At 56.5% G+C, this 107,588-nt stretch overlaps 3 protein-coding genes across 6 annotated transcripts; all 3 read right to left on the bottom strand.

Annotated features, from left to right (window-relative positions):
• Positions 1-18,333: 18,333 nt before the first annotated feature.
• Positions 18,334-80,815, bottom strand: AHDC1 (AT-hook DNA binding motif containing 1). Its single transcript, XM_037828024.1, is given in 12 exon segments — positions 18,334-18,616; positions 28,649-29,705; positions 29,708-29,739; positions 29,742-31,511; positions 31,514-33,568; positions 33,945-33,982; positions 34,142-34,253; positions 39,320-39,497; positions 44,126-44,274; positions 44,362-44,375; positions 80,262-80,356; positions 80,595-80,815. Coding segments are annotated over 4 exon segments (4,797 nt in total). The 5' UTR covers positions 33,495-33,568; positions 33,945-33,982; positions 34,142-34,253; positions 39,320-39,497; positions 44,126-44,274; positions 44,362-44,375; positions 80,262-80,356; positions 80,595-80,815; the 3' UTR covers positions 18,334-18,616; positions 28,649-28,691.
• Positions 39,348-56,005, bottom strand: LOC119514414 (basic salivary proline-rich protein 1-like). The gene is made up of 5 exons (XM_037810163.1): positions 55,651-56,005; positions 48,569-48,939; positions 46,765-46,925; positions 41,663-41,735; positions 39,348-39,497 (listed from the first exon to the last, which is right to left on the bottom strand). Exons 1-5 carry the CDS (start codon positions 56,003-56,005, stop codon positions 39,348-39,350), a joined length of 1,110 nt encoding a protein of 369 aa, XP_037666091.1.
• A 7,759-nt stretch (positions 80,816-88,574) lies between the features above and the next one.
• Positions 88,575-107,282, bottom strand: FGR (FGR proto-oncogene, Src family tyrosine kinase). 4 transcript variants are annotated; one of them, XM_037828022.1, is made up of 13 exons: positions 107,140-107,282; positions 99,275-99,337; positions 98,084-98,316; positions 97,479-97,581; positions 96,591-96,689; positions 93,497-93,600; positions 93,086-93,235; positions 91,569-91,724; positions 91,304-91,483; positions 90,750-90,826; positions 90,340-90,493; positions 89,442-89,573; positions 88,575-89,339 (listed from the first exon to the last, which is right to left on the bottom strand). In XM_037828022.1, exons 3-13 carry the CDS (start codon positions 98,301-98,303, stop codon positions 89,131-89,133), a joined length of 1,584 nt encoding a protein of 527 aa, XP_037683950.1. In that variant the 5' UTR covers positions 98,304-98,316; positions 99,275-99,337; positions 107,140-107,282; the 3' UTR covers positions 88,575-89,130. The 4 variants fall into 4 exon arrangements, with proteins under 4 accessions (XP_037683950.1, XP_037683951.1, XP_037683949.1 ...); XM_037828023.1 differs by lacking the exon at positions 99,275-99,337 and having other exon boundaries at positions 107,140-107,261; XM_037828021.1 differs by lacking the exons at positions 98,084-98,316; positions 99,275-99,337; positions 107,140-107,282 and having other exon boundaries at positions 91,569-91,721; positions 97,479-98,064.
• Positions 107,283-107,588: the final 306 nt, after the last annotated feature.

Raw genomic sequence — 107,588 nt, 5'->3', positions numbered from 1 at the left:
GAGCCAGACCATCAGAAGGCTTGGGTTTGAGTCCTGGCCTGGCCTCTGGGTGACCTTGGGCAGGTCTCTTCCCCTCCCTGAGCCTCCAGGGTCTCTTCACCTACCAAGTTGAGGGGTGGATTGACCTCCAGAGCTTGACAGCCATGCTGGTTCCAGGCCTCTGAATGCCAGGGTTCAGTTCCTGGAGCATGGGCAGCTCTGGCTCTGGACTCCTCCCTGCCAGGCATGGTGTGGGGAGAGGGACACGCAGGATGTGATAATCACCCTGGGGAAGTGAATGCTGTCTGGCCAGGGGGACCCAATGTTCAGCCAGGAACCAAATGGAAAATGGGCTGATGGTTGAAGTGATTCTCCACGTGTGGGGCTGAGGGGAGGGGCCAAGAATGTTCCAAGTGGGGGCAGGAGACCCAGGAGTACGGGTGGGGGGCAAATACAGATGACTTCCTGGGGGAGAAGCCTTTGGAAATTGGCAGGGCAGCTGCGGGCGCTTCCCAGAGATGGGAGGAGCCCGGAAGGAGGAAATTGGGTCCAGGTGACCACAGAGCAGCAGCTTGGCCTGGGAGGAGGAGAGGCGAGGCTGGCGGGAGCTTGGGCAGCCGCCCCACAGCTGGGCCTTGGAGGGGAACGGTGGGGTGGGGGTGGGGTGTAGCCTCTGCCTGGGCCCTAGGAAGGAGTCATCTTCTCAGGCCTCAGGCTGGGAAGGAGGGCACTGTTGCAAGCTCAGGCTGGAGGGGCCTCTCTCTGAGATCTCCCAGGACCTTGCCCAGCTGTCCTAGGGCTGCAGGATGAGGAGCAGGAGCCGGCCCTAGTTCCCTGGCTCCTTCCACTTGGCACACCCAAATGTCTTCAGCTTGGATCTCATTTCTGCCTCCTTCTGGCCTTACAACCAGGCTGCACCCAGAGCAATTTACTCTGAGGCAGAGAGGTTAAGGAACTGAGTTCTAACTATGATGATGATCACAGGCAGCAGAGCCCAGGGTTGAGAGCTTGACTACCAAGAGTTCAGCTCCCAGCTCTGCCACTCATGAGCTGTATGACCTTAGGCAAGTCCCTTAACTGTTCTGTGCCTCGATTTCCTTATCTCTAAAATGGGATAATAACATGAAGTCTATTGTAGGGGTTTTGTGAGGAGTAAATGAGATGATAGATGTGAAGCACTACCACCTCAAGAAACTGTAAAATATATAGGCTTTGGGGTACACTCCTTTTGTCTGAGCCTCAGTTTATCTCTGAAACAAGGCTAATAATTCCTGTCTTTCATGGCATTTGTGAAGATGAGTAACGGCATGCTGGTCCCTGAAAAGAGTGTCTCAGGGGACCCGTCTCTTCCCAGATCCCCTCCTTCCCCTATGGCCTGCCTGTTCAAGCTCCATTCACTCACCTGGCAAACAGATGACCCTTGGCCACTCCTCAGAGCTAGGAATCTAGCCTGGCAGTGGGTTTGGACTGAGCAAGAGGCCCATCCAGGCCTCAAGCGGCAAAGAGAGTTGCTGAACCCTTGGTCGTCAAATTCTCAACCCTGAGCTCTGCTGCCTGTGATCATCACCATAGTTATAACTCAGTTCCTTAACCTCTCTGCCTCAGAGTAAATTGCTCTGAGTGCAGCCTGGTTATAAGACCAGAAGGAGGCAGAAATGAGATCCAAGCTGAAGGCATTTGGGTGTGCCAAGTGGAAGGAGCCAGGGAACTAGGGTGGTCTACAAGGGGCTGGGGCTGGGCTCCAGGAGGGCATGTCCCCTTGGCTTCTCTGACTCCTCACTCCCTGAGGAGGGGCCCCATAAAGGAGGGTTGGAGTAAGTCCTCTGAGTCACGGGTGCCCAGAGCAGGGCCCTCCCTGCCTGGGTCGAAGGGCAGTACTCTGTAAGAATAAATGACAAGCCTGGCACAGCACGAGGTAGACACCTGGAAATAGTAAGAATTTTGCAACGAAGAAAGTGAGACTGAACAGACAAAGTCACTTACTCCAGGTCACTCGGCTAGACTGAAGGGCAGAGCTGAGATTCAAAGCTGGATCTGACTGACTCTGAAGGGGTGGGTGGCTCTTGCCAGGGGGAGGGAATCCCAAGGTCACCAGCAGATCCTGGTTGGGGCTGGGCCGGGCACCAGGCACTGGACTGGGCATAGTGTCCACCCCAGTATGGTGAGCAGACCCACTCAGGATAGAGAGGGTTAATTCACCCTCAGAAACCTGTTTGCAAGTCCATCTCTCAACCCTGCAGCAGCTTTCTAGCTAAAGTCGTTGTTCATTCCATACACATTTGCACACTTCTCCTGCGTGTCGAGCCGTGTGCTGGGCCCTGGGAACCCTGGGTGAGTTGAACTTGGATCCTGCCTTCCAAGTATGGCTAGTCTGGTGGGGGAGGCAGATACATGGCTGGAAAACCTTACTAGGAGCCAGTGTAGAATTGGGATGAAGCATACAGGTTCTGACAACAGACTGCCTGGGTTCGAATCCTGACTATGATTTCTTTCTTTTGGGACCTGGGCACGTCACTTATCGTTCCTGGGCCTCAGTTTCACATGAATAAAATGGGGATGTTGATAAGAAACTTTCTTATAAGACAGTCAGGAGGATTAAATAAGATTATGAATATGAAATGCTTTTATAAAGTCCAGCACATATAGAAAGAAGCATTCGATGAGACTTAGGAATCCAAAATTTGAGCAAAATGGGAGCAGAGGACAAATTTATTTTTGCTGGGGAACAGGGGTCAGGAGAGGCTTCCCAGAGGAGGGGACATTTGTGTTGGGCCCTGAAGGATGAAGAGCTCACCTGGGGACATGGGGACAGGTTCCAGAAGGAAGGCACGACATGGACAAAGGCCCAGAGATGTGGAAGGATGTGACCTGCCTGGGTGCGGCTGAGTGCTCAGTCGGCTGGGAGGATGGTAGGAAATGAGGCTGGAAAGGCGGTTTCGAGGGCCTTGAGTGCCTTGCTGCCGAGTTTGGACTTTAAAGGACTGGGGAGACAGCACAGGGTTTTAAGAGCTGGGAAGGACAGATTATGCCTATTTTAGAAAGACAGTTCTGGCCATAGTGAACAGGAGGGGGAGAGACCGGATGTCGAGCTGCAGATTGATTGTGCTCCCCAGTGGGTTAACAGACCCCGGTGGCCTCTGCTGGCCCCTGGATGAGGCTGTGACCTCTCTTACTTCCAGCCTTCCCACACACTCTCTCCTCTGCTTAGAACACCTTCCCCCTCTCTTTGCCTGCCCAACTCCTTGTCCTCCTTCAGGTCTTGGTTTAGCCAGCACTTCCTCCTGGGAGCCCTCCTAAGCCCTCCAGGTCAGGTGAGGTACCCCCTGCTCCTGACTCTGGCCCAGGGCAGGGACAATGTGGTCCTGCTCACCACCGTCTTGACAAGGCCCCACAGAGTGCCCGGCACGTAGGGTAAACTCAATCCAGGATCAGATGAGTGAATGAGCCAGTGAATGAATGGATAAGTCCATTTGGGGGGCTGTTGCCAGAGTCTGGGGGCAAAGGATGCGGTCCGAGGTGGCTGTGAGGACAGAGAAGAGATGGTGATAGAATTGATGGGACTCAGGATGGAAGAGAGCTGAGCACAGGGAGATGACTCAGAGGTTTCTCACTTGGATAAGCCCTGGTGCTTTTAACCAAGAGAAAACCCAGGGGTGGGTATGGAGGGGGGGTGGAGGGGCTGGGTAGGGGGAGGGCAGAGCCTTCCCATGGCAGGAGACTGGGGCCCTGCCCGGGCCACTCCCTCCACCTGAAATTCTCTTCCCTCCATCTGACAACTGGTGGGTCCTCATCAATGTCAGTGGCTCTGGCAAAATGTGGCCTCCTCAGAAAAGCCATTCGACCACTCTAGGTAAGTTGCCCCTACCCCTGCCAAATTATTCTCTACCAACATACCCTCTTCATTCCTTCCCAGCCCTCCTCGTGGTTGTAGTCATGCCCCTGTTGATCCCAGGTTTGTTTGCAATGTGTATTCCTCACTAGATAGGAGGTTCCATGGAGACAGGGATCTTACTTGTTTTATTGACCATGTATCCCTGGCAAGCTCCCTGGCACATAGTAAGTACTCAAAAAGATTTGTTGTATGAATGAGTGAGTGAATGAATGAATGAAGGCCTTGAATGTCATGCCAAGGAATCTGACTCAGCCTCGCGGGGACAGGGAGCCATGGAAAGTTATTAAGGAAGGCAGTGTCAGGATTCGGCTTGTGTTTTAGGAAGCTCACCCTGGTGGCCGCATGGAAGATGGATTGGGGAGGGAAGGCAGGATCTTGTGGGGGGATTGAGGGAGACAAAGGCGCAGCACCCAGGTCTGGGCCTGGGGGCCCCGCACTGCCTGCAATGTCCCGAGCCCCCTCCCCAGTCCGTTCCTCCCCCGCCCGGCCTGTTGTCTCCGAGCCCAGCGGCGGGCAGGCGGTGGGAAGAGCAGGGCTGGCAAAGCTGACACTCACTAATCACGGCCCTCACCCCGGAGCCGCTCTGACTGTCTGGTCTCCATGGAGACACGGCAACCTCCGGCCACTTGTTAATGGCAGCTCAACAAGGCTGCGGCAACGGGGACGGGCCTGACCAGCGTGCCCCAGCCCCACACCGCCCCATCCCAGCCTGGGCCTCTGCAGCAAACCCCAGGGGCACCCGAGCTGGGGGACAGGAGGGAGGCCTGGAGACCAGGAGGTTCCCCCCCACTTCCGCGGCCCCGCCTCCCTTGGCACTGCCAAGCGGTGAGAGGGCAGAGGCAGCCTCTGCCTGGGCTGACTCCTCCGCAGGGCTGCTGGGAAGCTGAGCTCATGCAGGTCGCCCAGGCAGGGCAAAAGGGCTGCAGGGGGAGGCAAGGAGAGTTGGGGGGGGGGCCTGTCTGCCTCCCTCACAGAGTGCGTGGGCAGAACGGAGGGGGTGCTTCGCCGGCCCTGACAACCCTCTGATCTGCTAGCCCAAGGCAGGGGCCCGATTGGGAACCGTCTGTCCGGAACCTCTTCCCCAGTTCACTGTCACTACATCTGAAATGCCACCATTAGCAATTTGCTCCTCTGGGAGGCAGCGTGGCTCAGCACAAAAAGCACCGGCTTTGAAGTCAGGCAGGCCTGGGTGCAAGGCCTGGCTCTGTCTCTCTGCCTTCCAGTACTGATTTCATCATCTGTAAAATGGGGTTAATAATTGCACACAAACACACAAATGGGCATGCACACGTCACCAGGCTAACTGATTCATCCCAGAAGACTGAGCTTGGTACCCAGGACACCTCCTCCAGGAAGCCTCTCTTCACCCCCACAGACCAGCAGGGTACCTTTTCCACAGTCCCCCACGGTGTTTACTGCCTCCTGAGCTGTCAGTCCCACATTTGGCCTCTCCACAGATTGCAGGGCTGGGGTGGATTCCTCGGGCACAGCTCAGGGCTGGGCAGAGTGGGCATCAGGAGAGGTCTGTTGAATGAACCGAGGCGGGTAGGGGAAGAGTCTTTGGCTTTTGTCCTCTTTCCTCCTCTGGGGGTGCTAATTCCCTTCATACCTTTGTCCATCTATCTGTCCATCCATCCATTCTGCAAACACTCCCCAAACTCGCTCCTATGCAGGGTCTCAGAGGGGACCCAAATGTCACCCCAGCATACAGGTAAGGGAGGGGTCAGACACCCTGGTCTCAATCACCTGGGACACACTCACGGCTGTCTGGGGACCCCGGTTCAGCTGTCTCCCCCAACATGTTTTTCCTTGTCACTGCCTAGGCAACTGTCCAAGCTGAAAGGGCCCTTGGAAAGCATCTGGTCCAATCTACTGATTCTATAGCCAGATGAAGAAACTGAGGCCCAGAGAGGTCTGTGGCTTGCCCAAGATCCACAGCAGCACCATTTGTTGAGCTGACAATGTACCAGTTATGTGGGCCTGCTAGGGAGGTGGCTTTTGGCTCTCTCTGCCCTGCTGACAGCTGTGTTCCCAGTGGCAACTGGAATGCTGGTGGGAGGCCTGTCTGGCCTTCAAACCCTGACTCCCCAGGGTGGAACCAGGTGGCTCTGGTGGGGCCCAGGGCTGGGGGTGGAAGGGATTCTGAGGAGCTGTCAGGGTACCAGTGGGGACATGGGATGACTGGAAGATGCAGGAAGCAGCACTGATTTTAGAGACTAAATCAGAAGCCTCAAGCTCCTGACCTAGCTCTGCCACTCACTTGTAGGCTAAGCCTGAGTTTATCATTCAACCTCTCTGAACCTTGTTTTCCTAGCTGTAAAATGGTGCTACCTTTGTAGAGTGAAAGCATTTTATTAATGGTGGCCACTGTACAGATGTGAGGAATTTTTATTGTTGGGCTGAAAGGCTGAGACTCTGAGAGGTACTAGCCCAAGGCCACAAAGTGAACCCAGCTCTCCTTCCAGTGAGTTCCCTGCACTGACTTGGATATAAGGGTTGGGGGCTGGAAGAAGTGACTAGCCCAGACTGTTCACTTGCTGGAGGAGGAGAAAGGACCAGAGAGGGGGAACAAGTTGCCCAAGGTCACCCAGCATGTCTGGGGCCAACATGGGCCCAGAGCCCAGGCTGGGCATGAGGTCCCTGTGCCCAGCTGCCTCGCTTGCTCATCCAGCCCCCCTTGGTTTTGTCTCCCCCAGTGAGTGGGCGCAGAATGGGCCCAGCTTCCTTCCTGCCTCCCTGCCCGCCGTCTGCCACGTTGGCAGCCGCCTGCAGCCTTCTCGCCCCTGCTGCTGCTGCTGCTGCTGCTGATGCGGCATCAGCCGAGACCAACCCGCCGAGAGTTTGCCCAGAGCAGCCAGGGCTGCCGGAGCCGGGACTGGGTTGGCTGACTCTGCCAGACAGGAGGGAGCGAGCCAGCCTGTGGAGGGAGGGAACAAGGGCTGAGCCAGCCCCCATCCTTCCTAGTCCTTCCTCACCCTCACTTGCCAGGGGAGGGAGGTAGGAGGCCGGGGCCAGGGGTTAGGGGACCCAGGTGTCCTTGTGTGAGGTTCGGATAACTGGGTCTGTCTGTGGGAGCGTGCATACACTATAGGGCGTCCATGGGGGAGCATGTTGGGGGTGCCTTGTGAGTCTGTCTTTGCCTCAATGTGCACAGGTGACACTGTGTGTGAGTTTGTGCAGGCTCGTGTACACACAGGGAGCACTGTGTGTTTGTGTAAGCACAAGGGAAAGCTGTGTGTGACCTGAGTTTGGATATGTGCCTGTTCTAAGCAGAGCAGTGCTGTGATCAGCAGTGTGTGCACATGGAGCAGACTGTCGGTGATGAGGAACCTGTGTGTGCACCAAAGGGTCAGTGTGTGTACGTGTGTATGTGTCACGGGCCGCTGTGAATTTGTTATTGTGTACCAGAGGATACTGACCTAACCGTGAGCTTGAGTTGTCTGTGTGCACACAAGGGACAGTGACGGCGTGGGCATGAGGGAGTGCTGCGTGTGGCTGGAAAGACTTTGTGTAACCATGAGAGCTAGTCCAAACGTCCAGAGAAGCGGCAGGCTGTGTGTCTGTGCCCAGGGGATGTTGCAAATGTGGTTGTCTATGGTGATGCAGGGGAACACAGGGTGTGACCGCATGTGCTTGACCACGTGTACAAAGGATCAGGCAGAACATTGTGCTCCTGTGTTGCATTTTCACAGGGTGGGGGTCAGGGGGCAGCAGTGCTGGTGGTGGTGGTTGTGCTGTGCAGGGAGACACTATGCTATGGGTTTGCACTTGCTCCTCTGCACAGCAAGGCCCCGCGTGTGACTATGTTTGTGTGTGTCTGTGAACACCGTGTGCTGGAGACTGTGCCTGCTTCTAGGGCTGTGGTAAGCTGAGTGTGGGAAGGGGGAGGGTGCACACGGCTGGCTGTGTTTGTACTTGTCTGTGAGCCAGGGGTCAGATGCGCTCCATGTGCTACCTCCTGTGTGCACAGGTGGCCGCTGTGTCCAACCGCGTCTTTGTGTGTTTCGGGTCGTCTGCTTGTGCACAGGAGGAGGACATGGAGGGGGATTTGAGTGCATGCCTGTGCAGGCCCCTTTAACGTGGCAAGTCTAAGAAATGTCGGCCTTCTTGGCAGCAAATCTGGGCTTGGCTCCACTGGGGGTGTCTGTGGAGAGGGGCTCTTAGAGGGGACGTGCTTGAGCGAGAGAGAAAGGAAGGGAAGGGGGGGGGCAGCCCAAGCTTGGGGTTTCCAGGAGGGAAAGCCAGACATTGGAACTTGTCAACGCTGCCTTCTTCCCTGCCCCTCCTCCCCCACTGCTGCCTCCCCTCCTGGCGCCTGAAAGCTGCTGGCAGACAGACAGACAGACAGTGCACACGTAGACTGGTTCACCGGCAGGGGGCCCGAACGTGAGCCCTTAAATGCACAAGCAGGGAAGCTAAGGGCAAAGGAGGTGCCTGAGGCTGGGGGAGCACTTTGTTTATTTGTGTTAGGCGGAAAGGAGTACTGTCCGTTTCTGGTGCTTCAACCCAGACTACATCCTGGGCCTGGGAGTGGGAGGAGGCTCAGGGAGGGGAAAGCTTTCAGGAAGAGGGCCTCGATTGCTCTAACCATGCTCCCAAGGCTTCCGGCTCCTCTCCCTGTTGGCACAACTGCTGCGGCGTCATCAAAATCCCACTGCTCAGAAATCATCAGCAGCAACTCCCTCTTTGTACAGAGGCTGGAGAGGCCCAGAGAGGGGCAGCAACTGACCCAGGGTCACACAGCAGAGCCAGGACTGGGAGCCAGGGCACCTTCTCCCAGTTGTGTATGCTGTGTACTCTGGCCCACGGGTCGGTCAGTCCTGTTCTTCCCTTGAACCTCTTGCTCTCTCCCGGATCTTCAGGGTATGAAAATGACCTCTCACTTTTTGTTATCTGTTGTTTTTTTTTTTAACTTGGTCCCAAGTAGTGGCCTGTTGGTCTGTTTGTCACAAGGGCTCCAATGTCCTCTAGGACAGCAGAACCAAGAAGAGAAGAGGAGAGCTTGGTTCTGGGCCAAAGGCTGCTAGGGAGGTGGGAGTGGGGGTGTGACAGGGAGATGGAGAACTAGAGGGAAAGGACTTATAGAGAGTGGAAGGAGGGCAAAGAGAGGGAGCAGGCGTAGATCGAAGAGGCAAGGACCCTCTTTCACCTCTAACTCTGAGCTCAGAGGGAGCCCTGCCCCTTGGGGTAGGGGCCCCAGGCTTCTCTAGGACCTGGGCTCAGCCCCCAAAACCTGGGGACAGCAGGTTGGAATCTTGGGGCAGGATTCTGGGTGCATGTGTGGGGTGCAGTGAGCACACTCACCTCATGAGGAAAGGAGGGAGGGGGCTACGGGGTGGGGAGGGAGGGTGGGCGTGAACCTGGGTATGTGTTGACTTGGGGTGTGTGGCCTCTTTGAGGCATGGGACTTGGGTGTGGATGAGAACTTGGGAGAGTGCTGGGGCTGTGTGTGAACACCTGCGAACTTGCGGCAAACACGTTGGGGGACGTGGCTGACACTTCACCGGGAGAGACTGTGGGAATCTGTGTATGTGAGTGTCTGTGATGGGTGGAGAGAAACTTTACCCTGAGGGGGATGGTTGTGTGCGTCTGTGTAGGGTGGGGTCTGGTGAACCCGACCTTACATACTCTTGGGGAGTCTGTGTTCTGTATGTGTAGATAGGTAACTTGTAGAGGTGTACTAAGGTGTAGGGGGGGTGGGGGGGAGGGGGCTGGATTTATGTGTATGTGTATTATGTGTTTGTACTTCATGAGTATCTATGTGTGAAGTGTGTAATTGCATATGTGTGCACTCAGGTCTGTGATTGTTTTGAGATACACATGTGGCGTTGCCTGAGTCTTGACTATGGGTTGTGTGTGCAGTTGTATTTGTGGGCCAGTGAATGTTACAGAGACGTCTCCCATGTAGTTGTGTGTACAGAGGACTGGGTTATGTGTATTGTTCTTGAAACACACACTTTATTTATTTTGTGCTTATTGTCTAACATCCCCCGCCAGAATGTAAGCTCCTTGAGGGCTGGGACTTCTGTCTCTTTTGCTCACGATCTCCTTGATGACTAGAATAATGCCCAACACATAGTAGGTGCTGAATATATATTTCTTGAGTGAATGATGAATGAATATGTTTGTGCTTGGCTGGTGGTGGAAAATACATGTATGAATTGTGGGCATTGGTGGGTGGGTGTGAATAGATGAATTTTTCATGTGTCCAGGTGTGTGAGGTTTCAGGCATAAGTGGTATGGGAAGCAAGGGTGTGCACAGGTGCCCGTGTGTGTCCAGGTGTGTGACTGTGTCCCTGAGGCCATGCCACTCATGTGAGTGTCAGGGGATGTGGTTGTGTGCGTGCACAGTTGTGCGTGCATGTGCATGGGGGTGGGAAGGCGCTGTTGGCTTCTCCCAGCCTTCAGCACTCACTCAGCTTCACCCCAGGTCGCCTGCTGCGAAATGTCAGTGGCAGAGAAGCTAAAAATATCCGCTCTCCTCCTTCTGCTCACTGCTTGGGCTGACGGGACTGTGGGGCCCCAGCCGGCCCCTTGGGCCCTGGGGGGAGGAGGAACTGCTGGATGAGGGGGCGGAGTATGGGGGAAGGAAAGGAGCCCCTCCTTAGTACATCCTCCTCTTTTCTTGGGTTCCAAAGCCAGTCGCCATGCTCACCTCTTTCAGGAAGCCCTCAGGAACCCACCAGGAGCTGCCACCATGCTAGTGTGTGTACGTGTGTCTGTCTGCCCGAGAGGAGAAATGGCCTCCCTCAGACTGGGGCTCATCTGGGCAGGGCCATGCCTCCTCTGTCACTCCAGGAATTCCAGAGGACAGAGCTGTCTCTCCTCCTTCACAAAGGGGACTCCTGAGGGTGGGCTATACCTTGGGCTGTATTTTCCGCTTCCGTCTGGGGCCCCAGGAACAGAGCTGGCATTGTCTCCTTCCTAGGGCTGAGGGTCAGGGGTGCAGCCCAGGCCATAGGGTTCATCTGGCCCTGGTCCTGGGGCCACTAGGACCCTTTGATCCCAAGGCAGGACTGCCACTACTCAGAGCTTGTGGGCAGGGGAGTCTCAGCTCTGCCCACAACTGGGGTCAGCACATGTTTGTACTATGGCACTTGTGTGGGTGTGGGTGGGATATGTCAGGGCCCATGGTCCTTCAGGAGCTGTGCCTCTTCAGATTTTGGCTCTTGGGTATGTCTCTGTGCATCAGTGACAGCTGACCTGCCTTGTACATTGCAGGCAATCAAATAAAATTAGGTGAATCGTGACTTTCTCTGGGTTCACGTGTGTGCATGTGGGTGACTCTGGATGTGGGTCCGGCCGCTGCCTCTCACAACACAGGCCTGTAAACACTAGCTGTGTTTATGCCAGAGTTGCCTGTTGCTGATATTAGCGTGTGGGGCTTTTCTTTTGTGTGTCCATGTATTGTCTGTACGTTTACCTGACAGGTGGTCAGGGCTTGTTTGTCCTCTGTATCAAGATGTCTCTGTGTTGGTGTTTTGGTCAGTGGATTACTGTATTCCTCTATGTGTCTGTCTGCCCAGATGTCATTATGCCTATGGGCATCTCTGTGCCATGTGTATGTGTGTGCGTATGCGCACGCCTGTCAGTTTGATGATTTTGGGAGTCTGTGTGTGTCCATGTGTCCCTGTATATGCTGGTAGTTTCTGTGTAGGTTGGAATCTGTGTGCAGACTGGGCACTCCTACTCCCACTACCCCCTGGCACTTTTCTTAGCTTCCCACGTTACTCTGTTGAAAGCCTCGGACTGTGCGTGCGTGTGTGTGTGTGTGTGTGTGTGTGTGTGTGCGCGTGTCCACTTCCCCAGCCCCAACGCCTCCAGCCTGAAGATCTGCCCTCCCACTCTCTCTCTGTTGGACTTGAGGTGGGAGCTGAAGCAAAGAGGGCAGGCAGGCATGGAGCCCACGACAGCCGGGGGCCGGGACCAGGCTGCCACGAGGGCCCTGCCTCAGCTTTCCCCCAAGCAAGTGCTAAGCCAGAGCCTCGGTTACATGTAAACACCAGCTGTGTCAAGACTGTGCAGCTTCTTCTAGGTCAACAGACAGCTGTGGGGTTGCTAGGCAACCGCCTGGCTCCCCCCCCCATTACGCCCCCCTCCCACATCCTCTACCTGCAAACCCTCTAATGGCTTCTTCCACCCCAGGGTACTGCCACACCCCTCCATGCCAATTAACACAGCGGGCTGTGAGAGTACTGGGGTCAGGGCACCCTGAAAGGGGGGTCTCTGGGACTGGGCTCAAGGTGTGGGGAGGTATTAACTCCTCAGGTGCCACTCCCCTTTCCCCCAGTGCTCAGTGCTCTTCTCTACCCCTCCGACCTCACTAGTCAGACTAGGGCAGTACTGGAGTGAGGAGGGTGAGAGCCTGAGGGAGAGGGCAGCCAGCTGCGATGGTAACTGTACCCCCTCCTCCAGCTAGCTCAAGCCAGAACTTGAGGGTTGCCAGTGGTATCAACAATGGGCAAGTCCCCTCCCCACCCCAGACAAGCCAAAGACTGCATGGCCCTCTGGTAACCAAAGGGTTAAGTTCCCCTTTTCTTTCTCCCCTCCCGCGCCCTCCCAGGATAGCCACCCCCATTTCCAAGGCAGCACCTGCGCTCCCAGCTGCTGAACCCGCTTGGTGCCCGCGCCCAGGCCAGGCAGCCCCCGCAGCGCCCCGGGCCGTCACCCCCGCCTGGACCCAGTGCCGCCTTTTGCCCAGCTTGGGCCGCCTCCGGGGCGAGGGGTTGGCGAGGGTCCTGACACCTCGCCCCCCTCCCCGACCCCTCCCCGGGTCCCACGAAAGAGGCTCTGAGTGGGGCGCGCAGAGCGAGGCCGCGGGCCGAGGTGACTTTGAGGAGCCGGAGGAAGGCGTGGGAGGAGGGTGCCGGGCCGGCAGGGGCGCAGCGGTGGGGGGACAGCGCTCGTGGCCGCGCCATTAGTATGCGGCCGCGCTCCGCGCGCCATGGCAACCACTCCCCCCGCGCCGGCCGGGCAGCTCCGGGCGCAATGCGCACCTCTCCTCCCACAGGTGGCAGCGCGCGCGGGCGGGCGCGCACGCTCACTCGGGCCGCGGGGGCGCCCAGAGGCGCGCCGTGGGTGCCAGGTGCACCGGGGCCGCCCTGCCTCTGCCTCTCCTCCCCTACCGCCCATAGGCGTGTCCCCAGGTGTCCCTGCGAGGGGTGTGTGTACTTCAGGATGTTCCTCCCGTATCAGGGCGTGTCCCTCAGCGTGCCTGTTGTGCTTCTGTCTGTCTTTGAGGGTATGTGCCAGCGTGTGCTCGTGTGCCTCGGTATCCCTGAATGTGGGTGCCTCTGAATGTGATTGCCTCAGTGTAACTGAGTGTAGCTGGGCCTTTGGATATCTGTGTTCGAGTGTGGGATGGTGTCTGCTGTCTTTGTGTGTGTGTGCCTAAAGGTGCTTGTGTTTGTTCCCGAGGGTGTGTGTCCATGGCCCTGGGTTTTGCTCTGGATGAATGCCCTGGGTGTGTCTGTGACCAGATCTGGATGAGTAGTTGTGCCGGTGCCTTTGTGTCTGAGCATATGTCTGAGTGTGTATGTGATTCCTTGATATTTCCCCATGACCCTGAAGTCTGGCAAGCCATTTCCATCCTTGTGCATTTCTGGGTGTGGTTCTCTGTTAAACTGTGTACCTCTCTGTATGTCCCCGTGAATGTCCTTGGAAGCCTGCCTCTCTGTAGATGGCACCGTGTGTTCCTGTGAGTGCCCCGAGTACATGTCCTGCAGTATGGCTGTGTGTCCAGGGACTGCTGGCTGCATGCCCTCGTCGGCTTCACTCCCTGCTGCCTGAGTGAGCTAACACCTGCTTCCTGAGCACTGGGTCCCTTCCCCCAACCTGGCAAGGACAGGGAAGGACACAGAGACTGACACCAACATGGAGGCAGAGACAGGGAGACAAGGGAGGAGATACAGAGAGAGCCAAGGAGGCTGGAGAGGTGGTGACCCCGTCACGTGATGCCAAGATCTGGACTTGGAGACAGGGAGACTGGGAGGTGCAGAGGCCTGGAGACTCAGAGGGATGAAGAAACTGAGAGCCCCAAGTTGGGAACTTCCAGGGTAGATCAAGGTTGTTGTTCCCCATCCTTCCTCCCTCCCTCCCACTCTAGAGTTTCCAGCCCCAGCTGTGCCTCCCCAACATACCCAGAGCAGGTTCACCTGGCCCTGGGAGCCAGGGCCTTGGGTTGGAACCCAGCTTCCTCCCCACAATTGGTTGTGTGTGTGTGTGTGTGTGTGTGTGTGTGTGTGTGGTGTGTCTGTGTGCTGTTCTGGGCTGGTATCTACCTTGTACATAGCCCTCCCTCAATACACCCCCCACACACACACACACAGTTGTCCACATTTCACAGGCCCAGATCGTGCACAATTTTACACGCATACCACACAGTCAGCAACACTTGTTCAAACCCAGAAACATATCCTGGGTCTCCATCTCTCAAACACTCAGTCACACCAGCAAGTCTCACCTTGCTAAATTCTCCCAACCAGCCATTCACCCCTTGGAAACCCCCAAGGACAGTCTCCAAGCCCTGCCACTCAGAGGAAGGCACACAACCAAATCTGTCACCTTCATCAGACTATACACTCGGAGGCAGGCTCCCTGCCTGTCTTGTTCACGGTTGTATCCCCGAGTGCTTGGGTCAGTGCCTGGAGGCTTGTGGTCACTGGGAAAACCCTAACACATCCAAAACTACCATAGTAATTCACAACCACTCAGATTGAAAAACACTAATGGAAAAACACCATAGTGTACACATAAGAAGGCATCATACACACTCTCTGGACAACACTTTAAAGGTAGGTGTGCACACATTTGGCTGTTTGTGTACAAAGACACAGCACTGCAGCTAGAGGAGAGGTTCTCAACTTTGGTTGCACTTTATAACAACGTGGGGCGCTTTAAAAAAATCCCAGTGCCCAGGTCCCAGCCGAGACCAATGAAATCAGAGCTTCCAGGCATAGGACTTGGGCATCAGGTACAACCAGGTAGAGGACCTCTGATCTGTTGACACATGGGTTATTACCAGGGATGTGGGTGATAGAGGGGGCTTCCACTTTTAACAAAACAGTGAAGAGCAGACTGGGGAACCAGGTTGGATTTGAAATTAGTGCAACCACTTTACTTACTGAGTGGTCTTTGCATTGGGGTTTCTGTAAAATGGGAATTATAACAGTTTCAATAAAATTTCATAAGGATTGTTGTGGAGACCATATGTAGTGTTTAGAGTTGTGCTTGGTACATAGTAATTATTTGCTATTATTTCTGTCACTTAAAAATTTTGATATAGTGAATTGATTTTCAGATGAATTTTACAAGCAGAATTTTTTTCCTTTAAATTGCTGATAAAGCAAGGGCTTGGAGTCAGACCCTGGGCCAACCCACTTCTGCCACTTCTTATGCAATCTTGGACAAGTTACTTACTCCATGTCTCCGAAGGAACTTGTCTTCTCATCTGCAAATGAGGTGAATATCTTTCTCTACCTCGAGGATTGTTTTGAGAAATAATCACCTCAGGGAGGAGTTTAATAAATGGAAGCAAAACACAAATATCCTGGAATCATGTTGCCTTAGTGGATTCTGGGCTCAGGTGTGGGACTGTGGCTTGGTAGGACACCCAGCCCTGCCCCATTCTTCTGGGCAGTGTCTCTGCTGACCTTTCTCCAGAGGCCCCAGAGCCTAAGGGCACAGAGCACCTTCTCATCCAAAGGGTGGATCCTGGCAGATCTCCCCCAGCCTAGTCTCTGAGAGATGCCTCTCCCCTCACACCCCTAAGCCGCAGAACCCTTGGGTGGCACCTTTCCCCTCTCTGAGCTCCCATTCTCTCCCTTCACCTCTTTGAGCTCCCATCCACTAACCTCACCAAACCTCTCTCCCATCCTGGAAACCACAACCCCTTCTCAGGCTTCCCCCCCACCTTGCCCTGAGCCCCCCTCTTCACAGGGACTCCCCATCCCTTCCAATATAAGTTAATGCCCCCCCCCCCCCCGTGCTGTAATCACTTCCCTAAAAACTCTCATTTCCTTCCTGGTTTTTCCTCCCCACCCCCCCAACCCCCATTTCCCCCATCCTGGAGCCCCGGGGCCCACAACCTGCCCTTCCTGCCCCTCTCAAGACTCATCTCCTGGCTGAACCCCAATCCCTTCTCAGGGAATAATCAATCCCCTCACTGCCACCTCCCCTGGGCCTCCATCCCCTCGCGGAGCCCTCAGCTCCCCTCACCGGGCCCCCACCATCTTACTGGAGCCCCTCACAGCCTCCACCTCTGCCCAGCCTGTCCCACCCAGATGGCCTCCCCAGGCCCCCGAACCCAGTAATTTTTTCCCTGCAAGCCTCTCGGAACACAGGCTTCTCTTGAGCCTGCCCCACCTGGCCGTCCCCCTGGCCCTCCAGCCAGCCTCCACCCTGCCCTGGAGTGACCTTGCCAAAGTCCTCTCCGTTCCCCAAACACAGTGTTGACTCCAAACAGACTTAACTGTGTGACTTGTCACTCCAGACTCGGCATAGGCTCCTTTCTCCTCTGGGAATACCCTCATTTTTCCGCCTTGGAGCCTTGCCTTGGCTCTTTAAATGCATTCTCCTCTGGGAAGCTCCCCTCCCTGGCCTACCCGGCTCCCATTGCTTCTTGCCCTCACTCCTAGCACTACAGTGGGTCGTGAGCTTGAGGAGAGTGTTGGTGCTGCCTTGTCTCCCTCACCAGATAGGAAAGGCAGGGACAGCGTCTCTTCACTGTCTTGGGGACACCTGGAGGCTTGGTGGATGCACCAGCCTTTACATCCAACATGGAGGCTGCAGTTTCAGGGGACTGTTACCTACCCCTGTCTGAGGCCTCTTGCCTCTTCTCTCAGACAGGGGTGCCCAGAAGGTGGGGGGTGTCTCTCCCTCACACCAAGGGGTCCCCAGGCTTTCCCCAGGCCCAGGCCTTGATGGGTCAGTGGGGGAGGGCAGGCCAGGGAGAAGTGTCCCTTGGTGTCTCCAGTTTCAGCAGGGAGCTACAGAGAAGCCAGCTTCAGCAGAGCTTTAACATAAAACAGGGCTGTGAGAAAAACTGCTTCCGAAAGACCAGGAAGTCCAAGGTGGGCACTTTGGTGGGGGGGACGACAGCCCAGAGCTCGCAAGGTTGGATGGTGGACAACAGTGCAGCCCTCCTGGGCTCACCAGAAATAAGCAAACTCTGGGAGGAAACACACATCCAGCATTTGGGGTTCAGGGTGGAAAGAGAGAAGGCAGAGAAAGAAAATTTGAGGTGACTGCCTTGGTCACATGTGGGTTCTGCACTAGCACATGTGAGTGGGTTGGGGCAAAATGGGCAGCCTGGAGGCAGAGCAGCCCCAGAACCTGGGGCGGAAAGGGAGCCCCGCAAACAGGGGCTCCTCCAGTCCTAGTGGGAAAGAGGGATCACACAAGTGTTCTCGGACTTCGGTTGGAATGAGGGTCCCAGAGCCTGGTCCTCAGGGGAGAACTGTGGCATCCAAAGGCTGGAAAGATTTGGGACAAATAAGGGACCAGAGGCACAGACCTGGGACCTGGGATGAATGAAGCCGTCTGAAAGCCAGGGAGACCCAAACCTTGGCCCATAATGGGGGTTCTTCAGGGAGAAGAGACCCAGGCTTGAGGCAGAATAGGGGTTCTAGAGGCAAGCAACTCTGCACTTTGGAGGGGCAGAGGAGACCTGGGGACATAAAAAAGGGTCCAAAGAAAGGGAGTGATGGGACTTGGGAAAGAATGGGGGACCCGGAGGCAGGAGAGAAGCCCTGGACTGGGACAAAATGGACTGGGCAGAACCGGGAGCCCAGACGGAGGGACGACCCAGGGCCTAGAGTGGAATCAGGGTGGGGGTGTGGGCGGAAGTGTGCGAAGAGGTAGAACAGGTGGCTCGGACCAAGGAAATCTGGGGGCAGAGTCGGGGACCTAGAGGCAGGGAACACTCAGGACTTGGGGTGGAATGGGGTGGGGGACCCAGATGCAAAGGTGACTTAGATCTCAGGTAGAAGGAGAACTCAGAGGGAGCACATATAGCCACCAGCCATGTCCCTTCCATGTTCCATGCCCCATCCCCAGCCACCCTCACTCACCCCCTTTCAAAAGACACAAGTTGGTTGTTTTTTTTTTTTTTTTTTTGCTTTTTTTCATTTCTTTTTAATACAAACTTGGATCTTTGGGTGTGTCCTGCCAACAGAAAACAACAACAACAACAGAAGAGAAAACCCAAAAGAGTGAAAAATAAGAAAGAAAGAAAAAAAAAAAGCTCCCGCAAGAGGTTCTTCTCCCTCCCCCCCACCATGCGAATTTGCACACCACGGGACCACAGCAGGTTTACAGAATGCAATATACAATCCACGATTTATAATAAAACAGTATATACAATAAATAGGATATTGTTCATTTTCGTCACACGACCTGTAGATAAATTTCTCAGTGCATACTTGCAGGGGCTCTGGACACCTCGGGACCCCGCTCGCAACCTCTTGCACACGCTCGCTCTCTCGCTCTTTTTTTTTTTTTGTCTTTTTCTAAAACTGTGTTTTGTTTTTAAGTTTTGTACATTTTTAAAAAGTATTTACAATTGCTGGTTTTGTGCAGAAAGGGCTCACCTTCGGCTTCTGCATGGAGGAGAGGGGCAGGGAGGGGTGGGGGAAGATGGGGCCGCAGGGGGTGCAAGTGGGGTGGGGTGGGAGGCAGAGGGGCAGGCGCTCCTGCCGGAGGACGAGGTGGACGCTGGGAGGGGTCTTGGCGTTGGTTTTCTGAAAGCTGCAAAGAAACACAAGAGAAGAAGAGGCTGAGGTCAGCTGCAGGTACAAACACTGAGCTCTGAGAAAAGGGAGGTGAAGGGTGAGCCTCCCCATCTGTGCCCACCCAGTTCCTACCAGGATTCTGGGAGAAGCTGACTATATTGCTCCCTCTCCCAGAAAGCTCCACAGCCATCCCCATGTGATGTTGGGACAGCTTCTAGCCCTCTCTGAGCTCAGTTTTCCCACCTGTAATATAGGTGTGCATGCAAGCTCCCCAACACCGGTAGCTAAAGGATATGCTGGGTGAGGTGTCCCAGGCAGTGGAATTTCTTAAGAACTTGGGCTCTGGGGTTAGATGCAGCCGAGTTCAAATGCCAGCACCACCACTTCGTAGCTCTATGACCTTGGGCAAGTCATTGAACCTCTGTGAGCCTCTGGAAGTGCATTGGAAAGTCAGTGGGCTAAGGAAGGTAAAGCCTGGCACTTACGGGCATAACAAATTATACTAATTACTCTTTATTATTGTCCTGGGGCTTGGCCAATCGGACACTGCAAGCCTCGGTTGCCTCATGTAACAATGATCTTGGTGACTCTCCCAAGGCTGTTCTGAGGAATGACATAATGGGGAAGACATGGCCTTAGCACAGCACAGGTGTGAGCTGCTGCTTTAATTTCTTCTAAATCCAACCTTCTACCCAGCCCTGCCAAGGCCATTCTGTTCCTCTGAGAGGTGAGGTGATGAGTAAGTCTTTTGAATGAAGGAATAAATTGTCCAACACAATGTCACCTGTGTTTGGCTGAACCTACCTTCCTGAAACTCAGAAACTCCCCAGTCCCCAATCTCAACAATCACCAGATGCTTGAGGTCCAAAGTACCCACTTTTCCTGGATGTTCCTAATTATGTTTCTGGGGCTCTGGGGAGCTGACTCTCCTACCCCGCCCCCCAAACTTGGCTTGAACCTCTGAATTTGCAGCTCTGCTGGGGTGTGCGAGAAGGGGCCCACAGGTGCCCCAGCCATGAGCCTGGCACTTTTGGGGCTATATCCTCCTCTCAGAGCCCACCAGAATTAAGGGGAAGTAAGGGTGGTAAAACCACCTTCTAAGGCTCCTCAGTGCTCCCATCCATCCTCCCCAACACCCGTGCAGACCAGGTGGCGACAGAAAGCCTCTCGTCCCTTGTACTGTTTCTTGGCTTCCCTTCCCAACAGGACCCCATTTAAATTCCGCTCAGCATCGGCTGCTGTCTGCTGGGCAGTCAGCCTCGGGGACGACTTTTGTCGTGAGGCTGGACTTGCCAGGACTCCCCCAGGGGCCAGGGGAACCAGGTGGGTTCCCGCAGCCACAGGAGCAGCACCCCGCCCAGTGTATCAGACCAGGTGGCAAGCAGAGGCGCGAGAGGGAGGGTGAGAGCTGCGTCTTTGTTGAGCTGTCAGGTCTCCTGCAGTTGAGGAGAGGATGAAAATGAGCAGTAGGGGTAAGAGGTGTGCCTGTTAGGGTGACAGATGTATTACAGTTGGGGTGATGGGTAGAAAAGCAGCCGTTGGGGCAGGGAGTATTCCGCTGGGATGGACGTCACTTCTCCCCAGTTGGGTGACAAACAGGAACAACTGCAGAGAGTTCTATTCACTGGGGGTTAGGTCGATCATATCTGGAGTGACAGGTCTGACTGTAGGGGTAAGGGGCAGCCATCTGTAGGACGACTTTCCTGTGGTTGAAGAACAGCCGCCAAGCTAAGGAGGGACCTCTGCTGAGGCAACAGATGTAGTGTGCTGGGTGACAGGAGAGGGGGAGTTTTAGGACAGGCTGCTCCAAACCACTTGGCAAGCTGACTGTGCCGAACACAGAACCCCAGCCTCCTCCGCTGCTTGCCCCAAGGGCCCCGGGGCAGGCTGGGAGCCTGTGCACAAATCCCTACCACCCCCACCCCCTCCAGCCCTTAACCACTGCCAGTGACCCTCTCCAAGCCAGGTCTCCATGGTGATCTCAGCCCAGCAAGCGGCTCCTGCCAGAACCACTGCACGGTGCCCGGCGGCCAGGCAGCAGGGAGGCTCTCTCACCCTCTGCTAAGCCGCCCATCGCCGTCTCACCTTCCTCCTCCCACCGCCCTCCCCAGCTTCCAAGACTTGGCCAGCCTGAGACTCTGGCAGAATCTGGGGGATGGTCGGGAGATGGGGGTGGGGAAGGGATCAAAATCCAGGACTTCTTGGGGGATGGGGGAAGGGGAGTGCTGCAGCTGTGAACTCTGGCCTCGCTAGGTCCAGCTCTTTGCAAAACAGAACTGACACCAATGGGCCAGGCGGCCCAGTGCTGGGCATTGTAGACAAGCAGAGAACAAACTGATCTGGTCCCTGCCATGGAGAGCTCAGAGAGCAGAGGGAAGGCAGGTCTTATACCAGATTATTACCATGCAGGGAGATGGGGGCTTGCCCCAGGGAGGCCCTGAGGGGCTCAGGGAGCACAGAGGGGGCACCTAACCCAGCCTTGGCAGGGAGGGGCTGTGCCTCTTCAACTCACTGCTGAGCACAGCACCCAGCACAGGTAGGGGTCAAGAATGTGTGTTGAGTGAATGACTAGCAATGACTGATCTAAATCCGAGCAGCGTGTCAAGGTCCAGTTCAGGTCTTGCACACCTCCAGGCCGCCTCCTTAGGCACCCTGTTACCATAGCTACCAATGCACTTGTCATTCCCTGCTGTGCTCTTCCAGGGCAGGGACCTGTGTGTGGGACCTCGGGATGCCCAATGCCAGCATGCGTGTGGACCCCCAGGACACTAGCCACTGTTTATAAGGCATAACCTTTTAGTGCTTCCATAATGAACAGCCACAGAGCCACATTCCACCAAGTCCTTGTGCCCCAGCGGTTTTACTTTCTAAGGTGCCAAGGCATTAAGTGGTCTCTGCCTGTCACTGGGGGCTGGCTTTGGGGGCTTGGAGGGATAGGTGAGCTGGGATTAAAAGTGCTGCAGATCAGATACAATCAGCCTGTCCACAGAGAGAGTTTCTCCCCAGAAGAGGAGCATGCATTTATGCATTCATTTAAGGAACCAGCAAACAGGTATTCACACCCACTAATGCCAGGCCTTGAGCTGAGGGCCGGAAGACAGCAGTGAACAGAAACAGCCTCTGCCCTCCAGAGTGGAGTCTCAACACCAAGCAACATCCACTTAGCAGAAGGCAAAGAGAATGCACTCAAATTTGAGACTGATTTGCTGTGCAACCCAGGGTAAGCCTCTTCCCTCTCTGGGCTTCAGTTTCTATGTTTGCAAAAGAAAAGAGTTAAACAGGTGAGTGAGAGATCTTCAGGCACTGAGTTGTGCCTCAAAGACAAGGGGCTAGAGGCAAATCACAGCTGCCCAAAAGCTGACGCCCCCCTCTGACATTTTCAGGCAAAGCCAGGCCCATAGGTCCTTTAAATGTGGAGAGGAAACTGCCTCCTTGGGGTTCAGACTACACTGACAGGCAGAGAAACCCCCAAGTAGGGTGGACTTGGAATTTACTGAGGGATGAGACCCCCAATTGGGGATGGGGAGGGGTGTTGTAGAGTGTGGGTGTGTGGGGCTTTCCCCCCACTTTGCAAGTTTTCAAAATCCATGTCCACTGGTAAACTCCAGCTGTCAGTCTTTCCCTTCTCAAGGATTTCGCCCCACCATCCTCACTGCTGGGCACTGAGGAGGCCTAAAGGACTTGCTAGTGGGACCCAGTGGGGCTCATGTCCACGGTCACCCAACAGCCCTGGGGGGGACTCTGTGTGCACGTCTCGCCTCTCAGAGCCCCACACTCCTCGTCTGTCCCGACCAGCTGGAAGATGCTGTTTGTAGAGATGGGTGCTGCTGGGGATGTGGTGGACACGGGACTGAGGTGGAGGCTGAGAAAAGAGCAAGAACACCAGAACTGGGTGATCCCAGAGCCTTCCCGGCTCTAAGATTTTGCAGTTCCCCGGCTGCGTGGCTGGCTATCCTCTGGCGAGTCCCCTTCCCTCTGTAAACTGGGAGAAGCTATACGTAGAGAATTCCAAAGGCCCAGCTAGCCCTGCGAGTTCGAATTGGTTCATTTACCCACCCCTTCATTGCCCCAATTTTCTCTCATAATTCTCCCTATTCCGCATGCTAGTCTTTGACTCTAGTTACCAACACACACACACACACACACACACACACACACACACACACACACACAAGCCCTGACCTCTGAAGTGTACCCGGCATGACGAGGCACCGGGGGAGGGGGGCAGTGCAGAGATGAGTAACTGGTAAAGGCGTTGGTGGCGTGGTGAGTAGGACATTCCCAGGAAGGGCTGTCATGGGTTAGAGATTAATTCGGCCTGGGAATGATCCTGGAACGCTTCTTGGAGGAGGTGATGTCTGAGTGAAAGATAGGACCTGACAGGTGGGAAGTGGATGGTGGGTAGGAAAGGGCAGCCCAGGCCAAGGAAGAGCCGGAACAAAGGCACAGGACACATTCAGGAAAGAGCCCCTTGGAAAGCTCCTTCCTGATTTAACACACTCTCTGGGGTGGGAAGGGAGCTGCCTGTGTGAGGAGCCTGTGCCTGAAGGTCAGGCTGATAGAGAGGGTGGCTGCCATGATGGAAGCCTCGGATATCTCGAATACCATGCTAGGAAGTTGGGCATTTATTTTGTAGGCAAGGAGGCTGGTGAGAGAGGGATGCAATCGAAAGGTGTAATAAAGCATTGGAGTCACAGGATGACTTGTGTTTTAATCAATTCATTCAATAAATATTTGAGGGGTTCCAGACACCGTGCGTGCAAAGATGCTGAAGAAAAACAAACTTAGGCAGCCACAGTGGGGAGAGTGGACTCAGGATGGGGGGCAGCAGGGGCAGCGACCTGGTAGGTGGTGGTCGTACCGAACCAGGCGCCTGAGCTAGGGGCCTAGGGCCTCCGAAGCCTCAGATTTGTTCAGGACCCACTTCCTGCCTCCAGGAAGTTCTTGCTGCCTGCCCCGCTCACATGGTTCAAGAGGGTGGTCCCTGATTTCTCAGTCCCTCAACTGGAGAGCAGTGTCCACATGGAGGTTGTTAATGAATATCTGTTGACAGAATGCAAGCTCCACGAGGGCAGGGCTGTTGGATTCGATGGTCACCCCAGCCCCAGATGCAGTGCCCTGGCCCCGAGCCAGGTGGCTGCCTGAACAAAGAATTAACCTACTTTGCCCTGCCCTCCAGCACAAACACAGGGCACTATGGCAGCGAAAGTTATGACAAGGACAATAAATCTGCTGGGCGAGAAATCATGACATATTATGAAGTCACAAGGAAATGCTTTCCAGATTATCTGTACTGGAAGTGAGGATTGGCGTGGATAACTGTGTAGGCAGGGTTTCCAGCTGACCCAAGTCATTTTTGAGTCTGGGTCCTGCTGCCCATCACCCTTGGGGCAGGGTGCATGACTCACCTTGTCCTTGGGTTCTCCCCCAGGGAGGACTCAGCCTAGTCACTAAGGCAAAGAACTGGGTGGTGCTTCAAAGATTCCCTCCCAAGACCTCAACCTGGCACTAGATAATACAAGACCCTTTCTAGGAGGGAGGCAGGGAGGGCATGTGAAGGAGGGCTGGCCATGGTGGTCCCAGGCAAGGAGGAAAGGGTCAGAGGCCCTAGAATGCAGTTTGTAGGGAGGTACTTATTTACCTGCCTACCCTCCTACCAACTACTGATTAGGAGCTTACTATGTTCCAGGACTAGGCCCTAGGGACTGGGTTAAGTGCTTCACGCATCTCATCTCATCCTAACAAGAGGTGCAGAAGGGTGAGTGACTCACCAGATCACCCAGCTGGGAAGGGATGGAACTGAGTTTTGCACAGAGGCCCACTGTGGAGCCACCGTCCTCCAGTTCCAGGTCCCTGCTCCCTCAGGTTCTCCCAGATCCACAGGAATGTGGGGAGATGGGAGAGGAGGGTGTGAGAGGGCATGTTCACAGAGAGATGACCTTTCCAGGAAATGAGGGCTCAGAACACAAGGCCTGGCCTGCAAATGGCTGCAGGAGAGGCAAGAGATAGGATCTGAGGGAGGACAACCTCCCAGGGAGCGGGGAAGGCGCACCCAGAAGAGGCAGGGCAGGGGCAGCTGAGCCCTGACGTGAGGGCCTCTTGCTCAGAGCCAGAGGCAGGACTGAGTGACCTCTTGAGGTTTCAAGGCACAGAGAGACAAAGCCCCGAGCAGCCAGGGCCTGGCCCAGGTCCGGGCATGCCTGCTGACCCCGGCTGGATGGTGGCCTTGGAGACTGCTTTCTGCACCGTGCAGGCCCCAGCTGGTGTAACCTTGGACGACCTGTGACATTTCTCCGGGCCTCAGGTCCAGGCCTGAGAGGGAATGGGGAGGGGAAGGGGACTTGAGATCCCCAAACACCTTGGAGGGCTCTTCCTACCCTCCCACCCCTGTCCCCAGGGTCTGGAAGGGTCCATTTTCAGCCCACAAGGGCCCAGTGTGGAGCCAGTCTGTCTGGCTCTGCTTTCCATCTAGGGAGCCAGGGAAGATGTCTGCCCGGGTCCCAGGCCCACCCCACTACCACCCTCCCTCTTCCGACCCCTCCCCTGCTCCGCCCCATCAGCCACAGCTCTCCAGGCCAGGCGGCTTCCGGGTTCCCCACTCTGCTCCTCTGAGTTTTCATCTTCTAATTCATACTGGGAGGGAACCTGCCTTTGCCCTGTTCCCTCTACCTGGAACGCCCTTCCCCCAGTCTCCCTGCGTCCAAATCTCATCTCTTCTTCAAGGCTGAGCTCCAATGCAGCCCCTTCCCAATATCCCTCCCCCAACAAACTGCAAAATCTATTTAAAAAGTCAGACCCAGAAAGAGTTTTAGGGATCATCCAAGCCAAGCCCTCCTTCTGCAGATGGGGAACAGGGGGCTCGGGTGGACAGAGGCCACAGTATACAAGAGCACCCAGATTCTGAAGGGGGCAGTACTGGGTTCCAGTCTTGGCTGAGAGTGGGCAAGCTCCACAGCTACACCTGTTCCCTCCACACTCTGATGGGTGGGGGGTACACCCGGGTCCCAGGCTGCTGTGCAGAGTCAGTGTTATACAAGGGCCTGGAACAAGTGGGGGTTCCTTTACTTACCAAAGTGGCAGGGGGAGGGGGATGGGGAGTGACTTCTGCCCCCACACCCACCTCCCCGATGCACACTCATCGCTTCTCCCTGCCTCTGGTCACCTGCCACTTCCTACCAGGTATTCTCAGGTTCTTTGCGTGCTTGTTTCAGCTTCCTGAAGTGGATGCTGAACTCCCTGAGGACAGCAGCTGTGTCTGCTTTGTCACCCCAGGGTCTGGCATTGGGACGGGCAGGGAGGGGCTCGAGACGTGCACGGCGTCAAAAGTGCTGACTGCCTGTTGGCGCGTCATCGCCCTCTCCACGTAAGCCCTCTGTCGACAGCGCGGCTCCCGCTGTTAACTCTTCCTCCTCGCCACTCTCCCTCTTCCCTACGCTCCCAGCTCTTCCTCACGGCCACAATGATTTCAACCCATCCCTGGCCCTAAAGGAGCTGGGGCGCCATCTTAGCTAACGAGGGGAGTCAGCCCTACCAACATCTTGGTCCAAGCCACGGTCGTTGCCTGGACGACTGCAGACTTCAACACTTGCCCTATTCCAACAGGACCCATGGCTCTCCTGCTGAAAACTCCTCGAGGTTCCCCATTTGTTCAGACCTCTTCTAATGCCCTGCATGGTTCTGGCCCTGCCTTCCATGCCCCGTCACTTCCCATCAGTTCCTCAAAGCTGAACCCCTTCCTGCCTCGGGGCTGTACACTCTGCTGTTTCCTGTGCCCAGAATGCTCTTCCCACTCCCTGTCCAGCTGACCTCCACCCACCCTTCAGGCCTCAGCTCCAAGGCGTGGCCTGCCTGCTGTAGGCTCTCCCAGCTTCTTGTCTTTTTATCTCTTGCACAGTCCTTCCCACAGGTGTAATTAGCAAACAGCCTGTTCCTTTCTGTTTACCATCTCCCTCTAGACTGGAAGGCCCCTGAGGGCCAGGGCCTCCTACTGGCTCTCACTGCAGTGCCCCTAAGGCCTGGCATGCAATGGGGTGCTGGACAGAGGTCTCCAGAACAACTGAACGCATTGGTTTGAGGCTAGTGCTGTCAACTCCCAGCCCTGCGTGGGGAGCAGGGCCAGAGTGTGGGCCTGGATGGCTTCCCAGTTCCTCCCGCGTTCAGGCCTCGCTGGGTGGTTCCATTATGTGTTTCACTGAGCTGTGACCTGCCCGAACACCCAGCCCCCACGCCCATTCATTTTCCCACCCAGAGCCCGGGAGGAACGGTTTTTGGGATTATTTCACATTTCTGGATTATCTACGAGATATCTCCCCTCCAGTGAGAAGGATCAAGAGTTTGACATTTTAAACCGTAAGCAGCTTCTCCCTGGCCTGCTCCAGATCTCAGCTCTGCTGCTTGCAATGAGACGCATGGGGAATGGAAGGCCATTTTAATCTCTTGGCCTGGCTTCATTAGGAGGAAAAATATGCTGCCAAAAAAAAAAAAAAAAAAAAAAGGTAGGGTCCATTGTCTATGCCCTGCAGAGTTGCAAGGGCCTAAAAGATTATCTAAGTCAGTTTCCTTGAACAGATAAGAAAACTGAGGTCCACTGAGGGGCCAGGGCTTGGCCAAGGACATGTGGCAAGTTGGGGGGGGATTGGGGAGGGGTCCTTTGCCAGGCCTCCAGACTCCCACTGCTGCCCCTTGCCACCTTCAGCCACCTGGGGAGAAGGCGTCAGGCAGAGAGGGGGTAATAAGTTTCCAATGCTGATGCTTTCAGGACCCGAGTCACCCTGGCCTCAAATGGCCTCCTCAAAGCAGGGATGGAGCTTATCAGAAATCCTGCTACTGCCTTGGACTTCTCAGGGAAGAGACACTCCCAAGGGTGTGCAGTGGCAGCAGAGGTGGAACACGACGAGGGGTGATTAGACACGCTCCCCAGCCCACCCCATACCACTTACCACATCTGGGCCAGAAGTGGGATCTAATGGGCCAGTCATGACTCTATTTCTGGGGCAAGTTGTTTAAGAAAATTATTCCTCAAACCTGGTCCCTCCCACCCCCTTTTACTGTTTTGGGGACATTTTTCCTCTTTTCCTTTTTTAAAACATCAAATCCTAAGAATACTAAAACAGCAACACCAACTAATGAGGTCATGGTGCCTGATAAAAACAGTGGGACGGGACCCTTTTTCTAGGGCCATAAAGTCCCGCCTGGGGACAGACCCACTGGCTGCAGGCTCCCAAGGATAGCAGGATCCCAGCACCCCATCTCCACTTCTGGAACCCCACCCTGCGTGTCCCGGCCCACAATGAGCCTGCCTCAAGCCAAGTATGTTGAAAAATAGCCTTCGGGAGAACAGAAAAGGACACTTCTGCCATTTGGTCAAGTCCTTGCAGAGGGTGTGACCAAATCATACTGGCACACCCTCAGCCTGGCCCTCAGCTCGGAAGGCATCTTGGAATAAATGAAGCTCCTGGGGAAGTGAAGGTGCCTGGCAGGGTCAGAAAAACACATGGGCCACACCTTGATGGGGACATAAGGGGCAGGATTGGCATCACTTTGTCCAATGTGCTTCTACCTTCACATCTTTTCCTTTTTTAAAACATCAAATCCTAAGAATACTAAAATAGTATTTTTACAGAAGGATGCAAACACCCTCCCTTGCAATAGGTCAAGCGGTAAGTGAGGGTTCTTGGGACTCAGGTGGTCCTTGCCCAGGACCTAGCATGGACAAGAGACATAAATGCTTGCTGAACTGGACTAGGTGGCTCCATCCAGTCTGTGGTCCTCGGGCCATTTTAATAGCAGTACCCCTTGAAAGTCCAAGTCCCCAGCGAGGTTCCCCACCCAGGCACCCCATTTCCTCCCAACTACCCCCAACATCTTATCCCAGACTCCTTCCTCCATTGTTGGAACCCCAATCTCATCCTTAAATCTTACCTACTCCTCCTACTCATTTTTATATCTCTTGCCTTTGTCCAAGCTCCGATGTCCTCACGCCCCCAGTCCCCAGTTGCCACCCCCGCCCCCAGGCCTCTGTCCACTGCTCCCGCATCCCCAGACTCACCCAGTAACAAAACCTCACGGTCCAGTCGGCACTTCAGTTGGCACTACAGGGAGGTGACGGTGAATGTGTCCTCAGGGTGAGGTTCCGCCATGGGCCCCAGGAAGCTGCTCTTGGGGCCCCCACCCAGGCCGGGATGCGCCTGTGGCATAAAGCCTGGATACCTGTAGGCGGTGTCCTGCAGGGACAGCAGCGAGTCCCTCGGCACGGGGGACAGGGTCAAGTCACTAAGGAGTGGGCAGCCATAGCCAGCAGCAGCTGCAGCGGGGCCACGGGGTGGGCCGGGCGGCCGGGCCATCTCCAGCGGCTCCTTGTCGGCCTTAGGCGTGGACGGCGGGCTGGCCAGGTGTGGGGCACTGAGGCACGCGGCCTCCGTCCTGCCCAGGAAGTCAGCCAGAAGTCCTGTACCCGCCTTGCCCTCATAGGGTGGGCTGCGGGCAGCTGAGCCTGGCGGGTACCAATATGCTGTGCCCTTGCAGCTGGGGGAGTCATAGTGGGCCTGGCCCAGCGGCAGGTCCCGGCAGCTCAGGTGGGCCTGGGCTGCAGCTGCGTGGCCCAGGCTGGCCCCCTGGAGCCCGTGCTTGAGGGGCTCGCAGGCAGCCAGCTTTGTGGGTGGCGGCCGCAGCTCCTCCTTGAAGCCCACTGTTGGGGAGCAGGTGGGCGAGTAAGCCTTTTGCAGGCCAGCATCAAACACCGTGGGTGGGTGGGCCAGCGGCGGGAAATGCTTGCTGTCCAGCTCAGGGGCACCCAGGCTGGGCGAGTCGCAGTGGAAGCCTTGGCCGAAGGTGCCGTCAGAAGGCGTGGATGGGTTCATAGAGTAGGGTCCCATGAAGTCACAGGGGTCTCGCTCGCCCACGCCAAAGGCCCTCGACTGTGAGGGCAGTGGTGACATGCTGCTGTCCCCGCTGTAGTAGTCCAGGCCGAGATCTGGGCTGTCCTGGAACAGCGGGTTGACAGGCTGTGGCTTGGGGATGAACTTGGCTTTGGCAGCCGCCCCGCCTCGCTCCTTCTTGGCGGAGCAGGCCCCGCCGCCCCGTCCACCCCTCGGCTGCCCGGGGCCCGGTTGCTCCGTTTGGATGGGTAGCCCGAAGCGTGGCCGAGGCAGAGGATGGGAAGCCCAGGTGCGAGGCCTCGAACAGGTCCACCTTCTTCCGCCGTCCGCGGCCTGGCTTGGAGCTGCTCTGGAAGAGGACGCTCTGGTTCCAGTTGTAGCCGGGGGCAGAGGATGCCTCGTTCCAGTCCATCATCAGCTTCTCCAGGCTGGACAGGCTCGACTGGCCCTCGCTGCTCGAGGCCTCGCTGTTGGCGCGCCGAAAACTGCCACCCCCGACCGGCTGGCTGAACTGGGTGCTGTCGGAGGAGGACTCCGAGAAGGTCTCTGACACCGCCGTCTGCTGCTTCACCTTCTGGGGCGTGTAGTTGGAGATGTCCAGGATCACGTTGGGCTCGCTGACGTGGCAGTCGAAACCGGGATTGTAGAGCTGACTGAAAGCCTCCGAGGCCCAGTCCAGGCCCCCGTAGCCCTGCCGGAAAGGCCACTGAGAAGCCCCCGCAAACTGCCGACAGTTCTCGGGCGAGGGCTGGAAGGACGAGGAGGAGGAGGAGGCGGCAGAGGTGGCGGAGGTGGCCGAGGCCGTGGTGCCCTTGGGCACCATGTAGCTGCCGGGCGAGACGGTGCTGGCCCGGCTGTCACAGCGCAGGGGTGTGGGGGCTGAGCCCGAGAAGGGGGCCCCCTCAGAGCTGTTGAAGAAGGATGCCTTGCCGAGCGGCAGGCAGGGGCCACCGGCTGGTGGGGGGGCATAGCCAGCGCTGTGTGCACTGCTGGGCGAGGCGGGCAGGCTGTTGCCGCTGCCATAGGCGAAGCTGCAGTCCTTGCTGTTGGCGCAGTCCTGGCCCGTGAAGGGCTTAACCGGGGCGAAGATGCTTTGTCCCGCCCCATAGCCACCATACTGGGTGGGGTAAGCGCTGGCGGGTGGGTGGGTGGTGGGTGAGCGGGCCACGGCCGAAGGCGGGGGAGCCAGCTTCGGGAAGGTCTCGGCTGCTCGGCAGTCTGCAGTGGCTGGGGTCAGTCCGTAGCTCGCCGCCCGGGCCGGTGGGAAGGTCTGGCGGGTGGGCAGGACAGGCTGGAAGGAGGGATCCGCCCCAGCCCCACTGCTGCCCACCGCCACTGGGCTGGCCTTGGTTCCCCGGCTGGGGAAGGTGCCCAGGCCCCGCTGGGCAGGCAGAGCGCTGGTCGGGGGCCCTGCATAGGTGCCCGATGCCTTCCGGGACTCGGGGCGCGAGGCTGAGAGGGCAAAGTCCAAGAGGTCGGAGGAGTCATCCGAATCGAGCAGCGAGCGGAAGTAGCCGGTGAAGAGGTTTTGGCGCTCCTGGCTGAGCTCCGTCTGGCCCGAGGGTGCGCCCGTGCTGTAGTAGCTGCCGCGGCCCGAGGCCCCGCTCTCCAGCCCAGCGGAGGTGAAGGCACGGGCCTCCGTCCCCTGGAACCCGCAGTTTCGGCCAGCCTGCCCGCCTGGGTGCCCATGGTGAGGGGCCCAGCCACCCCCCTTGTCTCCGGCCCACTCAGCGCCCACCTCCCCGAAACCTGGGCCGCTGGACACCTGCTCTGGGAACAGAGTCCCGTTCTTCCGGGACCGTCTCTTGCGCTTGGGCTTCCCGGTGGCAGCGTCCACCTCCCCCCGGCCCCGTTTGCGTGGGTGCCCCAACTCAGTGAGGCCGGAGCCCCCGATTCCAGCGGCCGCCACTGCCATCACCTTCTTTTTCTTGCCGATGCCCTCAAAGAAGTCGCTGAAGGAGCATCGGGCTGTCTTGGCTGCATGGCCCCCACCCCGGCCCCCGAAGCCACCGGCTTTGCCACCCCGCCGCCGGAGCCCTGCACCCGGTGCAGGAAGTGGGAGATGCTCTGGGTGTCGGGTGCCTGGTGCACTGACTCAGGCTCACTGGGCGTCCAGCAGCGGGGTGGCGAGCACCGCCCGGCACACTGGCTCTGGCGGTTCAGGAAGGCCAGCTTGGCGAGGACGTCCGAGTACTCGGCTTTGCTGTCGTTGGCGTCTGCTGCATAGGACGGCTGGGGAGATGCCAGCTTCTGCTTCCGTCGCCGCCGCTTCTTCACCTCCGGGATGGCCAGGGTGGCCGCTGCCACCGTGGCTGCCTCAGCCGTCACCACTGCTGGCTCCTTGGGCTTGCCGGGCCCCAGCAGTAGGTTCTTTGGAGGGCGGCCGCGCTTACGCTTGAGAATAATGGGCATCTCCCCGGGCGGGAACACCACCACCACGTTCCGCCCGTTGTTCTTCATCTTCAGCAGTGGGGTGGGCTCTGCAGACACACGCAGGCCCAGCTCCTTCCCCTCCACGCTCAGGCTGCTGCTTAAGGATGACACCTTGTACGTGGTCTTATTCCGCCGCCCCAGGGATACAGGGATCTTGGCCATCTTCACCACCATTCGCCGCACACCCCGGCACTTGACTTTGCGGGCTGGGACCATTGCGGGCTGGGACAATTCGGGATCCAGCTCTGGGAGGGGTCCTGGGCCTGGCAGGGCAGGAGGTGGCGGAGGTGGCGGCGGTGGGGGCTCGGCCAGTGCGGCCACCAGCCCCGTAGGCATAGGCAGGGGCAGCAGGCGGCCCTCAGGTCCAGCGTCTGCCTTGCGCCCCCGTCCGGCCTTTCGCCGGCGACACAGGATCTTTGGCCTATCAGAGCGCCGCAAGGCGTACTTGGGGTGACCCTCTGGTCCCGGGGGGCCGTGGGGTGAGCACAAGTCCAGGTGCAAGGGCTCGGCCAGCGGGCAGGGCCCCAGGGGCTGCTGGGGCTCCAGACGGCGACCGGGGATGTCGAGCAACTTGGGCAGGGGTTCGAGGGCCTGGGGGTCAAGCAGCTGTGACTCCAGGGAGTCGGGCAAGGTATCTAGAGCCTGCAGAGCCAGGCCCGGCAGCCCCAGAGGGTCAGCGAGAGGCTGCAGGGGTGGCAGCTCCAAAGTCTCCCCAAGCGGCTCTAGGGCCTGTGGATCCAGGAAGCGGGGCTGGGGGTCCAGGAGCTGAGGCTCCGGCTCAGGCGATGGTGGCTCCAGCGCCTGGGCCTCCAGCAGCTGGGCCTCGGGGCAGGTAAGGGAGGCCAGCTCACTAAGGATGTCAGCGTCAGCAAGTTCTGAGTAATCAGGGCCGTCTGGCTCGGGCTCCGGGGGCAGCCCGGAGGCCGCAGCTGCAGCTCCGGGACTGTGGCCTTGGCCGGGCTGGGGGCTGTCCCTAGGCTCAGGCACAGGCTCGTAGAGGGGGTGGCTGGGCCGCTCGGCCTTGGTGTGGGGAGTGGCCCGCTCCTCGGGGCTGCGGATGCTGTTGGCCAGGCTGGGCGAGGAGAAGAAGCTGTACTGGAGGTCGCCGGGCGGCGGGGCGGGCGGGCGGCTGAGCCGGAGCCCACCGCAGTCCAGGTGCACGCCGCTGTGCTGCAGGTCCTGGGAGAGCCGCGTCAGGTCCTTCATGATGTCAATCAGCTGCACCACCGGACACAGGTTCACCCGCCCGTTGTCCCAGTGGTGTCGGGAGCTGCTGCTGTCCCCGGCCGGTGTGGGGCAGCGGGCCTCTGAGATGGGCCGGGCCGCCCGCGGGGTCAGCGGGTCGTCCCCCTTGGCAAGGACTGAGGGGCGCCGGGTGCTGGGGTCCCGGCGTGGGGGTGGGCGTGGGCTCTCGGAGAAGGTGTGGGCAAAGGCCTTGTCGGGCGGGCTGGCGGGGGGCCGGGTGGGGAGCAAGGGCCGGGGGGTGGGGGGGCCGCCGGGGTAGTACTTGGGCTCCCGGAGGTAGTCAGGAGAGCTGCACACGGCACTGGAAGTCACCACCAGGCCCTGGGGCTTCACACGCATCCTGACCTTGTCCTCCGCGGGCCGCCGGGCGGGGCCGGGGCTGACATGAGGGTGAGAGAAGCCGGGACCAGGACCTGCCGGGCAGGATGTCCCTCGCTGAACCTCAAGTCCTCATCGGGCTCCCAGATCCTCCAGGAGCCCCCACCCCTTCTCCTCCAGGCCTCAGCCCCCTGACCAGGCTCTAGTCCCCTCCCCAAACCCAACCCCCTTGTTGACCCCTGCCTTCCCCAAACTAAGGGCTCAATTAACCCCTCACCAGCCCCAGTTCCACCCTCTTCTAGGCCCTGGCCAAGGGAGAACAGGACCCTTGCTTTTGAGAGGTAAGGCCCTCAGCAGGGCAGACGACCACTGCAGATCAAACTTAGGGACGGGGAGTCCTTCTGAGGGCCTGGTCTCCCCCCTCTTCCAGGCCACCCTCCCCAGAGCTCCAGGAGAACCCCATCCACTCACCCTCGGCTCTGCCGCCTGGGCTGTCACACTGGAGATCTCTGTGGGCAACAAGACAGGCAACAAATCTGAGTCCCCCAAGTGCTTTGGCAGCCACAGCTCAACCCCTGCCCGCCTGTCCACCTGTGCACTGGCCTGGCCTCGTCCAGGTGCCTCCCCCAGAGCCCACATGCTCCCTCCAGTGCACACACCCAGCTGACCTGGGAGGGAAGGGGCCCCTGGGCCTGGGGGCTCTGCCAGTCGCTGGCTGTCAGCTGGGGGTGCTGGGGAGCAACTTCGGCCTGAGCCCAGGCCTCAGGGCGTGGATGGCACCTGCAAAGGAGCACGGCAGCTCAGGTTTAGTGAGCACCTACTGTGTGCCAGGCACTGGGCTGGGACCTGTCCAGGATCATTTAATTTCATTCTTCATTTTGCAGATGAAGAAATGGAGGCTCAGGGATGAAGTGAAGTAATATCATTCATTCATACACACTATTTATGAAGTGCCTGCTTTGCACAAGGACTGGGTAGATAGATATGGGTCAGGTGATCATAAACGATGTAATTATTAGAGGGGTAAGAGCTGCAAAGAAAAAGTGTAAGAGTGGCTGAGGTCAGAAGTTTAATGGCCACACTGGGGGAGTCCACAACAATAAAGGCTCCTACTTTCAGGGTATTTCTTTGCAGCCATGTCCTCTGCTAAGCACCTTATATGGATTATCTCATCCAATTCCTCTGCAAACCTGAGATCAATGTGATCATCATTGCCATCTTTACAGAGGAGGAAACCATCCCCTGGAAGGCAGTGAGCGCCCTAAGGGCCAGGATCTCTGTCTTACTCCCTGCTGTGTCCCCAAACACCCAGACCAGTTCTTGGCCCACAGGGGTGCTTTGAAACAAATCTGTCAGGTGAATGAATGAATGAAAGAATGAATGAGGAACACAGGGCAATCAGCCTCACCTTGTCCCACAAGGCTCTTTCTCATTCTTCTCCAAACCCAAAAATGATGCTGAGGGAAGGAGAGTGACAAGAATGTGGAGAGGGACATTCTCAGACTCCTTTTCTGCCTTCATCAGAAAGGGTTCCTCTGACCTCCCTGCAACCCCCAACTTTGGTCAGGCCCCTGCTACGTACTGTTGGAGCCCTCTCTAGTTCACATTCATAGGACTCATCACAGCTGTAGTCAACTCCTTGTGTGACTGACTGTTTATAGTGTGTCTGTCCCCCCCACCCCACCCCCCAGGCCCCCTATCCCCATCCCACCCTCACTCTGAGCATAGGCTCTTTGGGGGCAGGGATCACATCTGTCTCGTCTACCACTGTATCCTTGACCCTCAACATTGGGCCTGGGCTTTGGATACTCCATATTTACTGACTGACTCCCCAAGCTGGTCAGGACAGCTGGGGATTTAGACCTAGGCCTGTCCGACATCCAAGGGAGCCTGGAGAATCTGGGCCTTGGCTGACCCCCAGGAGCTGGGATCTCGGGGGCTGAGGAGTAGTATAGGCCCTGACCACCGTGAGGGTCTTAAAGGCTGACCCTGGCCAGTGCCCAGTGCCTGGCACCGACCTGACCTCTATATACACATGCAGACTCTCACCAGCTGCTGTCCTGCCCAGAGCTGTCCCTCCACAGGAGGACTGCAGCACTGACTCAGGGACAGGGTGATGCAGAGGGGGATGGCAGTGTGCAACCTACAAAGCACCCCCATGTATAGGACCCATTGAATCTTCACGGCAACGCAGGAGCATGGCTCCTCATCCCCAGGTTACAGGGGAAGCAGGCTCAGGGTGGTTGTGTAAGTTGCCTGAGGTCACACCGCTGCTAAGTGGCAGGATTGCTCATTTTGCCCTAAGTCCAACGCCTCTTTCCACTCCCAGCTCCTGCAACTCTCCTTCAGCCACTCCTGAAAGCATTCCTTCTAGAGCTGTGGTCTAATTTAAGGCTGGGAGGAACCTTAACATCATCTAACCCATTGGCTTCCAAACCCTGGGCTTGGGGGAGCTGTGCAACATTCCAGATACCCAGGCCCTAGGCCAGGGGAGTCTGACTCATAGATCTGAAGGGACATCTGGGAATCTGTATTTATAATCAGCTCTCCCAGTGGGGACACTGTTCTAGAGCAACTCATGTCCCTCCCATTTCACAGATGAGGAAACTGAGATGGGAGGAGGCAAAGAGACTTTGCCCAAGGCCATAAAATGATACAGGAAGGGCCCTTCTGCTGGCCTTCCTGGCAGAGCATCCCTTTCTGCAGGTCCCAGACCCCAGCCACTCCTCACTGGCCCACCTACTCACTCACTCAGGGTTTTACCCTCTGCCTGGCTGTGGGCCAGGGACTGCCCCCACCCAGGCTGGGCGCTCTCAGCAACGAGAATGGGAAACACCCTAACAGAGGTGGCAAGAGGCTCAGATTCTGGAATCTTTAAGCCTGATTTCCCACAGTATGACTGACCCATGGCTCCCAATGCCCACTTTGAGATGTTCCCCAGAAGCCTCTCCCTACCTGAGAATGGGGCTCACTGGGCCCTGCTCTGGAGACTTCCCTTTGGGAGCCTGAAGGTGTGATCCTGGTAGAAGAAAGAAACCTCCTCCACGCAGGGAGCTTCTGCTCCACCCATCTGTGAAGACCTCTGGGCATGTCCTCCCACCAGATCTCCTGACTCTATCCACTCCTCTCTCTTGCAGACTCCAGGATCTGAGGGAAGCAGCTGGCTTCCCTCCCCACCGCACCCTGGCAGCCATTCTCTTGGTCCCCTCCCAAGGGTACCGCCTAGCCCTGGTCTGTGAACCAAGTCAAAAGGGTCCTTCTGTCTGTCTGCTTCTGGGTCAGTGTGTCTGGGCCCGCCCATAGGGACACCAGCTGGTTGGGAGGGGGCTGGGGGGCCCCAACCTGCTGTGCACAGTGCCGGGAAGCACCAGCCCACATCCTTGAGTCCCCAGCCCCACCCTCCCCACTGTGGCTGTGACCACCCCACCCCTTCCCCAGTCCGCCTCCCCCTCCCCCCACCCACAGCCTCCCCAGGGGAGCTGAGCTGCCAGCCCCAGCTCTCACTTCCGGCCTCATGACCCTCTCTCCAGCCTGCACACTCCTCCCCCCACACCATTTCCCTCAGCCTGGAGGACAGGCCCAGGGATGTCCTCAAATGGAAAACACTGCATCAAAGGAGCCGTGACTGCTGCTGGGAAACCTTCCTTGTCACCTCTCCTCTCGTCTCCTCCTGGGGCCTTATCTCCCAGGGTCTGCTCCCTCAGGAATTGCTTGCCAACCTTTCCAGTTTCCTCCCCTCCAGCCCCTCACCCATCCAATTGTACCTTAAGATCGGCTTCCAACTTGCCTCCAGCTCAATGTCAGAACAAAAAATAATAATGATGCAAATGATAATGGCACCATTCACTCCTCTGGCATTTAACTGGCGGCAGAGAGGTGAAGTATTGCCCTTAAGGACAAACAGCCACGACCAGGAGGAACTGGAATCTGGCTTTAAATTTGTTGGGGCTCCTCTAATCCAAACTGCCTCTGGCCAGAGCGCCAAGCAGCTCCCATGCAGCCTCCTCCAACTGTCCTAGTCCCCCCGACCAGCTATAATTTTTGACTTCTCATCTATTCCCCTCCCAGCTTATAGTCACCCCTCCCACCTCAGCCATCCAGATGCACTACTCTCCCTCGCCACTAGGTGTCCCCTTGGAGCCACCGATGCCCCGGTGGGGAGCAAGCCCCGCCCCACCCCCTGGAGCCACCAGCCCCGCCCCCGCCCCCCCCAGCACAGTACACCCCACTCCACCCTACCCCCAGCCACACAGAGAGCTCCTTTGTGCAGCCCTCGCCCACCCTCTTCCTGCCCGGAGCGGGGCACCTGGCAAGCAGGTCTGCCCCAGCCCTGCCCCCTGCCAGCCCCTTGTCCTGGGTGCCAGGTATGCGGGGGCCTCCAGCTCGGCTGGACAGAGGGTCACCCTGCCGGTGGCCCCCCCTTCCTCCCTCCGAGGTCACCCAGGGACTGTGTTTTCCGCCCTGCTCCGCCCCCATCCCCTCCTGCCCTTGGCCCTTCCAGACTCCTGTCCTTGTCTTTCCTTCTGTCTCCCCAGGACTCCCCTCCTCCAGCCCCACCAGGCCCTCCTCCCAGACACACACACACACACCCGCCTTCACACACACACACACACACACACACACACACACACACACACACCCGCCGTCCCCTGAGAGTTCCTGGTTCCGCCCCCCTCTCCCAGCCCAGGTCTGAAGAACTCCTCCTCCTGGAAAGTTGCTGCTGGAAAGGAAGTGACTTCAGCGATTTGGCCACAAGACTGGGCACCGCTGAGCCCCGCTTGGCTGGAGGCTCACCCAGCCCACCCTCAAAGCACAAATGGAGCCCCAGCACACACCACCCCCAGTGCGCACCCAGAAACTTGTGTACATACACTATCCCATCCTGGTGTACCTACACACCACCCCAGTGTGTTCACAGATTCTGGCCTACACTTAACTCTGCAGTGTACTATACTCCCTGCACACATGCACCAGCTCAGTGTGGCACACACACCTGCCCAGTACCTACCCTGAATCCTGCACACTCACCTCCCAAGGTACCACACAGGGCCCTCAAACATCCCTCTAGCCCTGTTCTCACCTGTAACTCTTCTGCACAGGACCCTAGACACCTAAGGACAGAGCCCTCCACATACCTGTCCACCCCCAAGCCTGAGTGCTTAAACACATGATGCCCTTTACGTTTCCAGTTAGGTACACAGAGCCCCGCAGCCTCCCACAGATGACCTCCCCACCCTCACAACCTCAGGAGGCCCCACGCCCCAGACCTCAGGCCCCAGGAATGCTCCTTTGGAAGTTGGGTGGGGTCCCCATGCAGGCTGGGCTCTGGGGAGCTTCCTGGAGCCTGGAGGCTTCATGTGTCAGTACAGGGAGTTGCCTCTGCAGAGCAGGGCTGCCCCACCTGGCCTCTGCGGCTCCTGAGCCCGGGTCGGCTAACCTGGGCTGGGAGAGGGTGACGGTGCCTATTCTGGCCCTGACTTCTGCCCTGTCCTGAGTGCAGCTAGCATACCTGGATTACCCAGGCCCTCCCTGCACCTTACCTCAGTCTGCCCGACTCCAGGAGAGAAGGTCTGGGAGCAGCTGCACATATCAGACACTCTGGTTTCCACCCTTCTCCTGGCTCTCAGGCCATCAGGGCACAGGCAAGAGTCCTCAGGCTAGAGGGCAGGACCCCATCCAGGGACACTGTCCTGGGCTCAGTTTCCCTTTCGGGAGAGTGGGGAGTTTGAGTACGCCAGGATATCTTTTGATTCTCTAAAGAGCCTCAGCCTAAGCTGGGAGGGGATTCCTCCTGGGCCTGGGAAGCAAGCCCCTTTGCTCCCCACTTCCTCCCCATACCCCGTTACCTGAGCAGGCCGTGCGGGACAGCCCGGCTCAGCAGGAAGGGCCTGTCTCCGCCAGCGTCTCCAGGGTGGTCTCTGCTGCGGCCTGAGCGTTGCCCAGTGCCCGGGGCCCTCTAAACGCACTCAGCTGGGCAGGCTCCAGGGTCAAGGCCGATGTGTAGGCAGGCAGGCAAGCTCCCATCTGTGGAAGCAAACACAGCACCCGGGTGTAAACATGAATACAGGATGAGCTGGCCAGAGGGACAGGACGTGAGGCACACAGAACCAGGAGGCTGTCTTCAGTGGGGTTCAATCCAGCTCCAACTTCATCCCAATAGGGAGGTATGAGCCTGTCTCTTGGGACCCCAGGCTTCTTTTGGGAAGTGGTATCTTTCTATGTAGGTACAAGTGTGCCCGTATCTGTACACACGTGCACGGGCTGTGGTGGGAGGAACCTGCCCCCTGGGAGCCAGACAGTTCCTGACTCAATCCTCACTAACCATGTGACCTTGGGCAAGTTGGTTAACTTCCCTGAGTCTCAGTTTTCTTGTCTATAAAATGGGGAGAAATAAGCTCTTGTGCATGGGAGGAGTGCTCTGTGGAAGCTGGAAATGCTGAAAGTGTACTTACAAGGCAGGTGTGAGAATTGCTGTTCACTGAGGGGACGTAAATGCAGATTCGCAAAAACACATGCAGCAGGCTAAAGAGACCCAAGCACCCACATACAGGTGTCTTGACACTCACAGCTGAACGGTGACAGGCGTGCACTGAGCAGACTCTCTATCACACACACACACACACACACACAAACTCCCAGGCAACCAGAACCTACAAGGGGTCCATGAGGCCTTGTTCCCAGGCCCCCTCTGGGCTCCAGTACAGACCTCAGGGAGGCAGACAAATGGGCAGGAAGCAGGGGGGCCGTGAGGAGGGCCATGGTTGTTAAAGAACACAAGAGACGGAACCAGTTGCTGGAGAAGGGTAAATGCCAGCTGCATACATCCCCCTCATGGAAATCTGCATTCACTTTAAGAGTATGTATGTGTGGGATCGTGTGCTCAGTTGTGGTCTCCATGTGTGTGTGTGTGTGTGCACGCCAGGCTGAGTGTATACCCAGGTTCGGGTGTCTTCATTATGTGTGTAGGTATGTGCAGCTGGGTCCATTCAGCTTGTCGTGCGTGCCCTGCTCAGCCTGTGTTTGTGCACCTGTGAGAACACACAGGTGTGACGTGTGTGCCTATGTGTGACAAGGAGTGCCTGGCTCTGGTCTGGGGGTGGATGTGCCTGTGTGTGCACACACACTTCCTGGCTCTCCGCACCTTGCTGTGGCAGGAGACGCATAGGCTCTGGCCTGTCTCAGGCTCCCTAGATGTGGTAGGTACGGGGCTGGGGGCGTGTGGCTAATTCTCTGCTGTTGCTGCAAGTTTCCAATCCTGGGACCTGCAACCATGGGCACTGGTGTCACCGTGGATCAGGTTGCCTCCCTCTGCTTTTCCCTGGGTGTTGAGGGCTGTGGGTATGACTCTGTGACTGGTCACAGTGTCCCTGGAGGTCTGTCTGGCTGTGGATCAGCATGTGCGTGTGTCTATGCATGTGTGCATGTGTGATCTCATCCCTGTATGTCTGCATCACCGTGTGTCTCTGTATGTCCGTGGGTCCCTGTGCTTATGTCACTGTATGTCTGTGCCAGTATAGCTGTGTGCCAGTGTCAGCATGTGTGAGAGGGGCTGTGTGCCTCCATTTTTGTGTGGTATCTTTGTGTAACTGAGGTGTGTGTGTGTGTGCATGCATGAGAGGGACCCTTTGTGAGACAGTGTGTGTCTGTGTCACTGTTTGTGTGTGCCTGCTTCCCTCCCACTCCCTTCCTATCTCCTGCTCTCTCTCTTTCTCTCTCTCTCTCTCTCTCTCTCTCTCTCTGTAGGAGCCAGACAACTCCCCAAGCCTGGATTAGGGACAATTTATCCACAGGCAGAGAAGGAGAATTCCAACCTGCCAGAGCCTCCCTCCTCTGATCCATCCCCCCTTTCCCCGTGGTTGGGTGGGCACGGAAATGCAGCCCAGCAGCTCCCAAGCCCTCAGGGAGCCCCCACCCCTGCACCTCCCCAGAGGCCCAAGAGGGCAGAAAAGATGGAAATCTGGGTGGCCCCAGAACCCTCCAGTGGGGGTGGACTGGCTGCCCCCCTCCCACCCCCACAGCTCAGCTAGCTTGGCCCTGCTCTCCTACATATGGTGCTGCTGGGGGAGTCGGCATGAGGTCTGCCTGGCCTACAGGCAGGGGGCTGGGGGGACTCAGGGAGCGAAAGCTGCCCCCACGTGCTCCCCAACCTGATACCCAACGTCAGCTCCCCCTACCCTCTGAAAACGTACATGACTGGGGAACTTGCCACTGGGGGGTGGGGGGTTGCAGAGAGGTTGGGGACAGCGGGCAAGGTGGAGGGGGCTGCGGCAAGGACGAGGCAGGAGCCAGGGCTGAGCTGGGACTACGGCTCCCTTCACCGTGCTCCAGGCGTAAGGCAGAATCACATGTTTCCCATTAGCTGCTCTGGCCTCCTTGTTCAGGGGGTGTTGGCTGGGGGAGATTTGTTCTGGTTGCAGACACCAGCCGAGACCACACAAGAGAGAGAGGGAAAGACAGAGAGAGGGAGAGAGGGAAAGGCAGAGAGAGAGAGGGAAAGGCAGAGAGGGGGTGCAAGAAAGATACATGGGAGACACAGAGACACACAGAGGCAGAGAAACGGCGAGAGGGACTGAGAGAAATTGTGAAAGCCGGGCACACGCGAGAAACCAAAAAGTGAGACAAGCGACAGGAAAGGCTAACAGAAAGAGTGGGGACAGAGCCAGGGATGGACAGAGGGACACTCAGAGCAAGGGTGGAGGCGGAAGGCGGAGGGGCGGAGCAGGCTTTGTGGGGGCAGAGTGCAAATCCGAGGCCAGGAAGTACTGAAAAGGAGAGCATGACAGAGATGGGAAAAGGCACGGAGAACCAGGGGACCAGATGGTCACGTGGGGACCCCGAGATGGGCTGAAAGAGACGGCGAGTGGCTGGTGGGCCAGGGCTGCGGGGGCGCCCGTATGGGCAGAGGACAGGGCCAGGAGGGCAGGAGGGGCAAGGGGGGCACACCGGACCCAGACAGGGCCCAGACAGGGCCCAGATGGCGGGTGTGGGCAGGGGGAGTGGACGCGGCTCCCGGGCGGGGGCGGCCTCCCGCCTCCTGACCCTCCAGCCTCGGAGAGATAACAGGCCCGAATAGTGCTGACTTGCGGTTCAGAAATCCAATATCCTCCACAGCGCACTAATCGACTACCTGAGCTCCCGGCCTGCGCTGAGCTGCCCCGATTAATCCTGCGGCTCCACAGCCTTAATTAGTTTAACAGTTTCAGGGGCAGAAGAGGCGGGGAATAGGGTCCCCCAGGCCTGTGGGGACACAGCGCCCCTCCCATGTGACCCCTGAGTGGTGCCCTCCCCTCCCCAGACACACAGCTGCCCCAGCCCCACAGGCCCCTTTGCACACTGTCTGAAAAACACAGGGTTCTTCCTCCTGGGAACAGTCTCTATAGGGCTGGCACCTGGGTCAGAAGGTAGATCATGGGGGACAGAGACTCCCCAATCCACACTTGTCCCTATGCTCAGGGCCTCTAGCACTTCCTCTGGCCAGTCCTTTGGGGCCTGGGGGTCTGCATCGGAGGGCCCCACCAATGTTGGCCCCATGCCACTGGGCAACACGTTGTCTGCTTGGGGTAAGAGACAAGCTCCCAAGTTACTGTCAACCTCCCTAACAGCATGAGATGATCACACATGTCACTCGGCACAACAGTATGAGATGGGCACATGGTGGCACCTCACACACACACCTCCCCGACAGTCGGAGAGACAGGCGGACAAGTCGGTGACAACCCTCCTAGCAGAATGAGCCAAACACATAACCCGTCACTCCCCTCAAAGTGTGATATGGGCACCTCTGATACCCCCAGACGGTAAGAGACAGGTATACGCACACCTCACCAAAACAGTGACATACACAAACATACACACAATGTGAGACAAGCCTCTTCCTCCAGGTGTGAGTGATGGACAGACCCCACTGCCCACGCCACAGGAGGAGGTGGGGATCCAACTCCACCCCTTCCCTATGAGCCCTCCCTCCAGACTATAAATGGGTCCACAGCATGCCACCTCCCTGACTGCTTGGGACAGGTGACAGCCCACCCTCCTACCACCTCCCTGCTAGCTGCTGCCTGGGTGGTGCTGTCCTCTGCCTGCAGAGGCGTCACAGCTCACAGGGCATGAATGTCACCCCAGTACCGCCAGAGCTGGGCAGAGCTGCACGTTGCCCCAGTGACAAACACAACTGGCCCCAGGAGGAGGTGGAGGCGCACAGGGCTCTGGGCGTGACCTTGGTCCCTGGGCACTAGGAGGTGAGGTGCTGCAGCCTCCCTCCTGGGTAACCCAGGGGGGCCTGATGCTGGGGGAGAGGAGCTGAAAAGGAAGCTGCCAGGGCATGAAGACAACCTGGAAATGCCACCTCCTCAAGCCCCCTGCCGCACCGCCGTTTCTTATTTAATGTAGTTGGTGTGTCTAGGGAGGGGACAAGGGGACAGAATGAGTGGTGAAAGGAGGGCTGCCACAGAGGCCCAAGAAGCTGCAGCTATAAGGCTGCTTAGAGAGCGATGCATGGAGGTGGGGGGAGGATGGGGAGGGGGGTTGCTGTCACCCTGCACCAGAGGCCCCCACTGCTGCAGGGGAGCCCCCCTTCCTTACAGAGGCCTCCTCTCCAAACTTCAGGCCACAGAGCCAGGACAAGGAGGCCAAAGTCCAGGGGCATGACTCACCCAGGGAACAGGCCCAGCCTGCTGGCCAGAGGGTGGCAAGGGAGGCCAAGAGCCAAGAGGCCCGGGTTCAAGTCTGCACTCCTCCCAGGCCAAGCTGGGTGACCTTGGAGCAGCCGCTCAGCCGAAGCTGGAGATCATCAAGAAGCACGCTGGAGGGGAGAGGTAGGGCATGGGAAGGAGGACACCGTGGATCCAACCTCTGGCTCCACTGCTTCCTCACAAGGAATCTTCTGTACCTCAGTCTCCTCATCTGCAAAGTGGGAACAATATGCCAGCCTCAGAAGACAAGGCAGCATAAAGTGAGCAGGTGCTCAAGAAATGGGAGCTTCTTATTGAACGGAGGGGAAGAAAGACTAAGAGAAAGAGACTTGCCCAAGGCCACAGAGCAAGTTAGGATTGCCTGAACTTTGCCTTGGCCTCGTGGTTTCCCACTTGAAGCTCTTTCTATTACTTGGAGGTCCGATGAGGGGAGATACTGCGAGGTTTATGGATACAGAGCTATCCCACTGCCCAGTGAAGACCAAAGAATTGGACAGGAGTCTATCAAGGCGTCTCCACACCCCCACCTGTACTCTAAATCCTACTTGGCCCTGCCTTCAAACCCTGGGCTGGAGGGGCAGCTCTGAAGATGGGAGGCGCCCACATGATCACGCATCAGCCCCATGTGACCAGCATCAGCACCAGTGCTTGGGAGGACTGGGGGATCCAGGGTGTAGCAGTGCCCAGGGTTTGTACAGAAGACCAGAGAGGGACAGCCCTAGCCCGAGGTCACACAGCATGACAGCAGCAGGGGCCCAAGCCCTGGCCAGGGACAAGCTTCAGAGCAGAGTCCCTCCAGCCCCTGGGGGTAGCTGGAGCTGGGGGGCCCTGGGGGACTGAGCAAAACGTGGCGACAGATGGCCTGCCGAGGCAGCGGCGATCTGGGCGGCTGGCAGGCATGCTCGCTCCCGCGCAGGGAAGCGGCTAATTTTAGCTGAGGCCTCGATGCCAGCTTTGTTCCCCCCACCCGCCCCGCTGAGGGGGCCCAGCATGCCTTGCGTGCAACCCGCCTCCCCCAGGCGCCCCTGCTCCCCCACCTGGCCCCTTGGTGAGTAGTGCCCAGACCCCTGGGGCCTAGAACTGTCCGCCTGACCAGGCCCCACCACACCCAGAGTCAAGGGCTGAGCCCTGGAGGCCTGGCTCCCCACCCCAAGGCCTATTTCCCCATGACTCCAAGCTCACTCCTTGAAGAGGGGAGGAGGGCCAGAGGCCACTGCCCAGACTAGGAGGGAGGGCCGGACAGCAGGGGCTGCCAGTCTTTGGGGGAGGCGGGGCACTGTCCTCCACCCAACATTTAAGGAAACAGGACCCTGTTTCTACCCTTGACCTAAGACAAACCAATTCTTTCTCTGGGGAGCATCGGCAGAGAGTCACGCTACCCTTTCCTTGTTCCTGATAACTTTGACTTTGCTCCAGGATCTCAAAGTACTTTATAGAAGTTAGAGACAGAACAAGGGCAGCGTCCCTCTTGCCACTGGAAGAAACTGAGTCACAGTCTGAGATGGACATTATAGCAGGGGAGGGAACAAATCCCAAAGAACAAGTGAGGCCGAGACCTGCTCTTTGCGTTCTTACAGCCAGGGGACTGCTTGGGCTGGCTCAGTCCCTGGGACCACCCTCTGCCCTAACCTGTTGGCTGGTGGAACGTAGATCCGATGGATGGACACCATCCGCTGAACCCCTGGGGAGGGAAGCCTGCCACTCTCTGTAGGCTCTTTAACCTTAGACCCCACCCACCCCCCACCTCAGGCTCAACAACACATGCCCAGTGGGGCTGTCGAGGCACCTGGTCTCTATAGGAAAGGAGGCTCCTTGGGAGTAATTCTGATGGGCCTCCCTCTTCCAACTCCTCAAACAGGGGCTCTGAGGGGAATGCCAAATGGGAGACAAGGGAAGGAGACTTGAGAGGCCAAGCCCTGAAAAGGAAATCTATGTAGGTGGAGGAGAGAGAGTCAGGGAAAAGAAGAGAAAGAGATGGAAGGGGAAACCAAGGCAGAGAATCAATACAGGAAAAGAAAGGGAGAATATGGAATGAGAGCAGCAGGGCAGAATGAAGCTGAAGAAGAGAGAGACAAAGAGGGAGGGGGTAAGAAAGAGAGAGAAAGAGAAAGCTCAAGAGAGAGAGCACAGGCTAGAGGAAGGCAAACTGAGAAAGAGACTCAGGAAGACAAGGACAGAGAAGGAGGAAGAAAATACAAAGAGACAGGGAGATGGGCAAGATGAGGCAGAGGCAGACAGAGAGGAAGAACGAGATACACACAGAGGGAAGAGATGGAGAAGGAGGCTGCTGCAGACAGGGCAGGGCACAGAGAACCAGACCCAAGGAGCTGGAGGCGGCCAGGGCATCACGGACCCAGAGACCAACAGTGACAGACCCAGAGACCAACAGTGACAGTCGGAGCGGATGAGACACACTTGAAGAGAACGGGGGAGGGAGCGAGGGGAGACACTAAGTTGATAGAGTGTGGGGGGAACAGCAGGAGTAGACAGAGTGAGGAGGGTGGGGGCGTGAGGAGGAGGGGAGGGAGATGTCGTCGCCAGAGCTGGGGTGGGGGGGACAGAGGACAGAAATGGAATGTGGGTCTAGGCATGAGGCTCACAGATGCATCAGCTCCGGTTTCAGCTGGGGCAGTTGGCTGTTAGGGTGGGGGGGGGAGGAAGGAGCAGAGCTGGCGAGGGAGGGGGTCTGTTGCCATGGCGGCGGGCACGGCAGGGGCACAGTCTGCTGGCACTCGGAGCTCTGGGCATGGTAGGGGGCTGACTGAGGGGGAAAGAGGCAGAAGTGGGGGGGGTGATGAGGAGGCCTCGCCTCTGCCTCGGGGTTCTACCAGGAAGAAAGTTTCCTGAAAGCGGATGGGAGATGTTGCGAGCAGAGGAAGGCTCTGCTCTACCTCAAGGAAGCAGCTGGGGCTGGGGGCAGCAGGCGGGGCAGGCACCTGTGGGCACCCTGGGTTCCCACCCATGCCTCAGGTTGGCCCCTGGGGACCCTCCTTCTCCGTCTCCTCCAGTCTAGCTGAAGATCCTACATGCTGCTGCGGCTGCAGCTTCTGCTGGCAGGGGAGCGGCAAGATTGTGAATTCAGGATCTGTAATCCTAACGCAGAGCCCAGGCCTACCGGGCTCCAGTTGCCAAGGCGACGGCGGGTCAGAGGGCAGCGCAGGGCGCCCGCTCCTCCAAGTCAGAATCCCAATTGTTAAAGCCCAAGAATAAACAGCTGAAGCGGCCGTGGGGGGGCCGGGAGGGGGGCTGAGGTCTGCATCGGCTCAGTGTGGTGTTGTCAAGCGAGATGTCACTAATTGTCTGAACGAACAGGCTGAGGCAGCTCTTAACTGCTTCCGTGCCACCGGGAGACACCTTGGCTGCCTGGCCCCATCCCCCGGGCCTCCCAGCATTCCACCAGGCCCCAAGCTTGTTGGTGGGGGAAGTGCTGGGCCTGCATAAAACCTGCCTCCTTGCACTGAACCCCCACATACTTTGGCTCCCAACACTCCCCTTGGCCCAACTTGGGACCTCCCACCTGCAAGCTCAACCATTCTGTCCCCAGAACAAGTACCTCCCAATTACAGTAGCCCAGAACTGTCTTCTTTGGTGTGCAAAAGCCCTCCCAGCTCCCCCAAGTTCTCCTCCTCCTCCCAGAAGTCAGGAGTTCTGGCACAAGGTGTGAATTTACAGGGGAAGACAGACTTAGGGGTCGTCTGATCTTTGTGGGACAGAGCCCCATCCCCACCCCCAATGGGAAAAAGGAAAACCTATAACATATCTGTTCAGCTCCCTACTCTTAGTCTCACACCAAGAGTCAAAGAGGTGAAAGGAGCCAGGAGATCTGGTTTCTAGCTCTGATTGTTCCACCTACTTGCTGTGACTTTGGGCAAGGTACTTTCCGTCCACAGGCCTCTGTCTCCTCACCTATCATCCATCCTAAACACTCAGCAGTACCTATTCTGAGTCAGGCTGCGTCTATAAGCCCTGCTCAGAGGAACTCCCAATCCAACGGGGGAAAAGGTTCAATAATACAAGGTAGAAAGCAATCAGAGATCCATCAGGTGAGACAGTCCATGAAAAACACGAAGCAGTGTCTGGTACACGGTAAATTGCGCAGTGAACGGCAGCTGGTGTTATTAACGGTGCTGGTTTCCCATGATTACAGAGGGCCACTAGGAGAGTGTAGGTAATCAGAAAGAGATTTGTGGGGGGTCGGTTCTGGGAAGGCTTCCTGCAGAAGGTGGTACTGAGCAAATATGGACAGGTGGGCAAGAAGGTAGAGCGCTCCAGAAGAGAGTCGGTTTCACAAGGTTCTTCAAGGGGAGCTGGGCTATGTGGTCTCCAGTTCAGGGTCGCGGGTTCAGCCTCTCCCAGAGCAGGAAGGGCGAGGCCTTCACCGGTCTCCACGCCCCATGGGCGGACCCTGCCGCCTCCTCCACCTTCCTCTCCTTCACCCCCCGCGCGTCCGGGACACCGGGGAGCGGCGCCTTGGAAGGGGCGGGCCGCCGGCGGGCAGGGCTCCTGGAGATTGGTAGTACCTGGGGTGATGTCACGAGGGGCGGAGTCAGGGCTTCGGGTACTCAGCGCCCGTGCCCGGGAGGGGGCGCCCAGCCGGCCTCGCCGCGCCCCCAGGTGAAGGCCCGCAGCGGGCCGGGCTGAGGCGCTGTCCGTGGGCGGGGAGCTGGGTGCGGAAACAGGGGATCCCCCAGAGAGGGCCCAGCCCATCCCCGGGCTGGACGCGTACAAAAGGCGACTTGTTCTTTCTCGGGATGCCTGCGCCTTCTCAAACATACCTACAACCGCACTCCGGGGACAACTACACCCACACACAGCCGCACAAGACCCGCGAGTGTGGCGAGTGGGGGGGGCTGTCGCCTGCCCCAGAGAAGGGCAGCACGAAGAACATTACCCGGAACCACATACTTACCCCTGCCACATCCTCAACACGATTCATCTCACACCACCCCGCCCTCAGTCACCTGGATACCCCACAGCCTCCGGCACTGCCCTGGGGATTCTCAGGGTTACCATCTCCCCCTTACCATCTATAGCTACCCAGCTCCCACTCTGGAATCAGACGTTCAAGTCCACACCATCGGTGACCTTGGGCTAGTTATACAACAGCGCTGGGCACACAGTAAGGCTCACTAAGGTTGACTTATTACTGAATGCTTATTTCTGAACCAAGCTTCACAATACCCTATATGGTAAGTACTACTGTTCCCATTTTATAGCTAGGGAAACTGAGGCTTAGTTTAAATAGCTTGCCTCAGGCAGAGACAAGGATTTGAACCCAGGTCATGCTTGACTTCAGAGCCCAAGTTCTTCCGTGTAATTATCACCTCTGCCTCCCATCACACCATCTTAAACCCTAACACCCCACCACACACAACCAGCTGGCAAAGCCATCTCATAGTAAGGTGCCCACCCCAAGCACATCTTATCATCACAGTTTAGTATCAGACAGTTGCTCTCACTAATCAGACAGGGCCACCCATTCCCCATGTGTTTTGGTGCAGAGGGAGCCTCCCATCTCTAAGCTTCCCCCATCCCCGATGTTGGCCATCAGTCATTAACAATGGGGCAGAGAGTGAAGGCAGAGCCAGAACGGGCTACCTCTAACCTTTCTGCCATACTGGTCCTGGCGCCTGGCCTGAAGCTCTCCCTGACCCCAAGGGCCCTGACCCTCCCCCAGCCCCCAACTCCTGCTGAGAACAAGTTGAAACAACTCCTTCCTGGGGATGTCAAAGCACCTTTCCTGGGGGGAGGCGGCTCTGTGATCCCCTGAGCCTGGCTGGGGAGAAGGATCAGATTACTCTTTCCCCAGCTGTGCCTGGACTCCTTGGGGCTGACCTTTCACCTCATCCAGGCCAGGACCCAAAGGGGGCAGGAGTCCAGCCCTCACCTCCGGTTAACCCTCTGCATGCCTCATATTTCCATTCCTGGGTCCCCACCAGAGCCCAGAGGGTCCCAGGAAGCCCAACCGGGCATGCCAGCCTTTTCCCACCCTCCCATCCTGGAGTCTGGTTTCCCAGAGCTTTACAGAATGCTCCTCCCTGCCCCCTGCCCAAGCTGCCCTGCCATGCCAGGATCAGATACCTCCGCCCAAGCAGCTGAAAATGACCTGGGCTATTTTCGCTCTGGGATCACATTGCTAACTCCCCCTTGAGCTAGCAGCTTCTCACACCCCTCCAGACTATTGCCCCCCACCCCTCACCCTCTGCCACTGACTAACAGGACAGGAGGGCTTTTAGAGACCACTCACCTAAAGCTCCTGAGATGGGGAGACTGAGGCCATGAGGGGTCAGGTACAGGGCAGGGCAGAGAACCCAGCCTCCCGGGTCCTGCCCAGGTCTCCTTCTACTGTCTAGCACAGCCTGCTCTGCACCCTAGATCTCAGCCTCTGACCCAACCCATAACCCAGCCAACCTTCCCCAAGCACCAGAAAGTCACACTGGAGGCTACCCACAAGTCCCTGTGCTGCCCTGCAAGTCAGGAACCCATCCTGCCACACTCTTCTCTTTGTTTAGAACTAGGACAGGGACCGGACCTGTGTCACAGACATGTGGCCCACAAGAAAAGTTTTTGGGGGGCAGTACAAGTTGGGAGGTAAGACAGGGAGACTAAGGTCCAAAAGAGTGGGAGCTGGATTCAGGCTTTCCGAGGCTTTATGTTGCTCAATACTTCCATGTTCTCAGCAGCCCCTTGCCCCAGCCTCTCAGTCACCCCCCCTTCCATTCCTACAAACCCAACCCCCTCCAGGTCCCTGCCCCTGCCCCTCTGCCCCAGGTCCCAGCCCTCCTGGGCAGGAATGTGACTGGTCAGGTCTGGGCTGACCACATGAGTGGCTGTAAGGCGACAGACCCCCATCTTCCCATCCCCCTAGCCTGGGGGGAGCTCACATACCAAGGGGGGGGGGGAGAGAGGGAGAGAGAGGGAGAGAGAGAGAGAGAGAGAGAGAGAGAGAGAGAGAGAGAGAGAGAGAGAGAGAGAGAGAGAGGGGCTGTGTGTGTGTGTGTGTGTGTGTGTGTGTGTGTGTGTGTGTGTTGCTTTAACTCTTTGCAGCCTGGCTTTCAGGCAGGAAAGGAGGGGTACTCAACTTCCTATGGCCACTCCCATAAGAGGGCTGCCAGGTGGGAGGAGCGTGGGCAGAACCTCCTTCACCAAGAGGGATAGAATGGGGCTATCTGCCCAACTAGTCCCCAGTTAAGAAAAATTATTCATTGCTGTCCCAAATGTTTAACCTCATCTCCCATGACATTTGGAAAAACAGTCATGAGCTGGTGCTGAGGGAAGAGAAGGAAAGGAGGCATCATCAACCCCAACCTCAAGAGCCCCTAGTCTGATGGAAGAAACACAACCCCGCCCTGGGGAGTCTGATGGGGGAGATGAAGCACAGAGGCTGGGACAAAGAGCTGGGAGCAGAGAAGAGCTTAGAGCTTAGAGCTGCGGCTGTGGGAGGAAGCCAGGGCAGGAGCACAGTGAGCCAGGTGGGGTCAGACCGGGCAGGCTTCCCAGAGGCCCCTCAGCCCACACCCCTTCCCCCAGGCTCTGGAATCTCGGGGGTCAGAGCTGAGGGACAGCCCCGCCCCCTGCTCCCCTCAGGCTCAGGAATTCCACCAGCACAAGGGGGGGTGGGGTGGGGGGTGGTCCGGCTGCTTCGGCCTCAGTCCAAGTTGGCTCCCACTGGACCGGGAACTGCAGCTCCTCCCTGGGCCCCACCTACCCACCCACCCAAGCGCCTGGGCTGGCCCCCGTCCCCTCTCCTCCCCTCCCCCTCCCTGGCTGGCACGGTGTGTGCCAGGCGCTGGCGGAAAACAAACCCGCCGGGGTGGGTTTGCAGGGAGCGGGGTAACCTTGACACAGTTGCGGCAGTCGCTAATGGCAGACACACACTCCGCCTGTTCTGGGGGGACTGTTGCCGTTGCTAGGAAACCGGCAGCCGCGTGAATGGAAATGGGTCAGTAAACCTGGGGAGAGAGAGTGTGACACTCGAACCACTGCAGCTGCTCCAGCCCACATCGAAATCCCTCCTCCAATATTTATCACTCCCGCCTGGGCTCTCAGCTCCTGCCAGACCCTGCGCCAGCATGGCCCTCAGTAACCCCCCACCCCAAAACCCGACAGGGGATGGGGGGAGAAAGGAGATGGGGGATGCTTATCCACCTCGTGCCCCCCACTCCCCAAGGCGCAATGGAACTGGTTCTGGAGGAGATTGAACAGGAAACAGATTCTAATCCCGTGGCGGGGAAGGGGTTAAAAGGTCAATTCACGCCTGTTCCAGACTTAGGCACCGTGGTAAAATTACTGCGAGTGTGAGCGGTCTTGCGGCTGCCTGCCTACCTGCGGAGGGAATGATTACGATGATTAAGACACCTCCCTCCCTGTGTCCTGGGGCCTCCCTCTGAATGAAGGATGGAGGTGGGTGGGTAAAGGCACCCAAAACATGGTCAGGATTCTCTCGCAGCCTGACAACACCCTCACAGTACAGCCCGGCAACCCCCCCTCCCCCCCCACTACAACCCAACGCTTCCTTACAGCCAGAATAGACGGCCCCGGTAAAATCTGATAGCATCCCAAATGGCCAGGTGCTGCCTGTACAGCCACACACACCCAAAACAGTCAGGCATTGTCAGAAAACCTCGACAACACCTCTACACAGATACCCCCCAACAGAACATGGCAACCACAATTCAGAACGGTACAGCTCAGCTCAACACCCATAAACAAGCTGATAAACCTAGGCACCGGCAAAACTACCTTGTGTCAATCTGCTGAATCTTCTATCACTTCCCGGTAAGGCTGGAGCCTCCCAACAGCCTGCCCTGATCCAAAGCCTGGGTCTCTAGTTCACTGTTATTTATTCCCTCCCATCATTAGCCTTCTTGTCTTGCACGCACCCCAAAATACTGCCCCTGTGACTGCTCCTCAGGACATACCATCCCACAAGCTAGCTGCCTTGTGCACCGCACCCCCTCTCCCTGGAGGCTGACTGGTCACTGACACACACATTCCCTTCCCCTAGAAGCACGCACAGTCTCACAGCCCCGCCTGACACCAGCTCTTGCTCTTAGGCTCAGGCCTCTCTACAAACTACACGGACCCCAGGAACCAGCAGCACCACCAACTTGGGTGATGTGCCCCCTCCACCCACTAGTCTCTGCCAGCATCCCAGAAGGGTGTGCCTTGGGAAGGGAGGTGCTCAGCCTTCTTGGGGGGAGGTGGGGGTGGGGGTGTCTTGCCAGGAATCTCCCAGTTGACTCGGTTCTCTGTATGCTCCTATCTCCTAGGATACATCAGTCAACACAGGCTCTGAGCCTGTCAGAGCTGGAAGGTGCCTTAGGGAGCCACTAATCCAGCCTCCCCTGCTCTGCAGGAGGAAATCGAGGCCCAGAGAGGAGAAGCAGTCTGCCCAAGGTCACACAGCTCAACAGCTGGTTGCAGCCTCTCTTCTACAGCCTCACTGGGCGCCCTCTATGGGTTGGAGAGAAACGTGGAGTGGGGGTCAGGGTACAGTTGGGCCAGGAAGGCTTCCCAGAGACAGAGGGAGATGGGACTTGGCCAGCTGGGAGGGGAAGTCTGTAAGTCTTGAGAGTTTATGAGACCCGCCCAGCAGTATGTTAAGAGACATGAGCACCTGGGAGCCCTGGGATCTAGGCCACTTAAATTTGCTCAAATCTGGACTTTGCCAAAATGGGCTGGTGGACACTCATCTCCACCCCACTTCCTCTCCTGGGAGACCCAGGACCCCATAGAGCTGCTTCCCCAAACCAAAGGGAAGAGAAGGTTGCTCTGTTCTCTATCTATACCTGGCCTTGAATGTAAGTTCCCAGTTGTTCTAGGGCATCCCAGCCAGTTATTATTTAAATAGATCTCTGCCTGGAAGCCTCTGAGATGAGGGAGTGGCAAAGGTGTTCTCCAAGGTGGTTTTTATTTCAACTCCATTTTTCAAGACAAGCAAACTGAGGCTCACAGAACTGAGGTAATTTGCTCAGGTTCATATGAATAACAAATAGAGCCCTGAGTTCCTTCCAGTACACCTGTGTCTTTCCCAGTAGTAAGGCCAATCCAACAGGAAAAGGAAGAACTGGGGGGGGGGGGGTGGTGTCAGGGTTTGCACAAGGTTAGGCCAGCATCCTAGGTGGAGAGGGGAGCCTATAGGCATCTGAATTTGAATCTAGGTTCTAGCCCTATTCACTCTGGCAGTGGAGTGGATGGGAAGGAGAAGGAGGAAAGCAGAACTCGACCAGCCTCCCAGCCTGCCTAAGGCCATAATCCAGGGAGCCAAGCCAGGGGCTGCCCCAACTTCTCCCAGCCCACAGCTCTCTTGCCAGTCCCCACCGACATTTGGGCCTCTCTCCACCTTCCCACACCCTCCCCAGTGGAACAGCAGAAGGAGAACTGTGAAGAGACCCAGCTCCCTCAATTTCCCCAACTGTACCAAGAAAAGTTGACCTAGCAGGACAGGCTTCTAAGGGTCCCTCTGGCTTTAACATAGATGACCCATCTTAGCTCCCAGCCCCCAAAACAAATTTAGAAGTCTCTCCTCCACTCTGGAGCTACCTGAGAGCACCACAGTAAATCTGAGTTTAATGAATAAAAGAACACGCAATAAAACCAAAGTCTCTTCCTCCTCCCCAGAGCCACTGAGAGGCACTACTTACCTTGGGAAGCAAAATTTCACAGGGTTGTTTAAGGGGAGGAGCTACTTTGAGGGCTGCCTCTACCCCTCTGGATGGGCAGTGCATTATTCAGGTGCTATTTATTACTTTAAATTTTGTGCGATTTTAAACCCCACCACAAGACCATGGCCTCCCTACTGTTACATAGTTTTTCAGATGAGGCAGGGAAACTCAGGAGTAAAGGGACTTGCTCAAAGTCACACAGCCGGTGAGTGGCAGAGAAGGGATTTGAACTGGTGCCCGTCCCCACTCTTTTGTTTAACATGGTGTGTGTGTGCTGGGTGGGAGCAGGAAATGAAGTTGAACAGGGGCCACTGCTGAGGGAGAGGGGGTCCACCCCAGGCTGGGAAGGTGCCTGCTGAGTTGCCAAAGGGTCCATCAGTTTGCAGCGCGCCAAAAGGTGCTGGAAAGCAGGAGTTGTTGTGGGAAAGCACCCCTTCCCCTCCCCGACAAAGGGCAGGGCAGACCTCCTTCCCTCCCCCAACCCAAGTGAGCCCTGAGGTCACTGACTTTCTCCCCTGGATCTCCAGGCTCCGGTAAAAGGAAGCCCACCCCTCCGGGGGGGGGGGGGACTTTTTTTTTGGACTGCTGACCTGCAAGATGCCGACCTGCCCTCAAAGAGAGCCACTGTAGCCGCCGGGGAAAGTTGTCCAGGATTTTTCCAGGACGTCCAGCCCCCAACCCCCACCCCCGGGGCTCTCTCCTAGAATCTCTCAGATGCCCCCTGCTCGAGCCCCTCCCCGCCGGAGCATCTGAGAGGCCCGGGTTCTCCGGCCCGAACTGTCCGTCTCGGAGCTTTCCCGCCGCCGCCTCCCGGCCTACCTGGCGGGCCACCCCCGCCCCCTCTCAGAGGAGGCGGCCGCGCGGAGCATCTGACTCCTGGAGGAGGTGACGGGCGGAGAGGGAAACCAGGAGGCTGGGGGAGGGGCGCGGACTGCACCTGGCCTGTCTCCGCGGCCCAGGCCGGGGGAAGCGGGACTGGACCCCCGCCAGACCCGAAAAGAGCGGCGGGGGAGGGGAGGTGCTGCCGCTCTCCTCGCACCCGGTCTGAGGGCGGCTGGGGAGGTCTCCCCCAAACCCGGCCGCGGAGGCGCCCCTTCCCAAGCCGCGCGCTCAACTCGCTCCCCCGGCCGGCCGCGCTCTCCAGCTGCAGGAAATTCCAGAAGCTCTCCATCATCCCGGCGCAGCGCGCAGCCCGGGCTGCCAAGGCTCCCCGAAGGAGAGCCACATGCCGGCCGGCCACACGGCCCGCCCTCGTCCCACTCCCCCGCCCCCCATCCAACCCGGGCCACGTCGGGGCGGGCGGGGGCCAAGGCAGGCCGCCCCTTCCCGCGCCCCGTGCCGAACGGAATGCGTGGCAGCCCCGGCTGGGGGCTATTTTGGGCGGGAGGGGAGCGGCCCAGTCTCGGTGTTTTCGGCTTTTTCCTGGCCTGGGGCCCGCCAGCCCGAGCCCTCGGCTGCCCGCGGAGTGTGTGTGTGTGTGGGGGGGGGGGGGAGTGTCACGTGGCGCGAGGAGGGGCGGTCCGCCGCGATCTCGCTCCGGCTCCGGCACGGGCTCCGGAGGCGCCCGGCGGCGGTCCCGACCTGTGCTCTCAGTCCCGGTGGAGCGGCGGGATTATTAATATGCGCGCCTGGCTCGGGCAGTGGCCCCAGGGCGCCCGCTACCTGCACGCCCCTCCTCCAGTGAGCGCAGGCAGCCAGGGCACTCCCTCCCCAGTGTCGGACTCTGGCCTCACTGGATAGGGCCACTGTGCATCAGTGACCAATCACTGGCCTCGACTTCCTTACCTGTAAATTGGGGATGAGATACGTAGCCGGAGGTGGGGCCCGCACCATATAAGTTTTGCTTGCTGTACGCCTCTCCTTGGGCAATCCTCTTCCCTTCTTTGGGCTTTAATATTTCCATTTACAAAATAAGGGGGTCTCCAAGGGCCCTTACATTTAAAAGATGCGTTCTCACAACCCATTGGAACCTAGCGGCTCCCCAAGGATAATAGACATCGCCGAGTGTTTGCCCTGCATGATTAACATGCATTAATGCACTTGATTATAAGGTCCCCATAAGATAAGTAATATTGTCCCCTTTTCCTGATGAGGAAACTGAGGATCAGGAAGGTTCCATGACCTGCCAAAAGTCACACAATGGCAGAGCCCAGAGTCAGATGAACTCTGGTTCCAGAGCCTGAGGTAACCACAGAACTGTATGACCCTGAGACAAGCAGGAGAAACACTGTCCCCAAGGAGGAAACTGAGGCTCAAAGTGTGATTTGCCAGAAGTTGCCTGGCCAGTTCATGGCAGATCTTCCAACTCCTAGTCAACAATTAGCTTTGAATCTGGGCAGCTTCTGCCCTGGGACAGCTAGAAGTGTCCCCCCCCAGGGTCCTAGAAATGGGCACACAGGCACTGTCCCCCTGGGCACCAAGCTGTGTCCGGAGCCCTGGGGACCACCCTCTCCACCCAAGTGTCAGTCCCAGAATTCTGGGCTCCCCAGGTTCACTGATTCATTCTAGATCCAGCCCAGCCATGGAGCCATGGAATGGATGACATGCGTGGGGGGGTGGGGGGGAGGGGGAGGAAGAATGCCTGAGACAGAGCTTGGAGCTACTTTCTGCACCCCCCGCACACACCCAAGGAAGCACAAAGGGTGGCAGGCCTCCCCACTCCACCTCGGAAACCTGCAGTTTATTTCTGTCTCTCGGCACCCTGTTTCCACAGAGTCCATCAGGAAGGCTGGTAGCAGCTGGTTTGGAGGGTGGAGCTCCTGCTCCATCAAGGGTCCAGCTGCCACCACTACCCTCCCCCCAACCAGACCAGACTCCAAAGTCAGAGGTGACATTGGGATGAAGGACGGAGGAACTGGGGCCAGTGCTCAGAAGTGATGCAGGAACTCCCTGGGAGGCCCAGAGCCCCAGCAGAGACTCCACCAGAGGCCAGTAAATTAGGACTTCAGGGAAGGGAGCTCCCTACTCCCCCCCCCCCCCCAACCCAAAGGCCAGATGCTCTCCTAGGCAAAACAAGTCTACACCCAGATCAAGTCTGCTAAGGGTGTAACCTCTGGCCCATCCAATCCTAGCTATTCCAGATCACTCTGGCTCATGACTCCTTTGAACCCTGGTCCCAAAGAAAATCATGCTTCCAAACCTGTGCTCTACAATATGGTAGCTACTAGCTACATATGGCTACTGAGCACTGGGAATGTGGTTAGTCTAAATTGTGATGTGCTGCAAATATAAGACATACAACAGATTTTGAGGTCTGTGTATTAAGAAAAAGATGAGGAATGTAAAATATCTCAATAATATTTATATTGATTATATGTTGAAATAATATTTTTGACATATGGGTTAGAAAAGATATGTTATTAAAATTAGTTTTACTTTTTTTTACTTTAATGTGGTTACTAGAAAGTTCTAAATTATATATATGTGGCTCCTATTACATTTCTATTGGACAGTGCTATTCTAGATCATCTGGGTGCTCTGACTTAGGACCAAGGCTTTACCTGTTCTAGATTAATATCTGTGTGGCTTTAGCTCACCCACTTTCCCACTGTCAGACCACAGCCTTTTGTGGGTCTAGATCCTACCCCCCACCCCAGCTTTCTGTGATGTAGGCTCAGCCAGAGATTATCGCTTAGACTGCTCTAAATCACTGTCCAGTTCTTATTTACCAATTCCCAATATGTAGATCCAGCCAAACTATGGCTCTAGATCATCTACTATAGATCTAGACCCTAGCCTGAGATCCCAGCCTTGTTTGCTTAGATCACTGTCTAGCAAGATTTAAGAGCTAGACATTCTTCAGGAGGAATGAGGTTCTAGATCAGGGATTGGCAAGCCATGGCCCGTGGGCCAAGTCCAGCCTGCTGCCTGTTGCAGTAAATCCAGTTTGACTGGAACACAGCCAACCTCATGCATTTATGTCTTGTCTATGGCTGCTTTCGAGGTACAGTGGCAGACTTAGGTACTCATGACAGATTGAACAGACCACAGAGCCTAATATTTACTATCTCACTCTTTACAGAAAAAGTTTGCTGACCCCTGTTCTAGATGACCAACAAGTTCAACCCACCATAAATCTAGATTCCAACCTGAGACTTTGGCCTGGTCTAATCTAGATCATCTGCTGTGGTTCTAGAGGGTCCTGCTGACCAGGATCTAGACCTGAACCTAACATGGGTCCCATGCTACTCCAGTTCGGGATTCCACCCAGATCTCATGAGATGGGCTCCAGAACTCCTCTCCGGGATGGAAAGGGTGTCTCCACTTCCAAACTCCATTAGAGAGATCAAGGCCCATTTGCCCTTCTCAGTGGCCTTGAGATGGGGGAGGAAGGGTGGATTCCAGAGACAGGACTGGAGGCTGAGTCAAGGGGTCAGGGGTAAGCCCTTCCCTGCCAAGGGGGCAGAACATAATCAGGCCAAGAAGATAAGACTAGTGCCATGCTCCACCCCTTCCCCACAGGCTCCAGGGCAGGTCACTTAGCTGGTGTCATGTGGGAGCAGATACCAACCTCTCTGGAAGCCAGGCCAGGAAGCTCTAAACAGAATTTTCATCTCTAACACCTCCCCTCCAACCACCTGGTGCTTATTACCTCAGGGCTGAGCTTTCCTTTGCTCCCTATTTATCTCCAGCCCTGCCATCTCCATGGCTTTCTTAGCAAACCTACCATCCCACATTTGCCCTTTCCTGTCATTTCTCCTTCCTCCATCTTAGAATCCTGGGCTAACCTTGGTAGTTAAGAGAAACCTAGGTTTAAATTCCAGCTCTGACTTTGGGCAAATCACTCCACCTCTCTAAGCCTCCACAGTCTCCCCATCTGAAAAATGGAAAAATAATATCTACTTCATAGAGTTGTGACGATTTAACAAGATCATGATGTATATATATCACTTTGCCCATAATAAGCATTGAATGCTAGCTGCTATTTTATTACTATTGATTGTCTAGCTTGGTTCCATGGATGGACTTTGGCAGGTTTGTAAACCTCACAAAATTTTAACCAAAATGTGTTTTTATACTTCTCTGGAGAGAAGGCCCAGAGCTCTCATCGTCTTCTCACCTGAATCCTTAGCCAAATTTAAAAAAAAAAAAAAAAATAGTAATAATCAAAAGGTTTTAAAAATGACCTTCAGTTCAACCCAAATGGGGAAACAGAGGTACATGAAGGGTATGAGACTAGTCCAAGCGGACCCAAGGCTAGAACCCAGGAGCTCTGTCTCCTGGGCCCCACTCCTTCCACCCGTCCAAGCTATCGCTCCACTCTGGCCTCATCATCTCTTGCCTGCTCAGCTGTGACCACCACCCAGTGGGCTCCCCACCTCCAGTCACCTCTACTGACTCTCCTCCACCTCCTGCCACATCCCGTTCTTGTGACACAGTGTCCCTGCTCCGAAACCTCCAACAGCTCCTTACTGCTGATGACAACATCAAGACCTAGGTTTTCAGTCTGACATTCAAGGACCTTCACAGCCAGCCCTGGCCCCTGCCAATCTCCCCGCTGTTCCTGCTCAGCTGGTGAGTGGGGCTGACCTCTCCTCCTCCTCCCTCCCCCCTCGCCAACAGTCTCAACACCACCCACAAACTCACCCAGTTCTGGACAGATCCTGCCCCTTTGCTCAATCACACAGTGTCTCCGGCCCAGCCTGCTGCCCCCACTCTGCCCTCAGGGTTGCCCCTGGGTCCAGCCACTCTCTGAACTGGTCCAGCTCTACCTCTGGACACTGGACTACCTTAGCCACTGCCCACACCCTCCCCTCTGTCCCAGGGAGTCCCAGGGTGGCAGCCAGCAGAGCACTATCCTCAGAGTCCTGAGTCCTGGATCAGAGGCTCCTCTTTGCAACTCAGTGTCCTTGTCTATAAAATGGGGGCAGCAATACCTAGATACCTCCCGAGTCTCATGAAGAATAAATGCCTTGGAGGGTTGAAAGGTGCTTTTTTATATTAAAACCTACTACACAAATAATATTAATAATAGCCTCCATTTTTGAGTTTATTTAAAACTGCAACAACCCCATGACCCTGGCACTTTCTATGTCCCCTCCCTACTTCATTTTTCTCCCTGGTACTTATCACCATCTAACAAGTTATTTATTTTACTTATTTTTTGTGTTAACTGTTTCACTCTCTAAATGTAAGCTCCTTGAGGGCAGGGATTTTTATTTACTTAATTTATTTTGTTATTTTGTTTTTTCCTTAGAAAAGTACTGGGCACAAAGTATGTACTTGATCACTGATGAATGAATGAATGATGAATGAATGAAGTGTCTACTATGCACCAGGCACTGTGCTAAGCACTTTTCACAGATCTTCTTGTCTTAGGAGATGGGTACTCTCGTGACTGTCATTTTGAAAATGAGATGTTGAGTGACTTCCTGGATCACGTGGTGGGAAGCAGCCTGGCTAGGATTTGACCCAAGCCTGTGGTCTTGATCACTAGGCTCTACTTCCTGTCCAGATGGGGGGTAATTTCTATTTCTACATTAGCCAAGCCTCTTGGGAATGCCACCTCCTTATCTCCCCTGGGACTGTCACCCCTCCCATGCCTCTGAAGCCACCAGCCTCCCAATCTTCCTTCTCACCACTCTCAGCCACGTGCTCCCACTTCTTGGCCCTTTAAGCTCATTCCTGCCTCGGGGCCTTGGCTGATGCCCTCTGCCTGCCCCAGATGCTCTGGTTCCTCATCTGTTTCATCTCTGCCTTTTCTCAAGATCTGCCTCCTCCAGGAAGCCTTCCCTCCCACCTTCACTGCTCACTCCCTTCCCTGAGCTCCTGTCTTGTTTATTGCTGGGAAAACTCAGCTGGGGAGCAAATGCTGACTTGGTCCATTCTCTGTTTCCTGGATTCAGAGGCCTGGCTCACCTCTGGCCCCTTGCTTTCTACTTGCTCTGTCCCACTCTTGGCCAGGTGTCCACCTCCTTTCTCTGCTAGATCACTGCAAGAAGCCCACTCGGCATCTATTAATCAAGTTTACGGCTTTTGAGTCTCTCAGACGCCAGCTCCACTCTCCACTGAACCTGTCACTACATCTCTTTGAATGTTTCCTATCTGCAAAATGGGGATAAAAGAGCAGCTGCTAATGTACCTGGCATGTAGTCAGCACTCAATAAATATCAGCCATTATTATTTCTACAGCATTTTATTGTGTCACTCATCCCCGTTCTCAAAGCCTAAACTCCTCTCCCTCCTTCCCTATCTCTCCAGAATATGATGATGATAATAAGATTGGGAACATGTTGGCCCCTTACTATGGGCAGTTACTAAAACATCCCTGACACCCAGCAGGTGCCTGACAATACTTTTGAATAAATGAATGAACTACTTTAGTCCTCACAACACCCTGGGGGATACTATTACTATACCCATTTTACAGACAGGAGTAAGGCCCTGAGACTCCCAAGTCGGGACTTTCATTTCCCTCCCCATCCTCACTCTTCTCATCCTTCGAGCCCCTGGTGCTTTATGAAGCTACTTTGATGCAGACTTCAGGGGCAGCTGCACCTCCTGCTCCAGACACTCACTGAGCCCTGCTCCGGAGCTTAAAGATCTATTTTATCCCTTCGAACCTCAGAGAATCCTACAAAATCAGTGTTATTACCACTGACAGATGAGGAAACTGAGGCTCAGAGAAGAGTCAAGTCACTCCTCACACAGCTAATGTGTGGTGGAGCCAGGATTCAAAGACCAGACTCTTTCAACTGCATCACATTTCTCACGCTTTCTCCCATCGTCTTGTACAGTCATGGACGACTGTTGGCACACATCTACCTTGCTTTTCCAGTTACACATCAAGCTCCCTGAGGGCACAGTCTGAAGCCAACCCTTCCATGTCCCCCTCCTTGTGGCCAGCACTGTATGACACGGGCCATGCTCCCAGAGGCTTCCCAATGCTGATCTATGCCCTCCTTGCCAGGCATATGCTGATGCTCTGCCTGTTTCCCCCAGAGCCCAATTTGTGGGCTATTTCTGCCCCATTGGATGTGGCGCTGGTGAATGCAGGGCTGGACTGGAGGCTCCCCAAAGATGCCATTGGTTTGAGAATTCAGGGTTCTCATCTCCCAGTTGGGGCATTAAGGGGGCAGGATAGCATGGTGGTACAGAACAGAGACCCTGGATCCCTAGGTTCCAAGTTCAAAGGCTGGTTCCACCAGTTACTGGCAGTGTGATCTTGGGCAAGTCAGTTAACCTAAGCCGCTAACCCAACAATCTCCCGACCTGGGCTTCTATCCCACCGAAAAGGAAGGGGATCTAGTGGCAGCAAATTATGATAGGCGATTACCCACCATTAATTAAAATAAACAGCAAATTAAGTACAGCAAAATTAAAATAGCACAGGAAATTAATGCTCTACCAGCCCCACCTCACAGGTGAGTTGCTTAAAGGGCCTCTCGCGACCAGGATCCAGGGCAGCTGGGGGTGGGAGTGGAGGGAGGGTCTCACTGGAACCCGCCTTATACCACAGCTCCAGCAAACCCAAATATCAGTGGCAGAACCTGCTACCCACAGGCACTCAGTGGCCCTGCCATCCACAATCGGCCTCCTGGCCCCTTACCCCCAGGGGACTCCAAAGCTCGGGGTCACATTCCTGAACCCAAGCCCTGCTCCATGGTCAGTGGGCAGGGAGGGACCTGACACCCTTGGGGCCAGGGCTTGGGTGCTATACCCTCCTGGCCATATGACACACATCCACACCATCCCCCCTCCCTTGCCCCAGGTCACGGCAGGAGGGAAGAGGGAACTTGGTCCTCTCTTCTGGGTCCCCTCTGGAGCATGGAGTCAGATCCTGGCAAAGACTCCTCCCCTCTGTGGTGAGTTCCTGGTACCTCACTTGAAGTGCCCAAGATCTGCCTCTGGGGACCCCTCACTTTACTTCCTTTTGCTCAGAATGTTCAAGAAGAAAGCACAGCTGAGGCCCAAAATCCCAGGCCAGAAGATGCCTGACAAAGTCAACTGGACCAACCCCAGGATGTGATGTCAGAATTCCCTCCTATACAAGACTAATGCTTCCTCTCACAGAAGGAGGGAAAGTGAGGCCAGGAAGGGCAAGGCATTTGTTTACAGTCACCCAGTGACTTAGTGGTAGGGTCTGGAACAGAATCTCCCATGAGCATGTTCCATGTTACCACCAAAACATCTGATCTCTAGAATGCAGCTCAGATCCACACTGATCCTGGCAATCAAGGGCTCGCCTCTAGGACCCCATCCCCTCACTCCTCATTCTTGACTCCCACAGGCCAACCAGACTAGAGTCCTTAACCAACCTCTGAGGTTCCTGCTCTCTGGCTCTTGGTCACATAGCTCCCTCCACCTGAAGCTCCCTCCCCAACCTCTCCGCCTGCCCCTTTAGGGTCCAGCCCAATGCAGTTCCCCTACAAGCCATCCAGGGTCCTTGCAGGGTGCATGCCTCCCAACCTCACTACTGACCTTCTCTGCTATCTGTGTGAGCTTCCTGAAGCTGCAGCCCACCTCACCTCTGGGCCCAGCCCCGGGCTCAGTAGGTGTTCAGTAAATCTCCGTCTCGCTCATCAGGTCCAACTGAGAACTGACAATAATGGCAAGCATTCATTGAGCACTTACTATAACCTCAGCACCTGCACTGTCCCATCCTCACATGATGAACCCAGCTCACAGAAGTTGTGTAACTTTCCAGAGGTCATACAGCTCTGGAACTGGCACTCCACTGGCCTCTGCCCCTAAATGAATCTCTTCTCCATCCTCCTCAACCCTTCTAGGTCAGTCCACCATCACCTCCCACCTGTACCAGTTGAGCCTCTCGACTAGCCTCCCTGCCTCCAGTTTTTCTCTGTCCTAGCCCTGTTCTTAAAGACTTCCCACGACTCCTTGTTGACCACTGGACAAATCCAAACACCTGGGAGAGCATCCAAACTCTGAGACATTGGGCTTCTGCCCTCTTTGCAGCTTCTTCTCTGGTCTCTGAGCATCACCTCGTTTCCCCAGCACCATATTTGTATTCACTTCCAGGCTCTGCACATGCTGTTTCTTCCACCTAGACAGCCCTTGCCCCGTTTTTCCTCCTGCAAACTCCTATGCATCCCTCAACATCCAAGATCAAGGGTTATCCTACGATTTGGTCAGAGGAGACAGGTAACAAACAAGCAGGTTCGTTGCAAAACTGAGAGCTCTGTGAGGAGAAGGCCCATGTCTCTCTTGGTCACCACAGTGGCCCCAGTGCTTACCCCATAATTGGGGCTCAATCAATAGCTGCTGAACAAATGAGTGAATGCTCCATCTAGAATTGTTGACTAAACAGAGAAACAACAAAAGAATACAAGGCCGCCGTATGCAGGGCTGGGGGTGGAGGGGCAGGGACAGAGGCCGGGAGGCCAAGGAGGCGGTGGAGACCATGGCAGATGCTGGCAGGGGCTGCTCGGCAGCAGAGCTGACTCTTGGCAGAGTGCGTGTTTGTGAGAGACAGAGGAAGGAAAGTGATGGTGTGAGGGAGGCTCTGAAAGTGTGTGTGTGCGTGCGGACGTGCATGAGAAGGAGGTGAGGACGCCTGTGAGAGAGCATGTGTGTTATAGCTGGGGGGGTCTGTGTGAGAGAAGGCGGTGGGTATGTGTAAGTGTGCAGGTGAGAGGGGCGTGTGCCTTAAGTGTGTGCACACGACCGAGGTTGTACATGTCTGCTGGCGAGGGGGGAGGAATGATTGAGGAAGACGACAAGAGGAGGGGGGCACATGAGGGATGGCGGTTGTGAGTGAGAGACTGTGAGTGTGTGGGCGTGTGCAGGGCGTTGTGAGCATGTGCAGGGGGAGATGGTGTGCCTGTGAGTGTGTCCAACGGGGAAGGAAAGGTAGCAGATGTCGGGGCTCTGCTGAGGGTGTGGCTGCCACGGCCTCGGCCACAGGCTCGGTGCCAGAGGTGGGGGCTGGCCCTGGGCCCGGAGGTGAGGGGGGGGCTCTGTCAAGAGCAGAAGATTCCTCAGAGTCTTCCCTGGAGCCAAAGGCACCAGATCACCATGTCCCCAGGCAAGGAGGTCGAGAAGGAGGCCCAGATGTACGTGCGCCTCTACATCTGTCCATGGCAAAACCTCAGGGCATTTATTTGTCTTTGTCTGTGTCCGGATGTGCATGCCTGTGCTTGCGTGAGCACTGCTGGCTGTGTGTCTGCGCCTGTCTTTGTCTCTGTGTGTACCTGGGCCTTTGTCTCAGTGTGTGTGGCTGTTGGTCTCCGCTTGTCCGCATGACTGTGGCTGGTTGTGGGGGTGTCTAAGGGTTCCTGCGTCTGTGGAGCACCGTGTGTCCTTGACTCTGCACAGGTCTAAGCAGTGGGTACAAGCACCCCCTGTCCTGCCTGGGGGTCCATGTGGCCTCTGTGTGAGCGAGGGACCGTGATGCTTTTGAGGCTGTGAGTCTCGATCTTGGTGTGCCTAAGTGTGAGTGTGTGTTTGTGTGTCTGTATGTGACACTGTGCTGTGGGTTGTGGGATGGGAGCACTTGTCTGTGTCTGTGTGATGTGTGTTTGTGAGACCAGGGATATGTGTGTGTCCACGTGCCTCTGTGTGTGTGTGTGTGTGTGTGTGTGTGTGTGTGAGGGTGTGAGGGGTTTGTCACAGACTGGTGAGCAAGTTAATCTCAGACTCTGTGACACATGGAATAAAATCACGCTCCCATAATGGGATCATTCGTCTTCCTGTCCAAGGAGAGAACCAACTCTTCGCCCTCCGCCCTAGGGGAGCCAGTGAGGCCAGAGCCAGGCACTGGCCCCCACCTGGACCCCCTTCTTGCCTCAGCAATCCCCCCACCCCCTTCTCTGCCTCACTAGGCCCATTCTGCCTCCAGAGTGCCCTGGTACCCACTGCCGGCTGGGCCGGGCTCCAGGACACATGACAGGGCCTTGCTGGCCTGTCTTGGGCCCCCCAGCCCCACCCAGTGCCGAGGAGGGCCCTGCCCTGAGATGGGAGGGGGGTGGTGCAGGAAGGAATCTTTGGGCCCCTCCTCCACCCAGAGGGGAGGGATGAGCTGCAGGCCCGGCCGGGATTTTCCATCTCTCAGCAACAAGATTCCTGGTGAGCAGGCTGCGGGGTTTGGCAGGGTGCCTGCTGGAGACCCGCCCTCACCCGCCAGGACGCCCGGGTCCCTGGGGCCAGGCAGCAACGGGTTCCCTGGGGAGCTGGGAGGGCCCCAGAACTCCAGTCTACTGTTGCCTGGGCCTGTGGGAAAGCCAGACCCTTCCAGGCCCCTGCTCCCCCAACCGAAGAGGGCTCCGCGGCCCCCCAGACAAACCACCACCCTTCCTCTGGCCTCCCCCAAGCCTCAGCTTTTGCTTCAAAAATCCTTCCCAGGCCAGCCACCCAGCACCACCCACTCCGGCCTGAACCTCAGCACATACCCAGCCCAGGTGCTAGACCTCCGCTCCTGGTTTGAGGGCTTCCGAGGTCAGGGCTGTGACTCTCCCCCTCAGACCGGAGGCTTCTGAGGACAAGGCCGTATGTCCTGCATCTGCTAAATCCCTCTTGGTCCTGGCTCTCCTTCCTGAGTTGAGAGCACCAGCAGAGGATTCCAAACCCTAAGTTGGGGAAACTGAGGCAGTAAAGCCCTTTGCCCTACCTACCACTATAAATCAGAGGCAAAATCCCATATTCTGTACCTACTGTCTTAATCTGCCCAGTAGCAGCGGCTACAAGTCTTTCTTCCCCATGGGGGTGGAGGTGCTGCTATTTCGGGAGGGGGGCATTAGTTGGAGGGAGAGGGGAATGGGCAGGTAGGGCTTCAACTCCCAGCACCTTGGATGAGCAGCTGGAGAGCAGGTTTGGTAAGAATTTAAGGTTGAGGGAAAGGAGAAGTGAGATGCTCCAAGATTTATGAGCCTAATTCTTCTCCTTTAAATTCACCTCTGAGCCCCCCAGCCCCAGCCTGGCCCCTCCAGGGACATTCTGTGGCCCCAGGCCAATGTCAAGGCCCTGGCCCATCCATCAGCTGTTGCCAGGGAGTTTCCACCCCAGTGGGTTTCAATGGGAGGCGCTCAACTGACACGAGAAGGCCAGATTGATGGGGAGGGGGCATGGTCCTAAAGAGGATGCCACAAGCCCCCAGCACCCTCCCTGGAGCTGGGAGCTCAGGGCCCCAGGGAAGAAACTAGGCTAGTGGGTGGGACCCAAAAGGAGGTAGACTTCCAGCCCTGGCACCACACCCAGCCCCGCCCTTTCAACAGGCCAGGAGACCTGGGATCCCATGGGGCGCAAGAGCTTACAGGGTGTGTGACCTTGGGAGGCTTCTGTTCCCCTTGGGCCTCAGCCTCTCCAGTGCACAATGTGGGGAGTGGCTCAGGTACCCCAGGTGTCCCCCCTTCAGCTCGGCCCCCTCAGCACGAAGCCCTACCAGCTCTGCAGAGTGAGCCGTGGCAGCCACCCCCGAAGCCTCCTAAACCAAAGCGGAGGAGCCTATGGTGATTACTTTCCACCACACATCCATTTTACTGAAGAGTGAAACTGAGGCCCAGAGAGAGGGTCTGGAGCTGCAGGAGGACCAAGTTCTCCTGGTGGAGTGGCTAAGAGCATGGGCTCTGGGGACAGAAAGACCTGGGTTAAAATCCCAGCTGCACCAGGAACTTGTCCTGTAGTCCCTTGCCCTCTCAGCCTCCCTTTCCTCATCTGTAAAATGGGCTAACAGGGCCTCCCTGGTAGGACTGTAGAGGAGAGATGAGAAAATGCATGTAGAGGGCTTGGCACAGCACCTGACACATGGTAAGCGCTGTGACACACAGGTAGCTGTCATGCCTGTGGTTAGCATTAACATAAACCCAAGTGGCTAGCAGGGAAGGGGACAAGGGATCAGGCCAGCTCCAGCTCGTCCTCAGACAGGTCAGGACCCCTGGGACCTCAGCCCAGGAGGGCCAGTCAAATTCCTCGCAGCCCCCCAGCTGTCTCCCCTCTTCATTAAAGGCCTCTCGTTAATGAGCCCGGGCACCTGCCCCTCCAAACGTAATAAGCCTCATTAGTATTTTAGCCCCAAGCTCCGAGCCCAGAGTCTATGCGTGTGCACGTACACGAGGGTGGGGGTGGGGGCTGCAACAGACCACCAGCCAGGAGACAGCATCCCCGCCAACCACACCCCCTGCCTGTCATCCACAGGGCCCATCACCACCCAGCTTGTCACCTGCCTGCCTTGCACCCGCGCCACCTGTCACCCACCCAGCTCGTCACCCACCCAGCCCATCACCTGCACCACCTGTCACCCACCCGGCCTGTCACTGGGGACGCCTGACAGGCATCAGGGTGGGGGACAAGCGATGGGAGGGAGAAGACCCACAGGGGTGTGGATCTGGGGGCCCCAGAGACCCTGTGGGACCCCCACTTCAAATCAGCATCCTGCGGCATCGCCATGGCAACCTCTCAGCCGCAACCACTTTCCCAAACATCCTCCCCCCCCAACCCCCCAGGCCCTGCTCTTAGCTGAGCTGAGGCTGAGAAGACCTTGAGCGACAGCAGAATGGGGCAGGAAGGAGAGGTTCCTCGGCTGGCTGGCCTCGGCCCTCCTTCTGTCTCTCTGGACTTGGTTACCCAATCTGCAAAATGGAGGGGCTGGAATGGGTGAGGCCCCCATAGAACGAGTCATCCCGCTCCAGCCTGGATTGGCCGAGCCAGCTACAATTAACCTATGAGGGTAGGGGGGTGGGACAAAAAGACAGGGGTTTCTGGGTTCTTCCATCATCCCTTGCCTCCTGCCCAGCCCAGAGAGGTTGGGCCTCTAGTCCGAGCCCACACAGCAGAAGGGGAAGAACAGGATGGAAGGGAGAGGGGCTCTGCAGCAGGATTGCCGGCTGGGGACAGCATACTGGGTGACCCAAGGTGACTGGGGAGTGAGTTGGCCCCCACCTTGGAGCTGCATTATTTATAAAACCCAGAGCTCGGAGCTGAGCAACAGCTGTGGGGCTGCCCCTCTAGAGGGCACGTACCATGATGGAATGGAGGAGACGTGCCTCCTCGGGGAGGGCCTCTGGGGTCCCTGGCTCTCTCCGGGGCTGGCTGGGGCAGGGGCTGAGGTGGCAAAGGGGCAGCAGCTCCCTCCCTCCCTGCCCCCTCTCTTCTCCTCTCCTCCAGGCAAGCAGCTATAGGATTACTTCTGCATGACTGCCCGCTCCACGGGGTTCCAGAGACCCTCCTGCCTGCAGCAATCTTTAAAATTCCTCCAGCCCCACCTCGTTCCCTTTCTCCCGCAGCGAATGCTCCAGCATCTACCGCAGTGTGCCCGCTGCTGCCACCACCACCACCACCACGTCCCCCCAAGCAGGCTGGGGCCCAGGTCCCTGGCACCCATGGGCAAAGATGGACCCATCCTTGGGGTGTAGCCCAGTATCCCTCAGAACCTGCAAGGCCCAGGCCCCAGCCCATCCAGACTGTGGCTAAAGCTGGGGTCAGACATGCCATTTGCCCCAAGGCAGATGGGCACATACATGCGCACACACCTACCTGGTGAGTCCTGGCATGGCTGCTCATGTCCTCTGCTGTCAGAACCTGGCTGCCCCCAGCTCTGCCCTGTCCCCCACCCCATCCCACACCATCAATCCCTGCTACCCCGGGGGGTGAGCAGACAGCTGGGCCAGGCCAGCACCTGGGGCTCCCCAGGGCACATGAGGCAGGCAGGAGATCGATCCACTGAATTTTTTAAGGCCCTAATGGAGCCTGCATCCCAGAACTTGCTGGATTGGGACACAGGCAATGTCATGGGACCCCTCTCCCAGGTCTTGGGGGTCAGGAAAAGCCCTCTATGAGCCTTTCCCCAGCAAGAGAAGAGGCACAAGTTACCCCTGGGAGACAGATGGGACTGGGGGGCTGTGAGTGATACCCAGTGGCCCCCCCAATTCCCCCAATCCTAGCGCAGGCAGAAGCAGCTCAGCCTCTAAATCACTCCCCTCATGCTGCCCTCTGAGGCAGATTCTGTGCATCTGTAATTAGGGGGTGGAACAGATGGTGGAGATTCCGTTTAAAATCATGCATCTAGTAAAGTAACCTTCACTGTCGGAACTGACTCCCTGGGAGACCAACCCACAGCCAGATTGGGGGGGGGGTGCATCTCAAACCAGCACCTTCCCCACCCTTTCACTGAAGACCCAGGCCCAGTGACCCTCTCAGGTGGGCCAAGAAGCCGAGGAGATATGGCAGGCACCCGGGCAAGTGCAGGCTGGGGGTAATGCCCCCTACCCACACCCCCCCAACATATGTACCAGGGCAGAGCTGGGAGCTGAATGTTCTTGGCTGATAGACCAGGGTTACTGACTGGGTGCAAACGGGCTCTACCCTACCCCCAAAGAGGTGCAGAACCCCAGGTCCCGCCCAGGGTGCCCGGAGCACAGGGTCTTGGTTGGCGCAGCTTTGAACCAGGTATGCAGCTTCTCTGTCCGGGAATGAAAGGCTTTAGGCGGTGAGGGGGGTGGAGCCGCCTCCCCAGGCAGAGGAGGCTCTAGGAAGTGGGGGGAAGACTGAGAGAGCTCACGGGGGTGAACAGGGGATGAGCAAGTGTGTGTGGAAGTTGAGGCTCTCTGGGCGGGTGTCTGGGGGAGGGGACTGAGGGGAGCAAGGTGGGGTGGGGGGAGCTGTGATGGAGAATGCTGTGGAGGCAAGGAGCTTGGAAATGTGTGATGGGAGGCGGGAGGGCTGCAGAAGAACTGAGCTGGGCATGTGACAGCAGGTGGGGGGGGGGTCCCGGGGGTGCAGGGAGGAGCTGCCTGTGAGCTCTGAGGGGTGAATAGGGTTGGGACTGAGCTGAGGCTGGATGTGTTCACGAATGAGCGCGGTGTCTGTTTGGAGAGGTGCAGGAGCTGTCCCTGGGTGCTTAGCCGGCTGAGGAAAGTCCTGGGAGCTGTGGCTGAGATTGTGTTGGGCGAGGGGTTGGGAACGCCCGGAGGACTGCCTGTCTGAGGAGATGTGGGGATCTGATCTATGGGAGACAGAGAGTGTGTGTGTGTGTGTGCTTGGGAAGGTAGTAGAAGCTGTGGAGATGTGTTTGGAGAACGAATGCCTGTGCGTTTGAGGTAAATGCTACAGGGGGTTGTTGTGGCTACAGGGGGTGTTTGTGTCTGAGTGGGTGTTCAAGCAGTGTGTGTATGTACGGGGGGTGGTTGTGTCTTTGGAAAGGTGTAGGGAAGGTATTGGTGCATTTGGAGAGGTACTGGGCCATAGCTGGGGGAAATGTTGGGCTACAAGGAGCTAGTGTGTGTGTGTCTGGGGAGGTGCGGGGAGCTCTGAGTGTCTGATATGCGGGCAAGTATTACAGCAGGAGCCCGGATGTACCTGGGGAGATGCTGGGGTTGTGGTGGGATGTGGCATGTTTGAGGATGTTCTAGCTCTGTGTGTGTTGTGTGTGTGTGTTGTGTGTGTGTGTGTCAGGGTGTTTGGGGATGCACTGTGGGTCACAAAGTACTAGCTTTGGGTAAAGTATGAGGCCTGTAACTGATGTGTTTGGAAAGCTATTGTGGGCTGCTTCATGTGTTAGAGGAAGAATTGGGGCTATAAGAGTTTCTGGAAAGGTAACTGGGGCTTTACCTGGACACCTGTATAGGTCTGGGGAGGTGTCAGGGCTAAAGGAGGGCTGCGGGTTTGAGAGTCTAGTAGGAGCAGTGCATGTGCGTGTGTGGGGGGGTATATTTGGGGAGTTAGCAGAGGCCTTAAGTCCCTCTGTATTGGGGGAGGTCAGAGTGGGCCCCTGCAGATAGAGATGTGCCGGAAGGGGGTAGGGCTGGGACTGGGTTCCTGGAGTTTAGGGAAGTGTAGCAGCTACGTGGGTAGGCATGTGGTGGGGTATGATTGGGGTGTGTTGGGGCTGTGTGGAGGGGGGACAGGTGGATGTAGGGAGGTGGATATGTGGAGTGGTTGTGTATTTGGGGAGGTGCTGGAGCTATGTGGGTGAGTAAGGTGGTTGTGTTTGCGGGACTGTGTGTTTGTGAGTGGAGTGGTTGTGTGTTTAGGGAGGTGTTGGAGCTATGAGTGTGTATGTGGGGAGGTTATATATTTAGGGAGGTGTTGGGAGCTGTAGTTGGATCCCTGAGCCAGAGAGGTTTTGGGGCTGCAGGGTGGGAGTGGGTGCCCCTTTAGGGAGATGAAGGGGCTATCCGCTGGGATGCCTCTGATGTGGGGTGCCTGCCCCCGCTCTGGCCCTGTGCAGGGGCGGCAAGACAGCCAGTCCATCTGTCCCAGCCTGTGCCCAGGCCCGAGGAGCAGAGCCGCCTCCTCGCTCTCTGGGGGGCACCAGCCGATCCCAGCCCACCCATCTGCCTTCAGATGGTCGAGGCAGGAGCCTCAGCAAAGCTGCCTGGAGGGGATCACTGTGTTTGAAGAGGCAGGGCTGCGGAGGGGGGGGCACAAGGCAAACGGTTCTCATGGAGGCTCCTCGGAAAACCACTGACGCCAGGAGAGGAAGAGGGAGGACAGGGGCGGGTTTGTCTGTCCTTGTGCATCTGTATGGGTCAGTGCCCAACTGTGAGCCCTGGAGCCCTTTCCACGTGTTTGGGCTGATGGCCTCTGTTCCAGGTGCACCCTGGCCTTGGAAAACACACCTCCAACCCAGGCAACAAGCTCACAGCTTCACACATGCAGCTACACCCTTATATATGCACACCCCCTCCACTCATCCACAAACCCCATGCACACCCACACACACACCCTCATACACACACAGCTTCAAATATGTACACCCCACTACATACTCCCATCTTACACCCCACACACACTGTGCAAAACCCATGCACAGTCACACACGTCCATCTTACAAGCACACCTGTCACACACAAGCATCCACAGGTACATACCTGACAAGCGGCTATCGCACATGCCATTTCATACACCCACACACTCCACATACTTGGATCTCCCTGTCTCCTACCCATGCCCCATCCCGCACACGCCCCATCTCTCACACACCATAGACACTTGGCATCCTTCTACCAACACATGCTCGCACACACACAACCCCTCACCAATTCTTTCATGCCACCCAACATCTCTGTATCCAGCCCAGGTCAGGAGGGCTCCCGCCCACTGAGAGGGCCTCCTGCCTCCCCACCCTGATAGCCGAGTCAGAAGGAGGGGGGCACACCCACCTGCCCACCCCTCACCCCAGACACCACTGCTCCCTGGGAAGCCTGCTCTTCACCCCCACAGAGAGTGAGCCCTGTCTCTGCTCTGGTGTGACTACCACTGTCTGTGTGAGGCTGTGACTTTGTGTGACAGCATGTCCTGAGACCCCTTGAGAGGGCCTGGCTGTTGCCACCTGCGTGGGTACAGAAATACAGGTACAGGCTCGCCAGTTGTGTTTGTGAGATGCAGGGTGGGATGAGGATGGAGACATGCCATGCCACAAAGGGTATGTGTGTGTGTGTGTGTGTGAGTGTGTGTGTGTGGCAAGAGTAGATAGGTGTGAATAGGGAGAGTACATTTACACAAGGAGGCACACACCCGTTGAGTGTGACGGGATATTTTCTGAGAGAGGAGTTCTGTACATTGCACATAGGGGTCAGGGCTGGCAGCTCTCAGCAACTCCTTCCTTCCACAAAGAGCAGAGCAGGCAGGAGGGGTCTCTGGGAGGCTCCCCCTCTCTCCCTGACCTCTTTAGCAGCTGGAAACTGAGCCGGGGGTGGAAGGAATGGAGACTTGGCTGGCCTGGGGGTTTGGGGAGGGAAGTGGGAGAAAACACCTTCCAGATTCTCATCAAATCCCTGTTTGTGGTTTGTAGCCTCACTGCTCTTCTCTCTCTCTGTCTGGGTTTCCCTTTTTCTTCCTCTCTCCCTGTCTCTCAGTTTCTCCCCCATGTCGCTCCTTCTCCCAGCTCAGTCACCCTGTCTCCCTCCTTGGACCTCCCTGTCTCCAAGTCTCTCCCCAAGCCCTTCCATTTTTCTGACTCCTCCTCTCTCTACCAGCACCTCTGTCTGTCCATCTCTCCCTGTCCCGGTCCATCTGTCCGTCTCCATCCGCCTGTGAGCGGGTGTCTCTGCCCATCTGTTCCACCACCCATCTGGCTGGCTGTCTGTGTTAGTCCTTCTAAGGGTACGGTGCCCACTCACTCCCCAAGGCCCCCTCCCCCAGGTCAGCAAAGGCCTCTCCTGGCTAAGGGGATGGGAAGGGGGTTGCAGAACTGCAGCTTCTGGAAGCTTCAGTAGCAGCTGGGCTGAGCTGGGAGTTCGGGGCCAGCCAGCTGCAGAAGCGGCCCCTCCCCTGGGCTCCAAGGCCAAGGACCCCAGAACAGAAAGAGAGAAAGCAGGGCCTCGCTGCAGCTGAGTTTGTGCGGGGGGGTGGGGGTGTGTAGGGGGGCGGGGATGGGGGGGCTCACTTTACCTTCACTTTACCATTCCCCCAAGGCTAGGCTGCCCTGCAGGAGAGGGGTCTTCAGTGCCCACCTTCCTCATCCCCTAGCCAGGAGGGAGGGGCGGCAGAGACCAGGCCTTGGGGGAAGGAGGGGCTGGAGCCACAGCTTCCTGTCAGCTGGGCCTGGTGGGGGTGTGTGTGTGTGTGTGGCTCCTACCCCCTCCCTTCCAGGCAATCCCAGGGGATCCCTCCTGCTCTGGTCCCAGCTCCAGGCACGAGGGGCTGCACAGGCGGTTCCTGCCAGCTTCCACAGGCGCCATTTCCACCTCCCGGCTACCCCAGACCTGGCAGAGATCCCACCAGTGCCACCCCCCAGCAGCGGAGGCTGATTCTGGGCATGTGGGGGGACCCTGGCCATCCTGAGAAACCCCCAGGCAGCTCACCTTCCATTGCCAGACAAGCACCTCACACTCGTGCAGCGAATCCCAGCACTCACCACAGCCCCCACTATCCTGACACGGAACTCAGAGGGTCCAACAAGGAGCCCTAGCCCCAGAGACCCGCACCCTACCTTGCATTGGTGGCAGGCTCCAACAGTACCCCCCAGACAAAGGCTGCAGCTTGAAACTGCATCCCTCAATATCCGCCCCCCCCCCCCGACTCCAGCCACTCTGCCCCCCACTCCCTCTCTGAGCTCACAATCTAAAGCCCACAATGGATGGAGAAACTGAGGTGCAAGAGTAAGGGATGGGAGGAGACGGTCATCCCCCCTGACACCCTGGAGTGGGATCATAAACAAGGAATGGGGAAAGAAAGGGGCGCTGCGGGACAGAAGCTGGCTCCTTCCTGACCTGCCACGGGCAAAGTCCACAGTGGCTGCACCCTCTGCATGGCGCTACCTGGGCCAGGGCCAGGGGCTGACTCCCTCCCTCTCCAGCTCTCCTTGCCCCTGGCTGGGCCCCCACCCCTCTCCCCTCCTTCTGAGCAGCCCTCCCTGCCCTCTCCCTCCGGCTCTGGCTCTCTCATCCTCAGCTCTTGGAAGCCTGACTCACTGTTTCCCCTCCTCTCTCCCCTCCCTCCCCCTCTCTCCCGGCAGCGGCAGCGGTGCCTCCCCCCTCCCCTAGGGGGTTCTGGCCACAAGGGTGCCCGTCTGCTCCTCTCCCCAGGCCCCGGTCCCCCCACTCTGCACCCAGGAGGCCCCCTGCAGCTGTTCCAATTCTCTAACTACAGCGAGGTGGAGCGCAACGAGCCTAGTCCCCAAGCCTGGCCCTGCCAAGCGCCTCTGTGACCCCCAAGCGAGGCGCGCCCCTCTCCAGACTCGGATTCCTCCTTTGTCGAATAAGGTGGGGGGAGGTCCAACTGGAGGATGCCCCTGGTGTCTCTGGCGACCCGAATATTGGCCGCTTTTCTAGCCCAGCTGCCTCCCACTGCAGAGCACCAACAACCTGTGGGGCGCTGTGGCTGCCTCAGGCTCCACCTCCAGGTCCCGAGAACTCAGCTCTGTCCCCAGCCATTTGGGGAAGGCAGAGGTGAGACACTACCCTTGCGGGCAGGAGCAGGAGTCAGATGAGCCCTGGAATGGCCCCGTCTTCCTCTTTTCCCTCCTCCTGTGGGATCTTTCCCTCCCTCTCTCTCCCCACCTGTCCTCCTACCTCTTCCCAGAGACATCTGCTTGTCTCTCCTCCAAAAACAACCCCCGGCACTTGATCTTTGGTGAAAGGCCCTCAGTGCCCGCTCATTTCTGGCCGAGGGGTGAGGAATGGTTTGGTCCCCGGGACCCCACCTCCAGGGCCGTCACCCTGGTTCTCCTCCATGCTTGTTTCTCTCTCACCCTCTCTTGAGAGATGGCCTCAGTCTCCATCTTCCCTGTCTCCACCTCGTGTGCGGCTGTCTGGGTCTCTCTCCTCCCCACCCCCACCCCCTGCTCTCTCCCTGGGGGGCCCATCTGCTGGCATTAGCAACTGTGTTACCCTTGCTCCCCACTGCGGTCCCTGGCTCCACCCCATCCTGGCTTCCTGCTCCCCGCTCTGTCCCAAGAGGCCCAGGGAACCCAGAGACAGAGCTGGGCTCCATCCCATAATAGCGAGTCTGCTTGACCTCGCCCAGCCAGACCAGAAGGGCCTGGGCATCTGGTATGCAGGCATGGCACCTCTATGGTCTTGGGTGGCTGGCATGAGACAGAGCTCTGTTTCCACACACACACACACACAAAGACGAAGCTGACCCGGGGTGGGGGGGAAAGAGGGGATTGGGTGGTGGGGGTGGGAGAGTTTTCAGGTTTGCCTGGAAGAAGCCCCTATCCAAGGGGGAACAGGTACAGAGGAGGGAATGGTTCAAAGTCAGTGCTCCAGGCTGATCGGAGAGTAAGCAATGTCCCTCTGCGACTCTTGCCAATCAGGATCAGCAAACCCGCCCCCCCACACACAATGTCTTCTGCCAGGGACAGTCTGCCCCTCAAGCCACCAGCACAGACACAACAATCACGTGGAGACCCCATCCTTTGACCTCCTTTAGAATCCAAGACCAACCTCCCCACAGTACACCTCCAATTAGCTCTCAGCAGGGCCTTCCAGAATCCTCCCAGCAGAGACTGAAGCACGTGGATGGGGGGGGAACAAAGCCCCCCAGACTCAAAGCCTCCTCACCAAAAGGCTCCATCAGGGGCTGGGGGGCAATGTGAAATAATCCTGGCACCCTCACACCCCAAATCTGAGAAGCTAAGCCATTCATCCACAGCACCTGGGGGTGTTGGGGACTCTCTGCCCCCACGACCCAGCTCTAGACCCCCCAGCCCAGCAACCATAATAAACAGCAAGCTCTTTTTCTTTATGACACCAAATTTCTCCAAGCCCAACAGCTCCTTCCATCACTAACTCAGCCATAGATCACATTAAAAACTCACAGAGGGCAACTTAAACACATCACATTTGTTTCTCTCTATATTATTTCAAAAGTAACGGCATTAAAAATGGATTTTATTACAGAAAATAAATATCAGCACGTGGGCCAGGAGCCCAGGCAGGGGGAGGGAGCCCACCAGGGGAATGTCCCTGAGGGGCTTGGGCACAGCTTAGGCACCAATCAGGGAGGTGACCAAGAGGCCAGACTAGACCCCAGGGTATGGGGGGATGCCCAGGGAGGGGGGCAATGGCAATGCCTGACCACAAGGAAGAAAAGGGTCACTGGTTTGGATTCGTGCCCACTGATCCCCCAAAGCTGGTGCCCTCACTGGTGTTTGCAACCTCTGAAAGATGGGAACTTTGGGGTGAGAAGTTCACCAGTCCCTGGGGGTTACTCTAACTATTGACATAGCAGGAGAAAAAAATAAATTCAACTTACTATCCAATTTGATTTTCCATTACTATAAAAATAAATATACATCTGCTCAAAGGAGGGAGATGGCAAGTGACATGTACATGCCACCTGGGGGGTGCCCCGCACAACAGGTCATCACCACAACCCAACCTGGCACCCCCAAGCCAGGAGACATGGGAGGGGTGGACAGACTGGTGATCTTTCACTCACAGCCCCAGCTCACCCAGCCACACGCACGGGCCACATAGAACTGGAACAAGCCAACAATAGAAACACCCCAAATGCTCCTGGCAGGATTCTGCCCAGGCCTGGGTACATGCCCCTGCTCCGCCAGCAGCAGCAGCGGACAAAATGTGGCCACCCTGACCTGGAGGCAAAGCTTGTCCTCATACCCTGAGCTCTGCCCAGCGAGCTGGGGCCAAGTCCCGCCTGACACCAACTGGTCCGGCGGGAAACGCCTGCCCAGCCAGACGGGCACAGGCCCCCCAAAGGTCCCTCCTCGTGTTCAGGGACCCACGCTGGTGCAGCACAGCCCTGCCTCCCAGGGTGACGCCTGGGCTCGAATTCAGCTGGCCCTGCCAGTCAGGCACTGGTGCAGAACGGAGGGCACCAGGCTCAGCCCCTCCCAGCCCAGCCCCAGGGCCCCCAAGCTGGGCGGGAGGGGGACTCCCCACCCCTCCACATCTGGCCCTGGCCTCCAGGGTCTGCGGTAGAGAATTCCCGCCCCCGCTTCTCTCCCTCCTCCCTCTCGGTGCCCGCTGCCTGCCTCAGGGACAGCCCCAGCTCCCGCCTCCGGCCAGCAAGGCCCACATCCTTCCTCCCTCAGCTGACCCCTATGCCTGGCAGGAGGCTGGTGGGGGGTTAGGCTGCTGGGGCACCCCCCCCAACTCCCATCAGACCTCATATCCAGCCCCCAAACTCTGGGTTGCTGTCCCTTTTCCTGTAGAACAGGAAACAAGGTTATTTCCTAGACTCAGAACCAGCCCCCTGCCCCTCTGGCTCTGCCCGGGGACCCAGACCCAGCAGGCCAAGGCGCCCTCAGCCAGAACGCAGAGAGATTCAGCAATTCACCCCCAGCTCCGGGCCCAGGGGGCTGACAGCTGTCACTCAGCACCCCACCCCCTGGGGAAGAGGGGGCCTATTCAATCAGAGCCCCAGAGGAAACGCATTGATAGGCAATTATTTATTTATTTATGCAAAAGTGAGCCGACTTTGTTCGCCAGGTAACCGGGCACGCGGCCCAAACCCTCCAGCACTGGCCGCCCCCAAATCCCTCCTCCGCCCCACAACCCCTCCGGGTCATTAGGTCCCCGCCCCTCAACTCCCAGAGCACCAGCGGAACCTTGGGATTTAGGGATTGAAGGGGAGGGGCTCCTCTCTCCGCAGTCTCCCCTCTCTCCAACGCCTATCCTAAAATCCAGCCTTGTTCTCCGCTCCCACGGTCTCCCCTTCATCCCCCCCCCCCCATTCCCAGCAAGCTGGAGAGCAAATTGCAGTTTTAAATCCAAAGGCGGAGGGAGGGGGAAGGAGGAGGGGGCGCGCGGCAGAGCTGGGCGCGCACCTCGCCCCCGAGCCGGGGGAGCCGCGGGGCGGCCAGGAAACCCGAGAACCCCCCCTCCCCGTCCGCCTCCCCCTCCCCCTTCCCGGCGCTGCCTGCCAGGCTTCGAGCCGAGCCCAGCCGAGCCGCGGGCCCCGGCGGAAACAAAGACCGATTGCACCGCGGGCACCGCAGCCACTGGGTCCGGCGGGCCGGACCGGGGGGCGCGGAGGGGGCGCAGGGTCCCCCCTGGTGCGCTGCACAAAAGAGCCCAGCCGGCGGGTCCCCAGTGAGGGACTAGGGCTGGGGAGGAGGCGCCACTCACCGGAGTGCTGGGCTGCCGGCTCCGTGGGTCCGAGCCAGGAGAAGGGCTTTGGGGGGCGTCCGTCTTCCGGCGGCGGCAGCGACGCGGGCGCCCGGCTGCTGGGGAGAGGAGTCGTGGAGGAGCCCTGAGCCCCCCGCCGTCGCTGACAGCATGGCTCGAGCCTCGGCTCACATTCTCCGCCGCTAACTCTGCTGGACACGGCCCCCCCGCTCCCGCGGCGCCCCCCCACCTCGATCACTCCTTCGCTCCCTCTGCTGCCCCCCTCGCTCCCCCCACCGCGCACACACTCTCACAGCCCTGGACACCCCCGCCCCCACCTCCCCAATGGCAAACCTGGGAGGGAACGCGCCCCGCGTAGTCCTCCTGCTCCTGCTCCTCCTCCTCCGCCCTCCTCCCTCCCGCTCTCTCTGGCTGTCTGTCTGTCTCTCTGACTATCTCTCGCGCGCGCTCTCTCTGCCTTTCTCCGCTCTCCGAGCTGGGTGGGAAAAGGAAATGAGGACAGAAAGCAGACGCTGGCTTTGGGTGGTGGTAGCTGGATTCCCTCTCTCCCTCCCTCCGCCTCCTCCCCTCCCTCCTCCTGCCTTCTGCTCTCTCGGCTGCGAGCGGGGCTGAGCACAGCCTGGCGGGTGGCTCGCTCTGCCCGCCCGCCCGCCTGTCTGTCTGTCTGGTCTGCCTCGCTCGCTCCCTCCCTCCGTCTCTCGCCCTCGCCCTGCCTGCCTGCTTCTCTCCGTCTCCGCTGCCGCCGCCGCTGCCTCTGCGAGCTCGCTTTACCTTCGCTGCTCACCATCCGGAACCCCAGGGGGGAGCGAGCGCACGGCACGACGGGACTTGTAGTCCCCGCCCCGGCCGCTCGGCGCGCCGGGCGGGCGGAGCCGAGCTGGTAGCTCCGACGGCGCGGTCCGGAGCTGGCGAGGAACCCGAGCGCCCGGACCCCTCCGGTGGAAGCGCGTCCCTGTTCACTGAGGAGCGCCGATCATTCCCTAGGATTGGGAATGTTCTCCACGTTCCATGTGTCCGGCGGGGGTCTCTGGTTGGAGCGGACTTGCGTGTGGTGGCGAAGGGGCGGGGTCTCGGAACGGAATGGGACTCGAATCGAGAATCAGGGGATTAGCCAAAGGGGCTGCGACTTTCTGAGACACCCAAATTAAATTGGAGGGGAAGAAGAGAGAGGGAAGCACCGGCTCTCTGAATTTCGGAACGGTCTTCCTTTCTGAAAAGGTTACCTATTGATTTAAGCGCCAGGGCTTATGGCAGTGGGGCCGCTCAGGAAACCTCAAAGACCCAGCCAGCGCCCCCTCTCTACTCAGTGACACCCCTCCCCCCGCCCCCCAAGCTGAGCTGCTGGGTTAGTTCCTCCAAAGCCTAGTTTTCCTCGAAGTCCAAGGGCGGGGAGGGCGCAAAAGACCTGACTGAGCCGCAGATCTCCCCTCCCCCTGTCCCCCACCTTGCAGAATTCGACTGAGCATTTACAGCGTATCTGGAAGCAGGATTCAGATTCAACAGCTCGGGCCCCTGCTGCGGCTGGGGGCTGGGCTCAGCACTTTCACCTACCTCTTCTTCAGGTCACATCTGTTATCCAGCCCTGCCTCGGGGCCCCCCGCCTGGCCTACCCTGCCGATGGGAATGTGCGCTGCTGCTGCGGAGGGCCTGGTTACCATGGGGAGGAGCCCAGAAGGAGAACTGCCGCGGCTGCCATTTACTGGGCACCGCAGGGCTCTTGAGTTCTGCAACAACTCGGTGAAATGGTACTCTTGTTATGGTTTCCATTTTAGAGCTGAGGGCATCGAGGAAGTGGTGACAATTAGGAAGAGGTGGAGCCCAGCTGATTTCAAGGCCCAGGTGCTTAACTCCTGGGCTAACATGAGGCAGGGAGTTGTTAACTCCACGGATTTCTCCATCTGACCTTCTCTCCCTGCGTCTGTGTCCTCCCTTGGCACTTCAATTCAACAAACGTTAACTGAGGTATGCAGGGCTCTCGCAGGGGACACGGAGATGAATAATGCATAGTCGCTGTCCTATCCTCAGTGTCTACCAACCCTGCCCTGACTGGTCCTGCACTTGCCCCACCTCGTCGGTGTGCCTGACATTCCTTTGCTCCCGTCTGCTGGCTTTGTCTGTCTTGCTTGGTGTCTGAAGTTACTCTGGCAGCGCCTTTGTCCTGAGCCCACCTGTTTCTGACTCCTCCTTTGGCCCTGCAAGGTAAAGGCTAGCGTGTGACAAAGACATGTCTTGACATTTTGCTAACTGCAGCTTGCTAGTATCACCTTCCCCACACCTCCATCTCTCCCAAGCCCCTGAGTCTTACTGTCTCTAAGACAGTCGTCCCCCCAACAGGACAAAAGAGGGTGTATGTGGGGGCACTTTCTACTGGCCCTTTCTAGGACGGGAGGGGGCAACAGTAGGAGACGTCTAGGGCTCTAAACAGTACACTGATTGATTTGGTATGGGCGGGGGAGGGGGGGCTGGTGTGGGAACAGCTTCTCTTTGCAGACAAGATGGGCCTTGGGTTCAAAGATTTGTTCATTGAACACGGAAAGCATTATACGGTCAGGTATTAATGAAAACACTAGCTAAACCATCAGAGGCCCTTTGCAACTCCAAAGTCTGAAGTTATCATGGACAGAGAAAGCTCTGGCATCTTGCCCTAGCTGGTCCCCCACAGGAGGGACTTTAGCATTGGGGAGGGTGGGAAAGCCCCTTCCCCCTACGCACCCTTACCCAATATGCTCAGTCTACCCAGTCTGAATCCTGTTTTGTGAGGGTGTTAGGTGGGGTAATACAGGATGGCTGCCCCCGGGGGAGGGGGGGAGCCCCAGGTAGGTTGAGATGAGGGAGAGTTTGGAAGGACAGGGGGAGGGGGAAAGTTAAGTGATGAAGCGCAGAGGGAGAGGTAGCAGGACCCAAAACTGGATGAGTGAAGTTAGCTGGGATTTTCTGGCCCCCCAGGGGGTCTCTCTGTGGTCTGGGGAACTAGCCTTTCTCTAGGAGCCTCTCTAAATTGTCTTGGGGGGGTGGTGGTAGAGGTGGTCCGCTAGCCCATAGTCTTCCTGTGGGCTGCTGCTGCCACCTAGTGGCATAACTCCATGTCTGCTTTGGAAACTGTAGACTTAAAGGGGGATTACCCAGTCCTTAAAAACAGGGTTCAGGGTCACCAGAGGCTGGGCAGGCCAACTGTAAACTCCAGGAGAAAGGAGACTTAAGGGGACCCAGGTTCTAAAAATGCCTTCATCATCCCTTTCTGAGCTCAGCTCACTCCAACCACTTTTGTTTTAATGTGAGCAGAAAGTGGCATAGCTATACTTTAGGGAATATAGGTGAGGGTCTAGATTATAAAGGTTTGGAGGGAGCCATCAGACCTGATTCTGACCCTTTCACTTGCTGTGTGTCTTTCACCTGAGTCTCAGTTTCCACATGTGTAAAATGGGGGCAGTAATCCCTTCCCTGTTTCTATCTGAAGGGAACAGAAGGGCTATTGAGAAGATTAACTGGGCACAAGGATGTGAAAACACTTTGAAAACTGATAAGGGCACGGTGAGGGATTATTGTATCGTGATAATAATGACAATACCGAGAGGCTGGAGCACAGTGAACCTGGCCTTTAGTAGCACAAGGCACTGCCCCCTCTGCCCCCAACAGAGGGGGCAGCCTCACCCTTGGGGCTGCCTCAGGGGAGGTGTGGATTGCTAGAGAGAGGTTCAGGCTGGTCCACAGAAAGGGAGACTGAAGTCTGGAGAAGTTGAGGGCCTTTCCTGAGTCCCTGAGCTACAGATCAAGGAATAAGAGGCACATTGGACTGAAGCCATTATGGCCCCAATGTCCCCTCTTCTGGATGGAAGCAGCTCAGAGCTGGGGTCCAGAAACCATGGAAGCAGAAAGCCCCCTTCATTGTGGGAGAGTGGGGACTCGGGCCCCCACTATCCCTCCTCCTGGGCAGGCCCCTCTCCCCTCCCCCTGCAAGTCCTCCCACATTCCTCCAGGCAACAGGAAACCCCAGCTGCAGCCCAGACTTCAAACAGCTCCTCCCTCTGGGCAGGGGGTGTGGGAGGAGAGGCCAGAGGCCAGAGGGCAAAGGTCTGCTTTGTTCCTGCCGGAGGTGATGAGGGACCCGGAGGAGACAGAGGGGGGCAGGGTAGGGCCCTTGACAGCCACACTGGTGTGTGAATTCCTGTGTCCATCAGTTTCCACTCGTGGACCTGAGGTATGTGTCTGAGTGTATATCGATGCTTGTTTGTCTACCTGTGGGTGCTCAGTCTGTAGGTGTCATCGTCTGTATTGACATGTCAGGTTCACAGGCTTGGTCAAAGCTCTGCATCCTCCTGTGAGTGTGACATGCTATGGGTCTTTGTGTCTAAGAGAAAGTGTCCCTCTCCTGTCTTCTCATTCTTCCTCCTTGTTTGGTCACCAGAGAGTTCCTTCTGAAAGAATCTGACCTCTTTACTCCCCTGCTTAAAACCCTTCAGTGGCTTCCCATTGCCCAAGAGTTGGAGTCACAGCCCCCACGTATGGCAGACAAGGCCCAGTGCGTCCCTCTCCATCTTCACCTAACCCTCTCAAATTTTACACTCCAGAGTCACACCCGCCTGATTGTAACTCCTGGCAGCCCCATTTCCTGCCTTTGAGCTCTACTCCCTTAATTCACTTAATTCCATCAAGTCTGGAATACTTTTCTCTCCCTCCTTTACCAAGTAAACTCCTACTCTTTTTTTAAGCATCACCCCCTCTGAAGCATCACTGCCCCCTGCCCAACAGAGTCAGGACCCTCCCCTGCTCTCACCCTGTGTTATCATTTTCTGCCTGTATTTGTTCTTCATGCCCCACTCCCACCCCTGCCCCCCCCCCCATTAGACAGTGGGCTGATGGCAGGAACTATGCCGCATCTCCCATCCTGTGGTGGGAAAGTTCCAAAGGGACACGCCCTCCCCACCGGGGGAGGGTCCTGCAGTTTGGGATGTAGTACCTAAAGTGGACACTAGAGGGAGAGTGAACATCACTGCAGAATTGTCCAGGTTTGGGGGTAATGGATGGGAAGCGGGAAGGGGTGGAATCTTAGACCCTGCACCTGGGAGGGAACTACTGGAGTGGATAGGAATCCATCCAGCTCTCTACTGGAGCAGTGAGATCCAGGACAGAACGTCGTGCAATGGGTCCTGAATCTCCAGATTTCTGACTTTTCCTGAAACCCAGGGGCCTACCCCTTGGTTCTTCTGCCTCCTACATTTTGCCTCCTGGCCCCTTCCTTCTCTCTGACCCTCCAACCTTCTTCCAGCCTTATCTTCACCCTCAGCCTTCCCATACATAATTACCTGAACTTGCCTGAATGGGCCTTGCTCTTCCATAGCCTTGCACATGCTGCTCCTTCACTGGGAGATGCCTCCACCCTCTGGTTGCTCCATCAGGCAGACTTTGCTTTCACATCCTCCAAGAAGCCTCTCTTGGCCCCCAAACTGACCTGGCCCCTAAGTGTCATCATTGTTAGCTGTTCTGCCTCCTGGACAGGACTGGCCTACAGGAGACAGCAGGTAAGTGTGTGAAATTCATAAATGACTTAGTTCTCTTACAAGTACAATCTTTGGCATGTATGAGGCTACCCTGGACCCTATTTGCCCCATGTCCTCCCTGGGCCAGACTCTGGGTCAGTATCGTGCTTTCCCGTGCTGCTCCATCAAACAGAGAAGGTGCAGTGGGATGTAGGACTCAAATGTGACCTATTGGGTTCAAATCCTGACTCTGCCCTCCAGCTGTATGACCCTGGGCAAGTGTGGTAGCCTCTCAGAGTCTTCTTTTCCTCTTCTGTAAAACGGGGATAATCACGTTTATGCACTGCCTCCTGGTGAGGACCAAATTAGACGATGCATGTGAAACACCCCGCGTTAGACAATTAGGTGTTCTCCTCCCCCACCACGAACTTGGAAATAAAATTGCCCTCTGAGTGTTAAGCCAGTAAAAGCCATGCATCATGGAGGAGAAGAGCCAGGTGGGGGAGTGAATGAGGCAAGAGATGGTTTTGTAAACGAGCAACTGAAGAGTTTTGTGAACGGTGCAAACTGCAATCAAGGTGACCCGCCTGTAATCTCAGGGAGGCAGGGCGAGGATGTGATTGAAATTGAGAAAGCAGAGGCCTAATCAATTACATTGTGCTCTATCTGAAGGGAACAGAAGAATGCACAGAAAAGGGGGTGCAAGGGAGAATTCTTCCAGCTGCACCTGGAGAAATGGGGAACCAGTAGACACCAGGATTCCAGGCCTAGAAGGTGCTGGTCTCTGCTAAGGAGAAGTGAGGGGCCTGGTGAACTCCAGATGGCTCACTGCCTGCCAGGCCTTCACTTAAAAGCAAATGAGTGTCCAGGTACAAGTAGGGCACAAAAAATATTCTTTTCCCAGGAAAGGGCACAGAGACTAAGAGCCTGGTTTTGGAGTCAAACCTGGTTCAAGTCCCTGCTCTGTCACTTATATCCTATTATCTTGGAAAAGCTAATTTACTTATCTGCGCCTCAGTTTCCTCATCAGTAAAATGGGGATGCATTAGCATTCTCCTCATAGTGTTCCATGAGGATCAAATGGCAGCAGGCATGCACTAAGCAGGGTGCCTGGCACAGAGTAAAAAACTGGTAAATGGTAATGATAAAGAGAGCTAACATTTTACCGAGCATTTTATTGCCAATTTACAAATGAGGAAATTGAGGCTTGAAGACTGTAATAACTCGCACAAAATCACTCAGCTATGGAGTGGTGGGAGCAGAATTCACACCAGGCAGTACAGCTCAGAGCTGTGCTCTTATCTGCTTACTCCATGGTAGGTGGAAACACTGGTCTCTGGCTTGTACATCTAGCTCTTCTGAGTTTGGTCAGCCAGAGAAAGCCCCTTGGAGATCCTTAGACCCTGAGAGTTTGAGTCCTCAGAGATGAGGCTCCCACCCCTGGAACAGCCTCTCTGAACAGCCACTTGGCCTCTCTCCATCTTGTCGCGCCCATTTGGCAATCCCCAGCCTAGGGCTTGGCAGAGGACTGGGGACAGGGAATTCTCCATCTGCATTGGCTACCTTGCCCCCCTTTCCTTTAGACCTCTCAAGTTGAGGGGGGGAGTGTCCAGGGAATCTTTCTACCAATAGCTAGAGAAGAGAATGGAGTGTCCCTCCCCTGTGCAGAGATAATCTCCTTCCAAAGCCTAAAGGCAGAGGGGGTCTGGTGGGAGGAGCGTGGACTTTGGTGTAAGACCTGGGTTCAAATTCCAGCTCTGCCACACACAACTGTGTCACATGGGTATGTCATATAGCCCTGATCCCCAATTTCCTCATCTGGAAGTGGGGCTAATGAAAGAACCAGGCTCAGAACAGGATTAAAGGAAAAGACGGATATAAACAGACTTGATAAATCAGTTGTTCTTACTATTATTTCTCCCCAGCCCAACTGTGAACTCCACCCAGGCAGGGACAGGTCTTGTTCATGTTTCTGTTCCCAGGGTCCTGTCTAGCAAAGGGCCCTTCCTGGAGTTGAAGCTTGATAACTGTTTGTTGACTGCAGCAGTGCTTCCCAGCTCCCAGGCTCCTCCCCACTTCACTCCCTTAAACAGCTAGTCAGTCAACACACATTTCCCAAGTATCCATGGGAGAGGTGGGAATCCTCATTCTTTGCTCCTCCTGTTTTGACATGGAGGAACATCAGCTGCCAGAGCTGCTCAAAGGGGGCTTTATGAGACAAGTCACTTCTTCATTGCACAGGCACACTGTGAGTTATTTAGCATCCCTGGTCCCTGCCCACTAAATGCCAATAGCAGCCCCTAGTCCTTGTGACAAACCTGCCCCCCATACCTCTCTAAAAACCCCTTAGGGGGCAGAGCTGCCCAAAGTGAGGTCCACTGAGCTAGACTAACCCTCAGGCCACCTCTCTCCCCTCCCTTCTGTCCTCTTTTGGGGGATCTGCCACTGCAGAGGATCCACTGCGATCCTCTCCCCTGTCCCAGGGTGGGGACACCTACGATTGTCCTGCTGTACCTGTGCTGAGCGGTAAATCTGCCTAAATCAGGTACAGAACTAGCAAACCCTTTGTGCACAGATGAAAAGCCACATCAGTAATGAAGGGAACATTTTGAACTCCAGTTGTCTGTCTTCTGCATCCATCTCTCAATTGATTCTAGACTCACTTGGGGACAAGCAGTGGGACTTTAGGGTTTCCTAAAACTCCACATGGGGGGCCCACCCTGTGCTTAGTAGCCACTAGGGCACTCTCTCACCTCCCCCTCCTGCTCCCAACAGCCGAACCATCCCAACTCACCTCCCACTAACCAACATTCTCCCAAGGGTGGGCTCAGGGGAATTTCATGGCTCAAAGATTCATATTGTCATTTTCCTTATTTACAAAATCAATAAAAACACACACATGATTCAGAAGGGGTGAGCTCTCAGCAGCCCTCTCCCTCAACCCTGGGCATGGACCCCAGTTCGGGAGCACAGCGTCCACCCAGTCTGTCAGTCTTTGTAACTGACAGAAGACAATTGAGAGCAAGAGACAACTTCTGTGGGCTTGGACCAGGGTAGGGCGTTAAGAAGGTAGGAAAGCAGGGACAGGCGATAAGGAGGGAGGGATATACAGTTCCATAAATAACTAGACAAGTCTGAGCATTTGGGGGTGGGGAGTGGGGGGGCCAGTGGTCTGCAGGGGCCTAAGTGAGAAAGGGAGAAACAGTACTTGGGGCCAAAGTGGATGAGGGAGGAGCTCTGGGCCGCTATTTGCTCCATCTGTAAAACAAGTGGGTTGTCCGAGATGGTGTCGGAGTGTCCTGCCTGCTCGGACATTCTAGGACTCTGTAGAGCCCTGGGGATTGACAGGGGCTAGTAGACGCCCCCAGAGAGGTAGCCAGTGCCCAAGCTGGCTATGTCTGCTCCCCAGGCTGGTACTGGGGTTCTGTGGAGGTAAAGTAGTCCTCTAGGAAGGACTGCAGGTATTCGAAGGTAGGCCTCTCCTCCGGGTCCATACGCCAGGTCTGCTCCATGGCCTCGTACAGGGATGCTGGGCAGCCTGGGAGGCATGGCATGTGGTAGCCGTGCTCCACGTGTTCCAACACTTCCCGGTTATTCATGCCTAGAGGGTGGGGCTCCGTTATTCAGGGGACCCCGACCCTCCCGGAAGCAACCAGGAGGAAGTCCTTCCCCACGCCGATCCACCCTCCCAACCCTGGCAAACCTGGGTAGGGGACTCGGCCCTTGCTGATGAGTTCAGTGAGCAGGATCCCAAAAGACCACACATCTGACTTGATGGTGAATCTGCCAAAGAGAGCAGCCTCTGGGGCTGTCCACTTGATGGGGAACTTGGTTCCTGGAGAGGTTGGGGGAGAAGGGAAAGAAAATGAGGTGGTTCCCTGGGAACAGTTGGATTAAGAGAATGGGGTCTATAGGGATTGGGGACCCTAAGCACAGGGTCTCTGGGCATAGCAGAAAGGAGCTGGCATCTGGCCAGTGCCTAGCATAGTACTGGGCATTTTGCAAACAAGCTGGTGCAGCTACATGCCGTGGTGTCCAGTGAGCCCATAAGTCTCATCATAATAACAGCCAACTCCTGTATAGTGTTGCTATGTGCACTGTTTTAAGTACTTTACATGCATCAACTAATTTAACTCTCTCTCTCACACACACAAAAACGTGGTAAATACTACTATTATCCCCATTTTACAGATGAGGAGAAGGAGGCACAAAATTAAAAAGTGGCTGGGATTCGCACTTAAGCCTTTTGGTTTCAGATCTGTGCTCTTAATCATTCCACTTGTGTTTTCTCTCACTTAAGCATTGCAGCAGGGCCTGACACATTTTGGGTGCTAGGTAAATATCTGTTGACTTACTGTTGTCAGAATATTTTCATTTTGCAAATGAGAAAAGGCAGGCAGCTCATGGTGACTTGTCTAAGGCCACCTGGCTGGTAAGTGACTGAGCTAGGATTTGAACCCAGACTTGCCTCGTCCACTACAACATCAGGAGGGGGTTGTCCTGGATGGTTCCAGGCAGGGGAGGGTTCCCAAGTATGTGGGGCCTCAAAGCAGCCCCTCGGTGCTTCGGGGGCTCTCAGGAGGTGGGGTGAGGTGAGGCACCTTGCCGGGGGTTGTACTCATCGTCCTTGATGAGGCGCGCCAGCCCGAAATCCGCGATCTTGCACACCAGCCGCTCCCCGACCAGGATGTTGGCGGCCCGCAGGTCGCGGTGGATGTAGTTCATGCGCTCCATGTAGGCCATGCCGGCGGCTACCTGGGGGGCCAAGGTGTGGAGAGGTGGGAGTCCATGCCTCTGTGAGCTAGAAGGGGCTTCAGGAGGCATTTGAAACTCGTTTTCCAGAGGGGAGGCTGATGTCCAGAGGCGGGCAGTGTCCTGCCTCTGGTCCCACAGCTGGTACAAGGGGGCAAACCTGCATTTCCAGAGGGAGGCTAGGTGTTTGGGCACAGAGATCTGCGGGTTAATAGGAGGGGGGTGTGTCTTAGAGATAAAGTCTGCTGTCCTGGTTTACCTGGGCTGCCATGTCCACCAGCTGGGGCAGCCTCAAATCCTGGCCCTCCCGGTCCTTGAGGAACTCCAGCAAGCTGCCTGGGGAGAGGAACCCAGAAAATCAGCAGCAAGATCCCGCCCCCAGCTCCAGGCACCGCCCCCTCCCGCTTAGCCCCGCCCCTAACCAGAACCCATCTCCTTTAACACAGCCACGCCCCCCAATCGGACTTCCGCCGGGGTGCCGTGTTCCCTCACACGGACCTCACGTCCCCCTGACCACGCCCCACCCAGACTCCGCCCAAACACAGACCCCCTCTTTCCCCACGCAAGCCCCGCCCATCACCTGACCACACTCCCTTCCTGAGCCCCCGCCCCGCCCTAGACTCCGTCTTGCCTAGCTTGGCCCCACCCCCGCTGCCAGCGTTCACGAGGTCCCATTCAGTCCCGCCCCCACCTGGACTCCGCCGGTTGTCCCTCCTCTCCTCACGACCCGGGTCTCAGCCCCAGCGACACCCAGCGCGACTTCGCCCCAAATCCCGCCCCGCCCAGACTCCGCCTCCTGACCCCGCCCCTCACCGTGGCACATGTACTCGGTTACGATGTAGATGGGCTCCTCCGACACCACGGCGTACAGCTGCACCAGCTTGTCGTGCCGCAGCAGCTTCATGATCTGCGCCTCCTCCAGGAAGGCTTTCGGGGACATGGTGCCCGGCTTCAGCGTCTTCACCGCCACCTTCGTGCAGCCGTTCCACGTGCCTGCCGGGCGGCGGCGGCGCGTCAGGTGACCCGCTCCCCGCGAGCCCTGGCCCTAATCAACCCCCGGTCCCCGGGACCTCCGTACCCAGCCACACGTCCCCGAAGCAGCCGGTGCCCAGCCGGCGCTCGAGCGCGATGGAGCTGCGGCTGATCTCCCAGGCGTCCTTGGCCAAGCCCAGCGTCTGCGGCCTCAGGGTGGTGCAGGCCGCCGTGAGCAGGTGGCACAACCCGTCGTTGACTTCTGGGGCCAGGGGGATGGAAGTTACAGGCTGGCCAGAGTGCCCCCTCCACCCCACCCCCCCAACTCTCCATCATATCCCATCCCCTGTTCTAGACCCGGAGATCAATTCTAAGGAACTCAGCCCCATCTGAGGCTACAGGCCAAGGTGGAAGGTCCACTAAGTCTGCGGACATGATGATTGGTGTCAGGGGAGGGGGTGGCACCAAGGAGGAGGCATGATCCCTGTCAGGATTAGGGGCCTTCCCACAGTAGGTGGCCTCGAGCTGGGTCCTGAAGGATAAGATGGAATTCTGACAGGTGGAAAAGAGGATGGGCATTCCAGGCAAAAGTGGACAGAAGGCCCTCACCCCTCCCTGGAACCTCATCTTTGGCCTACCCAATCAAGTCAGAAGCCTGGGCCTGGCCTCCCACCTTCCTTGGCCCCACACCCAACTCTCCATCAAGTCAGACCTACTCTGCCTCCTACGCAGCTTCAGAATCTTCTGCTTCTTTTTGATTCCACTACCCTGCCTTAATTGGCCACCAGCAGCTCTTGCCTGAACAGTGGTCACAGCCTCCTAATGGGCCCTTCATCCTGCCTTGTCCGTGGTATCTAAACTATACCCAGGAGCCAGAGCATCTCCCCACAGTGCAGACCAGCCTCTGTCACCCGTGCTCAGAGCTGGGTATGGTCTGCAGGGCTGAGTCCTGGTGCCTTGGTGGGCATTCAAGGCCCAGGTATCAGGTGGCCCCACCTAGTTTGCAGCACTGCCCTACAGGTCCTCTTTCCTTGCCCTGGTGCAGCTCTTTCCACCTGGGGTTGGGGACCCACCTCTCTGCTTTAGCACAGTCTCCACGACTCAAAATCTGTATGTCTTGAGTAAGTTACTTACCTTCTCAGTGTCTCAGATGAAGTTGCAATAATGCAACATTTAAAGTGCTTTGAATAGTGCCTCGCACATAGCAAGGGTTCAGTGTGAATTTTTACTCCTATTACTGTCGTCTAGCAGTTTTTATATTGTCTGTTTCCCTGCCCAGACTGTGAGCCCCTTGAGGGAGGGGGTTTCCCCAGATGCCCAAAGCACAAGGACTCAAAAAGTTTTAAAAGATTTAGGCCTTGAGGTGGGAAACTGGCCTATTCCTTGCTCAGAGATTAGGGGGCGCTGTTTGGCATGGACATCCCTGCCTTGCACTTTCCTGTGAATCCCACAGAGCAGGATTCTGGGCTGGGAGCCTGGACTGGTGGCTTCTAGTCCTGGCCCGGCGACTACAGCTTTGGGAGACCCTTCCTTTCTCTGGGCCTCAGTCTCCCCACCTGGCCAGACTGTCAGCTGATTGGTTCAGGTATCTGAAGCCCTGCCAACCCGAGGGCCTGCCCTCACCGACATAGTGCTGGACCAGCTCCTGCACAGAGTCAAACTGGGCCCGCGTGGTGATGTAGTAGCCGCCTGTGTCCAGCTTGCGGATCTTGTAATGCTTCACGTGCTCGCCTTTGGTCTGGTCCCAATCCCGGATGGACAGGGAGTAGGCGCCTGTGGGAGAGGACATCTTAGGGCCTGCTTCCCTCCCTTCCCTCACTCTATGAGCTGGAAAAGGCCCAAAAGGCTGGGGACTCTGAAGTCTGTTGACCCATTCTGGGAACCCAGTCCCAGCCTTAGCTCCTCGCTTTGAACCCTGTCCCAGTTGGGGCTCCACCCCCAAGCTCAGCTTCCCTCTTGGCCCTGACCCAAGCCCCACTCTAATGTCTGGGCCTCCAAGTTGCCCCCTGGGGCCTTGAGTGGGTGCTGCCCCACCTTTGGTGGTCTCGCTCTCCCGAATGAGAAAGGCCCCCCGGGGGTTGCCCGGGGACAGCAGCTGCCTCTCCGCATCCTTCCGACTGATCTTTCCAAAGTACCACCTGTAGGGAAGGGCCGACAGAGATCAGGTACACTGGGTTCAAATCTCAACTGTGCCTCCTAGACAAAGTCACCTCAGAAGCCAAGCCTCAGTTTCCTCACCTGTAAAATGGGACTCACTCACCTGCCTGGCAGCCTGATCCAGAGCATCACAGGGAAGGGGAATGCAAAATGCCTGGCACACAGTTGGTGCCCAATAAAGACAGGCTTCTCCTCTCTACCCTCTGGGTTTTTCTTGTATTTAAATTGCTAGAACAGAACCCCAGTCCAGTGATCTCACTAAGGTGTCATGGGTCCCTCAGCCCATCTCATTTCACCCTTCCATGCACCCATTTTACAGATGAGGAACTGGAGGCTCTGAGAGGGTAAATGGCCTGTCTACAAGGCAAGTTAATGAGGTCTACTAAAATCCTTTGCAGCCCACTCTAGTACTTTTCCCACCACTCCAGGCAATCAATCATTCAGAACCCTCCCCTCACACCCACCTCCCAAATCTTTTCCTCTTTGTCATCCAGAACAACACCCTCTTCCTCTTTTCCTCCTTCCTCTCTTTCTCCTTCCTGCTCCTGTTCATCTCTGACTGCTGCTTTTCTTGACTCTCTAAGTTTTAGTTGTCCTAAGCCTCAACTTCAACCTCAGGCCTCACCACTGCTGCTTTCTCTTGGGGATTCTTTCTGGGACTGTACTGCAGCCCTAAAATAACTGTGCAAGTTGGGCAAGTTGAAGTGACCACAGGCACTCAGATGTCACTTGATCTCTAAATTGGTCCATGACCATCTTGGACAGAATTAAAAGGAGCATAGTTTCCAAATCAGGAAAGGTGGCAGTCCCAGTGAACTCTCCACACAGGGAGTACCAGGCACAGTTTGGGGAGCAGGGGGAGGCATTGGCAAATGAGGTGTCCAGGGGGCAGGGAGGATGGGGAAGGCAGAACTGTTGAAGGACTGTGTAACTAGGATATGTTCCAAAGGTTTCTCAAAGCCACGTGCCCCTACCCCCATCCCCACCCATGACATTAGCTACTTCCTTAATAATTAATATAATAATAACACTAGGCTTTGCACTAATACATATATTTATTCATTTAATTCTCAAAACAATGCTCTGAGGTAGGTACTATTATTATTAACACCCCCCGCCCCCCCTCCTGGTCGTTAGACAGATGAAGAAACGGAGATCCCTGATGGTTAAGCAACTTGCCCAAGGCCTCCCGGCTCTTGAGCTGTGTTGCCAGAATAGGAACCCAAACTGTCTGCTCTAGGGCCTGCATTTATAACCATGACACTTCACTGGGAGCCTCTCAGAGCCTTGTGACACTGCCCCCAAGATGTGGACACAAGCTGAACCCTCCCCCCTCAAACCATTCTCAGCCCTTCTCTCCTCCCTGTCTCCTACCACGCTCCCCGCTCTAAGGCCTCACCCAGCTGAATCTCTGGACCCTGCCCAACTCCCACCCAGCAGCCCCCATCTGCAACTTCTCCCCACCAACCTCTAAACATGACCACATTTCTACTTTCCCCAAAGGAAGCAGTTCTAAGCCCTATCTGGCCATCAACATTCTGTATCTCTCACCTTCCCTTCCCTTGAAAAAGCAAGCACTTCACACTCGAGTCTCCACTTCCTCACCTCCCACTCCCTCCCTGGGCTCTGCTGTCTGCCCTCTGCCCCCAGCCCTCACTGACACGCTCTGAGGGCTTTCTCACCAGGGTCACCCCCACTGCCAAATACAGTGGCCTCTGACACTCCCTCTCATTTCCTGAAACTTCCCCTCCCCCTCTTGGCTTGTTCTGATTGGGCCTCACCTGGTTTTCCTCCTCCTTCTCCAGTCTCCTCCAAGGAAGGACAGCTTTCCCAAAGTTGGGTCCTAGGACCAACATTCTCACTCTTCTCCCTCTTCCTTCACCCAGCTCTGCAGTTTCAATTATCTCCACTCTGATAGGTCCCACATTTCCATCCAGCCCAGATATGCCCTCTGCAAGGGCCACAGCAAACACATAAGGAGACTCAGTGTCAGTTAGGAGAAGGTGCCCCTTCCTCTGGGCTAATTCAAGGGCATGACTTGGCACCCTCATCCCAGGCACAACCTGCCCGACTGCCTTGGCAGCCCGGTCCTCTGCGCTTTGGGTCATATATCTAATTGCTGGCAGCCCCTATACATGGGTGTCCTTGTCCCTGAACCTCAACCCAACAGGTTCCTCCCAAAACATCAAACCTGTACCTGCTCCTGTGTTCCCCACTTTAGCAAATGGCACCGTCACTGACTCAGTTGCCCAAGAAGACTTTGAGTCACCCTTGATTCCTCCCACTGCCAAAAGTCCCATGACAAATCACTCAGCAAAACTTCTCCCATCCTTTCTGTTTCCCATAATGTGTTTGTATGTGAAGATAATTAAGAAAACTTTAATGGGCCTCAGTTTCCTCACCTGTGAAATGGGGAACTAGTAAGATCAATAGCATTGTTGTGAGAATTAGATGAATCAAGTAGGTAAGATACCCATTGTGGTATCTCATGAATAGAAAGGTGCTCTGTGAAGGGTAATTCCCAGCTCCCTTAATAGAATTCCTTCTAAGCAAGCCCCCACTTTACAACTTTACAACTTTTAAACTTCATACATTGTTATCACTGAGAGGCAACATGCATAATGGTTAGCAAATGCAGCCAGACTATGTGGCTTAATGCTAGTTCCATCTACTTAATAGCCATATGAACTTCGGCAGGCTATTTAATCATTTTATGCCTCAGTTTCCTCATTTGTAAAATGGGGTAATAGTTTCTAACTCATTAAATGAGCTAATACGTGAAAGCACGTTGAATAGTGCCCAGAATATAGCACATACTAGATAAGTATTATCTACTCATCTATCTATTATCATCATCTTTTATTCTCACAATGACCTTACAAAATTATAGATAAGGAGACTGAGGCTCAGAGTGGAGCAGAGTCCAGACTCCAGGATCCTATCCTGACCTTCCCCCCCAGCCCCTACTCACTCTTCAGCCTGGATGGAATCCACAGGGGCCACGTAGTTGCTGGGAATGTAGCCAGTTTGTCCAGAGCTGAGGGACCGAGCCTCCCACCAGTCACCTTCCCTGCAGGCACAGAGCAGGGGGCTGGTCAGTGGCACCTGGGCCAAGAAGAGGATTGGAAGGAGATTGGCCCTGCCAACCCCTCACCTTGGACACACACACACACACACACACACACACACACACCAGGGACTTTTGTCTGCTCTGCAGCTGCCCTAGGAGGCCTTTTCCCTGCAAAAGGGAGATGTTTGTGGACATCTGAACCTCCTGGCTTCCTTTTCTAGTTTCTTGGCTGGGCTGGGGTTTAGTGATGCAGTGGACAACAAACTAGGTCACTTCTTCACTGAAAGCCCCCCAGTGGATACACGTTTCCTTTTGAATAAAATCCAGACTCCTCAACATGGCTTAAAAAGCCCTGCAGGATCTGCTCCCACCCACCTCTCCAGCCTCTGCTCTCTCCATCCTGCACCTCACTCTACAACCCACCTAGACTCAACCACTTGGTGGTTTTTAGAAGTCATTATTCATTCTTGTTCTCTCTCTCTTTTTTCTCAACTCTTCCTTCAATATCTAGTCATCTTTGCAGTCTCAGTTTAGAAATCACCTCCTCCAGGAAGCCTGCCCTGGTTCACCACCACCCTGGGGACCATGTTCGGTGACTCTTTCTGCCCACAGTTCCTCGTGCTCCTCCCACTGCCCCCATACTAGCCACTACCCAGCGTTGTTATAGTCATATGTCTGGCTTCCCCTCTAGGCTGGGAGCTTTCTGAGGACAGGGACCAGGTAGGATTCCTCCTCAGGTCCTCCTCCTAACCCAGACCGTGTCCTGGGCTGGGTGGCCTGGTCACTTACGTATTGTTCAGGATGTGGAACTTCTCGCCCTTGGTGAAGGTGAGGTCATCCTCTGTCCGGGCCTCATAGTCATACAAGGCGATGAACAGGGTCACCCCTGTGCCTGTCAGAGTCAGGGCTTCAGCAGGTAGGGCATGGGACAGGGAGTGCCAAGGGGGCTGCACCTGCCGAGTCATCTCCCCAGCCAGGCGCTGTGCCATACCTCTGCTGCAGTGCCCCTGTTCCCAAAGGACTTTGGAGTCTGATGGATTTCTGATTTGGGCCTCACAGTTTGGCCCCCTCCAAGCCCATCCTTCCCACCCTGGGTAGATGACACCCAAGAGGGCAAGAGGGTTCTCTTTACCACTTGCACCTGTCATCTGGATCCCCCTCTCAGCTTGGAGATCCCTGAGAACAGAGCAATGGCTCCCTGCTCAGACTGGGGTTTCTGTGGGCACGGCTATATCTTTTCTCTTAGCCCGTGTGCTCCTGAAGTAGAGCTGAGTCTCCCACTTCATATTGGAGGCTGCTAAGGAGATTGCAACCCCTTCTCCCCAGGTTTTTTGCACAATCCAGGTGCCTCCAGCATCACGCCCCCCCCCCCCATCCCAGCCTTCTCGACTCACCTGAGATGCCCCTGATGGTGCCTCCATCAAGGAAAGCAGGGCTGGTGGGCTGGGAGGTAAAGTTGTTGTAGTTGGGGATGTGGGCAAAGGAGGATACAGGCCAGGCCTGGGTGGGGTCAGGGCCATAGCGATCTGCAGCCCCATAGCCTCTGGAATCTTCTTCCAGGGCAACATTCTCCTTGGGCCCCAGCTCCACCTTCTTGCAGAACACACAGCCCATTCCAGGTGCCCTACTAGAGAATGGAGGCAGGCCTCACTCGGGGGCCCCTGCCAGGTACACCACCCATTCACAGACGTTCACTGAGACCTGTATGTACACACACATATGCATGCACACACACAGAGTGCAGCGGCTCCTCTCGGGCCTGGGGTGAGGAATAAAGGTAGGGCAGGGCCTTAGTGTGTTTGGAGGGGCGAGTATGTGTAACTTCAGTGCCTCTCTTCCATCCGCTTGGGTCTACGTCTCTGTGGCTGGTTCTCTTCAGCAGGATGTTGCTGAGTTTGTATATTTTGTCTCCTATTGCTTTGATCTGCTGTGTTTCTATGACTCCTTCAGTGGGCTTGTGCATGTGTATCTTCTGTGTGTCTCTAAGAATGGGTGAGCTTGCTTGTGGGTGTGTGTCTCGTGTGAATATATGTACAGGCTGTGTGAATGTCTGTGTCTGTGTGAATATGTGTGTATACACGTCTCTGGGCATGTGCATGGTTCTGTATGTGTGCATGTCTGTGAGTGTGTGAATCTGTACATATCTCTGTGTGTGCAGATCCATGTGAGTAGGTGTCTCTGTGTCTGTGTGCATGCCTGTGTGGAGGGTGGGAGCCTGTCTCTGTGTGTGTATCTGTGTATATGTGGGTGTGCAGATCTGTGTGAGTTACATTGCATGTCTCTGTGCATTTACATTGTGTCTCTCTCTGTTTGTGTATTTGCACATCTAGGTATATGTGTGTGTTTGTGTGAAGGCTATGTGCCTGCACCTGGAGATTCCCTGCAGAGGGGGATCAAGGCCATTTCCTGTGGTGGGTCCACCCTCAGGCCTCTCAAGCTGCCTCATTCTGGCTCCCCACTTCCGTTACCTAGCAACGGGGCCTGTGTAGGAGGAGGGGGCTGTGAGGAGCTGTGGGGCCTGGGAAGGCCACCTCCACCCCATTTCCTGACCCTGACAGCCCTCAGCCCCCACTCTCCCGACTCACCCCTCAGGCCCCTACTCCTGGGTCAAAGGGGCAGCTGCATGGTCCTTGGGAGGGGCCAGAAACCTGAGGGAAAGACAGAAGGACATGGAAGACGACGGGCCTGGCCAACTCAGGAAGCCAGAGTTGGCGTGACTCCTGCCTTCACTCTCCTGTCCACCACCCCTGACACACACATTTCACCCTCACATAGGTCACACCACCCACACTGACATCCACCCATCACACTAACACAGTAACACACTCACACCAGCACACAGTCACACTCCAACACTGCCAGCAATCACCTGCATGAGTGAGCTCACCACCGCCACCTCTCACCAACACAAGCCAGCGCTCACTCCAGCCCAAGCTCTGATGCACAGTGGCACCCACATATACACATGCACACTGGGTGCCTCTCAGGCTCACAGACCCATATGCTCACTCATGTTTTTGTGGGTTAGAGGCAGCTCTGATTGGATTTCTAGCAAGCCACACTCAGCTAGTTTATGGACCCCCAGTTACCATCTCCTAAAAACAAGCCCCGCCTCTGGACCCTGCCTCATCTTGCAGCCTAGACTGGGAAAACCCCGGCAGCCTCAGGGGGCTCCTACCCCCAGAGCTCCACTCCTGTCCCCACACGGGGGCCACTGGAGGGCCCCCCAGATGAGCCAAGCCTTTCCCGGAAGCTGTGTCTTTTGAGTGCCAGGGCAGGCTGGTCATTGAGCAAGGGTTCCCCACCCCCTGCCAGAAACTGCCATTGCAACACTCAGAGAGGAACTAGCTGGGGAGAGGGCTCGGTTTCCTAAGATGTGAGAGGAATGGAGAGTTTTTGGGGTGGGGCCAACCCAGTGAACCCTGCTTTCCCCTGGACGGGCCTAAGGGCCCTGGGGACAAGGGCCCCTGCCTTGCCTCCCTGTACTCCCAAGTCCAGTTCCCCTTATGGATATCCTCCTCTTTCTGGGTTCCTGCCCCTCTTACCCAATGCCACTCACCTCTTCCAGGAAGCCTTCCTAGATCCATTAGGTCTAGTTGCCTGGCCAATGGCTCTGTCAGATCAGTGCCCTGCCCCCCACCCTAGCCCCACCAGCTCTGCTCACCTCTCACCCTTCACTGTAACTGTTCTCCCATGTATATATGTGTGGGGTAGGGGGAGGATACCACCCATATGGTGAACCGAACTCTGAGGCAGGCTGTGGTGAGAGGCCTGCCTAAAATAGCCCCTGTTCACCAGGCCATTGCTGAGATCTTCACCCCAAGATCCATCCCTCTCCTCGGGGCAAAACCACTAAGTCTGAAGGTGATGGGGAGAGCTGACAATGGCCAGCAGAAGGGATAGAGGTGGGGAGGGGGCACTGAGGGCCCAGCTGAAGGGAAGTCAGGGACTGGTGAAAGGAGAGATGGGGTTAAGGACTCAAGAGTCCCAGGGTGAGAAAGGAGGTCTTCTCACAGAGCAACACACATACATCTCCAAACAGCACACGTGCCTTCACCCAGCTCCATACAGCCTTCCCCAAACATTCTTGGACACACATATTACCTCACTACACACAGCCCCTCACATACAGAGACTTCAAGCTGCTCTGTATAGATTCACAGACACATCTTCAAGTATACCCATGCCCCAGACACGCACCTCCAGCCCTCATCCATCTGCACATCGACACACACACAGAGACACACACCCAGCCTCTCTACAAGAACAGCAGATACAGAATTTATAGCACATACTATCTGCCAGGTACTGCATGGGGCATATATTACATATAGTACATCATTTTATCCTCACAACAACCCTATAAGGTAAGTAGCATTGAAGAGGAAACTGAGGCACAGAGAGGTTTAGAAACTTGCCCAAGGTCACACCGATGATGTATCCTGGCATTTGGCTCCCGAGTCTGAGCTCTCAACCACTTCTCTCCACTGCCTGCCACAGACAGAGACAGTTACAGCCATTCCTGCAAGTATGCAGAGATGCAGAGTCCCCTCAGGGGGACACACAAGGATATCCAGCCCTTCCCCCAGACACAGGCTGGCTCGGAGCTCCCCTCTGTATGATACAAACTTATACAACCTCTCCACACACACAGCTATGATGTTTTTGCTTCCAATAATACCCAAGTACATGTTTCTACATCAGTGGACTTCTGCCTGCCCTCGAACTGGGGGTGAGGGTAGGGGTGGGGGTGGGGCCAGAGACTGTCAGCCTCAGAAAAGGAGGCAGGGAGCTCTGTGGGCCGAGGGAGAGCCCTAGCAGGGCTGGCAGCCAATCAGGAGCCCACCGCCAGCAGGCAGAGGGGGGCAGCGCTCAGGGCTACAGCACCCCCAGGCTTGATGGGCACCAAAGCCCTGGGGTGGGCCTGGCTCTCTGGGGACCAGCCATGCTGAAGGGGTCAGGGGATGTGGGATGATAGTGTAGGGGGCAGGTTCTGGCATTTGCATGGCCCGGGACAGTGAGGGGTCCACGCTGAAAGGGCCCACGCTCACGTGGCTCTGTCAGGAGAGAGCCTTGCAGACTGACAGAAAAAGAAGAGGCAGAGAGAGAAACAGACAGATATTGAAAGATAGTGACAAAGAGAAAGAGATTCAGAGAGCCAGAGAGCCCAAAGGAAGAGACAGAGAGACAGTATGGCGTGTATTGGCTCTAAAAAAAAAAGCCCTGTAACATTTGCTGATTTCTGTGGAGTAAACATTCCCACCATGGCTGATTCTGAACTATTCAATGGCTTCTTCACTGAGTGCTGGCCTGGGAGGAGACGAGCAGAATCAGCTCCCCTGAGCCAACTCGACGCCAGCACACCTGCCAGAAACAGCGACGAAGAGAAAGACAGCAACAGAGAGACGTGAGAGGTAGAGAGAAAGGCTGAGATAAGGAGAGTTGGAGACAAGAGCTAAAGGGAAAAAAAGAGAGAGAGAGAGTGAGTGACAGCGAGCAAGCAGGTTGGGTGCTCTCTGCTCAACCACCTGAGGGAAAATAGCCCCCAGAACTCGACCTCCTCTCCTTGCTCAATCCCAGCCACTCATCATCAGTTCTTTGGAGTGAAATTTGATTTCCTAGAAGTCTGGGTGGTAATATCTATAAGTAAAAACATGCTAATTGAGTGAAATAAGCCAGACACAAAAGACAAATAGTGTATGATCTCACTGATATGAAAAAATTAGAATAAGTAAATTCATAGAGTCAGAAACTAGAATAGGGGTTACCAGGGGCTGGGTTGGAGGTAGGGAATGGGGAGTTAATGCTTAAGTTGTAGGGTGTTTCCATCTGAAGTGATGGAAGAGTTTTGATAATGGTTGGTGGTGATGGTGGCACAACATTGTGAATGTCATTTACAGCACTGAGTTATATATTTAAATGTGGTTAAAGGGGAAATTTTAAGTTGAATATATATTAGTAGAATAAAAATTTAAAAATAAAACCATATGACTATACAACACCAACAGGGAACCCTAATGTAAACCATGGACTATAATTAATAGTACAATTATATTACTATTCTTTCACCAATTATAACAAGTGTACCACACTAATGCAAGGTCTTAAGAATGGGGGGGGGTATATGGCAACTCTATTTTCTGCATGTTTCCATAAACCTACAACTTCTCTAATTAAAAAATGCTAATTTATTAAACACCTACTCAGTGCCTGGTATTGTACCAAGCAATTCCCATGCTTGGTGTCAGTTAACAATTTTAGGAAGTGGGTTTATTATTACCTCCATTTTCAGATGAGGGAACTCAGGCATGGAGAAATTAAGTACCTTGCCCAAGATTACATAGTGAGTAAAGGAAGACTAAAACGCAACCCCGATCAATTTGGCTCTAAAGCCCACCTCGAGCACTGTTCTATTTTGCATTCCTAGTAGAAGCAATAATGTCTGTTCTTCTATTCCTTAATGAGCACCTACTGTCTGCCAAGTCCTATGCTACATGCTCTTTGTACACAAATTCCCTAAATCCTCATTACAGCCCAAAGAGGGAAGCGACTTGCCCAGGGTCTCACAGGCAATCACTGATTTTTATAGTCCTAGAATATGAACCCAGGTGTCTCTTTCCTCAAAGCTGAACTTGGCTGCAGAAAGGGAGCAGCTCTGAGTGACCCCAAGGGTTCTGGGCACCGTAGAGATTTGGGTCTGGTTTATGAATATGTCTCTTGAACATCTGGTTGACAAGGAGTCAGCTCCCAGGGCCCATCAGGGTCAAAAGCAGGTTGTAGGTGTGCAGAGTGAGACCCAGCCCTGGACCACTGTGCCACACCCTTCAACTTCTCCCCCTGTGCAGCCCTGCTCCAGCTCTGTTCTTTATTAGCTCCAAGAACTTGGACAAATGGCATAAGCCCTCCAAGCCTCACTTTTTGCACATGTACCTTTTGTGCAGAGTTTTTGGGAGGGCTTGATGAGATGAGGTTCTTGCCCAGTGTGCAGTGGCCAAGCAAGGCTGAGAATTACAAGCAGCACAGCTAGAATGGCCCCCCTGGGCCCATCCATCAGTCCACCCCATTGCGTGTGTATGTTTGTGTTGGGGGGAGTGACTTGCCCAAGGTTACACAGCCAGACAGGAGATTCAAAGCCAGGACAGTTAACTCAGGTCCAGAGTTGCTCCCAGCACCATGGCTGTGTTCTCCGAAGCCTGTGTTCTCCCTGACTGGTGAATGTCACACTTGCTACCCAGCCTCTGGCCAACTGAACGTGCCACTCCTGCCATATGGCGGCTGGCCACCCAGTAGGGAACCTGCTTGCCATCACCCAAGCGTGGGGCCCTACCCTATCCCTGGAGATACGAGCTCAGGCCCATCCATCCTTTCACGAGGTCCACATTTTCCGAAGCCATGTGGGGGCTTTAATGTATCTTTGGGATCTGAAGACAGATTTGGGCTCATATTCTACCCTGCCTGCCAACTAGCTTGAGATCTTGGGCAAGGCACTTCCCTGCTCTCAGATGCAGTTTCTTTGCCCGTAAAATAGGAATACACATCTTTACCTCGTGAGCTTGCTTTTGAGCATTAAGTGCGGTCAAGCCCCTGACATCACCAGGCACAGAGATGCTCAATGAACTTTTACTTCCCTTCCTTTCCCTAAGGAAGTCCCCTCCAGGGCAGGGAGGAGGGGGAGGCCTATGGGACAGGGCTGAGAAGAAAGAGAAGTTCCCAGGGTGTGGTGGGGAGGGCTGAGTTGGCCCAGCTGCCTGGGGGATTTCACCAAAAGGGAACTGGGACTTGGGGCAGTGGCAGGAAACCACCATCCTGCAAGAGTTCCGGCTTCTCCTCGGGGTTCTGGGCTGGTCAGGAGGCAGGCCAGGGCTGGAGGGGCAGGAAGCAAGTCTAAGGTCTGCAGGCCACCCCCAGTCCCACCGTGCCCCACCAATCACTAAGACCTCACCTCCTGATCAAGGATCTTCTCACTGACATCCTCTACCCCTCACTGAACCCCAGGCCCTTACTGAACCCCTATCCCCCTTACCGAGGCCCCCACTTCTCGTTGAACCTCCATCTCCTACTGAACACCACCTTTTCTGGAGGTCTCATGATCCCAGCCCTGAACTCCCAGGGGCCCTAGCAGAAGAGCCCCAGTGTGACTTTACTACCCTAATGGGGCCAGGTGTGTGTGATGGCGGTGGGGGATGGGGGTGGCATATATGTGCCACAACTAGCTCTTCGCTCCACATGGTTCTGAAGGTACCAGCTGAGCTTTCTCCACTTGGGGGACAGTGGTTTCCCATCTGTCTCTGAAAACCCACCAGCCTCTAAAACAGGAGTCTTCAGCTCCCACCTGGCCTGGGACTCAGGGTTCCCAGGAGCTGGGAGACTTGGATGGTCTAGGGAAGCTGAGGAGATGCGTTTAGATTCCACTGTGTGGCCAGACAGGGAGTCCTAGTGCCAGTCTTGGGAGGGGAGGCATCCTGCCTCTCCCACCTGAAGTCAGCCCAGTCTGCTCTGTTCAGAAAGGGCCCTGGCTCCTCCTTCCCCAATTCTGGGGTCTCCTACCCAGCCCCCCAGGGTCTGACCACTTCCTTTGCCACATGGGGCCCCAGGTGGCTGCAGTGAACTCCCAAACACCCACACAGGCTCATGCTCATTTGCTCAAAGCTCAAATCAAATTCACACTCTCACACCCTTGCTGGCAGCCTCCCGCCCACTGGAAAGCAGGACAGCACTGAAACACAGAGCCCCCTCTGCCCACTCCCATGTCCACCCACACCCCTCTCCAGAGGGCTATGTGCGACTTGGCAGGGATGAGGTGGGGACTCCTTCGTCACACCAGCAACAAGAGGCCCTGGAGTCCAGTCCCAACTGCTGGCCTTGTCAGCCATTGCCTCCCAAATCTCCACCTTCCCAGCTGCAACGTGGGAACAGAGCCTTGCTGTCCCATCCACCACCACAGACAGAAGGGCATCAAGGGCCACAGGATCCCTGAGAGACATCACTGAGGGGGTGGCCAGCTGGGTGTGGGGGCAGATCTCACACCCAGTGACCTCCCCAGTGTGGGCCCTCCACAAATCCACAGACGTTTATTTATTTATCAGACACCAACTGCCTGCTGGTGCCTGGAGGTCCTGTCAGTGAGACTCAGGCTTCCGGGCCCTCTCTGTGCTGTCAAGAAGGCACAGGAAAGGCTAGCTGGGTCAGTGAGAGCCTTCAAGCCCTCCAGGAAACTGCACAAGCTGCTTTCTGCACCTGATTCGCGTGAATTCGGGGGTAGGGGGTAGCGGCAGGGATAATTTCTCCTCACTGTTCAGATGAGGAAAGTGAGGCCCAGAGAAGCCCCATAACTTGTCCAAAGTCACATAGCAATTAAGGGCCGGGTCTGGCTAAGAATTCAGGCCTCTGCGATTGCAGATTCCCTGCCGCAGGGTCCCTGCACACCGCGCGTCGCCGCCTCACCCCTCCGTCGGGCGGCAGGCCCCTCACCGGGGACCCAGAAGCCGGGAGGTGATGAGAAGCCAAGGGGGCTGCGCCAACTGGGAGACCAGCTTTCGCCCAGGGCCGGGCTGTGCCTCGCCTCCCTGCTGTTGCCATGGAGACAGCCCCTCCGGGCAATCGCCGTCAAAGGCAGGATTTCCGTCGGGGCGGCCAGCAATTCCCGGATCCCGAGGGGAGCGCGGACCCAGACCGCCATTGCGGGAGGGGAGGGGGACCCGAGAGGCCTGTCCGGGCTGAGGGCGGGGACTTCCCCAGGAAGCGGGGACCCACGCCTCTGGAGCCCGGAGGATCTCCCGGCTGTCCCGGGCCCTCCCGCCAGGGCGGGGAGGGGAGTCTGGGGGTGGGGGAGCCTCGTCCGTGGCCCCCGGTCCTCCTCGCTCGGCTCCAGGCTGCAGCCCGGGCTTCTGGCACTTCGCGATAGGGGACCTCCTGGACCCCCACAGTTGGCGCCATACAGTCTGACTCCCCCAGAAATGGTTCTCCTTGACCCCTCTTTCCTGCAAACTGCCTCACCTGATCCTCCCAGTCCCCCCACCTAGCTCCCCTTCCCTGGACCCCTCAGTTTCGCCCCAATCTTTCTCTCAAGGTGCCCTGAATTCTCCTCCACACCATTTTTGGGGTCCCCTTAGTCCCTATCCCCCGACTCTCTTAGCCCCCTTTCCAATTTCGATCAAACTCACTCTACAGGTCCCCCTCCGTTTTCCACACCGGACCTTTTTTTTTGGGGGGGGGGTGTCTCTTAGTCCGCTTTGCTCAGTCTCCCTCAGCCCCCTCCCCAGATTTTATCCAGTCTCACTCTCCAGGTCTCCTTAGATCCCTTTCGGAGTGGCGCCCCTTGCTCCCGCTCTCCTCAGCTCTCTTCCCCGGGTTGTCTCAGGCTTCCTCCCCCCGCAGCCCCCTCTGCCCGGGCCGGGGCGGGCCGGGGGCGGGGCACGGCGCTGCTCATCCCGGCCCCCCACCTGCCTACCTGTGCGCGACCCCGGGGCGATCCAGCGGGGCTCCCAGCAGCAGCGAGCGCCGACTCGCGGGGGGGTGCGGACTGGGGTCCCGCTCGCCTCCGCTGGCCGCCGGCTCTGGGCTGGGAGGAGGAAGCCGCCTCGGACTTCTCTTGCCGCGGTGGAGGCGGCGGCGGGGAGGACTCTCAGTCACGCCCCAGCCCCGACCCAGCCCCGACCCGGCTGCCCGCAGGGGGGAGGGCCCTCAAATCCCTGCCCGCCCCCATTCCCACCCCCACCCCCGGGTTACGGGGGATCGGCCCTCCCAGTCCTCTCCCTGCACCCCAGCCCTGTCCCTCAACTGAGCCCCAGCACCGCCTTCTCAAAGGCCCCCTCCAAGGTGGCCAAAGCACCTGCTTTCCTAGAAACATTGAATTTGAGGTTAGGAAGCACTTTTCTCTATCACTGAACCCAGTGCCCT

This window comes from Choloepus didactylus, chromosome 2 (assembly GCF_015220235.1).
Source record: "Choloepus didactylus isolate mChoDid1 chromosome 2, mChoDid1.pri, whole genome shotgun sequence".
NCBI classification, from domain to species: domain Eukaryota; kingdom Metazoa; phylum Chordata; class Mammalia; order Pilosa; family Megalonychidae; genus Choloepus; species Choloepus didactylus.
Note: the sequence above shows the minus strand (reverse complement) of the source record. Positions and strands in the feature narration are given on the sequence as shown.

What these genes read in the sequence shown, in the direction of transcription:
- LOC119514414 (XM_037810163.1), bottom strand. Translation starts at nt 56,005, where the DNA reads ATGATGGAGAGCTTCTGGAATTTCCTGCAGCTGGAGAGCGCGGCCGGC. An exon ending in AAGGTGGAGGAGGCGGCAGG is followed by an intron (nt 46,926 to 48,568) that starts GTCCGCCCATGG and finishes TTTCCCCCTCAG; the next exon opens with TCAGCCCCCTACCATGCCCA. An exon ending in AAACCGGAGCTGATGCATCT is followed by an intron (nt 41,736 to 46,764) that starts GTGAGCCTCATG and finishes TCCTTGCCGCAG; the next exon opens with CCCCCTCCACCTTGCCCGCT.
- FGR (XM_037828020.1), bottom strand. Translation starts at nt 97,837, where the DNA reads ATGACAGGTGCAAGTGGTAAAGAGAACCCTCTTGCCCTCTTGGGTGTC. An exon ending in GGAGAGCGAGACCACCAAAG is followed by an intron (nt 93,236 to 93,496) that starts GTGGGGCAGCAC and finishes CCTCTCCCACAG; the next exon opens with GCGCCTACTCCCTGTCCATC. An exon ending in GGGCCGAGTCCCCTACCCAG is followed by an intron (nt 89,340 to 89,441) that starts GTTTGCCAGGGT and finishes CCCACCCTCTAG; the next exon opens with GCATGAATAACCGGGAAGTG.